The sequence below is a fragment of the Nycticebus coucang genome, chromosome 21 (assembly GCF_027406575.1).
Source record: "Nycticebus coucang isolate mNycCou1 chromosome 21, mNycCou1.pri, whole genome shotgun sequence".
Classification (NCBI taxonomy): Eukaryota; Metazoa; Chordata; class Mammalia; order Primates; family Lorisidae; genus Nycticebus; species Nycticebus coucang.
In genome coordinates, this window is record NC_069800.1 from 1,353,072 (window position 1) to 1,497,250 (window position 144,179).

Here is a 144,179-nt window from a genome sequence, read left to right on the forward strand (position 1 = left end):
AATGTTGACTCCAAGAATCATATACCCAAGTGAGCTGCTTAACAAAGGGGTCCTCTTCTGCAGATTAGAGGTAAAAATGAGCCAGCTCTAGGACTTTTTATGAATAAATGTTTCTAAATACTTCTTCCAATCCTTCCCTGGGTACTATTTTCCCAGTTGTATATGAAGAGCACGAGACATGAGTGAACAAGAAACTCTAGACTAGCATGCGGAAATATGGCATCTGCCCTTCTGTTTGCAAATATATGATTCATTTTTGTGGATTATTGAACTTTTAAAAAACATCTTGATAAGGCAAAAATTCCTTCAATATCTAGGTGATAGGCATTTAAAAATTTTTATTTCAGGAGTTTGTTTATTCTTAAGAATGAAGTTAGTAAAAATAGCTTCTTTAACCACACAAATGAGTCCGCGTGTCTGTTAATTTTTTTTCTCTAATCAATTAGGTAACCCTATGACTAAGAATAGTTACATCCAATATTGGTATTGACATAGCCTTCCATATTTTATAGTTATTTGAAAGTTGTCACACATTCTTGAATAAACCAAAGTGATTATAGTTACTGACTCAGATAAGTCAGTGGAGAAGAAACTGTATTTTACCTGTAACCTATTATGCATTTATGTGAAAATGGTGATAAGTTGCAGTAAATCTTAAAACCTTTAGACTTATGAATAGATTCTAACATATTTTCAGTCAATAGAAATAAAAACCCTCAAAAAAGTAAACAAACAGATCTATGAAATTTTGATATGAATGCAAAAATATTTTACTGTTTGAATGAGATGATATATGAGAAAAATTTGTTGGTTTTTACGTAGAAGTATAAGGTGGCTATTCGAAGAATTTCTTCCATATATGAGCATAAATTACTGCCATCATATAGGATTGGCAACTACATAAAGTAAAATGTTTATGTTGTTTAAATGGAAAAAATGATAAAATCATTCTTTTCAGACTCCAGAAATTCATTATGTAAACTCACATGCCACCAATTAGCCATTTATTAAGAAGTGATGAAATATAAGAATAAATAGAAACCTTTTAATGAGTTTTCAGGCAAAGAAATAAAAATAATCATATAAATCCAATAAATGGATCTTTGTGTTTTCTATAAAATATATAACAAAGTCCTAGAGGTCAAAACCACAATTATCTACATGTTGAATATAAACAATGTTCTGTATGGACATCAAAGCGTAATCTAGCATACAAGAGATTTTTTTCTACATATAGACTTATAGTGTTATCATATTATGTTTTGAGACTTGCTAAGTAGATGAAAGATGTATTCTGGATTTGTGAGCAACTTTGTCTGTTATTTGAGTTGCAAGAGAATCATTTGGGCCTTGGATTGCATTAAATGTGACATAAACTTATCAAACTCTCAATCTGTGGATTCCAAGCTGAAGTATACATCAAGGGTAAATGAGAGCTCTGTCCCTACTTCTAACTAGCTGTATCTGTAGTCTCAATCCCTCAGCACATTTTGGATTTGCTCTAAATTAGAAATGTGAGGTCTATGTGTTCTGGCTAATTGCAGGTCTAGAGAATGTCTCTGTAGGGTTTGACAGCAATGTGGTTTCAGCTTATCCAACATGCATCTGATTTTAAAGCCTGATACTAATCCACAGCAGTTAGCCATGTGGATTTATGGACAAAAGCTTGGATAGAACAGTATTTTTCAGCACTCTTGGATAAAAACAGTTCTGCTTTTTTAAATCGGAGCTGAATAAGTAAATAGTCTACATTTGTGAAATACACAAATAATGACACATTTGATGGGAAAGGAAATCTGTGCCTAGTAGATGGAAAAACAGTCACTAAGCACCACGGCCGTGATGAGAAAATAGAAGCTCTGTGAATGCTGACTGCAGCGGAGGTCAGGATGACACAGGGCACCTTTTGTCAAACTGAGCTCACTGGAGGGACCTGTGAAAGCAGGTTTTTAAAAATCCCAATTGTCAATGGGTGACACAGACAAGTCCATTTGCACCAGAATGCTCGTAGTCCTAACAGTATGATGTACACCATTTTCTTTACACAGAAGTTCTTGCTCCTCTAATTCAGGAGTGAGAGCGTAAATGCTGTCCGTTTCATTCTAGAAACCATCTGATTCTCTTTGGAAAGCAGATCCAGATTATTCTGCAGGGGAGAAGTTAAGGCCATTCTGGCATTCTTGCTCAAAAAGGTCAATATATGCATATAACATAAGCATAAAAAAAGGGCCTCTTTCACCTCTAGTGTTCACAGCATTGGCTATAGAAAGAAGCATTGCTGATTTCCATGTACATGGGGCCAAGTTCATTTCTGCTATGAACTAGCAAATACTAGAAATTATTAGAGTTCCATGTTCTAGACTGGCCTTTCTTTTGGAAAGACCAAGTCCTCTTTTCTTTTATCAAAGAAATGTCTTGAGGAAACTTCATTTGAAATGGAGAACCACGGTGCTCCGTTCCATAGTTCACATGGGTGACGCCACCACGCAGGGCCAGAAACAGGAGAGGGCCTTGGGGACAAATGGGCCAAAGCAGTGCTGTGTTCTCCCAACTAAACGGAGGAGGGGTGTGTGCGCGATCCATGACAGCCGCCATTGGGTGTTTCAAAGACTTGCTTGGGGCTTAATCCCCCACTCTGCCTGAGGATTTACATGATATACATCCAATATATAAGTGTCTGGATCCAAGCAATGCTGTCCTAAAAGAAAGACAAAAATCAACATTTTGAAGAATGTACATTACTTTGTGTTTGCACACGAGCACGCAAGTTTCTTTAAAAAAAATTTTTTTTAGTTTTTTTTTTTTTTTTTCAATAAATAAAGGGTACAAGCGTTTTTTTCTTGCCTGGATAAACTGATCATGCTGAACTCTGAGCTCTCAGGGTACGCATCATCAGAATAGCATGCATCGTACTCTTAATAAAGTTTTCCTCCCCTCCCTCCCTTCCTTCCCCTTTCTTTTGTTAGGACTGTGAAGTAGAGGCACTTCAAATAAATCTTGTGTAAATGTGAAGAAAAAAAAAAAAAAAAAAAAACATACCAACCACAGACAAATTGTTTCTCTAGTGCTTCACTATGTCAATTAGAACAATATGGCAAGAACTGTTTTGGGTACAAACTCATCACATCAATGCAAACACATCCTCAGATGGTTTTACAGACAGTAACCTGACCGCTTAGAGATGACCCAAGTCAAGCTCATTTTAGGAATGGTCATTTGGTTTTTTTGTTTACTATGGACGCAATACATCTAGGGAGGAGATCCAAAATGTTAACAACAAAAAGATTATTCCAGAAGACAAGTATATTTTGAAAGCCTTCGTGTGCAAGCGCACTTGAAATGTAAAGTCTCAAACTAAACTACCAAGATTTGCTTGCTTGATTTATTAATTTATCAAAAATAAATTTTGTAACTTACTATATGCCAGGCCCTATTCTTGGGGCCAGAGCTACAGCAATGTATCAGATAGTCAAAAACATTCTATAGGGACTAAAGGCAAGTAACAAATACACAAGTATGATATAAAGTAAGTCCAGCAGTTGTAAGGATGGTAGAAAAAGCAAAGGGTGGTCTCACCAAGAAGGTGACCTACTGAAAAAGACCTAGAAGAAGAGTGGGAAATGGGGATATCTGGAGGCAGAGTGTTCTGGGAAAAAGCACATGCAAAGGCCCTGAGGCCTAATGTGCCTGGTGGCTGGGTCTGGAGGTGTGGAGTCTTGAGAGAGCCAAACGTACTTGTTGGCTGGATTTGGATGTGGATGTGCAGTCTGAGAGAGCCCAACATGCCCAGTGGCTGGGTCTGGAGGTGTGGGGTCTGAGAGAGGCATCAGCGTGCAGGAGGGTTTAGGAAGAGCAGTGAGATGCACTGAGCCCACCGTGGGAGCTAAGTGTAAAGAGGAGAGAGGTCCATGGACTCAACCCTACAGCTGCCCAGCCGTGAGAGGACAAGAGGCAGTGGGCGTGAACAGCTCCCAGGGACCAGCAGTGAAGTGGAGCAAAGGCAGAGCTCAGGGTGTCCCTGAAAAATTGTTTCATAAAAAGGGGAATGATCCACTCAGGCGGCTCTAAAGACACCTGAATGACAGGACTTCACAACATGGGAGCCTGGTGACCTCGACGAGAGAACGGTTCTGGCCAAGTGTGACGGGGGAAATCTTGGCTGGAGTGATTTCCAGAGAGAAAGCCCAGAAAGTGGAGTGTAGACAACTGAGTCAGAGTGAAACAGAGAATTGGAAGTAGATTGGAAGAGGGGGTCAGGAGAGAGTTTTGCAAAGATGGCAGAAATTACCAGAATTTTTTTTGCAGATGAAAACACTGCAGTTGAGAGAGCAATGGAGGGAGTAGAGGCCCTGTCTGGGCAGGGGAGGTGTGAGGGGAGGCAGGGCCCTGGGCAGCAGCATGGGGAGTGCGGGCCCTGAGAGGGCTTTCACGGATGGGGAGAGCTGTCTTGCTCTCCTACCCCCACCCATCGTCAGGGATACACGAAGAATGAATTTGGGGTGACGGTAAAAATAGAGAAAGTAAACAAAAAGACTGGCACACTTCCGGAAGTTCTCCTAACGCCCTCTGCTTTGCTTTGTGTGTCTCTCTGGGAAGAGCCTTTCCAACTTAACGGTCACACTGAAAAGGCCCCATACTCTACTCCATTACACTAAAATATTCTCATTTAAGTTTTGAAAATATTTTAGAACAGTCATGTAACTATTCTTACCTCATTAAAAATATCTGAGATGTATTGATTCTGAATTATCTAAGAAATATGTAAAATATATACAGCATTTTAAATAATAGAAGCATTTTTTTTTTTGTTTTTAGGATAAGCAGAAACTTTAGGAGTAGAAGCTACCACAGAAAGCTTACCTATATTTCCTCCAATCTCATAGAGCCTGTGGTTCTGAATGGCCCAGTCTGATGGACCATAACTAGAACAAAAGAGAAAGCATGTAATTTTAATCCTCTTTCATGATCTGACAACAATTCATTCTGCCTTGATGAAATACTCTCCACAAAACTTTCTTATGAATGAAGTTAGGATGAACACAATTGTCTTTCCTGTTTGCCACAGGTAAGAAGCTGAGGTCCAAAGAGGATAGGATGGTTCCACATGACCTGGGATGCTGCAGTGCTCCATGACAACCTATGGCCTGTTCAGGCCACGCCATCAGCTCCATCTGGGGAGATAATTGTTACTCACTCATCAAGGCCTGCCAAGGAGCCTTGTTTATTTGTTTTGATTTTTAAAGAGATAAGGTCTCACTCTGTTACCCAGGCTGGAGTGCATTGGCCTAACAATAATTCATTGCTGTCTCCAATTTCTGAGCTCAAGTGATCCTCTGCCTCAGCCTCCCAAGTAGCTAGAGCTACAGATATGTGCCACCATGTTTGGCTAACTTTTCCTTGACTTTTTTGTAGAGACAGGATTTTCCTATGCTTCCCAGGCTGGTCTTGAACTCCTGGCTTCAAACAATCCTCCAGCCTCAGCCTCCCAATTGTCAGGATTACAGGCTGAGCCACTGCACCTGGCCAACAGCTGCATATTTAATATTGCTTTGTCATTGGACACATTACCCTTAGGTTTCATTTCTGCATTTGCCAAAATATTGAACGGAATTCTCTCCTCAGCCCCTGACACATTTCTAAGCTTGCCTAATGCTTTGCAAACTGGCCAAGGCTGACTTCATCTCAAGTCTATGCTCTACAATAAAAGCAAGTCAGAGAAAACAATTGGCCAATTTAATCTGTTCATCCCAGACTAGAATGCTGGGGTAGGAGAAGCCGTCATTAATTTCCATTCCCACGACTTTTTTTTTTTTTTTTTCTGTAGAGACAGGGTCTCACTTTATGGCCCTCGGTAGAGTGCCGTGGCCTCACACAGCACACAGCAACCTCCAACTCCTGGGCTTAAGCGATTCTCTTGCCTCAGCCTCCTGAGTAGCTGGGACTACAGGTGCCTGCCACAGCGCCTGGCTATTTTTTGGTTGTAGTTTGGTGGGGGCCGGGTTTGAACCTGTCACCCTTGGTATATGGGGCCGCCGCCTTACCAACTGAGCTACAGGCGCCGCCCCATTCCCATGACTTTCAATGTGGGTCTTCAAAAAGATTGTGAGGAAGAAGCATGTGTGCCCCCCTTTTTAATTCTTTTTTTTAATGTTTACCATTATTTTATTATTTTTTAAGTTCAATATACAAATATTCATTGTATACCATTAACAATTAGAGAAAGTTGCCGTGACAACACAAAATATGAAATACAGATACAGTATTTTATAGGGTGAGTAACCTTTTTTTTTTAGTTTTTTGAACCAGATTACATTCCTTGCATTTGTTAGGTAAAGCCCGTCTTATAATCGTGTCCCTCCCCCCAAAGGTGTGTAACACAATGTGACCCCCCACTCCCTCCCTCCTTCCCTTTCTCCACTCTCCCCCACCGTGTACTCAGGAAATAATTGTCCTCATATCAGAATTGAGCACATAGGATCCATGCTTCTCCATTCTTGTGATGCTTTACTAAGAATAACATGTTCCACTTCCATCCAGATTAATACAAAAGATGTAAAATCTCCATCTTTTAAATGGCTGAATAGTATTCCATGATATACATGGACCACAGCTTGTTAATCCATTCCTGGGTTGGGGGCATTTAGGGTGTTTCCACATGTCGGTGATTGTAAATTGAGCTGCCATATGGTATAAAGCAAATGTCCTTATGATAAAATTATGTTTTTGTTTTTGTTTTTTTCTTCTGGGTAGATGCCTAGTAATGGGATTGCAGGATCAAATGGGAAGTCTAAGTTAAGTTATTTGAGGATTCTCTAAACTTCCTTCCAAAAAGGTTGTATTAGTTTGCAGTCCCACTAGCAGTGTAAAAAGTGTTCCCTTCTCTCCACATCCACGCCACCTTTTTTTGTTTAGTTAAACTTCTTATTTTAGATAATTGTAGATTCACAGGTAGTTGTAAGAAACAATACATGCAGGAAATGTGTGTCCCATCTTGCAAAACTCTAGTGCAGTGTCAGGACCAGAAGGTTGGTGCTGAGTCAGTCAAGACACAAAGTGCTTCCGTCACAAGGGTCCCCTGTGGTTGTCGTGTAGCCACATCCACCTCCCCTCACCCACTCTTGGTCCCATGCCTTAGGCCTGGCAACCATTACCCTTTTCGGAGGCTTTTCCCCAACTCAGCATAAATCCCTAGAGATTCACCCACATTGCTGCATTTTTATTGCTGAGTCATATTCCACAGTACTGATGGACCACAGTTGGTTTAGTCACTGACCTGTTGACGAGCACCTGGGGTTTTTCCTCCTCAATTTTTGACTCTATAAATAAAGCCACCATAATCATTTGTGTACAGGTTTTGTGAGAAACGAGTCTTCATTTCTTTGGATAAAGAAATGCCCAGGATTATGAATATGATAGCTGGATATTTAGTTTTATATGGTCATATGGTAGCTGGATATTTAGTTTTATAAAAGAAACTTCTCACCTGTTTTATGGAGTGACTGTGCTATTTTCCATTCACACCAGCAATGAGGGTTCTGTTTTTTTTATGCATTCACTAGCACTTGTTATCTCATAAGGTTTTCTTAATAACAGCCAGCCTAATGAGCGTGAGAATTCTCTCTACCCTCAGTTCCTTGGATAAAAATCACATGAGTTAAAGGAGGACCACTGGTGCATGTACAGATTTCATTTTTAAAGTAGAAAAATAACCCTGATATTCTAGTATAACTAAAACTTATCTATTTTTCTCTAAAATTATTTTTACCATTAAAAAGTGATTATTATTATTATCATTTTTCTCGGTTTTTGGCTGGGCCAGGTTTGAATCCGCCACCTTCAGTATATGGGGCTGGCATCCTACTCCTTTGAACCACAGGCACCACCCATTAAAAAAGTGATTTTTTTTTTTAATTGCGGGACCCTAGAAAAATGTTTTAAACAAACTTTTAATTTTAGAACGCTTTTAGATGTACAGAAAAATTATGAAGATCAATCAGGTAGTTTACATACACCCCACATCTTGTTCCTCCTATGATAAACATCTAACATCAGTGTGGATAGAATTAATGAACCAATATTGTTAACATTGTGAAGTAAGGGGGGGCGGAGCAAGATGGCAGCCGAGTAACAGCTTCCTTGCATCTGGGCACCGTGAGTCTGGGGAGATAGGACTCCAGGCATCTCTGGCTGGTGGGATCTGCCTATCATCACCCCTGAGAGGATACAGGGAGTCAGCGAGAGACTTCTGGACCCCAAGAGGAGGACTAAAACAGTGGAAAACCGGCAAGTGGTCACGTGTGTTCAATCTGTCTAAACCCGCCTGCAACTGTAAGTTCAGTAGCAGCGAGACTACAAACCAGAAAGGCCTTACCTGTGAACTGTTTTGGTGTCTTTGGACCTGGCACTCAGCTGAACTGCCTTGGGGAGAGCCTGAGCGGGAGTGCGGAGAACTTTGGCCTTTGTCTGGGGCCCCAGTCTGGGCCGCTGAGTCAGACGGAGCTAATAGTGTTTGGCTCTGGGTCACAGGCAGCCATTGTGAGCGATCTGCCCTGGCAAGCTCCGCCCTCAGGGTCGCAGAGCTCGAATTGGGTGGGAGCTGGTAACCCAGCGACCAAGTAGCCTAAGGGCGGGGTCTGAGCCGCCTTGCAGGCCTAACCCTCGGGGGCAGAGGGAGACCAGTTTTGGAACACAGGGTAAGTGGATAGCCACTTCAGCAGTGATTCCAGCGACAAGCACTTCCCTGGGAAAGCTTCTGCTCAGCAAGTGAACAAGCGCAAAGTGCCTTTTAAGTGGGCTGAAGAGAGATTTAGGGTGTCTACCTGCTGGGGTTTGAGAAAATAGCAGCCTCCAGTCGTATCAGAACTGTGATTAACATCTCATACCCCCAGAAGACCACGTGTTGCCCAGAAAATATTCAATAACATATACATGCTGCTTTGTTTTTGGTTGTGTGCTTTTTTTTTTTTTTTTTGGTTTGGTTGTTTTTTTTTGTTTATTTTGATGTTGTTGATTGTTGTTTTGTTTTTTAACTTCAACCTTTTCCATACAGATCCTTTTTCTTTCTCAATTTTTCTAGTTTAATTATAATTTCCCATTGCTGCCTATTTCAATAAATAGAACTTCATTTTTGTTAGTGTTTCTACCGCTATTATTTGGTCTTTCCAGCCAATTTTATCCCGTAAAGTTTTCTGTTTGCTTGTTTTGGTTTGATTTATAGAATTTTTGTCTTTCCTCTCTACTTGGTGGAGGTGGGGTACTGTGTCTGATCAGGTTAGCAAGAGCTGCTGACCTCAAGGGAACCACCCAACTGGGCACCCCCAGAAGGTGTTTTTTTTTTTAAGGTTGTATCAAAGTACCCTACTGTACACCTATATTGCTCTGTCTCCCTCTTTCTGTGCCTCTCTTCTTTTTTTCAATATTCCTTTTACTCACCCCCTCTCCTTTCTCTATTTTTCTTTTTTTTTTTCCTTATCACTCGGTCCTCCTTTCTTTCATCCCTTTTGTGCTCTTCAACTTTCTCATCCTTCTGGTCCTGTAACCCTTAGTCCACAGGCACGAGAACTTAAAGAGCAAGAGGAAGTGAAAGGAAAATTAGGGCAAGGAAACAGATAAAAGAAATCACTCATGAGGAAGAATCAGCAGAAAACTCCAGGCAACATGAAGAACCAGTTCAGAACAACCCCGCCAAGGGACCATGAGGTAGCTACTGCAGAGGATTCCACCTATACAGAAATGTTAGGAATGACAGAAAGGGAATTTAGAATACACATGTTGAAAACAATGAAAGAAATGATGGAAAAAATGAGGAAACTGCTAATAAAGTGAAAATAACCAAAAGGAAATTCAAAGACAGAATCAAACAAGAGATGAACGATATGAAGAATATAAAAAGGATATAGCAGAGCTGAAGGAAATGAAACAGTCAATCAGGGAACTTAAAGATGCAATGGTAAGTATCAACAACAGGTTAGACCATGCAGAAGAAAGAATTTCAGAGGTAGAAGACAAAGTTTTTGAGATAACTCAGATAGTAAAAGAGGCAGAAAAGAAGAGAGAGAAAGCAGAACGTTCACTGTCAGAATTATGGGACTTTATGAAGCGTTCCAACATACGAGTTATAGGAATTCCAGAAGGGGAAAAAGAATGCCCCAGAGGAATGGAAGCCATACTAGAGAATATTATAAAAGAAAATTTCCCAAATATCACCAAAGATTCTGACACACTGCTTTCAGAGGGATATCGGACCCCAGGTCGCCTCAACTCTAACCGAGCTTCTCCCAGACACATTGTGATGAACCTGTCCAAAGTCAAGACAAAAGAAAAGATTCTGCAAGCTTCCAGGAGTAAGCGCCAGTTGACCTACAGGGGCAAATCCATCAGAGTGACCGCAGACTTCTCTAATGGAACTTTCCAAGCAAGAAGACAGTGGTCATCTACCTTTAATCTACTTAAACAGAACAATTTCCAGCCCAGAATTCTGTACCCTGCTAAGCTAAGCTTTAAAATTGACGGAAAAATCAAATCATTTATGATATACAAATATTGAGGAAATTCGCCACAAGAAGACCAGCTCTACAGGAAACACTTCAAGCTGTTCTGCACACTGATGACCACAATGGATCAGCAGCAAACTAAGAACTCAGAAATTAAAGGACAGAATCTAACCTCCACACTGATACAAAAGATAAAACTAAGCAATGGACTCTCACAAAAAAGGACGAATAAAATACTACCACACTTATCAATTATCTCAATAAATGTTAATGGCTTGAATTCCCCACTGAAGAGACATAGATTGGTTGACTGGATTAAAAAACACAAGCCATCCATTTGCTGTCTGCAAGAAACACACCTGGCTTCAAAAGATAAATTAAAGCTCCGAGTCAAGCGTTGGAAGATAATTTTTCAGGCAAATGGATTTCAGAAGAAAAGAGGAGTTGCAATCTTACTTTCAGATACATGTGGATTTAAAGCAACTGAAGTCAAAAAAGACCAAGATGGTCACTTTATATTGGTCAAGGGAAAAATACAACAAGAAGACATTTCAATTCTAAATATCTATGCACCCAATTTAAATGCTCCCAGATTCCTGAAACAGACCTTACTCAGTCTGAGCAATATGATATCTGATAATACCATAATAACAGGGGACCTTAACACTCCTCTTACAGAGCTGGACAGATCCTCTAAACAGAAATTAAACAAGGATATAAAAGATTTAAATGAGACCCTAGAACAACTGTGCTTGATATATGCATATAGAACACTCCATCCCAAAGATAAAGAATATACATTCTTCTCATCACCCCATGGAACATTCTCCAAAATTGATCATATCCTGGGACACAAAACAAATATCAACAGAATCAAAAGAATTGAAATTTTACCTTGTATCTTTTCAGACCATAAGGCACTAAAGGTGGAACTCTAACAAAAATGCTCGACCCCACCCAAAGGCATGGAAATTAAACAATCTTCTGTTGAATAATAGATGGGTGCAGGAAGAAATAAAACAGGAAATCATTAACTTCCTTGAGCATAACAACAATGAAGACACAAGCTACCAAAACCTGTGGGATACTGCAAAAGCAGTTTTGAGAGGAAAATTCATCGCTTTAGATGCCTACATTTGAAAAACAGAAAGAGAGCACATCAACAATCTCACAAGAGATCCTATGGAATTGGAAAAAGAAGAACAATCTAAGCCTAAACTCAGTAGAAGAAAAGAAATATCCAAAATCAAATCAGAGATCAATGAAATTGAAAATAAAAGAATCATTCAGAAAATTAATGAAACAAGGAGTTGGTTTTTTGAAAAAATAAATAAAATAGATAAACCATTGGCCAGACTAACGAGGAATAGAAAAGTAAAATTTCTAGTAACCTCAATCAGAAATGATAAAAGGGAAATAACAACTGATCCTACAGAGATACAAGAGATCATCTCTGAATACTACCAGAAACTCTATGCCCAGAAATTTGACAATGTGAAGGAAATGGATCAATATTTGGAATCACACTCTCTCCCTAGACTTAGCCAGGAAGAAATAGAGCTCCTGAACAGACCAATTTCAAGCACTGAGATCAAAGAAACAATAAAAAATCTTTCACCCCCAAAATGCCCTGGTCCAGATGGCTTCACTCCAGAATTCTACCAAACCTTCAAGGAAGAGCTTATTTCTGTTCTGCAGAAATTATTCCCAAAAATTGAGGAAGAAGGAATCTTCCCCAACACATTCTATGAAGCAAACATCACCTTGATACCAAAACCAGGAAAAGACCCAAACAAAAAGGAGAATTTCAGACCAATCTCACTCATGAATATAGATGGAAAAATTCTCAACAAAATCCTAGCCAATAGATTACAGCTTATCAAAAAAGTCATTCATCATGATCAAGTAGGCTTCATCCCAGGGATGCAAGGCTGGTTTAACATATGCAAGTCTATAAACGTTATCCACCATATTAACAGAGGCAAAAATAAAGATCACATGATCCTCTCAATAGATGCAGAAAAAGTATTTGCTAAAATCCAGCATCCTTTTCTAATTAGAACACTGAAGAGTATAGGCATAGGTGGCACATTTCTAAAACTGATTGAAGCTATCTATGAGAAACCCACAGCCAATATTTTACTGAATGGAGTAAAACTGAAAGCTTTTCCTCTTAGAACTGGAACCAGACAAGTTTGTCCTCTGTCACCTTTACTATTCAACGTAGTGCTGGAAGTTCTAGCCAATACAATTAGGCAAGACAAGGAAATAAAGGGAATCCAAATGGGAGCAGAGGAGGTCAAACTCTCCCTCTTTGCTGACGACATTATCTTATACTTAGAGAACCCCAAAGACTCAACCACAAGACTCCTAGAAGTCATCAAAAAATACAGTAATGTTTCAGGATATAAAAATCAATGTCCGCAAGTCAGTAGCCTTTGTGTACACCAATAACAGCCAAGAAGAGAAGCCAATTAAGGACACAACTCCCTTCACCATAGTTTCAAAGAAAATTAAATATCTAGAAGTATACCTAACGAAGGAGGTGAAGGACCTCTATAAAGAAAACTATGAAATCCTCAGAAAGGAAATAGCAGAGGATATTAACAAATGGAAGAACATACCATGCTCATGGATGGGAAGAATCAACATTGTTAAAATGTCTATACTTCCCAAAGCTATCTACCTATTGAATGCCATTCCTATCAAAATACCAACATTGTACTTTCAAGATTTGGAAAAAATGATTCTGCATTTTGTATGGAACCGGAGAAAACACCGTATAGCTAAGGCAGTTCTCTGTAACAAAAATAAAGCTGGGGACATCAGCATACCAGATTTTAGTCTGTACTACAAAGCCCTAGTTGTCAAGACAGCATGGTACTGGCACAAAAACAGAGACATAGACACTTGGAATCGAATTGAAAACCAAGAAATGAAACTAACATTTTACAACCACCTAATCTTTGATAAACCAAACAAGAACATACCTTGGGGGAAAGACTCCCTATTCAATAAATGGTGTTGGGAGAACTGGATGTCTACATGTAAAAGACTGAAACTGGACCCACACCTTTGCCCACTCACAAAAATTGATTCAAGATGGATAAAGGTCTTAAATTTAAGGCATGAAACAATAAAAATCCTCCAAGAAAGCATAGGAAAAACACTGGAAGATATTGGCCTGGGGAAAGACTTCATGAAGAAGACTGCCATGGCAATTGCAACAACAAAAATAAAGAAATGGGACTTCATTAAACTGAAAAGCTTCTGTACAGCTAAGTAGACAATAACCAAAGAGAGAACCTACACAATGGGAAAGGATATTTGCATATTTTCAATCAGACAAAAGCTTGATAACTAGGATCTATAGAGAACTCAAATTAATCCACATGAAAAAAGCCAACAATCCCTTATATCAATGGGCAAGAGACATGAATAGAACTTTCTCTAAAGACGACAGATGAATGGCTAACAAACACATGAAAAAATGTTCATCATCTCTATATATTAGAGAAATGCAAAGCAAAAGAACCCTGAGATATCATCTAACCCCAGTGAAAATGGCCCACATCACAAAATCTCAAAACTGCAGATTCTGGCATGGATGTGGAGAGAAGGGAACACTTTTACACTGCTGGTGGGACTGCAAACTAGTACAACCTTTCTGGAAGGAAGTATGGAGAAACCTCAAAGCACTCAAGCTAGACCTCCCATTTGATCCTGCAATCCCATTACTGGGTGTCTACCCAGAAGGAAAGAAATCCTTTTATCATAAGGACACTTGTACTAGACTGTTTATTGCAGCTCAATTTACAATCGCCAAAATGTGGAAACAGCCTAAATGCCCACCAACCCAGGAATGGATTAACAAGCTGTGGTATATGTATACCATGGAATACTATTCAGCCATTAAAAAAAATGGAGACTTTACATCCTTTGTATTAACCTGGATGGACGTGGAAGACATTATTCTTAGTAAAGCATCACAAGAATGGAGAAGCATGAATCCTATGTACTCAATTTTGATATGAGGACAATTAATGACAATTATGGTTATGGGGGGGAAACAAGAGGGAAGGAGGGAGGGGGGTGGGGCCTTGGTGTGTGTTACACTTTATGGGGGCAAGACATGATTGCAAGAGGGACTTTACCTAACAATTGCAATCAGTGTAACCTGGCTTATTGTACCCTCAATGAATCCCCAAGAATAAAAAAACAAACAAACCAATAAAAAAACCTTATGAAGTAACGTCTGCATGTTATTTGATTACTTTCATTTTTACCTAATGTCCATTTTCTGTTCAAGGGCTCCATCCATGGATTCCACATTTAGTAACCACAGGAGGTTGAACAGTAGCCCCTGAAATTACACCCACCTGGAAGTTCATAACTTGGCTATAGTTTGAAATGGGGTATTTGTCATTTGTTAAGTATCCTGAGATGAAATCATGAAGATTTAGCGGGTACCTAAGATGAGTACAGGTGACGATAAGGTGGAGGGAGATAATTGGAGTGATGAGTCTTCAAGTCACAGCAAATGCCAAGGTCACCAGCAACCACCAGAAGCTTTAGGACAGCCATGGATATCCTCCCTCAGAGCTTCCAGAAGGAACCCACCCCACCAACTCCGCTATTTCAGACTTCCAGCCCCTGAACTGTGAGAGAACACATTTCCATGGGTTTCAGCTGCCCAGTTTGTGGGGAAACTAACACTGTAGTCATGTGTCCTGAGACCGCTCTTGGCTGCCACCGTGTCTCACACTGACCTTGGTTTTGGTGACGTGGATAGTTCTGAGGAGCATTGCTCAGGTAGGTATTCAATGTTCCTCATTTGAGGGGTTGTCCGCTGTTCTTCTCATGTTTACGTTGGAGTTATGTGTCTTGGGAGGAGGATCACAGAGACAGTTTTCATCATGTCTTATCAAAGGCACCACCTATCATCATGACTTGCCATTGGGAATGTTAATCCTGATCACCGGGCTGAGGTTAGAATTCTTTAATAGAAAGTTATGTTTCCCCTTTTTACATACTGTGCCATAGAAGGATGTCACTCTGCACAGGCTACCTGTTAGGACTGGGGGCCCCAACACCATTTAAAATTGTAATTGTCAAGCCTACAATCCTAGTATTTGAGGGCCGAGGCAGGAGGTTTGCTTGAGGCCGAGAGACTAAGACCAGCTGGAGCAACATGGTGAGACTTTGTTCCCACAAAAACATAAAATAGAAAATAGTAGCTGGGTGTGGCGGCTTGTGCCCATAGCCCCGGCTATTGGGTAGCTGAGGCAGCAGGATTGCTTAAGCCCAGGACTTTGAGGTTGTGTTGAGCTATATGACAAAGCCATTGCAGTCTAGACCAGGCAACACAGCAAGACCTTGTCTCAGAAAAAAGGCAGTTGTCTCAAGTGTGTCTTCACATACATTGAGTTCCAAATATTACTAAATGGTACAATTTTTGCTCTACCATCAAATGAGATTTAAGATATGAATGCAAAGTAACATAGTTTGTTGTATTTAGACCTATTTTTACCCATTCTGAAATTATTTCCTTTTTTTAAAATAGTACCTTGAGTTCCTGTTTTACTCCTTTTTCCCTGATGTTCCAAGGCTTGCTGTCATCTCCTTTCTGTTTAGGGAACTTTCTTCACCCATTCTCTACAGGTAGTTTTGTTAGCAGCAAATTTGCTTAGTTTTCCTTCATCTGAGAATGTCTTTATCTTCCTTCCATTCTTGAAAAATTATTCCTGCTGAATACAGAATTCACAGTTGACAGTTCTTTTCTTTCAGTACTTGAAAAATGTTGTATTATTTCCTTCTGCTCTTCATGGTTCCAGATGGGAAATTCACTGTAATCGGAATTTCTCTGGATGCTTTGTCTTTAATATTTACAAGACTAATTATACTTTTTTTAGCATGGCTTTCCCATGTGGGTTTGCTTAGCTTCTCGATTATGTCGGTTTATGTATTTTCCTGACTTGGTTAAGTTTTCAGTCATTAGTTATTTGAATTTGTCTTCAGTTTTACTCCGAGTTTCCTCTCCTTTGGGGGCTCTGATATGAAATGTAGCTCCCTTGTTACCGCCCCACAGACTCCTGAGGCTGTGTCCATAGTTCAAGTGTCGGTTGTTTCTGTTGTTCAGGATATTCCATTGATATGTCTGAACTTCGCTAATTTTGTCCTTTGTTCTCTCTACCCCATTACTGAGCCTGTTCAGCAAGCTTTGTCTTTTGATTTCTGCATTTTTCAGTTCGATGGTTTCCATTGGGTTCTTTTTTATACTACTATGAGATTGTGCACTTTTTCATTTGTTTCAGAATTCATTATTGCTTATGGAAACTTCTTTTGTGTCAGATAATTCTAACATCTGATTGAGATGAGTGTTGGCATCTGTGGATTGTCTTGTCTCATTCATATTGTGATTACTCTGCCGTGAGGGACTGTACATTGTACCGTGGACAGACATCTTAGCTATCATGAGACTGTGGGTTTTATTTCCTCTGCATTTCAGGGCATGTGGGGCTTCTGCTGAGGCAAAGCACATGGTCATGTATGTTTAGCTTCTTGCTGGGCCCTGGTGAATAGGGGGTACCAGCTGGTGCTGCCGTACTGCCTTCAGCTGGGGGCATGACATCAGCTCCCTGCAGGGCTCTGCTGCCACCCGGTTGGGGAAATAGAGGCTGACTGTCACTGTTGTGTGGCTGCAGGTTGAGGACGAAGCTCATCTCCTCACTGAGTCCCACTGATCACAGAAGAGAGGAGGGAAGGAAGCACTGTCAGCTGTTACTGCCTCCTGCCACCACTTTCAGGAGGTAGTGTTAGGAGTTAGCTGGATACTCGACTCCCTGCTGAGCCTGACTGATCCTGGTGGGAGGAAGGGAAGCTCCACCTTCTTCAGTTTTGCTCATGGGGGTGGAAGCTCAGCTTGCAGTAATAGCCTGCCCTGTGCTGCCTCTCTGCTGGTAAGAGTCTCTGCTGCTGGGTGGAGGTGGAAACTCAGCTCACTGAGTGGGACCCTGCAGTCACCACCCAGGTTGGGGATCAGATCACCACCTGGTTTTTCTGGGAACCAGATGGCAGATCCATTCCCTGCTTGGTCCCCCTGAAAACATGGGGATATTTTTTCCATTGGTATTTGGTTGGAGCAAGGAAGTAATTGTCACAATTGTTTGTATGGTTAGGCCACCCCTTTTCCTAATCCTTTGGCTGGTGGGAATAGACGTTTCCAGAGCTCTTTTTTCATCCCTGTCTGTTGTCAGCCACAGGATGGAAGTCACTTTGTCAGGGTTAAAGGGAAGGTGACAAGGAAGCTCCCAGGTCTCACCCACATTGGGGAGGTGACAAGGAAGCTCTCAGGTCTCACCTGCATCGTTTCTCAACGTCTCGTCTCCCTCTGCTTGCTGTTGTGTCAGCTAGAGGTTTTTAGTTTGTAAGAGGGAGGACCTACAAAGACTAGGGCTCTCCCATCCTTTTTCTTAGAGACAGAGTCTCAAGCTGTTGCCCTGGGTAGAGTGCCGTGGCCTCACAGCTCACAGCAACCTCCAACTCTTGGGCTTCAGCTATTCTCTTGCCTCAGCCTCCCAAGTAACTGGGACTACAGGCGCCTACCACAACTCTCGGCTATTTTGGTCCAGTTGTCATTGTTGTTTGGCACAGCACCTTTTTTTTTTTTTTAACTTAAACTCAAGGAGTTATGAGCAGGTGGCCAGAGAACAACCCTCTGGCAAACTTGGGAGCAGTTTACATTTTAACTGAAGTAGCCATAGTTCTAACGAGTAAAGGGATCAGGCAGGGCACGATCTCTCTCATTGTTATAAAGGATTTGGGTCTATCTGCCAAGTCATTGGTTCTAATTTATTTTTATTAGAAACAACTTCTTTCAACAAAAGGTCTACTAGAGAGTACAGAGCCAGTTTCACAACACATGTAACTAAGAAGCTACTGGACGCCCAAATCCCTCAAATGATATTTCAAGGCCTTACATGACTGCACGTGGTAACTATATACGTATGTACAGTATCACAGGTGACCAGGCCGGCAGCAGAAGAGGCACGTGCAGAGAGCTCCTGCTGGCCACTGTTCTCGGTTTATTCTCCTTATCCTTTATGAAGGGAAGATATATGTAAACACCCTTATATACACATCTATATCACACATGAAGTGCACAAATCATAAGTGTACAACTTCATGAATTTTTTTTTTTTTTTTTATTGTTGGGGATTCATTGAGGGTACAATAAGCCAGTTACACTGATTGCAATTGTTAGGTAAAGTCCCTCTTGCAATCATGTCTTGCCCCCATAGAGTGTGACACACACTAAGGCCCCACCCTCCTCCCTCCATCCCTCTTTCTGCTTCCCCCCCATAACCTTAATTGTCATTAATTGTCCTCATATCAAGATTGAGTACATAGGATTCATGCTTCTCCATTTTTGTGATGCTTTACTAAGAATAATGTCTTCCACGTCCATCCAGGTTAATACGAAAGATGTAAAGTCTCCATTTTTTTTAATGGCTGAATAGTATTCCATGGTATACATATACCACAGCTTGTTAATCCATTCCTGGGTTGGTGGGCATTTAGGCTGTTTCCACATTTTGGCGATTGTAAATTGAGCTGCAATAAACAGTCTAGTACAAGTATCCTTATGATAAAAGGATTTTTTTCCTTCTGGGTAGATGCCCAGTAATGGGATTGCAGGATCGAATGGGAGGTCTAGCTTGAGTGCTTTGAGGTTTCTCCATACTTCTTTCCAGAAAGGTTGTACTAGTTTGCAGTCCCACCAGCAGTGTAAAAGTGTTCCCTTCTCTCCACATCCACGCCAGCATCTGCAGTTCTGAGATTTTGTGATGTGGGCCATTCTCACTGGGGTTAGATGATATCTCAGGGTTGTTTTGATTTGCATTTCTCTAATATATAGAGATGATGAACATTTTTTCATGTGTTTGTTAGCCATTTGTCTGTCGTCTTTAGAGAAAGTTCTATTCATGTCTCTTGCCCATTGATATAAGGGATTGTTGGCTTTTTTCATGTGGATTAATTTGAGTTCTCTATAGATCCTGGTTATCAAGCTTTTGTCTGACTGAAAATATGCAAATATCCTTTCCCATTGTGTAGGTTGTCTCTTTGCTTTGGTTATTGTGTCCTTAGCTGTACAGAAGCTTTTCAGTTTAATGAAGTCCCATTTCTTTATTTTTGTTGTTGTTGCAATTGCCATGGCAGTCTTCTTCATGAAGTCTTCCCCCAGGCCAATATCTTCCAGTGTTTTTCCTATGCTTTCTTGGAGGATTTTTATTGTTTCATGCCTTAAGTTTAAGTCCTTTATCCATCTTGAATCAATTTTTGTGAGTGGGGAAAGGTGTGGGTCCAGTTTCAGTCTTTTACATGTAGACATCCAGTTCTCCCAACACCATTTATTGAATAGGGAGTCTTTCCCCCAAGGTAAGTTCTTGTTTGGTTTATCAAAGATTAGGTGGTTGTAAGATGTTAGTTTCATTTCTTGGTGTTCAATTCAATTCCAAGTGTCTATGTCTCTGTTTTTGTGCCAGTACCATGCTGTCTTGACCACTATGGCTTTGTAGTACAGACTAAAATCTGGTATGCTGATGCCCCCTGCTTTATTTTTGTTACTAAGAACTGCCTTAGCTATACGGGGTTTTTTCCGGTTCCATACAAAACACAGAATCATTTTTTCCAAATCTTGAAAGTACGATGTAGGTACTTTGATAGGAATGGCATTGAATAGGTAGATTGCTTTGGGAAGTATAGACATTTTAACAATGTTGATTCTTCCCATCCATGAGCATGGTATGTTCTTCCATTTGTTAATATCCTCTGCTATTTCCTTTCTGAGGATTTCATAGTTTTCTTTATAGAGGTCCTTCACCTCCTTCGTTAGGTATATTCCTAGGTATTTCATTTTCTTTGAAACTATGGTGAAGGGAGTTGTGTCCTTAATTAGCTTCTCATCTTGACTGTTATTGGTGTATACAAAGGCTACTGACTTGTGGACATTGATTTTATATCCTGAAACATTACTGTATTTTTTGATGACTTCTAGGAGTCTTGTGGTTGAGTCTCTGGGGTTCTCTAAGTATAAGATCATGTCGTCAGCAAAGAGGGAGAGTTTGACCTCCTCTGCTCCCATTTGGATTCCCTTTATTTCCTTGTCTTGCCTAATTGTATTGGCTAGAACTTCCAGCACTATGTTGAATAGTAAAGGTGACAGAGGACAACCTTGTCTGGTTCCAGTTCTAAGATGAAAAGCTTTCAGTTTTACTCCATTCAGTAAAATATTGGCTGTGGGTTTGTCATAGATAGCTTCAATCAGTTTTAGAAATGTGCCACCTATGCCTAGACTCTTCAGTGTTCTAATTAGAAAAGGATGCTGGATTTTATCAAATGCTTTTTCTGCATCTATTGAGAGGATCATATAATTTTTATTTTTGCCTCTGTTAATATGGTGGATAACGTTTATGGACTTGCGTATGTTAAACCAGCCTTGCATCCCTGGGATGAAGCCTACTTGATCATGATGAATGACTTTTTTGATGATAAGCTGTAATCTATTGGCTAGGATTTTGTTGAGAATTTTTCCATCTATATTCATGAGTGAGATTGGTCTGAAATTCTCCTTTTTGCTTGGGTCTTTTCCTGGTTTTGGTATCAGGGTGATGTTTGCTTCATAGAATGTGTTGGGGAAGATTCCTTCTTCCTCAGTTTTTTGGAATAATTTCTGCAGTACAGGAATAAGCTCTTCCTTGAAGGTTTGATAGAATTCTGGAGTGAAGCCATCTGGACCAGGGCATTTTTTAGTTGGAAGCTTTTTTATTGTTTCTTTGATCTCAGTGCTTGAAATTGGTCTGTTCAGGAGGTCTATTTCTTCCTGGCTAAGTCTAGGGAGAGGGTGTGATTCCAAATATTGATCCATTTCCTTCTCATTGTCAAATTTCTGGGCATAGAGTTTCTGGTAGTATTCAGAGATGATCTCTTGTATCTCTGTAGGATCAGTTGTTATTTCCCCTTTATCGTTTCTGATTGAGGTTATTAGAGATTTTACTTTTCTATTTCTAGTTAGTCTGGCCAATGGTTTATCTATTTTATTTATTTTTTCAAAAAACCATCTCCTTGTTTCATTAATTTTCTGAATGATTCTTTTGTTTTCAATTTCATTGATCTCTGATTTGATTTTGGATATTTCTTTTCTTTTACTGAGTTTAGGCTTAGATTGTTCTTCTTTTTCCAATTCCAAAAGATCTCTTGTGAGATTGCTGATGTGCTCTCTTTCTGTTTTTCGAATGTAGGCATCTAAAGCGATGAATTTTCCTCTCAAAACTGCTTTTGCAGTATCCCACAGGTTTTGGTAGCTTGTGTCTTCATTGTTGTTATGCTCAAGGAAGTTAATGATTTCCTGTTTTATTTCTTCCTTCACCCATCTGTTATTCAACAGAAGATTGTTTAATTTCCATGCCTTTGGGTGGGGTTGATCATTTTTGTTAGAGTTGAGTTCCACCTTTAGTGCCTTATGGTCTGAAAAGATACAAGGTAAAATTTCAATTCTTTTGATTCTGTTGATATTTGTTTTGTGTCCCAGGAAATGATCAATTTTGGAGAATGTTCCATGGGGTGATGAGAAGAATGTATATTCTTTATCTTTGGGGTGGAGTGTTCTATATACGTCTATCAGGCATAGTTGTTCTAGGGTCTCATTTAAATTTCTTACATCTTTGTTTAATTTCTGTTTAGAGGATCTGTCCAGCTCTGTAAGAGGTGTGTTAAAGTCCCCTGTTATGATGGTATTATCAGATATCATATTGCTCAGACTGAGTAAGGTCTGCTTCAAGAATCTGGGAGCATTTAAATTGGGTGCATAAATATTTAGAATTGAAATGTCTTCTTGTTGTAGTTTTCCCTTGACCAATATAAAGTGACCATCTTTGTCTTTTTTGACTTTAGTTGCTTTAAATCCACATGTATCTGAAAATAAGATTGCAACTCCTCTTTTCTTCTGAGTTCCATTTGCCTGAAAAATTGTCTTCCAACCCTTGACTCGGAGCTTTAATTTATCTTTTGAAGCCAGGTGTGTTTCTTGCAGACAGCAAATGGATGGCTTGTGTTTTTTAATCCAGTCAGCCAATCTATGTCTCTTCAGTGGGGAATTCAAGCCATTAACATTTATGGAGATAATTGATAAGTGTGGTAGTATTCTATTCGTCTTATTTGGTGAGAGTCCATTGCTTAGTTTTATCTTTTGCATCAGTGTGGAGGTTAGGTTCTGTCCTTTGATTTCTGATTTCTTACTTTGCTGCTGATCCATTGTGGTGGTCAGTGTGCAGAACAGGTTGAAGTATTTCCTGTAGAGCAGGTCTTGTTGTGGCAAATTTCCTCAATGTTTGTATATCCGTAAATGATTTGATTTCTCCGTCAATTTTGAAGCTTAGCTTAGCAGGGTACAGAATTCTGGGCTGAAAATTGTTCTGTTTAAGTAGATTAAAGGTAGATGACCATTGTCTTCTTGCCTGGAAAGTTTCATTAGAGAAGTCTGCAGTAACTCTGATGGATTTGCCCCTGTAGGTCAACTGGCGCTTACTCCTGGCAGCTTGCAGAATCTTTTCTTTTGTCTTGACTTTGGACAGGTTCATCACAATGTGTCTTGGAGAAGCTCGGTTAGAGTTTAGGCGACCCGGGGTCCGATATCCCTCTGAAAGCAGTGTGTCAGAATCTTTGGTGCTGTTTGGGAAATTTTCTTTTATAATATTCTCTAGTATGGCTTCCATTCCTCTGGGGCATTCTTCTTCCCCTTCTGGAATTCCTATAACTCGTATGTTGGAACGCTTCATAAAGTCCCATCATTCTGACAGTGAACGTTCTGCTTTCTCTCTCTTCTTTTCTGCCTCTTTTACTGTCTGAGTTATCTCAAGAACTTTGTCTTCTACCTCTGAAATTCTTTCTTCTGCATGGTCTAACCTGTTGTTGATACTTTCCATTGCATCTTTAAGTTCCCTAATTGACTGTTTCAGTTCCTTCAGCTCTGCTATATCCTTTTTATATTCTTCATATCGTTCATCTCTTATTTGACTCTGTTTTTGGATTTCCTTTTGGTTATTTTCCACTTTATTAGCAATTTCCTTCATTGTTTCCATCATTTCTTTCATTGTTTTCAACATGTGTATTCTAAATTCCCTTTCTGTCATTCCTAACATTTCTATACTGGTGGAATCATCTGCAGTAGCTACCTCATGGTCCCTTGGTGGGGTTTTTCTAGACTGGTTCTTCATGTTGCCTGGAGTTTTCTGCTGATTCTTCCTCATGAGTCATTTCTTTTATCTGTTTCCTTGCCCTAATTTTACTTTCACTTCCTCTTGCTCTTTAAGTTCTTGTGCCTGTGGACTAAGGGTTACAGGACCAGAAGGGTGAGAAGGTTGAAGAGCAAAAAAAAAGGGGATGAAAGAAAGGATGACCGAGTGATAAGAAAAAAAGAAAGATAGAGAAAGGAGAGGGGGTGGGTATAAGGAATATTGACAAAAAGAAGAGAGCCACAGAAAGAGGGAGACAGGGCAATATAGGTGTACAGTAGGGTACTTTGACACAACCTTAAAAAACCCCACCTTCTGGGGGTGCCCAGTTGCGTCGTTCCCTTGAGGTCAGCAGCTCTTTGCTAACCTGGTCAGACACAGTACCCCACCTCCACCAAGTAGTGAGGAAAGACAAAAATGCTATAAATCAAACCAAAACAAGCAAACAGAAAACTTTACAGGGATGAAATTGGGTGAAAAACCAAATAATATGGGTAAAAACACTAGCAAAAATGAAGTTGAAGTTATTAAAAAAGGCAGCAATGGGAAATTATAATTAAACTAGGAAAATTGAGAAAGAAAAAGGGATCTGTGTGGAAAAGATTGAAATTAAAAAAACAAAAGAACATCAGCAACGTCAAACAAACAAAAAAAACAACCAAACCAAAAGAAAAAAAGAAAAAAATACACAACCAAAAACAAAGCAGTTTGTATATGTTATTGAATATTGTCTGGGCAACACGTGGTCTTCTGGGGTATGAGATGTTAGTCACAGTTCTGATACGACTGGAGGCTGCTGATTTCTCAAACCCCAGCAGGTAGACACCCTAAATCTCTCTTCAGCCTACTTAAAAGGCACTTTGAACTTGTAAACTTGCTGAGCAGAAGCTTTCCCAGCTTTCTCGCTGGAATCGCTGCTGAAGTGGCTATCCACTTACCCAGTGTGCCAAAACTGGTCTCACTCTGCCCCTGACGGTTAGGGCTGCAAGGCGGCTCAGACCCCACCCTTAGGCTACTTGGTTGCTGGGTTACCAGCTCCCACCCGTTTCTAGCTCTGTGACCCTGAGGGCGGAGCTTGCCGGGGCAGATCACTGACAATGGATCCGTATGACCCACCGCCAAACACTATTAGCTCTGTCTGGCTCAGCGGCTCAGACTGGGGCCCTAGACAACGGCCAAAGTTCTCCGCACTCCCGCTCAGGCCTTCCCCAAGGCAGTTCAACTCAGTGCCAAGTCCAAGGACATCAAAACAGTTCACAGGTAAGGCCTTTCTGGTTTGCAGTCTCGCTGCTACTGAACTTACAGTTGTGGGCGGGTTTAGACGGATAGAACACACGCGACCACTTGCCGGTTTTCCACGGTTTTAGTCCTCCTCTTGGGGTCCAGAAGTCTCTCGCTGACTCCCTGTATCCTCATAGGAGTGATGATAGGCAGATCCCACCAGCCAGAGATGCCTGGAGTCCTATCTCCCCAGACTCACGGTGCCCAGATGCAAGGAAGCTGTTACTCGGCTGCCATCTTGCTCCGCCTCCGTCCAACTTGATGAATTTTAACAAAGTGAACATGCTATGTAAACCAGCCCCTGCATCTAAAAATATAATAATAATGATAACCTCAGGAATTAGATACCATGCTTTGTGTTCCTACCAGAAACATTAGCATCCTGAATTCTAGGGGTGGCACCTGTGGCTCAAGGAATAGAGTGACGGCCCCATATACTGAGATGGGGGTGGGTTTAAGCCCAGCCCAGGCCAAAACTGCAAAAACAAGAACAACAACAACAACAAAAAAAACTGTCTGAATTCTAATGCTGTAGATTAATTTTACTGGCTACTCCTGTTTTTTCCTTTACTTGAGATGATTGTAGATTTACACATAGTTGCTGTAAGAAATAATACAAAGAGGTTCTTTGAGGCTAGGCACAGTGGTTTGCGCCTGTAATCCTAGCACTCTGGGAGGTTGAGGTGGGTGAATTGCCTGAGCTCAGGAGTTTGAGACCAGCCTGAGCAAGAGTGAGACTCTATCTCTAAAAATTAGCTGGGCATTGTGGTGGGCACCTGTAATCTCAGCTACTTGGGAGGCTGAAGCAAGAGGATGTCTTGAGTCCAAGAGTTTGAGGTTGCTGTGAGCTATGATGCCATAGCACTCTACTGGGGGCAACAAAGTGAGACTCTGCTCAAAAAAAAAAAAAAAAAAAGAAAGAAAAGAAAAGAAAAGAAAGGAAAGAGAGAAAGAGAGATTCTTTGTAGTCTGCCCAGCTTTCCCTCATGGTTAATATTCTGAAGAACTATAGCATAATGTCACAATCAGGATGTTGACATTGAGACTGTCACAGACAGTCTTACTTTCTTCAGATTTTCCCGGTTTTACTTGCACTCACAGTGTGGATTCAACATACTCACATAGAAGTTTATTTATCCACCACAGTCACGATTCCAACACCCCAAGTTCTACCATCTCCAAGGTCCTTTTGTAATCGACACCTGTCTCCTTTCTGAATAATCCCTCCCAACCTCTGGCGGCTGGTCTATTCTCCATTTGTACCAAGTTGGCACTTCAGAGACGGTATGGGAATGGAATCATGCAAGGTGTGAACTTCCATTTGCTTTTTGTGCTCAACAAGGCTTCTCTCTCTTCATATGATTAGAAAGCTTCTTTGAAAGGCTGTCCATCAGAGTTGTACTAGAGACCATCAAACTATACCTGTTCTTCGATGATTAAATCTAATAAGCACTTCTCATCTTTTAAAAACCTCAAAGCAAATGTTCATCCTTAGACAAAATTATTATGATTCGTGCTCTTCTAAGGTAACGATGGTGGATATATGAAGAGAATTTTTGCATATCCTGAGAATGGTTAAAGGAGAGCAATAATTATTTTGTTCCCTTAACTACATAAACTCTATCTGATAGCAGAGTGGTAAAGCCCAAGGAAGCCTAGAATAAGGATATTCCTGGAAGTCCATCAAGATATCTACAAAATTAACTTGCTATATCCTTTGTTCTAGTAAAAGGTAAGATTCTTTTACTGAGTAAAATAACTTTCCAAGACATATAAAACCTATTAAAATTTCCACTTGTAGAAATTCCTTTAAAAAACAGCTTTTGTTATTGGTAATTCTATTTCTACTAATTTCTTTCTCTACTTTTTACTGTAGTAATTTACCGATAAAGTCTCCAAAGTAACAGGCTCTAACTTTTCAGAAGTCCAAATATGTAAACTACTGGAAAGTTACTCGTCTGAAAGGTGCATCTTCCCCTGTAGAGACATCCACTCCCATGTGCTCACCTGTTCTCACACTGAAACTTGGCCAGAATGTCTTTGGCTTTGGTTTGACTGTTGAGCTGAATGGCGATGGACCCCTCGGAGAGAAGTGAGTGTGGACACGTATGACTCCCTCCGACACGTCAGACTGCCAGCGAGGAGAAAGTTGGTACATTCTGTCAAACTGGGATGAATGTCAGCTCAGTGATGCACTTAAGAGATACAAAAATCAGTGGTGCTCTGAGTTAGGGAATTGCGTAAACATGACCCGTATTTAACCAGAACAAAACACTGCTTTCTTCCTTTTGTTCCTGGAGACTCACTTATGGCTGGACCAGCCTGGGATTTTACTGTTGCTACATGATTAGGCCTTGCTAGGATGCCTGGGAATCATGAAAGGAATAAAACTAGATTATGACAGAAATCAAATGTTTCTGTCAATATACTTATTGAACCAAGTCCTAAATGAGTCTACTTTGTCACACTTTGTCACATCTTGAGTTCGGATTTGAGCCTCCAGAGTTGTGAGGGAATAACTTTTTTTTTTTTTTTTTTTTGCAGTTTTGGCTGGGGCTGGGTTTGAACCCGCCACCTCTGGCATATGGGGTCAGTGCCCTATTCCTTTGAGCCACAGAATTAGGAAAGTGAAAGCAGAATTCTTTATTATATTTATCATACTTTATGATATTTTAAGAAGCTCAAACTTTCTGAATGTTTTAAGGATCAATTAGAAGACAGGGCTTCTCTAATACCCTCTTTCTTTCTTTTTTTTTTTTTTTTTGAGACAGAGCATCAAGCTGTCACCCTGGGTAGAGTGCCCTGGCATCAGAGCTCATAGAAACCTCTAAATCCCTGGGCATAAGCAATTCTCTTGCCTCAGCCTCCCAAGTAGCTGGGACTACAGGCGCCCATGACAGTGCCTGGCTATTTTTTGGTTGCAGTTGTCATTGTTGTTTGGCAGGCCCGGGCTGGATTCGAACCCACCAGCTCTGGTGTATGTGGCTAGTGCCATAGCTGTTTGAGCTACAGTCGCTGAGCCAAATACCCCCTTTCTTTAGTTAGTGGCCATCAATGTCCAGCCCAGATTGAATTCCACATGGGTACTTTAAACATGATCCCTCAAAGTGTGACAAGATTAAGCAGAGCCCAGTGTGCACCACTGTTGGGAAGATAGTGACTTTGCTTTTCCAAGACTTGACTGGCCTGGGGACCTCCAACCATGCTTTCACCTAAATGGAATATTCATTTTTTTTCTTTTAGTCTAACTGGGATAAAACTAAGTGGGATATTTAAAGAATTATGCTGTCTGATTAATAGAAATTTCTGTTTTGTTAGGATTGTTTGGAAAATTCCTTTTTCTCAAAATTTTGAATATTTTAATCTTTTAATTTATTCTGAATTTAGGAAGAGAACAGACAAATTTCTATTTGTTTGAGAATGTGGTTACTCCTCAGGCAATCATTTTAAAAGCTGTACCTTCTCAAATAGTAATGCTGTCATGATGTAAGGATTATATGAACTGATGTCACAGACAGCCTAGAATGACTGTGTCTCCCCCAAAAGAGGTTGTGACCTTATTTGGAAATAGGGTCATTGAAAGTGTAATTAGCTAAGGGGAGGTCAAACTGGAGGTCAAGGGGAAGGCCCTTCAGCCAGTGTGGCTGGAGTCCTTTTAAGAGAAATGACATAGACACAGACACACAGAGAGACAACCACGTGACAACAGAGGCAGAGATCTGGGTGACACACCCACCTGCTGAGAAACGCTCAGGACCATGGGCGTCCCCTCTAGGCTCCCAGAGAGGCAAGAAACAGGCCCTTCTCTCAGCCCTAGGAAGGACCCAACCATGCGGACATCTTGAGTTCGGATTTTAGCCTCCAGAGTTGTGAGGGAATAACTTTTTTTTTTTTTTTGCAGTTTTGGCTGGGGCTGGGGCTGGGTTTGAACCCGCCACCTCTGGCATATGGGGCCAGTGCCCTATTCCTTTGAGCCACAGGTGCCACCTGGGGGAATAACTTCATTGTTTTAAGCCATTATTTTTATGGAAACTTATTATGTCAGTCCTAATACAAAGTTTTTGAAAAGCATAATTTCTTATAGCACTTTCCTAATATTAAAGAACCATGAGAAGCCGTCAGGGGAGAGATCCTGAGGGGCTTGGGTTTGGGAGGAGGCAGAGCCCCTGGTTCATTGCAGTCAAGACTGTACTCCTAAAATACTCCTTTGATCATGTCATGTCCCTCCCCTCCTAGAAGTTTCTAGAACAGTGGTTCTCAACCTTCCTAATGTTGCGGCCCTTTAATACAGTTCCTGTGGGTTGAGACCCACTGTTCTAGAAGGTCAATTCCATGCTCTTGACATTATTGGACCTATGATCATAATAATCACTTTCATCCTAGAAATTTCTACAGCTGTGTGCAGGATTCCTGAGCACATGTTTGGAGCCATCCCTCATCGAGTCCCTGTACCAGTGATTCCTTCATGTGCCACTCTGAAAATGTCACATTTGCAGGGTAGATGGTGACCCAAATTGTACATGAGCATGTGGATGGAGACTCTGAAGAGTACCATGTGGGGAGTCAACAGTTATGAGAGATTTTCTTACCATTCTTCTTGAAGAGTGTGATTTTTGTAGTACCTTTGAAGTCTCGGGGCTTGTAATCTAAAGGAAACACATTTAGTCTTTAGGGTTAATGTTGAAAAGAACAAGTGTATTCTGCTTTCAGAAGTGCAAACTGGTGCAATTTTTATGGAAAACACTGTATGTGGATATTTATCAAACTATATTTATGTACTTTGACCCAACAATTTCATATCCATAAATTTATGCTAGAAATATGTTCATTTGTTAAAAATATATATGTATGTATGTATATATATATATATATATATATATATATATATATATAATTATTCCCTGAAGCAGACAGTGTAATAGTACAAGATTGCACACAATCTAACTGTTGGACAATATGAGATTACTCAAACAAATTATTGGAATGGAATATCATAAAAATAAGCCAGTTTTATAGACTGATATGGAATAATTCCTATGATTTATTGTGTCAGTAAAGCAGGATGGAGGACAGTGTCTCCTGTATACTACATTCCTGTGAAAAGGGCAGGAATGTATATTGCTGATATGTGCACAGAGCCTGTCTGAGGTTCCTGTGCACACAGGCCTGTTATGGGTGACATTACTGTCCCCAAAAGAGGAATCCAGAGTAGTTTCATTTTTCTTCTGCAGTCTTTCCTAACTTTTGAATTTCTAACTTGTTAATGAACTATTACAATTAACAGTAAGAATGAAAACCACTGTATAGCTCAATAAAACTAAAGGAAGACTATTTCTGTATCAAGTGTTGCTTCCACAGTATTTATAAGCTTTGAATTCTATCTTGCTTGTATTTACAAGTAAAACATTAAAATAAATGACATTCATATATAGTAGTGTACAGTTTGCAGTGTACAGAAGGTACTTTATGCTTACCTGATGTGATTCAATCCAAATGACAACTCTGTGAAATAGATGTATCATTACTTTCCCCACAAACTTATAAGAACACAGAGGCTCACAGAAAGAAATCTAATTTGTCCACACTCATATGGCAAAGGCAGACCTGATCTGGGTTCCAGCTCCTCACACACCATACTCAGGCCATTGGAGTTTTCTAGGAGAAAGTAACAGTAAGACACTCCGAAGGTCTGCCCCTCCATGAAAGATACAAAGTGGCAAAAACTGTCAGTATTGATTTCTTCAGAGAATTCTGGTTACTAACTCAGAGGCTGCAAGCATGGGAATTCACAGGTAAAAAAAAACAAGCTATGTGGTGTTATCACTTTAACCTATGTTTTACCCATCCAGTGATAGCCTTGAAAATCACAGCCTGAATACCCAGCACAGGGACTAGAGGGAGGGAGCAGAACAGACCTTACTCATGAAGAATTCTCATTATTTGTTCTCACCTACCTGATGGCTTGCCTTCATCTTGCCTAACTTGGAATTTGACCAGAGCTAACGGTGTGTCAAAAATATTCATAGGAAAGGTTGGGCAGGTGGCTCGCGCCTGTAATGCTAGCACTCTGGGAGACTGGGCAGGTGAATCACTTGAGCTCAGTTTGAGACCAGCCTGAGCAAAAGAGACCCATCTCTACTAAAAATAGAAAAACTAGCTGGGTGTAGTGGTGGGTACCTAGAGTCCTAGCTCCTTGGGAGGCTGAGGCAGGAGGATCTCTAGAGCCAAAGTGTTTGAGGTTGCTGTGAGCTATGATGCCATAACACTCCAACCAGGCCGATAGAGTGATATTCTGTCTCAAAAAAAAAAAGAAAGAAAAGAAAAGAACAAAGTAAATCCCAGGTATCTCTGCGTCCTGCTCCAGTTTGAATGCAAGGCCTGGCATTTGTGGTCATCCTCAAGTTAAATAAAAGCAATAAAGACAATTCTTCTAAAATCTATTTCTGTTATATACCTTCACACAAATAACAAAACAAAATTCCAAATTCTTTGGAGTGTGATGAATTTCCACTAAACAACCTGAGGATAAGCTATTCCATTAATCTTCCTTATGTACGAGACATCCTGGGTACTAGCCTGCCCAGCTTTTGTGAGGACTTCAGGTGAGGACTCAACTGAATCTCAATCTTCATGATACAGATATTCCAAGAACTTTAGCCAAAAATCACGTAATTCAACAACATGGAAGGACCACGGTCATCTGTTACAGACCCACTTTCCTCACTACTGAATGTCCCAAGACAGTCTGATACTTCGTGATTATACAAACGTTTTGGTTCTAACCTACAAACTCTTCGTGTCTCCCTTTGAGAAGTGGCCGTCTGGGCAAGGATGGTCCTGGTGCCCTCGCTGTCCTCACCTCACGTTCTATGGTCTTCCTCCGGAGCAACTCCGTACACTTGTCAGCTGTTTTTTTAGCAACATGGTGGCTTGCTTCATCCTTCTCACTTGAGTGATTAAGAAAGATGGAACCTGGGGAAGGAAAATAGCTTTGACTAGAGGGAAACACTTGAATTAAACCTCCCTGGTGGATTCTGTCCTCAGTTATGACAAGGCCTTCCTGCCACTCAGTATCCTGGAACCAGGACAGTGGCATGTGCCCTTGTAAAGCTTAGAAAAAACTGAGAGGAATTCTGTTTGAAAGGGAAAACATGTTAGAGAGCGGCCCTTACAGCCCGAGTAAGGATGCAACAGCACCCTGGGAGTCTCTTCCCACATTTCCTCCCAGCGACTAAGGGAACTGCTTGAGCGCGGAGTCTTCCCAGTTCCTGGGGCTCTGGATGTCCAAGGAGAGCCTGACAGTCATCACACTGCCACTCACCTTCCACAGAATTTTCTGGTACTAAAGCATTAGGCGGATGATGTGGGCTGCAGTGTTTGCTAACAGTAATTCTTCAATATCAGAATGTTTCCTTCTACTGAAGAAGAGGTTTAGTGCCATGACCGTAGAAATGTTCCACAAACTCATTCGGTTTTTGGATTCATTGGCAATTGCTTTATTGAAGAATGTCATGAGGGCCTAACAGAAAACAGCATTGTGTCACATGCTCATAATTGATCAAAAAGTACCACTAATAACTATCTTCATTTTATACTCAGTCACTGTGCCCCTGGAGAACTGTCAGAAGTACAGAATGGTCATATGTGCCGTATTTCTCCTTTAATTGCTTAAAGGTGGTAAGAAGAAATATTAGCAGTCTATTCAATTGTCTGCTTCATCAAAGTAATAGCTTCATTTTTGTGGAGTTTATTACATTAGAGTCTTTATAAATACTAGTTTTCATTTTCTTATTTTCTTTACCCTAAACAAGTTTAACAAATATTAAATGTAAAGCAGAAAGAGAGAGCACTGCAGCTCAATAAACACAAAAGGTGGTTTTGTTGTGCAGAAATGAAAGTAATTATGGAAAACACCCCCAACTTAAACCATTACTGTTGAAAACTATTTACTGTTTCCAAGGGAAAGGAAAACCCATTTAAATAACATGAGTATCTCTTCACTTCTCAGCCCAAATGTAAACTCAATTGAAATATCAAAAAATGTAGTTTTTGAGTGCTATTTTTCTATTGCTTTTCAATTTTGAAATCTTCAGCCAGCCAAAGGCAAATGTTTGTATGCAGCTTTTCTAAGCATTAAAAAAAGAAGAAGAAGAAATAAAACCAGATTTGAGAAAGTTTAATAAAAGTTTGCTGAGCCACTATAGTAAGATACTTATCAAAATATTCTGAAATTAACCAAGGGGACTGAAATATCAAAAGGAAGTACCCTGGTTTTCCAAGTTTAAACTCTATAGTATCTGTAATGAGAAAATGTATAGCACAGAATAGTAAGAATTAATATTTACTTGAGGGTTTATTATGAGCCAGACATTATTCTTAGTACTTTATACCACCTATACATTCACTCATTATCCTGCCAAACCCTGTGTGGTGGGTGCTATTATTGTTATTTTGCAGATAAGGAAACTGAGGTAGAGAGGGACTGAGTAACTTTGACCAATACCAATTAATTAAGTGGCAGGGCCAGATTCTGAGCAAGGAGACCAACTCTTGAGCTAGAGTTCTTGTCCTCTACCCTGTGCCAGCTTCAATTTTAAGTCCAGTCCTAATATAGAATGGAAAAATAACTGTGTGTGTGTGTGTATGTGTGTGCGTGTGTGTAACATGTTCGTCAGTCCTCTGATGTGTTGGGGAGATCTTTCCTTAGAAATGTATTGGGGGTGAAGGGGAAGGGAAGTCATTGTGTATGGTACATCTCTTGGGGGTGGGACACAATTATAAGTAGGACTTTAACAAATACGATCAGTGTAACCTAATTCTCTGTACCCTCAATGAATCCCCAAACAATAAAAAACATTGATATTAAAAAAGATAAATATATTCAATTATTTAATAATCTCTGTATTCTCAGTTATATGGCAGAGTAGATGACATTTCTGACTCAGATACTTGATACCAGATTTTTTTTTTTGACAAAAGAATATTTTTTAGACAAAGGCAAAAAACACACTAAGAAATTTCTAGCTTTTGGAAAACTAGTGAATTACATTAGACATTTTGATGCCATGGCTAATCCTCATTTTTGCCTGGAGGATATAACATAATTGACATCTATTAATATTGACGTAGGTCTTCTCATTGTGTAGGAGGAAAGATCCTCCCCCCACTGAACTGATTGATGAGAGGTGGCGCTAGGAACCATCTTTGCTTACAGCATTGTTTACCAGCCTCCAAATTGCAGACTCTTTCCAACTCAGCCTTATCTCAATTTCATTTCAAAGACTCCAAATACCTGCTCTACTTGTAATAAATTTCCTATTCCATATATAATGATTATCCAAATAGCAAGAGAAACTTCAATACAGCAAAGATATGAATTGAAAATAAACACAGGGGTATCTGGGATGAAGAACTGTGATTCTATGAGATGTTCTATTATATATTATAGTGGAGAAACCACTTGTCTAAGCTTTATTTTTCCAATCTGTAAACTGACCAGATTCTATCAGCTGATTGCTAAAATTCTGAAATTCTAGAATTATTTAAATTAAATTATCTTCATAAATTTTAAAACACATTTTAGAAATTTTGTTTATATTAGTGATTTCGGTTTTTGGCTGGGGCTAGGTTTGAACCTGCCACCTCCAGCATATGGGGCTGGCTCCCTACTCCTTTGAACCACAGACACTGCCCCTGTATTAGTGATTTCAATGGATGCTCATCAGACTACTTTCTGCCACCCTCCTACACCAGACTGAAGCAAGCAGTTGAGGACCAACAGTCACAGAGTGTTTTGTTTTCCAGGTCACCAAGGTCCACTTCCCTTGTGACATTGTTCAGGCCTCTCCTCCTGCTAACATTTCACTCAGTGTCTGGCACAGAGCAGACACTTAGTATTTCTTGAGTGAATGGAATGCAGGAAACAGTAACATTTGAAGAAGACTCCCGGATCCTCATTCCTTCTTGTCTAGGGGAGTGGCAGGGGGAGCTTGCAAAGGCAGTGCGTCTGCAGCCTGCGTGGGTGGCTCAGTGAGCGGCTGTCTCTGTTTCCATTTTTCCACATGAGCCATTTCCTCTGAGCAGTAAGAGCCAGTGACAGAGTGTGGGGGCAGCAGGACGTACCTGGGCTGTGTCCCTGTTGGCATCAGGCAGCGCCATGACCACGAGGTGCAAGGCTTGAAACTGCACTTGGACGTGAGGCCCACCTAACAGGAAAACACAAATAATCATACATTTTAAATAATGCTGATGCCTTCTGACAGCATCCCTTGCTAGCATCTGGTAGCACAGGAGGGCTCCTGACAGCTTTCAGCGCTAAGGACTCGGGTTTTGTGCCCAACAATGTCAATTTGTTCACTTGGACAGGAGCCTCCGTCCATCAGCTCCCCCCTCACATCCCACAGTGCCACAGTCAAAGCAGGTGGCTGGCGAGATGCTCTGACTAATTCTGAATCTGTATCGCATTTCCCTTTTTGAAGTACTTTCACAAACCTTGCCTTAACTTTTATACTATAAAGAGAAGAGAAAACCTAAGTTCAACTCAAGAGAAAATAAACTTTGTTTCTACATAATGAGGCAGCAAAGTGTAATTGTTGGAGCATGGATTCTAGAACCAGGTTCAAATCCTGCGTTCACCACTTAGTCACGGTGTAGCCTTAGGCAGGTTATTTAAACCGTTGTGGCTTCTACTTTATTATCTGTAAAGTGGGCATAGTCATCAGAGAAACCTCGCAGGAGTGTTGTGAAGAAAAGATGAATACATATATGTAGACTGTTTAAGGCAGTATCCATACATCCTTGTCTTTCTGTGTTGGCTCTTGTTTTTTTTTTTTTGCAGTTTTTGGCTGGGGTCAGGTTTGAGCCCGCCACCTCCAGTATCTGGGGCTGGCGCCCTACTCCTTTGACCCACAGGCGCCACCTGGCTGTTGTTTTATTCTAGGTCTTCTGTGGACATTTAGGGAAGGTGACTCGTTTGGTCTTTGGGAGACTGTTAACTATTTCGTTCCTTAATGATGACACAAGATGGTGCCAGAGGGCTGGCGGTTATTCTGAGGGCTTCCCTGTACAGCCCAGTGATTCACAATCACTTGTGCTGGAAACTTAGGAGTCACCAGAGAATCCAGACTTTCCTCTGTATCAGGGTTCTCCTTAAAATGGTTTCTTGGTGGGGAATTCTTGGAGAAAAGTGTAATGTTCTGGAATCCCTAAGAAGCTCTCAAGTTGACGGAAAACCTATTTACATTCAATGACTGGAAGTTAGTCAGCTATCCACCTGCCAAGTTATTATAACAGAGCTTGGAAGTAGTGGGAACATGCCTGTGACAGGCTGCCAGTCAGGGAAGTTGATTGCGCCAGAATTAGTGGGTAGAAGACAAGTGGATACAACCTAGTGATGAAGCACCAGTGGGAGGAGCATTTATAGGATGGGATTCTGATGCCTCAAAAAAGAAAAAAAATCCACATGTAGATTTTTAGATACTCGTGTTGAATCTGTAAACAAAAATGGCACAGGTCCTAGGTTTACTGAAAATGGCTAATACACACAAACATGAGCTTGCCTGAATAACAGGACCTGTTAAGAGCATGTCTCAATGCAAAGTACTAAGGAGTAGATGGAACAATATTTGATCTGTAAACTGCAGGCTGAGGGCTGTCTCTGATTTTCCAATGCAATAAAAAAAAAAAAAAAAAACTCTGGAAGAAAAACCAAGAGATGTAGATGTAGGTTTGGTACCTCTCTATTTACATCAACTTCAGAGAATTATAATGTTCCCTACAATGAAAAATCTAATTTGGCAAATAATCCATTTTCATTGCATTCAGAAAACTGGCCCTAAGCTGTTTTATAGTTAATCGTTCTGTAGTTAATTCATTTACTGCATCCTAGTTGAGAGTATTCTTTTTTTTTTTTTGCAGTCGTTATTTTCCCAGAAAATTATTACACTTTTCATGAAAGTATCTAAATCTTGATTGATAAAGCATTAGTCCTTTACTTTTATTGACAGTTTTTTAGACCAAGGTTGAAAAGGGAAAGTAATTACACTAGCCAGAAAGACAGTACGTTCTCTGAGCTCCATTTTAGACTATAAAGGGAGACAGCTTCAACACACAAGTGCATGTGTGCACGGTTTCCCCCTTCAGAAAATCTCGTTACAGGTAGAGCTTACTTTAGGTGGCAGAAAGGCAATTATTTCCTCCTGGTAGCAGGCCAGAACCTTGGGCTTCCTGCAGAGTTGGCTGGTATCAAATCAATCACCTGCAATATAGTATTTTTTCACTTTCAAAGTCATGCAAAGAAACAAGGACTCCTTGTGAACCCTTTCTCCTTTCACTGAAGGGTACTGACCACAGTCTGGTGGGGGTCAAGGATGGTAAGGAAAGCTAGTATTCCTATAGCTGTCTTACTTATGATTCACTGAATAGGCCTGGAGATGGAGGTTTGAATCCTCATGTAATTCCTAATACCAATTAAACCAAACCGGAAACACCTCTGTGCGAGCAGTTCATTTTGATAGACCGTTTAACATATAAATCATAGATCAATTGCAATTAATAATTCTGTAGCATATTTTCCAGAGAGCAAACTTCACAGAAAATCCTGTGGAGATTTTTTTTTGTTTTTACTTCAAAAAAAAAAAAAAAATGGAATTCTGTATCTGGTACTGCTGAGTAAGCTCCTACCAGCTCAGCCATGCTGACAATGACAACACTCTCTGGACAAAGCACAGAACACAACTCCCTGGGGCTGTGGAAAGTGAGCAAAAGCAGGCATGTTTAGGAAAAGATGGGCATTTGAAACTAGGAAATGGCACTGGGAGAGTGTCCCAGTTTCTGGTTTTCATTCTGAGGTCAGGACACAGTGCTGCACAGGGCAGTTAAACTCAAAAAAGTAAACCCCAGTCTTTCTGCTCTGAACCACCAGAAGACAGGGCTCATGGTAACCACACCCCATTAGAAAGTTACTGGGAGAATTCCAGAAAGGACAGATCCAAAGACAGAAGGTCCTAATTCTGGTATAAACTCCACCCAAACCTTTGGCTAACCCATAGACCATGCATGTGGGGCAACACAGCCAAGGATTTAATAACTGAGCTGAGAGATGAACTGCTGTCCAAAAGATCACTGGCAATTTCAGTCCAGCCAAGCAAACTGCCTGCTTGAAACAGCAACCACAATAAAAGAAACCAAACAACATTCTTTGGAGAAATATTACAGAATCCAGAGTCTCTAACATAATATCCATAATGTTCAAAAGATACCTGAGATGTACTTGACATACAAAGTAACATAGAAGTGTAACCCATTGTCAAAGACAGAGAGCAAACCTGAGATGCCCCAGAGGTTGGAACTCGCTGATAAGGACTCTGAAGCAGCTATGAGGACTATGCTCAGTGACGTGTTTCCTTCACATTAGTCCTTTACTAACAGGACTATTAGTAGGTAAATGGAAAATATTTTAAAAGAACCAACTGGAAACTATAGAACTGAAAAAAATATTAATGCAGTATTATAAGAAATGAATGAAGGGAATTTGTAGCTCTTTTCTTTTTCTCAGTAGGTTTTCCTCATAAAATGAAAACACTCAATCTTGCAAAGAAAGGAGATCCTGTCACAGCATCAGGAGAATTAAGGCTTAGAAAATGACAGCCTTTTTCCATGACTTAGCTATTATTAATTGGGCTGCAATAAACATTCTGGTACAAATATCTTTGTTATGTTGTGATTTTTGGTCTTCTGGGTATATGCCCAGCAGAGGAATTACAGGATTGAATGGCAGATCTATTTTTAGATCTCTGAGTGTTCTCCATATATCTTTCCAAAAGGAATGTATTAATTTGCATTCCCACCAGCAGTGCAGAAGTGTTCCCTTTTCTCCGCATCCACGCCAACATCTCTGGTCTTGAGATTTTGTGATATAGGCTAGTCTCATTGGAGTTAGATGATATCTCAAAGTAGTTTTGATTTGCATTTCTCTGATGATTAAAGATGATGAGCATTTTTTCATATGTCTGAAGGCCGTGCGCCTGTCTTCTTCAGAGAAGATTCTCTTCAAATCCCTTGCCCAACCTGCGATGGGATCCCTTGTTTTTTTCTTGCTGATGCGTTTGAGTTCTCTGTGGATTCTGGTTATTAAACCTTTGTCAGAGTTAAACCCTGCAAATATCTTCTCCCATTCTGAGGGCTGTCTGCTTGCTCTGCTTACTGTGTTCTTAGCTGTGCAGAAGCTTTTTAGTTTGATCAAGTCCCAGTAGTGTATTTTTGAAGCTGCTTCAATTGCCCAGGGGGTTCTCCTCATGAAATACTCACCCAGACCAATTTCTTCAAGGGTTTTCCCTGCATTCTCCTCTAGTATTTTTATAGTTTCATGTCTTAAAGCCCAAGTGCCCATCGATCCACGAATGGATTAATAAATTGTGGTATATGTATACCATGGAATACTATGCAGCCTTAAAGAAAGATGGAGACTTTACCTCTTTCATGTTTACATGGATGGAGCTGGAACATATTCTTCTTAGTAAAGTATCCCAAGAATGGAAGAAAAAATACCCAATGTACACAGCCCTACTATGAAACTAATTTGGGACTCTCACATGAAAGGTATAACCCAGCTACAACTTAACAATAGGGGGAAGTGGGAAAGAGGGGGGGGTGGGTAGAGGGAGGGGAATCGGTGGGATCACACCTGTGGTGCATATTACAGGGGTATTTGCGAAACTTGGTAAATGTAGAATGTAAATGTTTTGGCATAGTAACTGAGATAACACCGGAAAGGCTATGTTAACTACTGTGATAAAAATGTGTCAAATGGTTTATGAAGTGAGTGTATGGTGCCCCATAATCATATCATTGTATACAGTTATGATTTAATAAAAAATTAAAAAAAAAAAGAATGGGGGGGAGGGAAGTATCCAATGTACTCAATGCTAATATGAAGCCAATATCTAAACAACTACATACCCACAGGAAAGAAAAGCACAAGTCTAGCAAGGGGGAGGGGAGAGGACAGGGAGGGGAGGGGCTCAGGGGGAGGGGAGGAGGGTGGGAGGTGACTGGCAGGATCTCACCTAAGGTGCACCATGTGAGGGTGTTCAGCACACCCCTGGCTCAACTACAACTTGAACTTTACCTTAGAAATGAAAACAACGTAACCTAAAGATTTGTACCCTCATATCAATCTGAAATAAATAAATACCTAGAGCAAAATTATACTTAATAGTGAAATACTGAGACTAACACACACACAAAAAAAATGACAGCCTTGTTACCATATTCTCTTCTTTGAAGACATAAAACATTATTTTATGAATCCAATTAAGTTAAAAATTTCACAACTTTAGAACCCACTAATTTTTAGGGCTTATTTTGCCATTCAGCTGAGGATCTTCTATGTTCTTCCAATTTGGTTTTAATGAGTTTATACTTCTCACCAACCTGCAGCAGTTGTCAACTGGCAGGTATAGACAGCACTTACTAACCTCGCACAGCACTTTACAATTTGAATCTGTGGCTGACATTTTCAAATAGACGGGCACAGTTGCAGACGCCTGCAGATCCACCTCCTCGGGAGGCAGGAGGATCCCTCGAGCCCAGGATTTTGAAGTTGTGTTGCAATGAGACTGTACCTATAAACAGCTACTGTACCCAGCCTGTGCATATTGAGACTTCACTTCTCTAAAAAATACACAAACCGGGAAAAATTATCTCAAGGAGTCCATTAATGCCAGGATTTAGTTGTCAGTCCTACATGGCAACCATTATCTGGAGCTGAGCAGTGGAGATCTCTCTAGATAGGACACGTCCTCTCAGTTTGGCTACAGACCTTTCCTCTCCATGTAGAATCACCGTTTACTCAACAGGCTTGTACATACTTAGGTTTGTGACCCCTGAACTTCTAGGTTAGTAGTTAAGACCCCCGATATCTAGCGTCCCTCTACTTCTCTGTATTTTTTTCTTGCCATATCCTCTACAATATTCAACCCTTATGCTCAAACCACACCAAAACAGTCCTTGACTGCCAAATACAATGCATGCTTTAAAGTCTCTCTGCTTTTACCCAGCACCTCACTTAAAACCTAATCTACGTGACTTTGTAATTTCAGAAACCATGTGATATTGTTATTTTCAGTGACAAAGAATCTTCTGTGTAGCATTTATTCCACGCTGCATCATCAGACTCAGGGGCTCAGATTTAAGGAAGGGAGAGAGAGACCTCATATTTTTTGATGGATGATTACACACCAGGCACTCTTCTAGATGACTTTATCCAATACCCACAGCAACCCTGACAAGTAATTATTTTCTGTAATTTACAGATGCAGCAATTGAAGCTCAGAAAGTTTGATTGCATGGCTAACAGATGGTCATGCAGGAATTCAAATCTCAAGAGACTGGTCTTTCTGTAAATCCCTCCGCCTTTTAATGATTATAAAACCACCTACATCGTATCTCCGAGACTTAAATATAGAAGCACGTAAATGTAGGTGACTGAATATTTCACCAGCCATTGTTAGGAAGCGCAGATCTATATGTGACCACACTCAATCCCATCTCTGTTCTGCTGTCACTTAGATCTTAGTCCATCCACCTTCAACTCCTTCCACTTATTTTCATTAGAGCGATGAAGGCAGGTATATATTCCACAGGGAAGAGAGATGTGGGCAGAACTCGTAAAAATGCTTTCAATATTACTGCAGCTTCTCTATGGCACGTCCCATTTAAATTTATCAGCATTAAACTTGGCATCCAGTTCTTCACGGTATTGCTGCAAATCAATGAAAACAGTTAATATTCAGGGAGTTTCCACCACCTTAACCCTTTTCGCCTCTGAAAACTATCATCACACAAACTATTTTTGCCAGTAGATTAAGGCTTCTGAGCATTTTTTTTTTTTCTCAACATGATCCGGGAGATTGAAATAGCTATTTTGAAAATGAATTTTTTAAAGTTATTTTCTAAAATATTTTTAGAGTAACGTTAATCTTGAAATAATTTTCTAATTCTATACAAATATAAAAGTTCTTTGCTCAGATCACAGTTTCCTTTCTGTGGTTTTGGCAAAATCCCTCTATTCCCACATGACGCATGCGCTGCTAGATTTTCACAAAGCCTCCGATTCCCCCTCTTTTTCATAATCCCTTCTGCCATCCTCTCTTCTATTTATAAAGTCGATCAAGAAGGCTTGCCTCTCAGCTATTCACATACAGAATGAGGAATAATCCCACTCAAGTGACTGACCTGGCTGCAACACATAGCCTAATGACATCAGGACGGTTACAACCAAGTTTGATTCCAGGACACACACGTCTCCCACGTGTTTGCAGGCCTGCCCAGTCCTCCATAAGGTTGGGCTGCATTTTGCACTGAAAGCACACAGCCAGGCCAGCTGTTCCAATTGTGATAACGGCGGAGCTACAGCCTTGGTGTCATCAACTGGCACAATTTGAGGATAATTATAACAGAATTTTTAGTAGTCTAGCAGATGAATTGCACACACTCACCTCCTGCTGTGCGGCCTGGCTCCTAACAGGCCACTGACAGATACCAGGACCACAGACTTAAGGGACAACACTGTGCCAGAGCCAAGGGCAGGCACTATAACTGGATGCCTTACACTTTTGTCCCCACGCTACACCTGAATAGTGGCATGGTATGTGCCTCAACCTTCTCAGCGTACAATGTGGGATATGGAAATGACCCTTCCTGAGATTAAGTCAGTAACACCATGTAAAGCTTCCAGAGCAGGGTGGCCACTCAGGCTGCACTCAATGAATGCTGTGTTCTCCCTTCTTCGGGTCTGTTCCAGCCCGTGGTGTCATTACTATGGGGAGCCCATGCATACGTGGTGTGACGATCTAGGTAATAATACCACATCATCTCGTCTGGATGGCCAGTATAGAACAACACTCAGAGAAAGATTGTCTTTTTTGGGGGGTTTGAGGTGGGCTAACATTTCGTCAGTAGTTCTAAATGCAAAACCATGTCACCAGGTGATACCTTACTTTGCCAAAGACCAGGAGCACTTAGAGGTTAAGAAAGTTGTGTGTTTCTATCTATTGTTAATGAGAACACTAAGCAAGGGTCAGGGACCCATGTCATGAAATCTCCTTCAGTTTCCAGATGGCTTTATACACATGCAAACTAGTAGCTTCCACTGGGCTCAGGGAGGGAAAAAGCCAGGTAATGTAATTACAGAACACAGCAGCCTGAGGATGACCGAAACCATGGAGAAGAGAAAACTTCACATGTCAGTCGGTTTTCTTCCATCAAATAGATCCCCTAGTGTTGGGCTCAAATTTCTGTCATTTTTGAAAAGAAAATCATTGGGAACATTAAAGCATAAAATTGGTTCCAAATGAGCTGAGGCCTCAGATGTGGGACTTGGCTCTGGAGTTGTGAGTCTTCTGCTCGGCTAAAGTCAGCGGCTTCCTCATGGGGCTGTCCTACAGAGCACTGAAAGCACACAGCCAGGCCAACTGTTCCAATTGTGATAATGGCAGAGCCACAGCCTTGGTGTCATCAACTGGCACAATTTGAGGATAATTATAACAGAATTTTTAGTAGTCTAGCAGATGAATTACACCCCCCCCTAAAAAAATAGAATGGTTTAAAGTTTGAATAAAGGAGAGAGAGAAAGCCCCTTCTAACATCTCACGTTTCCAGGCCTTTCCAACTGCATATTTCTCTGTCTCTCTTCACTGGCCCATCTTTCTTTCACATTAGCTTTCTTGGAGCTCAAACCTTGAGAACATCTGGTTTACAGTTTCCAGACTAATAAGCAATGAAATAAATCGGCTGAAACTATATGCAACTGATTAGGGGATGAAGAGACTTTGACCTAAATGTGGTTCAGGAATGCACATGCCTATAAGGACATTTTGAAGGAATTTCTAAACTTTGATATGTTTTTTTTTTTTCAGCCAAAAATGAGCTAAAGAAAAGTAACTTTTGCTATGACATTAAACGTCGTGCCCTCAAGAAATGTTCTATGATGATTTCCTTTTGGTGATTAGGAAAAGTGGTTTTAAGTCAGACACATCATACTTTCCACATATATCCACACACCCACACACACACACACACACAGAAACCAGTAAGAATATGTTCAGATATGGCTTTCCAATCACGAAGGCAGGTTTCAGGGATAGAATCTGAGTAGGAAATTCACTTCTCTGATTTCACTTTTGTTCTCAATTCTACTGGTATAACCAAAGATTTAGCCAAAATAAGTGATGGCTTTTATCCTCAGATTTAGTATACATTTATTCAAAAGTATATATAAGAATCAAACATATGAGAGACCACGACAAAAAGCTGATTCAATTTTGAAATTTAGAGCCATTAGAAATCTGCCTGCCTTCCAGATGAACTTGTGCCAGGATTTAGCCAACTCTGTTCTCTGGTAAATCATAACTCTCCCATATGCCCTAATCCCTGATGCCCCTGGGAACTCTATGATTTACCTGCAAAAGAGGATTTGGCATTCAGGAGCAAAAAGCCCAGGTGGCTAATTCTCTAGCTGTTCACCACCTCTGGACCTGCCTCAGCCTTGTTCTTGGCAGGAAGCGGCAGCGGAGCACCAAGTGCGGCATGGTGCTGGGCCCTGGGCCCTCCACGCCAGGAACTGCAGACTTGCCCCTTGTCCTGCACTCACCCTGCCCAACCCCACTGCCTGCCCCTTTATATTTCAGAAGCACTATCCCATTAACCCTCATCTGTCTCAGCATCTGCTCTCTGGAAGATCCAATAGACACAGCCTATTTCTTCTCAGTTTCCACTTAGAAGAAAACTCGTCACACTTCTATCTAAAAGCCCCAAGTTCTGATACAAACAGTATTTCCCCAAACATGTACCAAAGGAATTAACGAAGAGATGCTTTTCTGCCTCTATGTATTTCTGTTTTGTAGTTCTGAACACTACCGAATTAATTTTTCTCTCACTTCTCACCTTGAGACTTTTTTCTCAGGGATTCATCATTTAAAACAGGTTCAACAGGCCAAGGAGTGATTCCACAGCAGAAATGAACCCACCACTGTGTACGCTGCCAGTACACACAGTGCGATATTTCACTGGAAACTTAGGAGCAAAGCCTTCCTTTTCTATGATTCTTTCCTTTATTGTATTGTAGGGTTTGCCACCTTACAGAAGTAAGAAAGCAAAGGGAAAGCATTCATACTGCACAGGTGGTTTTCTGTGGACACCAACAGCACCGTAAATGGAACTGGGGTTTAGAAAGGCTGTGTGAGTATTCTAGTGGTTACGGCCATTACTACAAATTCCTGCAAGAACTGTAAGGAGAGCCAAAGATTGCTTCTAAATTTAAAGCAACTGACACTGGAAATATAAGGGCTTATGTACATGTAATATTGATTCAGTGAGTTACAAACTTATGTATTTAAGCCCCCAAACAGTGATGGGATGTCTCCCATATTCCAAACTAAAGGCAAGTAGCAATTTTGAATGGTGAATTGATGTGTTGTTTCACTGTTGTTAGTTTATAATTGTTGTAGTTTTATTTTAAACAACTTGGGATCATGGAACAAATATTTTATCATGGGTACCAAGAAATATAATGTAGTGAAAGTATCAAATAAACAAAAACAAAGAGCTACCCCTCTGACATTCATATGAACTGGGTCTGGCTGCTTTGAACTCTAACTGGGAAGGGAGAAAACATTCAGTACCTTGACTTTGGCAATACATCCTGAAAGTCCAAAAATTCCTTCAGATTCCAGACCCAATTCCTTAACTTTCTCAAAAAACTAGAAAGCAATGACATGTTACAAAGTAAATACCTTCAAAGGATGAAAAACATCTGAAATAATAATGATGACATCAACCAATAAATCGCCAAGCGTGTACGTGCCTGGCCCTTGCATGCTTTGTTAAGTGTTCCCAACAGCCCTGTGAGGTCAACATTGTCCTCCAATTTGCCAATGAGGAAATAGAGACGTAGGGCAGTGATATAACTTTTCCAGATCAACCTCAACAGTAATAGCACTGATGCTCTCAAGGTCGTGTTCTTAACCACTATCATATGCTGCCACTTAACAATGTTAAGATCCGATTGCTACATCTCTTTCTGCAGACTGATCAGTAAGAAAAGATTCTGAATCTATTGTCGGTGGTTGCAACCACCTTGGCTAAGAGATTGTAGGAATGTTAGAGTCTGACAGTTTAGAAATGGTAAAGGTTAATAACCTTCATGAGTTCTCCTGGTGGATGGGAGTTAAATGTAACAACAACAACAACAATAAACACTGCCATTTATTGGGCCCTCGTGGTGTTTCAGATCTGATTCCTCGTACTTTACCTGTATTAACTCATTTATACTTCACAATCATCATACAAGGAGGGTATACTATTATCCCCATTGTACTTCTGAGGAAACTGAGGCACACAGTTTGATTCACTGCAATAAAGCTGCTATAATGCATCTCTGGAAAGGGTACAGAACTTCCCCAAGTTCACACAGTAAGAAGGGGACTCAGGGTCTCTGCCAATTTCCTTGCAAGAAATAATGGTTCCTGGAACTAAGGTAGTTCTCATAGGTATGGAGAGAGATAGATATTTAGGAAGAATAGCCACAGGGGAGTCCATAAGAAAAGATGGATGTAGGATGGAAGGGGACTGCCTCCAATTGTCTTAAACAGGGAACATTAGCTTTGATAGTAGTGACAGCTAACAGTTTTTTATTTTATTTATTTATTTTTTGAGACAGAGTCTCACTCCTTTGCCCTGAGGTAGAATGTTGTGGTATCATCACAGTTCACAGCAACCCCAAACTCTTGGGCTCAAGTGATCCTCCTGCCTCAGCCTCCTGAGTAGCTGGGACTATGGACATCCCCACCACAATGCCCGACTTGTTTCCCATTTTTAGTAGAGATGGGGTCTTACTCTTGCTCAGGCTGGTCTTGAACTCCTGAGCTCAGCTAATAGTTACTGAGTTCCTTCTTTTCGTTACATCCTATGGTAGGTTTTACACCTACGATATAATATAAACTCGTGTTGAATCTTCTGTCTTTGACTTTTTATAGATTTTTGTCAAACTCTGTCCTTTACTTAGAGGACAAAGGGCATAATTTTGGTTTTAAATTAAAGAAGGAAAGAAAGTCTGAGTCATCGGGGACTCTGGAATCACTGCCTTTGCATGCTTTGCAAGGATCCGTGCCCTGTCCCCTCTCTCCCCTCTGCCTGGTGTGTGTTCCTGGTAAGTTCTCTCACCCTCCCGTCCTTCAGCTGCCTCATCAGTAAAAGGGAGATGATGGCACTAGTGGCCTCAGGCTGCTGATCAGATGTGATACTGTACGGATGGCATCAGTGTGCCCTGTCTGGGAAGGTACCCCACAAAAGTCCTGCACAGAAGCATCCCCGGCATCCTCTGGCTATCTGGCTGCCCTTCTCCCTGCTCCCTTCGCCAGGCCATCAGTCAACCTGATCTGAGGAGTGGCTCAATTTGATGCATTGGTAACAAAATGCAGGCAGACAGAAAAAAAAAGATGTAGAATTGTTTGAGTAAAGCAGTATATCTTTCTTTAGTCAGTATTCTCATATATAATTTTAAAACTCATTTTAAAATTCATTAGGATCTATGTTAAAGGCTTGGAATTTTAATCGTGCCACTGGATGTCACTGTTGACTAAATGCTCATGTAGGTAAAGCAGTGTAAACTGTTGGCTATAAAAAAAAAATGACTTAAAAGCAAATCAGCTATTCAGCAGCTATTCAACTCAGTGTGAGTTGCTGAGATATTCTCATTTCATAGTTGAAGTAATAACATTTCCAAAACTCCCTTCCAGCAAAATTTTTCTGTTTGTCTAAATGTATGCTATCTGCTCTGTCACACCTGAAAACCACCTCTGATTTTTAGACTTTATTACTCTTTGTTTGGAAGATTTGTAAAATGCTTACACACACACATTTAAAGAAACTAGCCTAAGATACAGCTCAGTAAATAGTTGGATGACCATATGTGTACTGTACTTCATCCACACAGAATAACTGAATACATACACAATCACAAAAGCACACATAACATTTGAAAAAAAAAAAAAAGTAGTAGAACCTCCGCAAGGTGTACTCTACTGATATGTACATGTGGTACATGGCTAGTTTATGAAAATTAGGTCAACGTAAGGTGATGGTCAGCGTAGGAAGGTGGCCAGCCATGGGGATTCCACTGTCTTAGGGGAAAAAATAACTGAAGGACGCCATGGGTCAGAGCATCTGTGTTCATCCTCTGATGTGTTACAGTAAAATGATGAAACGGGCTCTAAATGCTGCTTCAAGGCTGGTTAGCCTGACTGCATGTAGACCATTACAGGACATGGGGAATGAAGCTGGAAATCACCCCTAAAGTCCTAATATGGCTTTGATGTCTTTAAATCCAAAAGAAAATTCCTTCATTCATGGCTTTACAAAGTATCACATCACAAGCATGAAGTCCTATGAAGCCCTCATTCTCTGCCATCTACTCACTTTTTGCAATACCAGGGGAACTTTGATGTCAGGGTCTTTCCTGCAGTCATTTTCCAGAAGGAATATGAGTGGAACTCCAAAAATCCCACTGTCTTCATTGTAGAATCATCAGCAGGAAAGAAAACAGAAGCGGAAAAGCACAACTTTATCCCAATGTGTCAGAAAGTGTGAAGACAAGAAGCAAGCAGCCTCTTTAGTTACCTCGCCCTTTCACTTTCCGTTTTGTTTCTTTTCAGTTGAATTCCAAAGGCATCAAAGAAGGCAGTCAGTTCAATCAGACAGAGGTGGCAGATTTTCTCATGTCTTCAGCAGACAGATCTCTTGCTTCAGTTAAGCCAAATCTGGTTTTCTGAACAATGAGTTTCTGAAATGCAAAATGAAAGTATTTATTTTTTACAGCAAAGGAAAACTGTTATACTTTTATTCAAATGCCACCCGAATGTTCTAAATCTATATAACAAAACATGCCATTTGTGAAAAATCTCTAAGGAGCATACTGCATCATAAAAATATTACAAATGTTTTTTAGAACATTTGCAGACCAGTAGTGTTCTAATTAGAAACAAAACAATAGTCTGAAGTATACATTAACACTGCCGTCAAAACTGTGGAAACTACCTTGTTGCAAGGAACATCCTGTATTGTCAAACAACATACATTCCAGGTACTATATGAAATGGACATATGCAGCCTGACAATGAAGTATGCGAAGTCATCCTAGAAAAAGTGCTCCATACCTCACTGCTGAATATCATTATGGTCGAAGTATTCCCCTTGGGAAGCTATGCACTCATGCTGGCACCCCTCAAAGCAATTTTGGAACTCTTTTTTTCTGGAATGGCCATCAGAGCTGTCTTGGTATGAGGTCTGACAATTAAGTTCATGAATTTACCACTGTGTTCTTACACTGGAAGCACCATACAAACAGCTTGGTAAGGTATCATAACCTTGATATATCAGTGTCTCACTGCTATGTTCATGTTGACCTGTGGTGGTGTCTTGCTGAGTAGCATTCATTATTGTTGTTGGGGGCTTTGTGTATCATTTGAGGACGGCTCTGATGGTCATTCCAGAAGACCTTTGAAGGGTGGACTAGGCACTGGCATTGGTGCATAGTTTCCCGGGGGAAGTGCTTTCCTAGGATTAGATCACAAAATTAATTGTCAGATCTCATAGCCTGGCCCTTAATCTGGATCACGCATGACACAAACATACCAGGCAACATTTCTAGGTACATCTCAGGACAGCTTTAGACACATCTGTTTGTTTATTTGTTTTTGAAGGTCAATCCTTAAATCAGGCTTCATCTCTTTCATTTCTCATACCTGAAGACTGTACTAATCTCCCAATTTAAATTGATCACACCTGCTTACTGAGACAGTTATTTTACCTTACAGATCAAATTCAGATAATTCCAAAGTCTTTAAAAAGCAAAAATGTACATACTGCAAATAATTTCATGATTTTGAGTACAAAGATACCATGACATTCTCCATTTCCACACTAAGAAACAAAATATACAAACAATAACAACAAACCCTTCAACAATCCAGAAATTTCAGGAAGAATCTAAGCAGCAAAGCAAAAGATTGTTCTTATCTAATATCCACAAGTACCTTTGCTGAAAGAAATGCTGAAGTAGGAAATAGCCCATAGCTATTCCCATTACAAAGCTTTACATAGACATTCTGCACAGGGTTTCCTAAGTTAGAGCTTCCTTGGAGCTTATGAACAACCTACTCATTCATTCATTCACCATCCAAGAATTGTTCCTTGGAGCCCCAAGCATTTAAAAGAAAACCACAAAATGTAGAATGTAGTTTGGGGAATATCTTGTGTTATTAAACGTGTATTTTACCTTCCTTCTGACACCAACGCCCCATAATACATAACAATATAAGCAAGAACTGCAATAATTGGTTGAGCAATTGCTGTTGAGTCCTCTGAGTAGCCTTCCTAGGAGGCTGACCTGCATCCTGGGTGAGCTGGACCTCAGGAGGTGACAGCTTTGGCAGGCAGACCCAGGGGCCAGGACCTGTTCTTGGTTGATTCTCTCTAGAGACAAAGAGGGCTCCTCCTGAAACCAGAGGAAGTCCTCCTGGCTTCCCTCTTTGCTTTAGAATACCACTTTGCCCTCTAACCTGGAAACTGCTTAGGGACCAGGAAGGGTTTTGGAGTTTGACACACTTAGGTCTAAATCCTCTTTCTGTCTCTTAGCATCTGCGAAGGAATGTTACCCAGCCTTCCTGAGGCTCAGCTGTCAAATGTGAATATTCGCTAGAGCCCAACCCATAATTAGAGACTCTCACACAGTGTCAGGCCCACCCAAGGTGCATCTTAAATCCGTCCCTGTCCTCTTCCTCTCCTCTGTCAAGGGCTGGTTTTCCGGGAATGGTCCAGGTCCCCTGATGACAAGAGTCTGTTTCTAGATGACTCATTCCTTTAGCTCTGAAACTGCCTGGGGCCTGCTCATCATGCCTCCGGCCCTGTTCAGCACTGAGTATTTGGAATTCCACGGAAGAAACTATTCACACATGCTTTACTGAATAGCAAAAAGATCAGTGTAAACTTGTTCTATATGAGGCTTCCAGGAGTATAATATCCTGAATAAATATAATGAGGCTTTGAGGCTAATGTTGTAGAGGGCTCCCTTTGCCAAATGCATAATAGTATCAATTCTTGAATTGGTTTTGTGAGTTTTTAGTGTCTGTCCTATGAGCTCTAACTCCTTGTTATGACTGATTTTCTGTCATACTTATTCTGATATGTGGCTTATAGGGGCACAAATGCAGAAAGTTAGGGTCTGTATTGACTTATATGAAGTTAGCATGCAAAGCTCAAGAAAGCTCACAAGCCAGATGGAAATCCTATTATAAGACAGTATTTAAGCACACGCCCTCACAACTTTTCCTAACCATGACTGCCAGGTACAGTTGGGTAGGCTGTGCACTGCACAACAAATGATACTCCAAATAACAGCCCAAATTGTGGTGCCCAGCTTCTCCAACCCCCTTTGTACATACACAGAAATACTTAGAAAAAAGAAATTCATGAAGAAGTCTCAGGAAGTTAATGGAATAATCTTGAAAGTTTTTTGTTTGTTTGTTTGTTTGTTTTTTAAATATAAGAGTCTCGGCTCGGCACCTGTGGCTCAAGTGGCTAAGGTGCCAGCCACATACACCAGAGCTAGCAGGTTCGATTCCAGCCTGGGCCCACCAAACAATGACGATGGTTACAACCAAACAATAGCCAGGCATTGTGGTGGGTGCCTGTAGTCCCAGTTACTTGGGAGGCAGAGGCAGGAGACTCACTTGAGCCCAAGAGTTGGAGATTGCTGTGAGCTGTGATGCCACGGCACTCTACCCAGGGCAACAGCTGGAGGCTCTGTCTCAAAAAAAATATATATATAGGTAGATTATATATATGAGTCTCAAGCTGTTGCCCTGGGTAGGGTGCCTTGGCATCATATCTCACAGCAACCTCCCACTTGGGCTCAAGTCATCCTCTTGCCTCAGTTTTTCTATTTTCAGTAGAGACGGGGGTCTCACTTTTCCTCAGGTGGATCTCGAACTTGTGAGCTCAAGCAATCTACCCGCTCTGGCCTCCCACAGTGCTGGGATTACAGGTGAAATTACTCTATTTCCCTGCCACCCAGCTCCCTCATGTCATTCAGAACTGGTTCACCACCCTGGCTATTGATGTGGTAAAAAGAAACCATTCTGCTATTCACATTGCCCACATGTGGCTGCTTATTAATTCAACCAAGGACCCTAGGAGCACACCAGGTTTCTCTGTATTTGATTACTCTAACTCAGGCTTACATATCTTTCTCTGATGGTATCCAAAGTCCACAAGATTGAGGATTTTGGTTTCTATGAAAGGCAGATTGGAGGAAATAAGTTCATAGTAACTTAGAAGTGGGAAGCTGTAAAGCAAAGATGGTCTGGAAGCATTAGTCTGCCTCTCTGACTTTGGAAGTCCTGGATTTGCAGGATTATTGGCCTCTCTGACTTTGGAAGTCCCAGATTTGCAGGATTATGCAGCAACTCTTCTGGTTTGTTCCCTGCTATTATTTGCAAATAGATAACTTGAATGCAAGCGTGCAGAATGAAGTTGCCAACGTGCAGCTCAGGTTTTGCAGCACTGCTTCATTTTTGGATATCCTAATCTAAGAGAACTTGCATTATTGTGTCAGCCTGGTGGGTCAGAAAACATAGGCAGTGTATAAAGCCATCCAGGAACCCCCACTGATGATAACATGTCACAGGCAAAGTAAGCTTCCAGAGGATCGTGAATAATCAGTTGATCATAGCCAGACTAAGCACTGCCTAAGAAGTGATAAAATGCTAAATTTAGTTCTGCATTTGATACACACATGAGAGCCAGAATTTGTATTCATTGTGTGTAAGGCACATGTGGGTATACATGGATACATGGATCTCTCTCTCTCTCCCACACCCTACTCTGCGGTCACCACAGCCAGACCTAGGTAGAGCCAATGACTCTCATGCCAATGTGGTCATGAGGGCCAACAGAGCTCTCTGATCCAGCCTAAGGGGGGTGAAAGTGACAATTATGGCTCCTGCTTCAGGCAGCAATAATCCCTTCCTTGGGAAGTACCTTCAAGGCAGCACAGGGAACATGGCATCCAGTGAAGCCCTGAGTTTGTGCACATTCTCAGCATCTTTGCAAGCCAGCCAGTTCAGCAGGAGTCTCCAGAGAAAACAACCTTAACTCAAGTCCAAAGTGGCATCTCAGCTATCTTCAAACCTGGACCACACTCTGTGGTCCAGCTGAGCCTTCTAGGGTTTGGTTCTGGCTCTATGCAATGCTCACTCGCCTTTGTTCATTAAAAGAAGTTTGACATACAGAAATTATCCTCCAGAAGCCAAGAATTTTCAGTAAACAAAAATAATGACAGCAACAACAGTAGTGACCCAGTAACATAACAAGAGTAATAGCTGCCAGTGATTTCCGGGGCAAATTTCATATATCTCCTGTTACGTCAACCAATCATCCTGATAACTCCATTGTTCCAATGGAATTCTCACTTTACTTGTAAGGAAAAGGAGCTTTGGCAAAGTTCTATGCTTTGTCCAGTAGGGATCTTGGGAAACTTGCCCCCTCCCCAAAGTTTGCTGAAAGATCAAGTCACAATTAAGGCAGATTAATAAATACCATGCACGTGTGGGAAACCACATGAGTGATTACCCAGTGTCTCAGAGATGGTCAGAGACCTTTGTAGATGCCTTTTGAGGAGGGGAAGGAGGCTGCAGAGTACAGGGGCAGCAAGCGGTTGCTAAGGAGGATGAGGTGAGGGGGGGATAGGTTGACTTTTAAGTTAACCTGAGAGACAGGTATTGTGCTTTGAATGATTTGGGCCAGGTCTTCCAGAATTCTGGAGGTAGAAAGAAAGTTGGGTGCCCCTCACCCCCTTGATGTTTTGATCAGGTCAGTCTGGTTTTATGCAGATAGAGGGAATTCCCTTCCAAAGCTTTCTAACTCTGAATGGCCTTTGACTCAAAATATTGTTTACCTCAAATAGGCATGTTTGGGAATGAAACTTCCTTAATGCCTTCATCCCAGAGTCTCCCAGCCAGTAAATTGGAGAGCTGCCATTTAAGTCCAAGTTGGCCCGCTCCAAGTGCCTTACTTTACCTTGAGAACACCATGAACTCAGTATAGACCAGGGCTGTATTACTTTAGCCTCAGTCTCCTAGGTCTCGGCTTCCCATCTGTAAAGTAGAGGAACTGAATGAGATTTGTTCTCATGGGCCTCCAGCTCAAAAAATCCATGAAATTGGTTAAAGTTACAGGGGAGGACAGAACAGGAAAGGGAAAGCAGCAGTCCAGAGGATGGTAGTGTGTAATTCCAGAGTGTGGCCACCAGGTGACAGCATTGTACTTTGTTTTGATGTGTTTACTGCAGACTGATTTTTGTGTTTCAGGTAATTCCACCACGTGTATAACGACAAGTGTCTTTTCCCAAGGGGCTTTATGCCTAGCCCTGAATTACCCAAAATGCCGACTGTGCATATCTTGGGGCAAAGCGATACAATCCTGTACCCCTCTCCCAATTATTTTTAAAATAATTTTATATTTTAATTTAAAAAAACACTTGAAAAGAGTCATTTTGGGGAGAAAAAAAGAGTTAGAACTTCTTTGACTTCCCTGCACTTTTTTTTTTTACTATTTGATTTCATATTAAATTGGATGTGTTAGGGGTTGGGTATAGACATTGGGTTGTCTTAGGGCCCCTTGGAGACTTCAGTCTGGCTTTGCTGGTGAAGTCCATCAAAGGGTTAATAAACGTAGCTTTTGATTCTTTCAGAAACGTGCTATTTTCTACTAAAAATTTTTGACATATTACTGCGTATTGGGAGCTTTTTCAGCTTTATGGCGGGACAATTGTGAAAACGCTGTTTATTGGGACTGGATCCTCATAACAGAGCCAAGACTTTCTACCTGCTAGGAAACTCTGAACAGAAGGAAGTGACCGCTTCATTTGTTCAAAGACCATATTTTTTCTCCCTCTGTTATCAATGAAGTCTAGACCCTAAAACCTCCAGGTCTGGGCAATGGCCACATCAGAAATGAGGATTTCAGGGACCCCCTTCATCTGTGTTTGTCATTAATCTGCAGCTGACAGCGTGGAGCCTTCCCTGGCTCAGCTCCCACCTGATTCTGGGGAGGCTGACAGGTGCTGCCCATGCACAGCGACCCCGGAAAAACTGGATGCAAGATCAATGCTGCATAAAATGTCCTCACAGGGAAAGTCCCCTCCGAGGTGCAGGATTTCTGCAAATAGAAGGGAAATAAGACCTGAGAGTCATTTTCTCTCACTGCAGAATGTTAATTAACAACACACCAAACATAAAGAATGTGTCTGTGATAACACAGGAATATATTCAACAGGGAGAGAACATTTTACTCCACATAGTAAAGGCCTTGGAAGCTCTGGAAATTTTGTGAGGAAGGAACAGCTACCAAATATATGAGTTAAATTTATAGGAAAGCTACTTAAGAAAGGAAAGATCATAAACAATGCAAACGACAGTGGCAGGTTATTTCTAACATCCCTATATGCATTACCTATATCACACAAGTTTTCTTATGTTTTCATTTAATGTGGCTCAAATATATTTTGATTCCACTTGAAACTTCCTCCTTGACACAAGAATTTTTTATAGAAATGTGCTGTTAACTTCCATGTATTTGGAGATTTTTAGCTGTTACTTTGTTAGAGTTCATATAATTGTACCCTAACCACCAACATTCAGAACAAAGGCCCCATGGGAAATTCATCTTTGTTCAGAATTTCAGTGGTTATGTTACACCCCTTCTCAGTGCCAGCTATTCAGTTAGAAACGAGAGCCTTTCCTTCTTCTTGGACATAATTTCTGACCTAAGCCAGCACTGATCTTTTTATTGCCTTGTGGATAAAGTGTGTTGTTGTTGTTGTTATTGTTGCAGTTTGGCCGGAGATGGGTTCAAACCCACTACCCTCAGTATATGGGGCCAGCACCCGATTCACTGAGCCACAGTGCCACCTAAGTATTTGTGTATTTAAACATATCTACAAATAAGAAGGTACAGTGTAACGTGCCATTGGACCCCCATCGTGTCTGTGGGCTATCATTTCCTGAACTGTTCTATGATGCATGAGTGTTCATCTACTACTTCCACATTATTTCAACTTTCCTGCAAAAGCCTCCACTCTGTAAAGTGTTTCTATTCTCAGTTCTCCAAACACTTAGGCTCAAAGTCTGAAAACACTTGCCTGTTCTCCAAATCTGGCTTTCCTCTTACTTGTGCTGACACCACAGTTTCCCTTCCCCTTTATCTCCTCTGGCCTGTATCCCACCATTCTTCCAGAGAATAAACACCATCTCATCTTCTCTTCCAATCTCTTGGACCATTCATGACTACTCCTCAATCAAAATTTTACTACAATATTTTCAACTGAAATGAAATTTCCAAACTATAATCTTTACATGCCTTCTTTTGGACCTCTAAGTACTCTGAGAACAGAGTTTGCTGCAGGTGACAGTTTCTGAGTGCAGTTTTGCTCTTTTTGCTCTTTTCTACTATTGATTTGGTGACTGCTCCCCCTCCCAAAAATAAAAAGTAGATAATTATTTAACCACAGAGTCTTTGCTAGATAACACAAGATAGCATTGCCCCAAATGTGTGCATGAGAGGCTAATTCCAATGGAAAACACAAAAGGGTTCTGCTTTTAAAAAGTGTCACGAAATAGTGTGTTCTGATCAGCTCCTATTTGCCTCACAGGTGAAAGAGGGACTCCCACGTCATATGGTTCAAGATGCTCCGGCACACAACTCCTGACCCCAGGTGGATGATCCCCACATCAGGTTATGAGTCACATATACTCATGGCCAGCAAAGGACATCGCTCACCATTCAGGGACACAAGAGTTGTACTTGTGATCAGAGTGAAGAAGAGGGGCTGTGGGAAGCGGGTTGTGTAAGAATCAGGAGGGTGAGGGGCGACCCTGTTCCTGTGAGAGGGTATGATGAGCTTGTCTAAGCAATTTTGCAGCTGGTCATGAGATGAAGCCCATTAGATGGAAGATCAGTTGCTGTGTAGCTTTCCAGCTGAGAGGAATGGGAAAAGGGTTCCTGCTGGTGGGGACATAGCTGGTAAGAACAGAAGAACACGGGGTTAGGCCTTCGAGGCCTTGTAAGGCTCAAAGGTGCCAAGTCATCACTGGAAATTGATAAACAATGCTGAATAGGTTTATTTACTACAGAACTTCTTAGGAACTTCAACAAGTCAGTGCCAGTGTAAGTTCAATGTAAGGGGAAGAGCAAAAGTGTGGTTATTAAATCTATTTCTCCATGGCATACTTTTTAAAGAGGAACATTTTGTGGATTAGTGTTTAAGAGGACTTATTTTCAAAAATGCTGCCTTAAAACATTGATGAACCCAACATAGTGACTAAAGTAGTCATGACTAAAGTCATTACCGTTTAATTAACTTTTATCTTAAGGAGTCTTATAGAGAAATAAAATGCTACTGTGTACTTGTTAAGGTGAAATATTTCTTTGTGCCTTTGTTTCAATTGAAACTTCCCATTCTTATTTATGCTCACCTTGAACTTATGTCTTTGGCGGTTCAGGGCAGAGGTATCCTCTGACAAACAGGCTGGGGCTGCAGTGCTGCCGTGGTGGCACTGGGCGTGAGAGGCAGGGTGAGATCCCAGAGACAGGGTCCTGCTGGGCCAAGTACCACCTGGCTGACCTCCAGCAAGGTCTCAACCTCTCCACCAGCTGTGAGCAGAGAGGATGCTGCAGGTTGTAGATGTGGAAGTGACGTGTGTTCTCTTATGTGGCACACAGGCAGCAGTCACGGTGTCCTTGTCTAAGTGTGCATGGCTGGTCACTTCTCCAAAGCTGCACAAGTACTTGCTGGGGACTAAATGCACAGATGTGTGTGATACCATGTGCAAGGACCTTGAGAAGCTCGCCCTTCTCCAGGGGAAGAGATGCCCAGTTGGTAGAGCTGGGCTGGGCATGTAATTTGTACTCCAAAGTGAGTACAGGTCCAGGAGTGGAAAGATGCAAGAGTTCTCATCATGCCGCTGTGGCAGACACCTCCAAGGTGCCAGGCTGCCTGGGTGGCTGGGCTGTGGGGCCACTGTGCCTAGAGCTCCTCCCATAGTTGCAGCTGCCACTGCCTGTGAGGGAGCCCATTGTGGGCTAAGGGGTGGCTCCAGAGATGCTGCCATCCTGTGACTACCCATGCAGGACTGCCTGTGCCGATGGTGACCTGTGCTGAGCAGGTGCTGCCACGGGGTGGGGGTTGAGCTGCCAGCAAGCCCCCTCAGAAGTAGGTGGTGTTCTTCCCGCCAGCAGGAGGAAAGGGAGGCCAGAAGATGACAGCCATAGATGGAGGGGTGGTGTCCATTGCATCAGGGTCAAAGGCAGGCATGGATGGTGGTACAGCAGAGGCCCTGCCTCCCAGACTGGAGGTGACTGGAGGAGCCATGTTGGGAAGGCTCATCAAGGCAAGGGTCGTAGGAAGAGGGATCCCCAACCTGGACCTATGGGCATGGGCGACGATAGGTGGAGGTGGGTGTGTGGGGACACTATAATGGACAGGGCTCCTCTGATCTGTGCTCCAAGGAGTGTGAGGAAAGGGAGGAGAGATCCTGGTAGAGGTTGAGATAGAGGTGAAAATGCGAGCTGCAGAAGGGGGCGTGGTGTCCATGTCCTCCGGCTCTTCATCAGGCTGCCCGCTGACATGGACAGATGGATGGCGTGTAATGTTGGACATGGTGGCTGTAGAAGACCTGGGTGTCTTCAGGATAAAAGGTGAGTTTGGGGTAGGAGGGAGGGGAGGACAAGTGGGGAAAGAAAAAGTAGGATGGGGAGGGAATGGAGGAGGAGGAATGGGGAGGGAAGTGGGAGGAGGGGAGGGTAAGGGAAGGGAGGAAGTGGTGTGGGAGGAAGGAGGAGGGGAGTGGATGAAACGGGGAAGATGGAAGGTGAAGGAAGGAGGAGGGGAAGGGACAGAAAGGGAAGGTGGGATGGTCAACGAAGGAGGGGGAGGAGAGAAAGGGATGGAGAGGGGAGGGCGGAAGATGAAGGATAGAGGGGGAGAGGAGGATGCAGGGAGGGGAGGAGGGATAGGGAGGGAAGGAGGAGGAGGGATTGGCAGGGGAGGAGGAGGAGGTGGAGGAGGGAGGAGAAGGGAAGGAGGGGAGTTGACATCCTGGAGTTGTGGAACCAGCCTCACAGAGAAGGATCCGAGGCTGCTAAGTGTGGAGGAAGGTGGAGGGACAGGCAGGACGGGAGGTCCAGCAACAGCCCTGTGGGCAGGGGGGTCAGAAGAGGGAAGAGGAAGTGGGACCTGGGAAAGGGAAGGGGCAGGCTGGGCAGAGCTGCAGCTTCCCAGGGCCTCTGTCTTCCTCTCCAAGGCCTCTGCTTTGTCCTGCCAGATGTTCCTTTGACCCCCAATGCCCCTCTCCACGGTGCCTCGACCTTCCTCTGCTGCTACAGCGGGAAGCTTCGGAGGTGGGGGCAGCTCGCCTCTGTCCCATGACAGCTGCAGCGGCACTGGCACTGGTGGTGGCCGTGGCAGCGGTAGCGGCATGGGCAGTTTCCTCTTCTCCCTGTGAAGGTGGCACAGCCTGGTCACAGGCCCGGAGGCAGATGGGGAAGCTGAGGCAGGGTGGTTGCCTGGAGGCTGAGCAGTGAGGAGAGCAGGGGCGTGGTCACCCCCAGGCTGGGCGGTGTGGAGGGCAGGAGGCACCAGGACAGGAGGGCCAGGCTGTGACCGGCAGCTGGGGAGGCCGGGTTTACCAAGGGGATTGTCCATGCCAGTGAGTTATGAAGAATGCGAAATGCGAAATGAATGCAATGTGCTAAGTTACTCTCTGATGAGGTGAAGGGACGGAGAGATCTCTCCTGGCATCCACCTCGTCTGGAGACTGAGCACTCACTGGTCAGCGGGTGAGCACTCACTGGTCAGGGGGGCACTTGTGATGTCACAATGGAGCTGGTGACAGACAGAGGCCCCGCTCAAGGGTCCAGGGAGAGGTTATAGCAGGGGGCACATAGAAAAAGTGCCAATGGGCAAAGGGCAAGTCCCTGCTTTTGGTGGCAGGTTTGGGGCTCCAATTGAGCCACTGTGTGGGGACTGTATGGGTCCCATGGTCCAGGGCCCTTCCCGGCTGGGCGGGGGCTCTGCAGGCTCCAGGGTACCTGATGAAGGGCTCCGGGTCACAGGGGCAGAGCCTCCCCAAGGAGAGCAGGGACCCGATCCTGCCAGCCTCCTCTGGTGACACCCCCCCACCACACACTCCATCCCTTCCCAGCCCAGTGCCTGTGGGCTGTGGGGAGCGGGGTGTCTGGCCCAGCTGGGAGGCTTTCCCAGGACGGAACTGCAGTGTCTTGACAGATGCTGCAACTGTGACATCCCTTCTTGGCACTCACCTCTTCTCACTTCTTTTTGCATATTTTGGTAAAAGGGCAGGTAAACCTTAGCTCACCCCTCAGGTCACAGTGGTGGGAGTGGCTTCATATTAATCTGAAATAAAAAAAAAATGGTAAGAGTGTATTTTAAGAGGAAAGCACTTTCTTCTGTTGATGTGATGATTTACATTTATTGATTTTTGTATGTTAGACTAACTGCATTCCGGGGTCAATCTTACTTGTTCCTGATGTATTATCCTTTTTATATAGTGCTATATTCAATTTCCCAGTACTTTTTAGAGCTTTCAATAGCACAGCTTTTGAATATTACTGATGCAGCCAAGATGGTAAAATCTCTTAAATTTTTTGAGTTCTGCTGATGAGCTGATTGAGAATTATTTATTTTAATTGAGCACAAAGATCCCGGGTGCATGAAATATAGCTTTTACATGTATGTAAAATTATATTTCAGATTACAAATAACAACTTTTAAATAATCTGAGATAATTGTTGATGTGCCAATACTTTCTTTTCACTGCAATAGAGGTTTTCACCAAAAAAAAAAAAATAGAGGTTTTCATTTTTGTTTCTTTCTTTTCCCTTAGTATTACTATCAAATAAAAGACATTTCTGTTGGGGGGATGTGTATTTGTTATGGCCATGCAAGTAGCTGCCTGTGGGATGAAGCGACAAAGGTGAGTTCTAGTAGTCTACATTTTACTAAAACTTCAAAATAGATTTTGTAGCTCTAATATGTGCATTATTTTTTTATTCCAGGTTGAAAGGTATAAAATCATTCTGCATACATGAAAAAATATCAGATGATTTAACTGGTTTCATTTTTTTTTAACAATTTTCATTTTGTATGGTTTTTTTTTTCATTTTGCTTTGGTGATTAAGTCTTTTCACTATGACTTTTTTGTAGCAAAATATCCAAACATAAAATTTACTATTTTTAAGAGTATAATTCAGTGGCCTTATGAGTTCTGAACTTCATCTGTCTATGGAACAGTCAAGCAACAATCACGTGCAGTTATAAATAATGTTCACATAATTTTAAAAGAGGGTTTTCCTCTTTTTATTTTCTCCTTTTCCATTTTTTTTGGTACTAAATTGACATAAAACAAAGTTCATTTATTTTAGCATAATACTGACTTAATACTTTGACATTGTCTCCTTTTAAAATACTAACATTAAATTGCTTCTTATTTTCTCCCAATCTTTTAATTCTGTACCTTGTGAATAGGACTATTCAGCTATTGACACTGGATGAGATTTAGGTGAATATCAAGAGAATTATAATTAGGCGCTTCCAAACCTTTAAAATCCATGTATATATATTCTTAAAAGTTTTTGTTAATTAAATCATGTTCTAATTTTGTCCCTCCTCCTGGTTGTAACTGGGTTACCAGTTTATATTTGTCTGTAAAAATTAAATGTATGTTTGCATTGCTATGGTCATATAGCCTCTACTGTGAAGAGAGTACCACATATTTGACTGATAGATTCTTTTGTAAATAAATTTAAGAAAAGGAAGCAGGGCAGTGCCTGTGGCTCAAAGGAGTAGGCTGTGGGCCCCATATGCCAGAGGTGGTGGGTTCAAACCCAGCCCAGGCCAAAAAAAAAAAAAAAGAAAGAAAAGTAAGCAAGTTAAGTTTTTCAGTGAAATTTGTATTCCTTCCTGTTCAGAAGCTACAGTGTCAATGTGAACATAACACTTGCAGGGAGAGTTGTAACCTATGTTTTCCTGGACATTACCAGCAGCCCTAGAGGCTGGGACCATTTAGTCTGGAAACGTGTGAAGGTCGGTAGTTCACAGTGTGAAGAATGTGGTCTTTCTTTCTTTTTTTTTTTTTGCAGTTTTTGGCTGGGGCTGAGTTTGAACCTCCCACCTTCGGCATATGGGGCTGGTGCCCTACCCCTTTGAGCCACAGGCACCACCCAAGAATGTGGTCTTTCATAGTTGGGATGTGGGAGCAGGAGCCAGCTGCCTGCTCCCCCAACCAGGCAGGGGACAATGAGCAGAGATGCCAAGTATGCCAAGGCAGCCAGGCTTTGTAGGAAAATGGGGCCAATGGGCACATATATTGAGAAAATATGTTTTCAAGAGTTTTTATTAAGCAGAAGAATTCATTCTTTAATCAAACTCTTCTTCAGAAGCTGACTTAAAGAATCAGGCTGCTCTCAGTAGAAGGAACTTTGTACCACGTAGCCCTCCAGGCTATGCCTACTCGGTCCTCCCTCTCCCTCCCCAGATGAGCTGACGGGGTCCCCTCTCCCCCCGAGAGAAGAGCGGATGGGTCCCCACCCACCCGGGAGATGAGCGGATGGGGTGACCTCCTCGCCCCCTTCTTCCCCCCCCCACCGTGAGACAAGCAGACGGGGCCCCCTCTCCCCTCGTGACAAGAGCAGACGGGGGTTCCTCTTCCCCTGTGAGACAAGGGGACAGGGCCCCCTGTCCCCGCGAGAAGAGCAGACATGGCCCCCTCTCCCCTCGTGACAAGAGCAGACGGGGGTCCCTCTCCCCCTGTGAGACAAGGGGAGCAGACAGGGCCCCCTCTCCCCTCGTGACAGGAGCAGACGGGCGTCCCTCTCCTGGTGAGATGAGGGGATGGGGCCCTTCCCCCTGTGAGACGAGCTGACGGGCCCCCTCTCCCCGCCAGAAGAGCGGAGGAGCCCCCCACCCACGCGAGAAGAGCGGACGGGGCCCCTCCCCCTACGAGAAGAGCGGACGAGGCCCCCTACCCACGCGAGAAGAGGGGACGGGGCCCCTCCCCCCTTCAAGAAGAGCGGTGGAAGCCCCCTTTCCCCTGGTGACAGGAGCAGATGGGGACCCCTCTCCCCCTGTGAGACGAGCTGATGGGCTCCCTCTCACCGCCAGAAGAGCTGACGAGGCCACCTTCCCACCGGAGAGCGGATGGGGCCCCTCCCCCCACGAGAAGAGCAGACGAGGCCCCCTACCCACGCGAGAAGAGCGGACGGGGCCCCTCCCCCCACAAGAAGAGCAGACGAGGCCCCCTACCCACGCGAGAAGAGCGGACGGGGCCCTTCCCCCCGTGAGAAGAGCGGACTAGGCCCCCTCTCCCAGCCTGACGACCTTACGAGGCCCCCTCTCATCCCGTGAGACCAGCAGACGGGGCCCCCCTCAACCCCATAAGACAAGCATAGGGGGCCCCCTCTACCACCGTGAGGCAGGCGGACGGGGTCCCTCTCCCCCCATGAGGCAGAGGACATGAGATGAGCAGACGGGGCCTCCTTTCCCCTGTGAGGTGAGTGGACCGGGCCCCCTCTCCCTGTGAGAAACACAGCTGGATAGAGGAGGGACTACCACAATGCCTATGTGACTAAATGCCTTTATACGTTCTTTATTCAATTAAAATACTCTTTAAGAATTCTTTTTTTTTTTGTAGAGACAGAATCTCACTGTACCGCCCTCGGGTAGAGTGCCGGGGCATCAAACGGCTCACAGCAACCTCTAACTCTTGGGCTTATGCCATTCTCTGCCTCAGCCTCCGAGCAGCTGGGACTAGGGCGCCGGCCACAATGCCCGGCTATTTTTTTTTTGTTGTTGTTGCTGTTTGGCCGGGGCTGGGTTTGAACCCGCCACCCTCGGCACATGGGGCCGGCGCCCTACCCACTGAGCCACCAGCTCCCTACTCACTGAGCTACAGGCGCCACCCTCTTTAAGAATTCTTACAAGCTGGGCTCATGCCTGTTATCCTAGCACTCTGGGAGGCTGAGTAAGGTAGATTGCTTGCGCTCAGGGGTGTGAGACCAGCCTGAATAAGAGTGAGACCCTGTCTCTGCTAACAAAAGAAAAACCAGCCTGGCGCTGGAGCAGGGACCTATAGTCCCAGCTACTCAGAAGGCTGAGACAAGAGTCTTGCTTGCACCCAAGAGTTTGAGGTTGCTGCGAGCTACAAGCTACGATGCCACAACACTCTACCCAGAGCAACAGAATGAGACTGTCTCTACAACAAAGAATTTTATTTTATTATTATTTTTTTTTTTGAGTCAGAGTCTCACTATGTCACACTCAGTGGAGTTCTGTAACGTCACACCTCACAGCAATCTCAGACTCTTGGGCTCAAGCAATTCTCTTGCCCCCACCTCCCAAGTAGCTGAGAGTACAGGCGCCTGCCACAACACCCAGCTATTTTTTTGTTGGTGTTGCAGTTGACATTGTTTAGCTGGTCTAACCCACCAGCCCTGATGTATGTGGCTGGTGCCCTAAACACTGTGCTATGGGCTCCGATCTCAAAAAGGAATTGTTACAAAAGACAAGTCTAAGCCCCTTCTCCTGTCCCCCACCACCACCCCACTGTGAGAGTGTGCTGGCTTCCAAGTTAATCATTCCCAAGTCTGCACTTGACAGCCTGTTTGGTGTCTGCTGGAGCCCTCTGCACCTTACCATGGGCATGGCCTTGGGGGTGTGCACACTTGACTTTGAATCATTCCACCGGCACCCCCAGCACACTATCTACCTGCCCTGTGTTCCACATTCCATATCTACAAATTAGAGACACTATTTCTCAGGGTTGCCATGAGAGTTAAATCAATTTCTGCTGATGGTGTGATTCTCTGCTCTTCACAGGCAATGGCATCCTTTAATTTCCAATCTTAGCCCTCAGAAAGCACATATAAACATTTGCTCAATGAAATGGAGGCAGTTTTGACTGCATCCTGTACTAAATGGCAACCTTTAATGAATCATAAGCAAAGGGGGGGGGAGTTGAAAGAAATCCTCTTGTTTGAAATATTGCTTAGAAGACTAAATGTTCCACAATTTCTAGTTCAAGAATATTGCAATGAAATACCACTGGAAGAAAATATTACCCACCAATTAAATACAAAAGATTGGATCATTTCAATGGAAATGCCAGTGTTTTTAACATTATAGTACATAACATACCATAAGAAGACTATACCATAAGATTCTTTGCATAGCCATTGAGTTTTTTTTTTTATTAAATCATAACTGTATACATTGATATGATCATGGGGCATCATACACTCGCTTCATAGACCATTTGACACATTTTTATCACAGTGGTTAACATAGCCTTTCTGGCGTTATCTCAGTTACTGTGCTAAAACCTTTACATTCTACATTTACCAAGTTTCACAAATACCCCTGTAAGATGCACCACATTGAGTTTTTAAGTGTGTGTTTCTACCTTTAAAATGAAGTGAGAAACTGAATTATGGTGATAGTTTCACAGTTCAGTAACTTTACTAGAAATCATTGAATTGTACATTTAAAGTGGGTGAATTTTATAGCATGCAAATGATACTTAAATAAAGATGTTTGAGAAAAAAAGAAGGACGTTTCTGTGCTCATGGACAGCTGAGCAGTTTATTTTCCAGGATGTTGAAGGGAAGATGATTTGCCCTTTCTTTTGCAGACATGCCTCTCTGGCTATTACCGCGTGGATGGGATACTCTTTGGAACAATTTGTCAACCTCGTGAATGCCACGGCCATACTGCTGAGTGTGATACCCACGGTGTTTGCATTGTGAGTCTATTGCTGAAACCTCTAATCTCTTCTCCTCCCCATTCCAGAGCCACATACTGTGTAGAAGTGATTTTTTTAAAATGCTACCTCAACAGAATAGCCCTGACCTCATAGAACCCAAAGGAAATTCACAGATTTAAGTTCATCATGAAATGTTTCCTGGTTTCTTTCCTATTTTTTTTAACTTTGGTAGTAGTGGAATAAGTATGTCTAATTTGATTACGTTTTAGAACACTGATTAGTAATTATTTATTATTATTTTCATTTGCTAAGATTATAAAGCAATATAAAGGTAGAAATGTCCACGTATTAAATACAAAAGATAGGGTCTTTGCTATGAAAGTAGTAGTATTTTTAACATAATATACCACAACAATAATAATAATACATCTAATAATCATACTAACTTGTACATTACACAGTGCCTCTCAGTTATTCAGGTAAACTTTTTAAACAATACCTCTTTTGGGTGGCATGTTGACACAGAGCTTAATAAGTATGTAGTTAATCTTGAGAATACATTTTGAGGAAGGTAGAGGGCAGGGGATTTGTTTAACTTCCATCAGGAATTCTTTTAGGCCCTCTGCCTGGAAGCCAGGTCACAGTCTGATTGGGCTCCTGTGGGTTCACTCCTCGGAGCTGGAGTGACTGTGTATGCTAACCAGCTGTACCCTTGTCACCAGGCGGGAAGTGTTCCTGCTCTTTCCACAAGAGATTGATTGAGTCCCAGAGCTAGGGAAAGTTTGTTATCGGACCGAGGGAGACGATCTCAGCATTACATCCTGGATTGCTTATTGCCTCTAGAGCCAAATTTTTCTCTGTTCTGTAAAGATTTCCTGCTGTCCTTTGCTCTGTAAGTGAAGCCCATAGGAATTGCAGGGAGTCGGGGTTTGCAGGAGACTCGTTCCTCTAGGTTTGGTTTTGTTCATTGCAAAGATTCCAGCTGCTTGATGAGGTGGTGCTTTGTTCATGTCTCTCTCTTCACTGTGTAGGTTTCCAGAACCAGACTTTCATAGACCCCCTGCCAGCATCTGGGGGTGTGGGGTGGGGCAGCAGGTGATGGCAGTGCCAGTGAGGGCTCTTGTTATAGCTAGGCTAAAAGCTTGAATATCTCACACTTCTATTAATATTATATTAATATGGTCGGGCATGGTGGTTCATGCCTATAATCCTAGCTCTCTGGAAGGCAGAGGCAATTGGATCCCCTGAGCTCAGGAATTGGATACCAGCCTGAGCAAGATCAAGACCCTACCTCTACTAAAAATAGAAAAACTAGCCAGTTGTTGAGGCAGGCACCTGTAGTCCCAGTTACTTGGGAGGCTGAGAAAGAAGGATTGGTCAAAGCCCAAGACTTTGAGGTTGTTGTGGGCTATGATGCCACAGCACTCTATCCAGGACAACAGACAGAACTTCTGTCTCAAAAAAATTATGTTAATATAATTTACAAAAAATACAGTCGTATTAAAGTGAAAAAGCTAAATAGCAACTGGTCTTAAAGCTTTACGTACAATAAATCATAACAATCTTTATAATTTTAAACATTGTTCAGAAATAATTTTAGATTGACGAAAGAGTTGCAAAGTAGTATGAGATTGGATTTCTATCGTCACTGTTTTTTACTTTGAATGTGTTTATGGTAGCTTTTTATAAATGCCTTTTGGTTGTTATATGTGATTATTCAGTGTGTTTCTAATGACAGATTTTTGTCCTGATTATGGATCACTTTTTTTTTCTGCTTTTTGTGTCTAGTAGTTTTCATTTCCCATTTAAAAAAAAAAAAAGTTAGCGGTCAGGCACAATGGCTCACGCCTGTAATCCTGGCACTCTGGGAGTCTGAGGTGGATCACTTTAGCTCAGAAGTTCAAGACCAGCCTAAACAAGATTGAGGCTAAGACTCTAAGCAAGAGTCAGGCCCCATCTGTAAAACTAGCCGGGCGTTATGGCAGGCGCCTATTGTCTCAGCTACTTGGAGGCTGAGGCAAGAGGATCACTTGAGCCCAAGAGTTTGAGGTTGCTGTGAGCTGTGAAACTACAGCAGTCTACCAGGGTGACAAAGTAAGACTCTTTCTCAATAAATAAATACACAAATAAATACACACATATCTTATTTGGAGATAATTTCAAATTTATCCGAAAGTTGTAGGAATAAAAAAAGTGCTTAGAATATCTGCCATTTACCTAGGTTCCCCTGTTGCTAACAGTTTGTCCCATTTGCTTTCGTAGCCTCATTTTCTATCTTCCTATCTAATTATAATATCTTTTTCAAAATTACTGAAGTTTTGTATACTATAGCCTTTTATCCCTAAATACTTCTGTGTGTATATCCTCAGAATAAGGGTATTTCCTTTTATTAACCATACCCCAGTTACCAGCTTAGGAAAACTTACCGTTGACACTCCACATCTTCTAACCTACCATCCATTATCCATTTTTGCTCATTGTCCCCATTATGTTCACAGGGTTTTCCCCTCCAGTACAGGCCCCTGCCTGGGACTGCGGGTAGCATTGTATTGTTATGTCTCTTTGGACTCCTTTAATCTGAAATATTTGTCTTTCATGAAATTGGCATCTTGAATAATACAATCATTTTTTAGGCTATAATGTCCCTTATTCTGGCATGACACTATAAGCACTCTACCAGTTCTGTGGTTTTCTCATGGATGGAATCAGGCTGTGCACTGCAGGCTGGAATGCTGTCTCAGTGATGTGACTTCCTCAAGGCACCACCTGTGGGACCTGCCCTGTCCTTCTGCCCTCACTGATGCTTTTAATTCTGAGTACACACACAAGGTGTTGGTCAGTTTTCCCACTACATCTGAGGAAGACACGTTAAGACCATGGCATCATCCTATACTTCATTCGAATTTCCCCTTAGATTTAGCAGTCTGATGATTCTGGCCTAACCAGTACTTAGTATTTACATTTGCAAAAGGATAATCCTCCCACTCCAGCACTTGTTCAGGCATAGCATATCTGGGTTAGGCAGGACCCTACTGTCAGCAGGAACCTTCCCTTCTCCTCATGTTTATTTATTTACATACTTGTTATCTCTTGTATTCATGGAATTCCAACATGCCTAGATGAGCCCCGGGGGTATCTGGGATTTTTTGATCACAAAATGAAGATTTTTCAGTGTATATTGTTGCATTGCTGAGTTTCTGGATTTTGTCGCTTTCCTTTAAAGAACATGGAGGTATATTTTGGCAGGCAGTTAAATTACTGCAGGTCAGCTCGGTTGTTTTTTAGGGTGGGTCTAGGATAGCCTTTACTCTGTGGCAGGGTTAGCCCTACTATAGGGGGGTTTCTTAGGGTCTGTACTGAGTGCTTTGAGTTTTTCTCAGGGTTTTCCCATACTGACTGGTCAGAATTCTAATGTCACTTAGCTCTGTGTGACTTCTGAATTTTTCAGCTATAGCGTACCTGTATTTCTTTGGCATCACGGAGTTTCACTGCGTACTTGAGAAGCTTAATATTCAGAGTATTCAGTAGTCATACTCAGCGGGGTCCCCATGAAGATTTCTGGTGCTGTTGCTCTATGAAGCTCCAGTCCTCTGCCCTGAATCCCACCTGCTCCAGCTTCCCAAGACTCTGAGTTCTGTGACCTCCACAGAGCAAGACCACTGTGCCCACCTGGGCTGCCCCTGCCCCTGGCATGCACCCCAAGAAGAAAGACCTGCAACCACTGCAGGCCCTTGTCAGATGCATTTTGTCTAGTTTTCTAGTGGGCAAGTCTAGTACTTGTTACTCCAGCATGACAAAAGCTCTTAGGTTTCTCATTTAGAAAAATTACATGTTTTTAATGTAGTTAATCTGAAGATAGGGAACCCATACTCATATAACTTAGAGTTTGGTAACTTGTTTTACCATTTTGTCTTTTTTTTTTTTTTTTGCCATTTGTACCAAGGTGTTGGTATGCGACCTGAAAATCCAGTAGGGAACCCTGAGCTGCTGCTTCTTTTCATGCTTATACCTTAGGCGTACATGCACAACACTGGGGACCGTGGCCAGCAGTGCCTGCCCGGCTTCTACGGGCAGCCTTCCCGAGGAACTCCAGGGGACTGCCAGCCTTGCACTTGCCCTCTTGCCACGGCCTCCAACAAGGAATCCTCGAAGCTCCGCCAGTGGCTCCTGCAGTGTGGCCAGGATCCCCACCAGGATGTACATAGGCGTTTGCAGAGCAAGGCTCTGTGTGTGTAATTAGAGTGTCAGTTTTGCCCAGTGGTAATTGATGGAGATGGAGGGGTGGTTTATCGTCCATTAAAAAAAAAAAAAAAAAAAAAAAGTTTAGTGTATTAAAGTATGCAAGGAAAGATGTGTGGTAGCAAGGACATAGCTCATGTTTTCCCTCTTGGTCTACCATTGGTCATCAGTTCTGTCCCAGCTTTGTGACGTTCACCTGCCACTGGGCTGAGAGATAGGGGTATACAGACAGAAAAAGCACGTTGTCCCTGGTCCTAGGGACTTTTTGATCTAATGACCAAAATTTGTATATATGAGGCTACATGAGAATGACCTGAGTTCATTCATTGATTCAACAAATATTTATTGAATGCTTGCTGTGTGCAGGCTGTGACACAGGTGGGCAGAGTATCACACTGTTCACACCTGGCTGCTGGCCCCGAGGACTTACTTTAGTGGAGAGCTGTCCACCAGACAGTGGGACAGAGGGAGGTCAGTGTCTAACCTACCTGGGGGTTGCAGGAATGATCCCAAGGAAGCTCTTCTGTTAGACTTGAAGGAGGCGGGATTCCACCTGGGGCACAAATGGGTGTTCTGGGCAGAAGGAGCTGGTGCCCCAAGGCATGGCAGTAGAAGTGGCACGTCCAGTGGGGAGAACAGAAGGTCCATTGAGCAGACAGCTTGGGGGGTATGGATGGAGCCTGCCGGGCCAGGCCTTCAAAGCCTTGCTAGGGAGTTTGTATCCCACAGGCCAGTGGCTTCAAAGCCTCTTTGTCTTTCCCCAGTTTAACCCTCAGAGTTCTTTTTCTACCCATTCTCACAGAATTCCCCACAGGTATTTTTTATCTGACAACTTACCGTAATCAGCTTACCATCAATCACCCCGTGCAGGCTTCCTTAAGATTCAGGAGTAGGGTTTGAAGGGGGTCTTTGGGAGTCTCAGGACCTCCTAACTGTGTAGGGTTTAGAGAGCTCACTCTAATCTGAGCGTGGGCAGGGCTCTGAGGCAGGAACATGGGCAGGGCTCAGAGGCAACCTCCTGGGGGAAGAGGCAGCTGACTTGAGCCTTGAGCAGATCTGGGTTAACCCAGGCAGAGACAGGGAGAAGCAAGGACATTTAGGGCTGAGAGACAGAGGAGCAGGGAGAAGTGAGTGTCCAGTGCCCAGGAACGCAGTTTAGAGACAGATGAGGCTCAGGATAGGCTGGGTGGCTAGAAGCCTTAGGCTCGGAGCCAAGGAACGAAGACCCATTGAAAATTTGTAAGCACAGGAGTGGTAGAAATTAAGCATTGTAAATATTTAGAAATTCTACACCATCCATTGAAAAATTGTATTCCTTTCTAATGTTTTGAGAGTTTCAGCCCCACCTGCCCCCTTGATGAAGGAGACGAAGTGGTCTGTGAGTGGTGTGCTGTCGGGTACTTGGGAGCTTGGTGTGAGAGGTACTCTGCATTGCCCCAGTGTTTGCAGAAAGCTGCAGTAACATTTTTTAAAAATTACATATAGGCTGGGCGCGGAGGCTCATGCCTATAATTCTAGCACTCTGGGAGGTCAAGGCGAGCAGATCACTTGAGCTGACAAGTTGGAGATCATCCTGAGCTAGCATGAGACTCCATCTCTAAAAATAGCCAGGTGTTGTGGTGGGCACCTGTAGTCCCAGCTACTTGGGAGGCTGAGACAAAAGGATCGCTTTGAACTCAAGAGTTTGAGGTTGCTGTGAGCTAAGATGCCATGACACTCTACCAAGGGCAACAAAGTGAAAGTCTGTCTCAAAAAAAAAAAAAAAATTGAATATTAACTCTCTCTGTTTATTTCTAAATATGTAGTAAAATGTGGTTTTGAAGTCTTGAGGTGTAATTATTATTTCATAGAATCATAGAGAAAAACCGATATCTTAGTTAAAACTGAATGTTACAACTTGCTGGTAATTTTTAAAGAGTGGTATTCTTTCTCCTTGGGCTAATCTGAATTCTCACCAGTAACAACAGGAAACAGCAAGGAGTGAGGACTGTGGTTCCCCTGAGAAGCCCATGGCTCTGGGTGACTCTGTGGGTGACAGGTGGTCTGATTTAATAGCTGTCTTCTGGCTCCTGAAAGCCAGTGTCATCTTTCCCTGTGTACACGTCTTCCAGCCCAGCTCTGCGTGCACATCCCTGGATTTATTTCTCATTTTGCCCCCTCTCCCTGGATGTTAGGATGGATGAAAGAGATCTGTGAATACTCAAGCACGGAGTTGTATCCCTTTCACGGTAAATCTTAGGGTGAAGCATCAGTCTGATTTATTAGCCCTTCAGGGAGTCCCTACATAATGAGGCAAGGTCTTGAGTAACTGCCTGTGTTTGATCGTGCTTTCAATCTTTGATACAGATGCGCAGACGGTTACTATGGAAACCCAACAGTGACCGGGGGGTCCTGTGTTCCATGTAACTGCAGTGGCAACGTGGGCCCCCGGGAGCCTGGTCACTGGGACTCGGTCACCGGCGAGTGCCTGAAGTGCATGGGGAATACAGGTGGTGCCCTGTGAAAGGTGTGCGGAGGGCTTCTATGGGGATGCTGTGACCACCAAAAACTGCCACATTGAGTGCCTGGGGTGTCCTGTATCACCATGGAAAGTCTCCATTCACCTGCTCACATGTGGCAAGCACAGCTCAGCCTGGCAGGTAGCTGTTTCTTGAGAAGCTAATGCAGGGTCTATAATTGATCTAAGATAGGCCCAGTTCCCCCCCAACTACACTAAGTTAGCTTGATTAGTGAGTTACTATCTGTGAAGGTCAGTGGCCTGAGTTTGTACACCCCTTCCACTCAAGGAAAAAGTGGTACTATGCGACGTGCTAGCTCTGCCCCCATGACGTAAATGGAGGAAGAAGGATGCTCAAAGCTCATCACATTTGTGTGAGAGATGAGAAGAGGTTTCAGGAGGCTGATGGGATTGGAGTCCAAGAGGCAGGGTGGGAAACGACATAGCTTTAACCTGGAAAGTGCAGAAAGCACGACATTCACACATCTCGGCAGTAGTGACTCAGCCACCCTACCTGACCCCACCATGGCTCCACAGAGTCCTGCTTTGAGCCTTGAATTTAGGCATCATGTCAAACCACTCACAGAGAAAAGTACATTTTCATATCCCTGAGATGACTAGCCTTAGGGATGATGCAGCCCTCAGACTCCTGAAGAAGGAGCGAAAGAGTGGAAGTGGCGATTATAAATTATTTTGACAATTTCGTATAAATGCCCAAGTCCTGGATGTTACAATATGGAGACACAAAAGGGACCTAGCCACACAGAAACTGCATTTTCCCAGACTTACATGAGAGATGGAAATGTTTTATAGCTCTGGGCCAATCAACCTGATCTTCAGCCGGGCAGCCACCTGGAGTGTTGTTCTACCAGGACACTAGTGATAACTAGAACTGTGTAATGCTGCAGAGGTTACAGAATGTTTTCACAATCCTCATGTCATTTCTTTTTGTCTTTGTTGTGAGCTGGATGATTCATTCCTTTGTTTGTGCACTTTTTATTAAGTGCCCGGCATTTCCTGGTTGCTATATGAAGTACTGTGATAGGTGGCTGGAGAATTTTGGTCCAAATCTGCTGGGAAGTTACACACGACGATGGTGTAGGAGAAAGGCACACCTGTGGCTGCCACGCTCTGGAGTCTGGCTAATGAGGGTTTGATTCCTGAACCAACTGTGTGACATTGGGCAGATCTATTAACCTCTCTGAGCCATTATTTCCTTGTACATAAAATGGACATAATTATATGCACATACTAATGCCTTTCTGAGAAGTTAATGCATAACATATTTTAAGTTTTAGACATTAATTAAAGGTTGCTAATGGTAATTTTTATTATTCTTCAATTCCAATCTGTCCAATAGAAATACAATGTAAGCCACCACATATGTAATTTAAAATTTTCTAGTAGCGGCCAGATGTGGTGGCTCATGCCTGCAATCCCAGCACCTGACAGGCCAAGGTGGGTAGATTTCCTGATTTCACGAGTTTGAGACCAGCCTAAGCAAGAGCAAGACCCTGTCTGTTAAAAAGTAACCCAGCATTGGGGTGGGCACCTGTAATCCCAACTACTTGGGAGGCTGAGGCAAGAGGATCACATAAGCCCAATAGATTGAGGTTGCTGTGAGCAGTGATGGCACGGCACTCTACCGAGGGTGACAAAGTAAAACTCTGTCTCAAACAACAAAAATTTTTTTTTCTAGTAGACACATTAAAAAAAGTCAAATGGGTGGAAATTTTATATTTAGGGTACTAAAGAGAATTAAGACAGGTAAAGTACATGGCTAGTCAGCAACTGGCAACTAACTTTTCAAAATTAAAATTATTTATAACATGAATAATATTTTAATTAATAATTGGTATAATAATGATTACTATAGAGCAGTGGTTCTCAACCTTCCTAATGCCGCAGCCCTTTAATACAGTTCCTATGGTTCGTGACCCACAGGTTGAGATCCGCTGCTGTAGAGAGAGAACTACAAATAGCTATGTGACCTACGAAAAGTTATGTAATCTTTATAAGTTTTATATTTCATACCAAAAAATATAGAAAATTATAGTCCCTACCTCCTAAGTTTTCTATGAAGGTTCAAAAGAAATACTGAATGTGATGGGGATATAAACTGGCTGGTACATCATACAATAAGTAAGAGTTTGTATTATCATTGGTATTTTGTGATGCTCATGCCCACATTGAACTTTAAATATTCTCCAGAGGAAGGGGAGGGTTTAAAAGAGACACGGACCTGGAAACAGGGCAGGAGACAGACAAGGAATGGGAAGTAAACTAGAAGAGGGAAGTCCCCAAAACCTCAGTAACAGTGAGGTTCAAGGCCAGGCATCATGGCTCACACCTGTAATCCTTGCACTCTGGGAGGCCCAGGTGGGTGGATTGCTTGAGCTCAGGGGTTCAAGACCAGCCTGAGCAAAGAGTGAGACCCTGGCTGTTCTAAAAAGTAGAAAAAGTAGCCGGATGTCATGGCAGGTGTCTGTAGTCCCAGCTACTCAGGAAGCTGAGGCAAGAGGATGGCTTGAGCCCAAGAGTTTGAGGTTGAGCTATGACACCACAGCACTCTAGCCTAGGACAACAGAGTGAGGCTCTGTCTGAAAACAAAAACAAAAACAAAAAAAAAAAGTGAGTTTCAAAAGGGAGAGAGAGGCCAATAGGTCTCATTCTACAGAAACAGTAAAATGAGGGCTGAAATGTGTTCTCTGAATTTGGCACCTAGAAAGTCCTTGGAGACTTCAGGAAGAACAATTTTAGCAGAGAAGGGGCCAGAAGGACACTGTGCAGAAGTTGGATTGGAATGTGCTAAGAGGAAGGGAGGGTGCTGGAGAGATGGAAGCTCAGAAACGGACTTACCAGGGGCAGGGATCATTTTGTGCTTGGTGGGGGAGAGTTGAGAAGGGACTTGTGCTGAGGAGTCAGCAGTCCAGTGCTCACAGGCCATGGGAATGACAGAGGGGGTCCCTGCAGGGCTGCGGCGAGCTGGGCTTCACAGGACTACAGCGTTAACTCGCTCACACCAGGAAAACAGAGGTGACAGAGTGACCTGAGCAAGGCCGGCCACAGCCATGGACGGAGGAGGAGGCAGGGTACCAGTGCCTTCTGAGCACCAGCCTTCTGGTTTCCAGGGTCCGCCTCCCACCCCAGCCCCCAGCCTGCCGCCTGAGGACTGTGCTTGGGCTTTCCCTTTTTTTTTTCCATTCCGACAGAGTTTCTCTCTGTCACCTTGGGTAGAGTGCTGTGACATCATAGCTCACAGTAACCTCAAACTCTTGGGCTAAAGTGATCCTCTTGCCTTAGCCTCTGGAGTAGCTAGGACTACAGGCACCTGCCACAACACCAAGCTAATTTTTCTATTTTTTTTTTTTTTTTTTTTTTTGGTGAGACAAGGGCTCACTCTTGCTCAGGCTGGTCTTGAACTCCTAGGCTCAAGCAACTCTCCTGCCTCAGCCTCGTGGAGCACTAGGATGACAGGCGTGAGCCACTGTGCCCAGTCAGGTTTAACCTTCTTTGTGAAGTTTTTTCTTTTGTTATGTTGTTATACCATGACAGACATTGTACATTTTCTAAGACCAAACATTCATAAATAGTGGCTGGGACATCTTGTCAGTGAATGCATGAAATATTTTAACTGAAGCACGTATTGACAGTTGTCCTGTGATATTGGTTTAACATTTTTTGGACTCATTAAATCCCATCACTTTGAAAAGAACTCTGTAGCTTTAAACATCAATGTGTTAACTTCAGATAAATCTGAAGTGTCTGTCCTGAAATTATAAATGATTCATGGCTTAGAATCATTTGGAAAGGAAAATGTTTTTAATTATAATTTTGAAATACAATATTGATATGTACTTATCTAGATTATATGATAACTGAGCTTTCAAATATTAAATACATGTGTATGACTAAGTTGATGTTGAAATCTCCACTGCATGATTATCCATGGAAATTTCTAGGTCAAACTATTAAGGAATTCATTAAAATGGTCAAGTTTCCAGTTACTATCTTAATAGGTTCAATTATTTCTTTTCTGTGATGGTTCCTTCTACCACACCTGTTTGGTTTTACTTTTGAGAAAAATGCTGACTTTTTTAAGTTATTGCAAATTGTACTTATTTTTACCTTTGTGATTAGAAATATTGAATGTTTGTATTTTTTCCTTTGGGGATTAGACTCTCAGGGTCTCCACACCCACATGTGAATGCTAACATGTCTTTTCTGTGCATGTGTGTCAGCCTGTGAGTGCCATGGGAAGGGCTTCCTCTCTCCCCTGTGACATCTGGAGACTGGACTCTGTGACTGCAGACCACACGTCACTGGACAGTAGTGTGACCAGTGCTTGGTAAGATGCTTGTTGGCCATTGCAAGTTATTAAAGCATTTGTCGGTTAGCTGGGCACGGTGGCTCACACTGTAATCCTAGCACTGTGGGAGGCTGCATTGGGTGGATCACCTAAGCTCAGGAATATGAGATCAGCCTGAGCAAGAGCGAGACCCCGTTTATACTTAAAGTAGGAAAAGCTAGCTGGGTGTGGTGGTGGGTGTCTGTAGTCTCAGATACATGGGAGGGTGAGGCAAGGGGATTACTTGAGCCCAAGAATTTGAGGTTGTTGTGAGCTAGAGCTATGCTGCTGCATGGCTCTCTACTGAGGGTGACAGAAGGAGACTCTGTGTTAAAAAGGAAGAAAGAGAGAAAGGAAGGGGGGAGAGAAAGAAGGAAAGGAAGGAAGGGAGGGAGGTAGAGAGGTAAAGAATGAAAGGAATTTGTCAGTGATGTTTATATAATCAAGAGAGAGAGAAAAAAAGAAAAAGAAAGGAAGGAAGAAGGGAGGGAGTTAGGAAGGAGAAAAATGAATTTGTCAGTGATGTTTGTAATCGACACCTTGGCCTTGGTTCAGATGAGATTGCTGACTCCCTGAGCATGGCTGGTGAATGCTGCGTCCGTGTCTGGACAGTCAGTACTAACTGTGAGGGTGGGAACCGTGTTGTGAATGCTTTATCGTTCTATAAAGCATCTGTGTGTTTTGGAAAACATGCTGGTAGTGCAGTTGCTTATTAAACGTACCTTGCCTGCTGTGCTTCTCCCCCTCTGCCGCACTAGCCGGGCTACTATGGGCTGGACTCGGGGCATGGCTTTCTGCCCTGCAACTGCAGCACGGCCGGCTCCATGTCGGATGACTGCTCAGATGAAGGCCAATGCCCCGGTGTCCCAGGTGTGGCTGGAGAAAAGTGCGACAGGTGTGCCCACGGCTTCTATTCGTACCAGGATGGCAGCTGTACACATAAGCTCTTGAATCCCTTGTTTGAGACCTCATGGTTGTTCCCAGACTTCTCTGAGCCTTCCCTTGATTTTTGACTTACTTTTATAAAGTTCCTTTACTTTTTATCATCTTTATGTGTAGAACTTCATACCTCTGCCCTCTTTCCCGACACTTGTCAGGATACAAGCAAAATGTCCATTCTGTCCTGCCAGCCAGATCTTTTCCATTTTTTTCTCTCTCTGTCCCCCTCCTCCCATTCCATCCTAATTATCATTCTCCCAGTAGCATCTCCAGACTTGGAGGGGTCTTGGGAATCATAGGGGTCTTTTAAGGACTCAAAGAATGGTTCAGACTATTAATAAAAGGGAACTAACAACATCAGCTCTTACCCCTTTAGTCACTCAGATCTTTAACAAAACATGTGTCTTTATTCCTGCCTGTGACTGCCCGCACACACAGAACAGCTGCGACCCGGAGTCTGGAGAGTGCATCTGCCCTCCTCATACTCGGGGCATGGAGTGTGAAGAATGTGAGGATGACCACTGCAGCCACCACCCAGAGAGTGCTGCCTTCCATGTGTCCGTGTATCTCGGAGTCATTGCCCGAGAGCAAGTGGCATTCCTCTTCTTCCACAGTATCCACTTATCTTCCACTTGCCGAATAGCTCTGCGCTTTATATTTAAAACTCAGTACAGATTGTAGGAATCAGGTGGAGGGTCAGCACCCTTAAAACACCTTAATCCTAGTTTTCTGCAAGAACCTAATTGAAAGATTGATGGTTAAAAAGATCCCCCCTTCCAAATTTTGTGCCATTAAAGTAAATTATGCAAGGTACACTATCTTCCAAGAGAAAGTCCTAAATCACTTTACTAGGGGGCTGTTTGCAATCTTGAAGAGCTCCAGTTTTCTATGTAACTTTCTTCATTTAAATGTGGATATGGTTTGTGTTTTGAGAACAGTAGAGAAAGGTCTTCTAAAATAATTTTGCTAGGTTGTTTGGCTATATTTAATTTCACTTCACAATTCTGGGCTAATTTGCGTGTGTCACTGAGATCCTCAGTTGTCCAGCAACACAGTCCCTGCCTCCTGTTGTCACATGACAAAGAGATTCTGTTTAGCAGTGGTGAGAGGGAGACGTTTATAGCGTTCATTTGCATGACTTTCTCACGTTTAGTGTTTCCTGCGATCCAAATATATGTATGTGAAGAAAATGTAAGAGATGCCTTTTTGTTTAGTTAGTATTTCTTCTCTTAGGCCTGCAATTGCAGTCTTGTGGGGTCGAGCAGCCACCATTGCAAGGTGTTCACCGGCCATTGCCAGTGCAAGTTGGAATTTGCTGGATGGAGCTGCGATCAGTGCTCTTAGGGTTACAGAGACTTTCCAAACTGTGACCCCAGGGGGACAGCAGGAGATACCTGTGCCCTTGGCCAGGGTCTCTGCAGCTGTGCAGAGGAAACTGGAACCTGCTCTTGCAAGGTATTTGCCGTGGATCCCGCCCTCCCTTCCTCTCTCCCACTCGACCTTGTCACTCTTGGGCTTTGACCATTTAAAGTAAAGACTTATTAAAGCAGCTGGCTTTGGATGCTTCTCTTAGTAACATCACACTCCGTCCATGCCTGAGTTCAAAGTCTGGTATGCTCTTCTAGGATCATGAGTGATTCTAGAAAAGGAATTTTAACTGTTAATTACAAGTGTCAGAGGGTGGAACGGCTTTAAAAACACTTCTGGGTTTCCGATTATGTGTGGGTGGCCAATCTATCTGGAGTATGCAGGGAAGCCAGATCACACAGGGCTGCAGGCAGGTTTGTGAGGTTCCAGCTGTGAGGTTGGTAGGCCCTGTGATGTGCCGGCAGACAGAAGGAAACTCTCGTGTAGTATATTTTCCCAGGAAGTAGATTTTGTTGTCATGGTAAGTTTCATCAGTTTCCCCCACGTGCTTTGTTATCAGGAGCCCATTGCCACCTTCTTTAGTTCTTTCCCTGTGGGTGGGGAGGGAAGCCCTCTGGCTGGGTGGAGGCTTGATGAGGAAGGGAAAACTTGTGTGGGTATCATGTCCTGGGGATAATAACGGAATCATCAGTATCCCTGCTTTGGGTTACCACATTTTTTTTTTTTGGTCAATTTTTGGCCAGGGCTGGGTTTGAATCCACCACCTCTGGCATATGGGGCTGGCGCCCTACTCCGTTGAGCCACAGGCGCCGCCCTGGCTACCACATTTTATGATACCAGTTCTCATAAAAGACTCTCAGAACAGCAGGGACCTGCTTTAATAGTCACCTAGTCAGGGTTGCCCCACATTCTTGGATCATCAGAAGTATGTGGGGACCCGAGGCGGATCCCAGGGCTCTCCCAGGGAGATGCTTATCAGGGAATCTGTATTTTCCAAAAGCTTCTGAGATGATCCTGATACTCATCTGTGTTTAGGAATCACTGATTGAGTCTTTGACAGAACTGATGTTCGGGGAGGTTAGGGACCCATTCCAAAGAAACAGTGATGTTTATGGATCTAAGTAATTTCTAGAATTATTTTGTTTCTCATTTCTGCATGTTCAGAAATTGCATATTCTTTATTTGTGGCAAAAATAAGTCCCTTATTTGTTCCCCTTCGGGTGAATGTCATCGGCCTCCAGTGCAGGCAGTGATGAGAAGACACCTTCGCTCTCCGTGCCCACAACCCCCCTGGGGTGCAGCCCCTGCTTCTCTTTGGGCTGTCCCACTGCTCAGAGCTAGAGGGTTACTTCAGGACCCCAGTAAGTCACAACAGTCAAAATGTTCTGTTTCCAGTCCCTCTCCCTTTGGGATTTGGGTGGGGTAGGAGATATAGTCAAGCACTTCCATTGAATGTTGTTCTTATAGCATCAGAAATTCTAGGGAGACAATCTGAGTTAGCACGTGAATCAGAACTTCATGTCTGCAGGCCAGGGAAATAAATGGAGCTTGAACTAAAGGTGTTCAGTGTTGTTTCTTAGCTAATCTATCAAAACCCTTAGTTGGAGAGAAGATAAAACCTCAGCATCTCAACTGTCTCCTACAAGTCACTGAACATCACCCTAGTTAGCAATAGTTGGACCCTGAATTCAGTAGTTTAAAGCCCTTTTTTGCTATTAATCCTTGAATAGTTAAAAAAAAAGCACTTTCAGTTATTTTTAATCTAGAGGTTTTGTTTAAAGAGAAGGTCTTTACTATTCCTATTTTAATAATAAACTGTTTCATCTGTGAGACAGTGGTGGAACCTATGAATCAAGCTTTGAATGGTTAATACATCTTCTGATCTGTGTTTTCTCTCCCTTTGATGACAGGTAGTGCTGGCCTCAGATCAGCCTCTTCTGTATGTAGTTTCTCACAGTAACTTGAGGGGCACAACCGAGGGGGTTTACTATCAGGCCACTGATGTCCTGCTGGATGCCATGATTGTCCGGCAACACGTCCACACAGAGCCCTTCTACTGGCGGCTGCTGGAGCAGTTTCAGGAGACCAGGTGAGGTGCACGCCCCACCTAGAGCTGGTCCCGGCTTCCTGGGGAATCTAGAGGTAGTTTAAAGTCACCATAGTCTGTGTTGGCCTGTAATTAAAAGAAATGGCTGTTAATGTCCTCTTTTAAGAGGGTATAAAGAAGTTTAACATTCATAAAAATCCTCTCAAATGTAAAAATTTTTGGAAGTCTTTTATTTTATGTATTTGTTTATAGTTTTTTGGGTTTTTTTTTTGAGACTAAGTCCCACTTAGTCATCCTTGGTAGAGTGCTGTGACATCATAGCTCTCTACAACAACTTCAAACTCTTGAGCTCAAATGATTCTCTTGCCTCAGCGTCCTGAGTAGCTGGACTACAGGTGCCCACCACAATGCCCAGCTATTTTTACTATTTTTAGAGATGAGGTCTTGCTCTGGCTCAGACTGGTGTCAATTTTTTTTTTTTTTTTTTTTTTTTTGAGACAGAGTCTCACTTTGTCATCCTGGGTAAAGTGCCACTGTGTCATAGCTCATTAGCAACCTCAAAGTCTTGGGTTTAAGCCATCTTCTTGCCGCAGCCTCCCTTCCTAAAACAATCATTCAACAAACATATGCACCACTAATGGCAGGGCTACTTTCTGAGAAATAAGTCATTAGGTAGTTTCATTGTTGTGCTGATATCACATCCCTAGATGTATAGCCTGTCATATGTCTAAGCTACCTGTGGCGTCCCGAATACTGAAGGCTCTTGGAAAACGATGGTTAAGTTTTCATGTATCCAAACATAACTAAACATAGAAAAGTACATTGGTCAAAATGTCATTATGCAGCACATGAGTGCATTGTATTTACTACTATAAGGTCCATTTGAGTCTAGCCACTGTGGTGTGAGAGCCCCTTCTCTGGAACACCACGCATTTGGGGAGGAAAATCCTACCAGGGAAGAATCATGAAAGGCATCACCTGCATTTTCTTTATATGAACATTAGAGCTTGTAGTTTGAATTAACCCTCATCTTTAAAATGTGTAAATATATATCTAGTGCTCCTTTAGATATAGTTAATTTTTAATTCAAAGGAGCTTGAATGGTGGTGCCTGTGGCTCAAGGAGTAGGACGCTAACCCCATATACCGGAGGTGGCGGGTTCAAACCCGGCCCCAACCAAAAAAAAAACAAAAAACAATCAAAGAAGCTTGAAAATAATTAGGGTCATCACTGCATTGATTTGTTATTTGGGAGCTCACTTTTGTTGGTATCATTGAGAGCTGTGTAACACAGGTCCGCATCGTAATCCACAATTAAACAGAATCAAAGGAAGCAAATTCCAGACAACATACTTCACCCATGTGATGTATTTTTAAGATATACAATTTCTCTCACATGATGGCAGGCTTGCAATGAAAAGTTTTTAAAACAAGGCTGTGTCAAAGGTGTACTGACTCTCCCTTACTTGCCAGCTCATGGCCTATGGCGGCAAGCTGAAGTACAGCGTGGCCTTCTATTCCTCGGATGGGATCGGCACCTCCAATTTTGAGCCTCAAGTTCTCATCAAAGGGGGCCGGACCAGAAAGCAAGTTATTTACTTGGACGCACCAGCTCCAGAGAATGGAGTGAGGCAGGAATAGGAAATAGCAATGAAAGAGGTGAGGGTGTGATCTTTTCATACAAGTCCCTTAATGGTGTGAACTTTGCTGTGGTTGTAATGAAAGCTGGAATCCACTTAAGAACATGAGCAAGAAGTCCTGGGAGCAGAATTCCAATGGGTTCAGCAAGATTGCAAAAAACTATTCAGATTTAACATTCTCAAGAAGTGTATAATAGGCTTATGTTATTTTTTTGGGAATTTCAACTTAAATCTTTTATCCTGTATAGACATACTGGTGCAGAAGTCCTTTGGACATGGCTGGAAGTTGCAGAGTGTCTATTAATTCTCCCTGCAGATATTTTTTGGGCATTGTCTTTGCGTGCCTGGCACTGCCTTTTTTTTTTTTTTTTGTAGAGACAGAGTCTCACTTTATGGCCCTCGGTAGAGTGCCATGGCATCACACAGCTCACAGCAACCTCCAACTCCTGGGCTTAAGCGATTCTCTTGCCTCAGCCTCCCAAGTAGCTGGGACTACAGGCGCCCGCCACAACGCCCAGCTATTTTTTGGTTGCAGTTCAGCCGGGGCCGGGTTTGAACCCACCACCTGTGGCTCAGCTGGCACTGCCTTTTAACGTATCTATTGGTAACTCAGACTGATGCCGCCTGTCACTGTGGAGGTCACAGGACATATTTGTCAGTTAAATCTATTGGTATGCCTGGAACAGGGCTCCTTTCTGGAGAAATTTATAAAAGAAGCACGTTCTCTGGAACCTCTTTTGCCACTCGGAATTTGTACTCTGAACTTAATTGAGTGTGTTCCTCATTGACAGAATTTTTGGAAATATTTTAACCCTGTTTCTGAAGAACCCGTCACGCGCTCAGACTTTATGTCTGTCCTCAGCAACATTGAGTACATCCTCATCAAGGCATCATATGGCCAAGGACTGCAGCAAAGCAGGTACTCGGGAGCTTCTAGGGGTTTGAATGTTTTCCTGATTTGAAACCAAACTGAAAGCATTTGATTGGCTCCACTCCCGTTCCCTGCCATCTTCATCATTAATGTGTAGTTCCGTTCCTCATCAAAATTTATTAGGTGTTAGCATCAGAGTGGAAGGTGTGAGTTATGGCATCAGCTGTCACATGCAGATGGAGATGTGAAATGTAAGTATAGATGCTTACATCTTATTTGAAGATAAAATGCCAAAAATAGAAATTTTTGCTATTTTCTGCCCTTGAACCTGCTTTGATGCCCATTTCTTGGCAATGATGTGGAAAGAACATTGCCACCTACTCATTTACTACTTCAACCCATGAAGAAAGCCATTCATCGCCCAGTAATAGAGGGAGTCCGTGTCTCAAAAAATGGATAAATGTTTAAGAAGAAGCCAGTAAATCTTGGCCAAATCAGTACTTGAAGAGGTCTTTGGGGCACACTTCTGTAATATTTTCAAGTTCTGAAATGCCTGAAAGTGTAATGACAGTACTATTGGGCTTTAACGTATTTCATTTATAAACATGAGTAGTAACTGCTCCCAACTGGGGAGCAAGCTCTGGTTTAGCATATGTGCAAATCTCACTCCTCTCCATGTCTCTAGAAAGTCTCCCCAAGTTAGCACTTCCTCTCTTACTTCTGCATGTAATGTTTGCCCAGAACCTCAAATATTTCGATGGAAGTTGGCAGAAAGGCTGAAAAGCAGCATCCAGACAGAGAGGTGGCGTCCCTTCTCGAGAACCGTGTCTGTCCCCCAGCACCCTGGGATTCTCCTGTCAGGTAGGGAGATTTCAGTCCAAGTCTATTTCCTGCCCTGGGGCTGAAATGTGCTTGAAACTCCAAGTGATGGACAGAACTCATGCATCTCTATTATATCATTTTTTCTCTTTTTGAATTAAAAAAAATGAATTTTGGTAGGAGATACATAGCATAACATTTACTATTTTAAACATACCTGAGTGCACAGGTCAGTGGCATTAAGTCTGTTTTACAACCCATCTTCAGAAAATGCTTTACATCTTGCAAAAGTGAAAACTCTGTACCCATTCAATAAGTCCCTGCCCTGCTGCCCACCTGGCAGCCACTGCTCAACCCATTCTCTCTATGGACTCGGCCGCTGTAGGTGCCTTATGCTAGGGGAATCAGGCAGTATTTCTCCTTTGTGATTTTGCACCTTATTTATTTCACTTAGCATAATGTCCTCGAGGGTCACTCATGCTGTAGCGAGTGTCAGAATTTCGTTCCTGTCTAAGGCTGAATAATATTCCTCCACGTGGGTGTCTCGGGTGTTTTTCCTGCGTTCCTCCTTCAGTCACATCTTATAACTGCTGTGAATAACACGACAGGAGCGTCAGTGTGCAGAAGCCTCTTCAGCTCCCTGCTGTCCATCCTTTTCCATATATGCCCAGGAGTAGAATTGAGGAGACTCCACACTGTTTTCCGCGTGGCTGTGCCATTCTGAATTCCCACCAGCAGTACTCTGGGGTTCCAGTTCCTCCACATTCTCAGAAACACTTGTTATTTTCTGTTTTTTCCATAGTTGCCGCCCAAAGAGTGTGAAGTACTATGGAAAGTGATGTTGAACTTCTTTTCACGTTTACCTATTGGCCATTTGTATGTGGTCTTTGCAGAAATATCTATTCCATTCCTTTGCTTACTTTTTAATCAATTGTTTTTTTCTTCCTTTGCAATCCCACAGGACCACGCCCCCAGGTACCACAGCGGGAAGCTCCCAGAAGGCGGGGGTAGGGGACCGCATTCTCTGCTTGTTCCCTGTGTGCCCTGCAGTTGCAACAACCATGGTGACACCTGTGACCCTGAAACTAGAAAGTGTCTGGTATGCTGGGCTGAGTGGGTACTTCCCTGACGCCAGAATCTGGGCAGTTGCTCAGTGTGCAAATGACCGCTCCACAGTTAGATGGTCCTTAGTTTAGCAAGAAGTTAAGTTGAGCTAAATATAAGCTATATTTCCTTGAGGAAGGCAAAGTAGATGCTCTGACATTGTTGGCAGAAATTCTGTTATAAATTTTGCTTCTTTGATGCATTTGTTTGTGGGTTGTGTTAATTTGGGAACTGCAATCACGGACCATGTAACCAACCACATTAGAGTTTACTGTCCATGTATACAATGTAATCTTCTGAGATTATTAATAGTACTACATTTTTACTTACCTTTTTTGTGTGTAGATTTATTTGGATACGTAGATACTTGCCATATGTAACAGTTGCCTACAGTATTCAGTGCAGTAACATGCTGCACAGGGGTGTGGGGGAGGAGCAATAGGCTGAACCACATGGCCTAGGTGTGTAGTAGGGTAGACACCTGGGTTCATGTGAGGACACTCTGTGATGGTCTGGCCTATCCATCTCACTAGACACAGAATTGCCTGCTGGTTCATTTCCCCGATAGCAGCCCCATTTACCTGGGTCTTCCTTCCAGCACTTGTACCTGGAGTCAAAGTAGATGAGAACTTTACCTGAAGGTTCGGGGGGCTCACCTGGGGATCCTAACACAAGCTAATGCCCAGGTTGAAATTTTATGTCTTTGTGTAAAGTATTGCCCTCTCATTGCATGTTTTAAAAATTGCATATTCTCCTTGGAGATGGTAACACAATGAATGATTTATGTCTTAGTGTGTGTTTGGTTCTGGGCCACCTTCCTCCAAGATTGATCTCAGGGATGTGAAAAGGTATCTCACCACTGAGAAGTACTAAGTGTTCCCAGCAGAAGCCTTGTGGCCCTGAAGACAGACCCCTGTGTCCCAATGGAAGCTTTGTGGCCCTGAGGACAGACCCCTTTGTCCCAACAGAAGCCTTGTGGCCCTAAGGACAGACCCCTGTGTCCCAAGAGAAGCCTTGTGGCTCTGAGGACAGACTCCTGTGTCCCAACAGAAGCCTGTGGCTCTGAGGACAGACCATGTGTCCCAAAAGAAGCCTTAGGGCCCTGACGACAGACCCCTGTGTTTCACCGGAAGCCTTGTGGCCCTGAAGACAGACCCTTGGGTCCCAATGGAAGCCTATGGCCCTGAGGACAGACCCCTGTGTCTGAGATTTAGCTAAAACCAAGGAGGCCCTACTCCTGAGTGCTCATTCTTTAAATAACTCAGATGGAAAGATTAGCCACTTATGTAAGTTGCACCAAGACTAACTTGCCTCAGGTAAAAAATTCATTGAAGGGAAATGAGCAGCCCATCAAGAAAGACACACCGGAAGCCTGAGAGACTCTGGGTGTGGCTGAATCAAAAGGAAACAGGCAGCACAGAAGAACCAGGGCCATGGGCTCACACACAACCTGCCCTCTACCATGACCAGTCGCCTCCTCCTTCTCCCGATCATAAGGATGTGTCTGCTGTGTGTGGAATTTTAAGGCAGTTTCCACTGGGAAAATGGCAGTGCACAGGATAATTTGGAAAAAGAAGTAGTGCGTGTTTTCCTCCTTAAGAAAAGATGCATGTTAGTCTTTGCTAACTCCATTATGTATGTGGAGTTGAATGATTCCAGACATACAAGGTAAAATGGACTTAATGAAGATGCAAATAACTAAAACGCTCATGCCCCAGTCAAAAGCAAAGGCCTAATGGAGAAAATGAGATCTCATTTAAAGATTTAAGAAAATTGATTTCAGGCAAACAAAGCGAGGTGTAATTAGTCAGTCATGGGGACAGAGGCCGCGTAGAAAGTGATCAACTTTTTCATGCTTCATCTTCTCTTGGTGCAGCTAAGTATTCTAACAAGATTAGGTATTTCTAGAAGATTAAATTATTACCATGCCTCTCCTGGCCCAAATCCAGAACAAAATGATGAGAGCAGCAGCTGCTCTGTTGATTTGCACTGTAGAAATAACACACTGCTTAACCCACTGCATGAACCACTGTTCGTGGTTCGACCCTGGCCAAAGTTGCTCTAGAGTAAATAATGTGTGTGTGTGGGCAGTGTTCCCCATTTTACCTGGAAGTTACCTAAACCCATCGGAGCCCTCAACCCCCAGGGCCTGTTTATTGAACATTGCACTATACCACCATGGCTACAATATTTCCAGAAGACCGAACACAAAGTCTAAATTCAGACTGTCTTTCTGCAGACCCATGGTGCAGAGCAAAACCCATCTGATTCAGGCTTTTTGTCCTTCATACAGATCTGTATTCTGTTTGTCCCCAGTGAACTGTAACCACTTATTGCCAATTCCTTTCACCAAAACTCATTCTAAACAGAAAATAGTATCTGGGCTCAGACTGTAGAACTTCAGGGTTGCAGTGCTCCTTCTGGTCTTGCCCAAGTCCCTGGAGATCTTGAATCTGGACCATCCTATCCCTGCCAAGTGACTATTTAACATAAATTTACAACCTTCGACTCACTCTCAATGCAGCTAAGCTCACCTTGGGCAGCTTTGGTTATTCCTGGGCCTGGCACCTCGGATCATACACCTTTGGGTGCAGTTTTCTTTGGAGCCATTGAGATAAACCACAAGTCAGCTATTTATTCATGAAACATGTCAGTATCTCACAAATGCCTTCTGAAACGTGTCCTGTCTTCCTTGCTCTTTGATCTCAGGACCTTCCTGTCCCCCCTGGGTCTTAGCCTTTGTGGTGTAGTGAAAGTTCCTGTCCCTGTAACAGAATCTCCTACCCATTTCCCTGTGCTTGTCATCATACAGGTGACATCAACACCCCTTTGGGTCTGGTTTGTCACCTGAAACCTGGGACCAGATACCTCCCTGCTTCAGTTCTTAGGAGGTATTGGTAGGAAGTACCACTCGGAAACTGGTGGGGAGACTGAGGACCAGGGAGAGGGTGCAGGAGTACCTCTCCCCAGGCTCCCCTCCCCATCACCTGAGACATATGGCTTATTTACTTATTTATTTAGAGACAGAGTCTCACTCTGTTGCCCTGGGTAGAGTGCTGTGGCATCATAGCTCAAGCAGCCTCAACCTCTTGGGCTCAAGAGATCCTCTTGCCTCAGCCTTCTGAGCAGCTGGGACTACAGACACCTGCCACAACACCTGGCTAGACATACAACTGAACCTTTTTGCACCCCCGAAAAACTGGGTGCAAAAAACCTGCTCCGTGCATGCTCCACAACAACAAACTCAGCCCACACTTCAATTCTCAGTAATAGGCCCTTAATTTTCTGCTTTTGGGTGTCTTGTCTTCATCTCTCCAGGAAGCCTGCACCCCTTCACACGTACAGGGGTTTTAATGCTGGAGTTGGTGTTAGTGATGAGAAACCTGGAAATCTGTTCCAGTGTTCTCTGTTTATTTCATACTTTTTCCTTGTAAGCTTTAGGCTGTGTCATTAAAACAAGTATTGAACATGTTTCCTTGAGAAAGAGGTTGAGGTTTTTCTTTCTTTCTTTCTTTTTTTTTTTTTCACTTTACCCCCCCTTGGTTGAGTGCAATGATGTCATGGGACTCACAGCAACCTCCAGCTCTTGGGCTTAGGCCATTCTCTTGCCTCAGCCTCCCAAGCAGCTGGAACTACAGGCGCCCGCCACAATGCCCGGCTATTTTTTTGTTGCAGTTTGGTGGGGGCCGGGTTTGAACCCGCCACCCTTGGTATATGGGGCCAGCACTCTACTCAATGAGCAACAGGGGCCACCAGAGATTTTTATTTCTAAAGAGAGGTAATCAACCCCTAATGCTGACCTCTCTTTAGAAATAAAAATCTCTGGTGGCCCCTATCACTCATTGAGTAGAGTGCTGGCCCCATATACCAAGGGTGGAGGGTTCAAACCCAGCCCCCACCAAACTGCAACAAAAAAATAGTAACAAATGGTGCTGGGTGAACTGGCTGGCAACCTGCAGAAGACTGAAATTGGACCCACACCTTTCACCATTAACTAAGATAGACTCTCATTGGATTAAAGATTTAAACTTAAGACATGAAACTATAAAAATACTAGAGGAGAATGCAGGGAAAACCCTTGAAGAAATTGGTCTGGGTGAGTATTTCATGAGGAGAACCCCCCGGGCAATTGAAGCAGCTTCAAAAATACACTACTGGGACTTGATCAAACTAAAAAGCTTCTGCACAGCTAAGAACACAGTAAGCAGAGCAAGCAGACAGCCCTCAGAATGGGAGAAGATATTTGCAGGGTATATCTCTGACAAAGGTTTAATAACCACAATCCACAGAGAACTCAAACGCATCAGCAAGAAAAAAACAAGGGATCCCATCGCAGGCTGGGCAAGGGATTTGAAGAGAAACTTCTCTGAAGAAGACAGGCGCACGGCCTTCAGACATATGAAAAAATGCTCATCATCTTTAATCATCAGAGAAATGCAAATCAAAACTACTTTGAGATATCATCTAACTCCAATGAGACTAGCCTATATCACAAAATCTCAAGACCAGAGATGTTGGCGTGGATGCGGAGAAAAGGGAACACTTCTGCACTGCTGGTGGGAATGCAAATTAATACATTCTTTTTGGAAAGATATATGGAGAACACTCAGAGATCTAAAAATAGATCTGCCATTCAATCCTGTAATTCCTCTGCTGGGCATATACCCAGAAGACCAAAAATCACAACATAACAAAGATATTTGTACCAGAATGTTTATTGCAGCCCAATTCATAATAGCTAAGTCATGGAAAAAGCCCAAGTGCCCATGGATCCACGAATGGATTAATAAATTGTGGTATATGTATACCATGGAATACTATGCAGCCTTAAAGAAAGATGGAGACTTTACCTCTTTCATGTTTACATGGATGGAGCTGGAACATATTCTTCTTAGTAAAGTATCCCAAGAATGGAAGAAAAAATACCCAATGTACACAACCCTACTATGAAACTAATTTGGGACTCTCACATGAAAGCTTTAACCCAGCTACAACTTAACAATAGGGGGAAGTGGGAAAGGGGGGGTGGGTAGAGGGAGGGGAATCGGTGGGATCACACCTGTGGTGCATCTTACAGGGGTATTTGCGAAACTTGGTAAATGTAGAATGTAAATGTTTTGGCACAGTAACTGAGATAACGCCGGAAAGGCTATGTTAACCACTGTGATAAAAATGTGTCAAATGGTTTATGAAGTGAGTGTATGATGCCCCATAATCATATCATTGTATACAGTTATGATTTAATAAAAAAATAATAATAAAAAAAATAAAAAAAAATTGATTTTCATGAAGTAAAATAGGAATACAATTTGAAAATGAAAAATACTGGAATTTTTATTTATTTAAAAGAGACTTAAACTAGCAGGTTTTTTAAAACATATAAAATGATTTCTTTCCATGTCATCTTTCACTGACACGGACAGAAGTGTGAGTCAGTGTGAGAGTGCACCCGGGCCCCGCAGTGGTCCCCGCCTTTTCTACCCCAGACAAGGATTCCTGCACACAGGCCTGCGTCAGCAGTGATGAATGGAGCAAATGAAGGTTTTAAATTGGAGCCAGATGGCAACGACCTCTTGTGTTTTTTTGTTTTTCTTTTTACCTTATAAAATGTGTACTTTTTTTTTTAAATAGGAAGGCCTCTGTCCAAATGATTACATCAATTTTAATTGGAACTTCTGGGCATGGTGGCATGTAGTCTCAACTACTCAGGAGGCTGAGGCAGAAGAATCACCTTATCCCAGGATTCCAGACCAGCCTGGGCTACTTAGCAAGACCCCATCTCTTAAAAAAATAAATAAATAAATAACTGAAACATATTTGGCTGTTATAATGGCCTGTTAGTGGTGTTTCAAATTGTTGAAACTCAATTGTTCAATGAGTTTTCTTCCCTCATTGTTTGTTTCTTAAATCATCTGCTCACTTCAATTCCCTATATGTGAGCATTGAACCCTATGTGCAAAATTGGCGCTTCTGATCATTCTTTGAGATCACTATATATTCAGATCCATTTTTTAAGATTCCAAAAGGCCAAAATGGATGAATCCAGTAACATCTTAAATGAGTGAAGATCATGGATCTAGGAATGTTTCCAGGATTTTAAAAATATGAACAAAACTGCTTTTCTTTCCTTAATAATAATCATAATCATAATAAAAAACCAGCTGATGTGAGACGTGGGTGGTGGTGCTCAGCTATTACCCGATTAAGAATGGTTTCTAACAGGTTTCCATTGTTTCTTTCTTTTTTTAAATGTGGGGTCACAGAACTACAGCGATAACACGGCGGGTGACCCCTGCCACGTGTGTGCTCCCAGCTACTACGGGAAGGTGATTGGCCTGACCAGCGACTGTTCTGTGTGCACCTGTCCTCACAGCCACCCTGCCAGGTGAGCCCACACAGGTGCAGCCTGGCATACTGGGTCACTGTGCCTGCTTCGGTCTGTATAGTGAATATTCTGCATGGGGCAAGAAAAGTTAATTGTAAGAAAAAAAGCATTCATTTTCACAGGGAGAGAATCTTTTCAAAAGCAAAGTATCTGTGTTGGTATTGAATATTAGAATGGAACCAATTCAATTAAAGAAAGGGCTTCCAGGTTTAGTTTTTGTTTTAAGACTAATTTTAGTCCCCAGCCTGTGTATCCAGTCTGCATAGAAATTAATTGTTATTAATTTTATGAATAATAATAATATAAAAGAGTCCAATTGCTATTTAATTTAAGGGAATGGGGTTAGGATTTATGTATGCTGGGTCCTCATTAAGCGCCTGAAATCAGGACTAGTTTCTACCTTGTACTCACAACGCTTGATTGGAATTATCTAAATGCAAAAAAGAACCAAAGATTTTAAATGAGAATGATAATTTTCTTTTGGTTCAAATGAAAATAGCATAAATAGCATGTTACTATTGCTTAGAGTCTTTGGCGAGGCATTGAACATGTAAAGATCAAATGTCAACTTTTGGTATACTAAAATGAAGTTTTCTTTTTAATATTTATTTGAATCTTCTATTTTCTGTTGCCTCCAAGTGCTTGATGGTAAGTACCAAATGAGAGGTGGGCACTGGCTACACTTTCCTTATAAACTATCAGGCTTCCTAACATTTGTTAGTATATTTTTTTATCGAATCTATATAAAAATTTTGACTCAAATCTATTTCTATAGTCTATGCTGTAGAAACACCTGTGTATGTATGTCGAGATGGATGTATTTTTGCACAGCTTGAGAAATTGGAGGGAAATGGAAATATCTATTTACAGGGGATTTATTAAATACATTGTAGCACATACCTAGAGTGAAATATTTTAAATGACTTGAAAGCACATTAAGGTATATCTTCAGGCATATAATTGAAGAAATGGCCAATGGAAGCATGAAATTGAATAAGTAGTGTGATACCGCTCTGGAAAAAAATTCATATGTATATCCTTGGCTACAGGTGCCCAGAGAAATATTTGGAAGCGTACTTCACCCTTCTACTTTGCACATTTCTGTGCTGTTTGAATATTTTATTTCTTTAATCTTCCAGGGTCCACTTGAATAAATTAAAGTTTGGGTTGTTAAGAAGAGACAGTGAGGATGTGAACATTGTCTGTACACTCTGAATCTGACAGACCTCAAAATACGTGCTTTATTTTCTACATATTTTGTGTTTTCACCGAAGTCTGCACATTTACTGTTAAGGAAGAAACAAAATCAGAGTTGGTGTAGGGCTGATAACTCATGCTGGAAACTTCATCTTACTAGCCAAAAAAGAACCAGACTTGGGTTTTTGTTTTTTGGGTTTTGTTTTGCCAATAGATTTCAGGTACCCAGTTTATCCTCTAGATGGTGCAGTAGTAATTTAAAATGTGGGGGCCGAGGCTGCTGAGAAAGGATTCCAATAGATTATTAAACTCTGAGGAGCTCCACCATTCTGCTTTTAATAGCCTACCACCTGACTCTTTCCCTATCCATTTATTTTCAAATTCCACTGCCATCCTTGCTTTTGTTTCTGCTGACTTGTCCTGCTTGCCTTTCATTATAGTCAATAAAGTTCTTTTCACCAGCACTTGTTCAGCCCCCTTCTCCCTGCTGCTTTTCAGCCTGGCTCGTAGTTGTTTCAATCTTCTTGTCACCTACTAAGTTGCTGGGTGACTTTTTTCTACTCAGCACCCACATGGGTGGCACTGGACAGGACCTCGTGAATGTCTTCTGGGTGTGAGATATGCCCAACACTTACCTTGACCCAGTGTAATTGCGTTAACTTTGAGAACAGATGGTGTGTCTATCCTGAGAGTAATGAATAAGTACCTTCAGGATTGGAAGTCGTATATCAGAACATTCAATAAGAAATGCTTTCCTTCCAGTTTCAGTCCCACTTGCGTCTTGGAAGGCGACGGTGATTTCCGTTGTGACGCCTGTCTGTTGGGCAATGAAGGGCAGTACTGTGAAAGGTACGCCGTTGAATCGTTATGTGGAACTTGCTGGACACATCTCCTTTTATAAAGCATTAGACATATTTACTACAGTAGTTTGGGGGTCATTATCAATTCAGATGTGCAGGATTGCTATAGAGCCTTGTTACCATCCCAGAATCAGTTCTCTTGGGGGTGAATGGATGTGTGGGCTTCCTGTTCCATTTGACAGAAGTGGCTGCCGTCCTGGGGCAAAGCTGACTATGGTGTTACTTCCCTGGGCTGACTGCGCTCTCCGTAGCTACATCCTTTCTCCTTTGTAGGTGCTCCTCGGGCTACTATGGAAACCCTCAAATGCCAGGTGGCAGTTGCCAGAAGTGTGACTGCAGGCCCCACGGCTCTGTCCACAGCGAGTGTGGATACGTGTCCAGGCAGTGCATCTGCAGGCCAGGGACTTCAGGGCTCCAGTGTGAGGACTGTGAACCGAGGCACACTCTGGTGGAAGGCAACTGTGTCTGTGGGTATCTCTCCTCTAAAGGTGTAAAAGTGACTTTTCCTTTCACTGTGTGAGGAAAGAAGTAAAATGTCGCCCTATCATGTCAGCAGGATACAGAAAGTGCTATTTTTTAATTTTTTTATTTTATCATTTCCTAAGCTTAGGTTGCTGCTGCTTCTGCTGAACTGAACTTTAGTTGTGCCCTTCCAGCACAGGCAGGAGGTCCTAGGAGGCCAGCCTTTATTTCTCAGGCTCTCAAAGCAGCTCAGTAATTTCAGCTTCCTTGTTTCTCCGCATTAATATTTCCCCTGGTGGAGCCAAGAGCATGCCGGCATAGGAGAGAACACAGCTTTGAGGGGATTTCATTTGTGTCACCCAAATTTCACAGTAGTCTCTGCTCTTGGCTATTATGGATTTTTGTTTGTTTTATTCCAGTTCCGATTTCTTTTTCCAGCCAGTGCACAAGGCATGTCTTCTCAGTGGTTCATGGTGAGGGTAGGAAGGAATGGTAGGGTCATGGCATCAGGGAGTTTTTTCACTTTTGTTTTTATATTTATTATCAGCACAAACACCCCATTATTTTCTCCAATGTCCTTCCTTTGTGCTTGCTGAAGATGCCTCTGCAGACTGTTGGAGGAGCTGCAGAGCAGGCTGTGAGAGGAAATGCTGGGTTTCATTGCAGTCGGTCCCAGTGTGCAAGCCACTGTATGTGTAGGGCAGAACCTCAGGCCAGCCCTGGGTGCCACTCTCAGGCTCAGCTGTTTATTTCTGTGTGTCCCAGGGAAGTCACCTACCTAATCTGAGTCTTGGCATCATCAGTAGAGAACAGGGACTCAGCCTTCCTGCCGTTCCCCCCGTGGCACAGCTGGGGTGGGAATGAGCTCAGAGGAGCTGCTGGGTCTCATCTAGTGCTCTGTCGTTATCACAGAATGGCTCGTGCAGGCCCTGGAAGTTTGGGCAGATCGCATTCTATTAACTCTGTTTCTTTTCTTTTCAGCTTGTGATGAGGAGTGTGTGGGTGTGCCACTGAACAACTTGGATGACATTAATGATGCCGTTCTTTCTATGAACCTCACGAGCATTATCCCTCTCCCTTATGGAATTTTGTCAAAACTGGAAAATACAACTGAGTATCGTCAGGTAGGTCCTGGGAATACAGAGGTCAATAGAAATGTGTACCACGTGTCTTTGTGAGAGAGTCAGTGAGATGGGAAGGGTCATTCTGTCTGTCCCAGCTATGGCAGGAGCCTCACTTCCATTGCTTCCCTGGATGGGGACCAGTGACGGACCTCCCTGTCTCACACACTAACTTATTTCTCTGCTGGGCACCTCTGGTTGTTTTAGTTACTCCTTAGAGGTCTCCTTATTAAGTCTGCCCCTGTGGTTCTGCTTCTGCTTGTGAAATAAGACAAAGTCTGCCATTCCTCTTTAAGACAGCAGACCTTTGGGTATTTGAAAACAGCTGTCCTATTTACAAAAACAGAAAAATCCAAACAACATCTTCCTTAAAGTTGGTTTATGCTGAAGATGAACTACTTTTTGTTAAATATATGATTCTTAATAGGAGTTGCAAGGCACAAAAGTCTTTCTCCTAGAAAACTATATGGAAATCTCTAGGGGTAAATCAGAGTTTTATGTTTCTTCAGCAGACTCTGGGTCTAAAATGCAGGGGAGCCACTTGTTTATTTCTTTAAATTAGTTTTTGTGTATTCAGCAGAGGTTAGGAGTGTGAGCTCTTAACTCTTGGCTGTCCCCATTATTTACCAACACAGAAGCCTTGAGAACATTACTTAAATCCCCAACCCCAAACAGTGATGTAACCATTTCATAGAGTTGCTTTAAGGAATAAAATCATACATGTAAAAAAAAATTAGAGGAGTATTGGTATAAACTAAGTACTTATTTATTAGTAATTATAATTTTCTTTTATGAATTATTTTGTACTTTAGCCCAATAAACAGTTTAAATGTTGGCAATTATATTTAAAATTTATGGCTAGGTGCAGTGACTCACACCTGTAATCCTGGCACTCTGAGAGGCTGAGGCAGGTGGACTGCTTGAGCTCGGGAGTTCAAGACCAGCCTGAGCAAGAGTGAGATGAAAAAACTAGCCAAGCGTGATGGTGCATGCATATGGTCTCAGCTACTCAGGAGGCTGGAGGCTTGAACTCAAGAGTTCGAGGTTGCTGTGAGCCATGATGATACCATGGCACTCTACCTGGGGTAGGAGAGTGAGACTCTTTCTGAAAAAAAAAAAAAAGAAAAGAAAAGAAAAGAAATTTTGTGACTCTGATAGTGCAATAGAGCCCAGTTGCAGCACTATTAGATGCTGCTTAACACAGCAGATTTTAAATGTAAATCTACATAGGAAATAACAAGCAAAAGATGGCAGGATGGGCTCAGAAAGCTATCATAGAAATGTAAGTAAATCCGATTCATTTTCTTTTTTGTTGTTGTTGTTGTGACTAGAGTGTGTGGTGTCAGGCTACCTCACAGCAACCTCAAAAGCCTGGGTTCCAGGGATCCTCTTGCCTCAGTCTCCCAAGTAGCTGGGACTATAGGCACCTGATACAACGCCCGGCTAGTTTTATTATTTTTTCTAGAGACAGGGTCTCTCTCTTGCTCAGGCTAGTCTTGAACTCCTGAGATCAAGGGATCCTCCCACCTCTGCAGCCCAGACTACTGGGATTACAGGCCTGAGCCACCACACCTGGCCCTATTTCTTTTCTTTTCTTTCTTTCTTTTTTTTTAATGACAGTTTTGAGGAAAGAAGAATTTTTTCTGTGATCCAAGAAAGAAAGAACCAGTGCTTCTCACCAAAGAACCAGAGCATTTTACTTGGGGGTACTGTAAATTTTTTTTCCTTTCTTCTTAGGAATCATTACTGAAAGAAAATATGCAAAAGGAACTGGCAAAATTTAAACTTGAAGGTGTTGCCAAAGAGATGAACGACCTGCAGAAGAAGGTAAATTTCTTCCATAAAGAACCAGCAATTGGTTCTTTTCCAAACCTCCTGAGCAGTTGCCTTGGGCCATCTGGAAGGCTCTGCTTAGCTGATGCAGCCTCTCCTTCCCAGGAGCTTTGCTTCAGGTATTTTATCATCAAACTGGTTTTAACCCTACTGGTCATTGTGCTTTCCTGAGAAAAGGCTTCTGCCTTAATTTCTATTGTCACCTCTGCTAAGGAAAGAGTTGGACAGTTCCTCTGCTCGTGGACTTCTGATTTCCCCGCTGAACCACAGCATAGAGGTGGGACATGATTAGAAAATCACTGGGATTTCTTCTTCTAAATTCAGTCTGTAACTGAGCACATGGTGGGCACGAGGTACACCACCACACACCTGTAAGGCACTCTGGAAACTTCTGGGCTGAGCCAGCAGGGCACGGTCCTTAGGACTTGGTGTCTGTGCAACATTCAGGCTTCAATGCAGTTTGGAGTTTAGGACTTTGAAAGTCAAGTGAGCTCATTTTTATTTCATTGGGGGAATTACTTATTCTGTTCAGCCTATGGCACATGAATGGCTTTTAGTGACCTAAAAACAAATCTCTTTTTGCGGATGAGGAGGGAAGGACAATTTTTCACTTATGAATTATGTGTGTACACATGCATACACACGTTTTTGTGTATAAAATGCGATAGTATATCTGTGTAAACAGATACACATGGGTGTATCTGGTCCGTCTCTCAGCACATACACACACACACACACACACACTACCACCCTAAAAAAATACTAGCTTGCCTCCTGTTAATTCAGAATTATTGATGCTTTGGAAAATGGCTGAGGGTTTAAGTGTGGACTTTAAGCAGCTTATCAAGTAAACATTTGGTAGGAGTGATAAGCTGATTAAAACATATTCTGTTTATTAAAGGAGATTCTCTTTGGTCTTAAACTAGAAAACCAGGAGTGAGCTACCACACCTGGCCCTATTTTCCTTTTTTTTAATGACAGTTTCAAGGAAAGAAAAATGTTTTCTGTGATGCAAAAAGAAAACAATTTTAGACCCTATCTCAGTTACTTTACATTCTTGGAAATTACAAACAATCTTTGTTTCAACCAATTATAAAATTCCTAATAAAAGTAACAGCTGAGGGCAGCTAAGCCCCAGCTTCTACACATCATCTCACTGAGTTCTCATGATGGCCCCAGGAGGCAAGTGTTACTGTCAACCCAGTGTTACACATAGAGCTTGGTGATACCCAGGTCCTGGGCCTGGCAGAATCAGGTCTAACTTCTACCTTGCCTGACTCCATGTTCTTAATCCCTTAGAGACTACAGTCTCATAGGCCATACAAATTAGTAAAATTTGCTTTCTGTATTCTGCATAGTTGGGTCCTAAAATGAATAGAGGATCTTCTCAGTATAGACTCTGGAAAAATCTGTGGTTTGACAGCCAATTCCACTGCTTTTAAAAATACACCATCAGGCCTGGCATGGTGGCTCATGCCTGTAATCCTATCACTCTGGGAGGCCAAGGCAGGTCGTTCGCTTGAGCTCAAGCAACTTGAAACTCTTGGGCTCAAGTGGTCTCCTTGCCTCAGCCTCCCCAGTAGCTGGGACTACAAGTGCCCACTTCAATGTCCAGCTATTTTTAGAGATGAGGCCTCACTCTTACTCAGGCAACTGTGAGCTACGACACCACAGCACTCTACCAAGAGAGACAAAGTGAGACTCTGTCTCAAGAAAAATAAGTAAAATGAAATAAAAGTATACCATTTTCTCTCACGCTGGGTGGGTTGTAAATTACGTATTTCATTAACCACTTAGTCAATCATTTGTAATCCCAGATATTAACCTTGGTTCACATGATGGTGTACATCTCTGCTCTCTATTCTGGATTATATAATTTTGTGGCTTGGAAGAGGCAACGACTGGAAACCAAACCTTCCATATTATTGACAATCAAACTAATGGGAGACCTTAATTTTCTGCCAGCTCACTAGAGTGGTAACAAGTAGCCAAAAGGAGAATAAGAAAACTGAGCGAATCTTCAAAGAGAGTCGGGACCTGGCCACGTTCATCGAGAGGCTGCAGAGGAACATCCAATGTAGTGTGGGCAGTGTCTGGTTTGGGGACTCTGTGCTATTCTAGAAAGAAGAGTCACATTTGCATTCAAATGTACAGCTGTGTGTGTCTTGTGCTGGGCTTCCTGGAACCAAAAGACTGGCATATGCTACAGTTTGGGGATCTTGAAATGTCCAGGCCATAGTGTTTGACTGAGAATTTTAGCTTTTAAAAAATGCATGTTTTGGGCGGTGCCTGTGGCTCAAGGAGTAGGGCGCCGGTCCCATATGCCGGAGGTGGCGGGTTCAAACCCAGCCCCGGCCAAAAAAAAAAAAAAAAATGCATGTTTCTTTTTAAATTTTCTGTATCATGGCTAATTCTCAAGCCCCATTATGGTAAAGTCAGATATCTCCCCATCCATTTGCACAAAGAAGGAGCTGGTACAATTTGGGGCTTCCATTTGGTGCCAACATTTATCCTCCACATTGGAGTAAATTTAATCACTCCTCAGTGGGATCTAATCTGGCTTTTAGCATGCTATTTTCAATTTTCTGGCTGCTAGAATCATATTTTTGCTTTTCTTTTTGGATTATGGTAGAATGGCTTAAAAGTATAGAATCCTATGCAAGTCCGACTTTGTAGGACAAAGGTAAGAAAATTATTAAAACAAATCATATTAATAATACCATGAAGTATCAGTAGTTTCTTCATGTTCTATTAAGTTAAATAATTATTTATTAAGAACTTTTATGTGTCAACGTCTGTGCCAGGTACACACAATGGACCCTGCCCTTAGGGAGATGATGAGTACTTGCCAAGACTCACATTCAATAAACCGGTTATCCCAAGTCCCTGGCCAGGCCTGGAGGTCCAGCCCAGCTTAGGTGAACAGAACATCACTTATCAAAGAGGGCTCTAAGTTTTTCATTTAGTACTGTTCACTTTTGAGAGATTTATTATATAATTAATGATTTTCTCCATAGAAATGGTTGAAAAGGCAACAACTTTGAATCAGACTTTGGATGAAGATTTCCAGCTGCCCAGCTTGATACTTTAGAATATGCAGCGGAACATTTCATCTTTGCTCAAAACCATACAGAAAAGGCACTTCATGCAGTTGCACCAAAATGTCACCTTGGAACTCAAGTAAGTTCCCAGGGACAGAAGTTTGGGTGTTATCTCCAAAGGAGAAGAAGGCATAATGGAGAGAACAGTGCAGCCTGGGGGTGGGACGTCGGAAGAGAGGAAAAGGGTCCCTGTATTCAAGTAAGTTAGATGGGGACAGACCCCTCTAACTATACGGGACACTAGTGTTGTGGCAGAACATAGTTTCAAAAAGACTGTTGTATTCTGTTAACTGAACACAAAAGAAAAAGCCAACAAAATGTTCTGAGGGTTTTATTAATCCTGTCCCTGCCACTGAAGGACTGTCACTTCATCTCATTATAGTTGAGAGAGTAAAGTCACGTCATACGTGAAAATTTGACCTCATCTTAAACTTGCTCAGATACCTTATTTTTTTCTTTCTTTATTATTTATTTATTTATTTGAGACAGAGTCTCACTCTTTTCATGTGGGTAGAGTGCTGTAGCATCATAGCTCACAGCAACTTCAAACTCTTGGCCTCAAGTGATTCTCTTGCCTCAGCCACATGAGTAGCTTGGACTACGGGTGCCCACCACAATGTTCAGCTATGTTAGAGATGGGGGTCTCACTGTAACTCAGGCTGGTCTCAAACTCTTGAGTTTAGGCCATCTTCCCACCTCTGCCTCCCACAGTGCTAGGATTACAGACGTGAGCCACCATGCCCAACCCAAGGTACCTTATTTAATGATAAGGAATGACAGATTCATGATCAGACAGTAGAGAAATATATTGGTTTTATTTGTGTTTTTCATGTATCTATTTTAGATCTTATTACCTGTTTCATAGACCAACATCTTTATAATAAGTAGAAGTTATAAGTGTGTAAATAGTCCTAATATTATTCTAATGATGTCAGAGTTAAAATATATATCCTTGAAAAATACTGTCAGATATGACTTGACCCAGAGATCTGGTATCTGTGAAAGGTGAGGATGTTTTATAAGGCATTTTCCATGCAGTTTTTCCAAGTTCTCCTGACCAACTGAAGCAGAGAGTTAATGGGCTGTATTCAACCACTGCAAGAATTTGTTGTATGAAGTTTGTTCACACTGCCATGAATTCAAAGTTAATTTAAATAAACAATTTGGTAGCATACTTATAAAGAAATAGGAGAAAATATTTCCATTTCCTAATGCCTACTTTTATCATGGTAAAAATGATATCTTTTTAGCAATTTGAATTTGAAAGTTTTTATAAAATCTGTTTCTTAAGTAGATACAGAAAACCCTTTATATCATATAAATAAACTGGTGAATTCACAGCAAATCACTGATTAGCCTCCTGTTAATCTCTGGCCGTATTGTGATGAAAGATTGCAGTTCCTATCATTAACACAGATTGTAGTCCTAATTTTCTAAATCCAGATTCACTGAGACTATGTATTTCGATTCCATTACTAAAATGTGTTAGGAATTTTGTGAATAAAAGTAATTTGTTAAGGGTAAAGTGTAAATCTTCCATATCTGTAGCTATCTTGGAAAAATAGTTTCCATGCTTAAACAGTTATGCTGCATCACGATTTCAGGGAGAAACATGGTATGAATATGTAAAAATTCCTTCTGCTGTCATGTGAAAGAACAAGTTTTGCTGTTCATTTGCTTACTGTGGGGACTGTTCACATTTATCAGGGCTGCTGAAGACTTACTGTCATAAATTCAGAAAACATACCAGAAGCCACAGGAAGAGTTGGAAGTGTTGAAAGAAATAGCAAGCCGGCTCCCGGCCGAGCACAGTGGACAGCTGCAGGCGGCCAGGACACTGGTGAAGGACACAGAGGGAAAGAGCCAGGAAAGCGACCGTCTGCTGCTCGTGGCCAGTGCCAACCTGAGAGAGTTTGAGGTGAGTCTGACATGCTCCGTCCTGCATGGTTAGAACTGGCAATCAGATTCTCCTGTATCAACATAATTTTTAGCTTCTTAAAACTTTGAACCCCAACACTAACTTACCTTGTTTATTTTTCTTTCTTTCTGTTTTTCTTTCTTTCTTTCTTTATTTTTATTGTTGGGGATTCATTGAGGGTACAATAAGCCAGGTTACACTGGTTGTAATTGTTAGGTAAAGTCCCTCTTGCAATCATGTCTTGCCCCCATAAAGTGTAACACACACCAAGGCCCCACCCACCTCCCTCCTTCCCTCTTTCTGTTTCCCCCCCATAACCATAATTGTCATTAATTGTCCTCATATCAAAATTGAGTACACAGGATTCATGCTTCTACATTTTTGTGATGCTTTACTAAGAATAATGTCTTCCACGTCCATCCAGATTAATACGAAGGATGTAAAGTCTCCATTTTTTTTAATGGCTGAATAGTATTCCATGGTATACATATACCACAGCTTGTTAATCCATTCCTGGGTTGGTGGGCATTTAGGCTGTTTCCACATTTTGGCAATTGTAAATTGAGCTGCAATAAACAGTCTAGTACAAGTGTCCTTATGATAAAAGGATTTTTTTCCTTCTGGGTAGATGCCCAGTAATGGGATTGCAGGATCAAATGGGAGGTCTAGCTTGAGTGCTTTGAGGTTTCTCCATACTTCCTTCCAGAAAGGTTGTACTAGTTTGCAGTCCCACCAGCAGTGTAAAAGTGTTCCCTTCTCTCCACATCCATGCCAGCATCTGCAGTTTTGAGATTTTGTGATGTGGGCCATTCTCACTGGGGTTAGATGATATCTCAGGGTTGTTTTGATTTGCATTTCTCTAATATATAGAGATGATGAACATCTTTTCATGTGTTTGTTAGCCATTCGTCTGTCGTCTTTAGAGAAAGTTCTATTCATGTCTCTTGCCCATTGATATAAGGGATTGTTGGTTTTTTTCTATGAGTTCTCTATAGATCCTAGATATCAAGCTTTTGTCTGATTGAAAATATGCAAATATGCTTTCCCATTGTGTAGGTTGTCTCTTTGCTTTGGTTATTGTGTCCTTAGCTGTACAGAAGCTTTTCAGTTTAATGAAGTCCCATTTGTTTATTTTTGTTGTTGTTGCAATTGCCATGGCAGTCTTCTTCATGAAGTCTTCCCCCAGGCCAATATCTTCCAGTGTTTTTCCTATGCTTTCTTTGAGGATTTTTATGGTTTCGTGCCTTAAATTTAAGTCCTTTATCCATCTTGAATCAATTTTTGTGAGTGGGGAAAGTGTGGGTCCAGTTTCAGTCTTTTACATGTAGACATCCAGTTCTCCCAACACCATTCATTGAATAGGGAGTCTTTCCCCCAAGGTATGTTCTTGTTTGGTTTATCAAAGATTAGGTGGTTGTAAAATGTTAGTTTCATTTCTTGGTTTTCAATTTGATTCCAAGTGTCTATGTCTCTGTTTTTGTGGCAGTACCATGCTCTCTTGAGCACTATGGCTTTGTAGTACAGACTAAAATCTGGTATGCTGATGCCCCCAGCTTTATTTTTGTTACAGAGAACTGCCTTAGCTATACGGGGTTTTTTCCAGTTCCATACAAAATGCAGAATCATTTTTTCCAAATCTTGAAAGTACGATGTTGGTATTTTGATAGGAATGGCATTGAATAGGTAGATTGCTTTGGGAAGTATAGACATTTTAATAATGTTGATCCTTCCCATCCATGAGCATGGTATGTTCTTCCATTTGTTAATATCCTCTGCTATTTCCTTTCTGAGGATTTCATAGTTTTCTTTATAGAGGTCCTTCACCTCCTTCGTTAGGTATACTCCTAGGTATTTAATTTTCTTTGAAACTATGGTGAAGGGAGTTGTGTCCTTAATTAGCTTCTCATCTTCACTGTTATTGGTGGTGTACACAAAGGCTACTGACTTGTGGACATTGATTTTATATCCTGAAACATTACTGTATTTTTTGATGACTTCTAGGAGTCTTGTGGTTGAGTCTTTGGGGTTCTCTAAGTATAAGATCATGTGGTCAGCAAAGAGGGAGAGTTTGACCTCCTCTGCTCCCATTGGATTCCCTTTATTTCCTTGTCTTGCCTAATTGTATTGGCTAGAACTTCCAGCACTATGTTGAATAGTAAAGGTGACAGAGGACAACCTTGTCTGGTTCCAGTTCTAAGAGGAAAAGTTTTCAGTTTTACTCCATTCAGTAAAATATTGGCTGTGGGTTTGTCATAGATAGCTTCAATCAGTTTTAGAAATGTGCCACCTATGCCTATACTCTTCAGAGTTCTAATTGGAAAAGGATGCTGGATTTTATCAAATGCTTTTTCTGCATCATATTGAGAGGATCATGCGATCTTTATTTTTGCCTCTGTTAATATGGTGATAACGTTTATAGAGTTGCGTAGGTTAAACCAGCCTTGCATCCCTGGATGAAGCCTACTTGATCATGATGAATGACTTTTTTGATGATAAGCTGTAATCTATTGGCTAGGATTTTGTTGAGAATTTTTGCGTCTATATTCATGAGTGAGATTGGTCTGAAATTCTCCTTTTTGTTTGGGTCTTTTCCTGGTTTTGGTATCAGGGTGATGTTTGCTTCATAGAATGTGTTGGGGAAGATTCCTTCTTCCTCAATTTTTTGGAATAATTTCTGCAGTACAGGAATAAGCTCTTCCTTGAAGGTTTGGTAGAATTCTGGAGTGAAGCCATCTGGACCAGGGCATTTTTGGGTTAGAAGATTTTTTATTGTTTCTTTGATCTCAGCGCTTGAAATTGGTCTATTCAGGAGCTCTATTTCTTCCTGGCTGAGTCTAGGGAGAGGGTGTGATTCCAAATATTGATCCATTTCTTTCACACTGTCAAATTTCTGGGCATAGAGTTTCTGGTAGTATTCAGAGATGATCTCTTGTATCTCTGTGGGATCAGTTGTTATTTCCTCTTTATCATTTCTGATTGAGGTTACTAGAGATTTTACTTTTCTATTCCTTGTTAGTCTGGGCAATGGTTTATCTATTTTATTTATTTTTTCAAGAAACCAACTCTTTGTTTCATTAATTATCTGAATGATTCTTTTGTTTTCAATTTTATTGATCTCTGATTTGATTTTGGATATTGCTTTTCTTCTACTGAGTTTAGGCTTAGATTGTTCTTCTTTTTCCAATTCCATAGGATCTCTTGTGAGATTGTTGATGTGCTCTCTTTCTGTTTTTCAAATGTAGGCATCTAAAGTGATGAATTTTCCTCTCAAAACTGCTTTTGCAGTATCCCACAGGTTTTGGTAGCTTGTGTCTTCATTGTTGTTATGCTCAAGGAAGTTAATGATTTCCTGTTTTATTTCTTCCTGCACCCATCTCTTATTCAACAGAAGATTGTTTAATTTCCATGCCTTTGGGTGGGGTCGAGCATTTTTGTTAGAGTTGAGTTCCACCTTTAGTGCCTTATGGTCTGAGAAGATACAAGGTAAAATTTCAATTCTTTTGATTCTGTTGATATTTGTTTTGTGTCCCAGGATATGAAAAATTTTGGAGAATGTTCCATGGGGTGATGAGAAGAATGTATATTCTTTATCTTTGGGATGGAGTGTTCTATATGCGTCTATCAAGCACAGTTGTTCTAGGGTCTCATTTATATCTCTTATATCCTTGTTTAATTTCTGTTTAGAGGATCTGTCCAGCTCTGTAAGAGGAGTGTTAAGGTCCCCTGTTATTATGGTATGATCAGATATCATATTGCTCAGACTGAGTAAGGTCTGTTTCAGGAATCTGGGAGCATTTAAATTGGGTGCATAGATATTTAGAATTGAAATGTCTTCTTGTTGTATTTTTCCCTTGACCAATATAAAGTGACCATCTTTGTCTTTTTTGACTTTAGTTGCTTTAAATCCACATGTATCTGAAAATAAGATTGCAACTCCTCTTTTCTTCTGAATTCCATTTGCCTGAAAAATTGTCTTCCAACCCTTGACTCGGAGCTTTAATTTGTCTTTTGAAGCCAGGTGTGTTTCTTGCAGACAGCAAATGGATGGCTTGTATTTTTTTAATCCAGTCAACCAATCTATGTCTCTTCAGTGGGGAATTCAAGCCATTAACATTTATTGAGATAATTGATAAGTGTGGTAGTATTCTATTTGTCTTATTTTGTGAGAGTCCATTGCTTAGTTTTATCTTTTGCATCAATGTGGAGGTTAGGTTCTGTCCTTTGATTTCTGAGTTCTTACTTTGCTGCTGATCCATTGTGATGGTCAGTGTGCAGAACAGGTTGAAGTATTTCCTGTAGAGCTGGTCTTGTTGTGGTGAATTTCCTCAATGTTTGTGTATCTGTAAATGATTTGATTTCTTCGTCAAATTTTAAGCTTAGCTTAGCAGGGTACAGAATTTTGGGCTGGAAATTGTTCTGTTTAAGTAGATTAAAGGTAGATGACCATTGTCTTCTTGTTTGGAAAGTTTCATTAGAGAAGTCTGTGGTCACTCTGATGGCCCCTGTAGGTCAACTGGTGCTTTTTCCTACAGTTGCCTGTGTAGGTCAACTGGTGCTTACTCCTGGCAGCTTGCAGAATCTTTTCTTTTGTCTGGACTTTGGACAGGTTCATCACAATGTGTCTTGGAGAATCTCGGTTAGAGTTGAGGCGACCTAGGGTCTGATATCCCTCTGAAAGCAGTGTGTCAGAATCTTTGGTGATGTTTGGGAAATTTTATTTTATAATATTCTCTAGTATGGCTTCCATTCCTCTGGGGCATTCTTCTTCCCCTTTTGGAATTCCTATAACTTGTATGTTGGAACGCTTCATAAAGTCCCATAATTCTGACAGTGAACGTTCTGCTTTCTCTCTCTTCTTTTTTGCCTCTTTTACTGTCTGAGTTATCTCAAAAACTTTGTCTTCTACCTCTGAAATTCTTTCTTCTGCATGGTCTAACCTGTTGCTGATACTTTCCATTGCATCTTTAAGTTCCCTGATTGACTGTTTCATTTCCTTCAGCTCTGCTATATCCTTTTTATATTCTTCATATCGTTCCTCTCTTATTTGATTCTGTTTTTGGATTTCCTTTTGGTTATTTTCCACTTTATTAGCAGTTTCCTTCATTGTTTCCATCATTTCTTTCATTGTTTTCAACATGTGTATTCTAAATTCCCTTTCTGTCATTCCTAACATTTCTGTATAGGTGGAATCCTCTGCAGTAGCTACCTCATGGTCCCTTGGCGGGGTTGTTCTGGACTGGTTCTTCATGTTGCCTGGAGTTTTCTGCTGATTCTTCCTCATGAGTGATTTCTTTTATCTGTTTCCTTGCCCTAATTTTCCTTTCACTTCCTCTTCCTCTTTAAGTTCTCGTGCCTGTGGACTAAGGGTTACAGGACCAGAAGGGTGAGAAGGTTGAAGAGCATAAAAGGGATGAAAGAAAGGAGGACCGAGTGATAAGGAAAAAAAAAAGAAAAATAGAGAAAGGAGAGGGGGTGGGTAAAAGGAATATTGAAAAAAAGAAGAGAGGCACAGAAAGAGGGAGAGAGAGCAATATAGGTGTACAGTAGGGTACTTTGATACAACCTTAAAAAAAAACCACCTTCTGGGGGTGCCCAGTTGGGTGGTTCCCTTGAGGTCAGCAGCTCTTGCTAACCTGATCAGACACAGTACCCCACCTCCACCAAGTAGAGAGGGAAGACAAAAATGCTATAAATCAAACCAAAACAAGCAAACAGAAAACTTTACGGGATAACATTGGCTGGAAAGACCAACTAATAGCGGTAGAAACACTAACAAAAATGAAGTTCTATTTATTGAAATAGGCAGCAATGGGAAATTATAATTAAACTAGAAAATTTGAGAAAGAAAAAGGATCTGTATGGAAAAGGTTGAAGTTAAAAAACAAAACGACAATCAACAACATTAAAATAAACAAAAAAAAAAACAATCAAACCAAAAAAAAAAAAAAAAGAAGCACACAACCAAAAACAAAGCAGCATGTATATGTTATTGAATATTTTCTGGGCAACACGTGGTCTTCTGGGGGTATGAGATGTTAATCACAGTTCTGATACGACTGGAGGCTGCTAGTTTCTCAAACCCCAGCAGGTAGACACCCTAAATCTCTCTTCAGCCCACTTAAAAGGCACTTTGTGCTTGTTCACTTACTGAGCAGAAGCTTTCCCAGGGAAGTGCTTGTCGCTGGAATCACTGCTGAAGTGGCTATCCACTTACCCTGTGTTCCAAAACTGGTCTCCCTCTGCCCCCGAGGGTTAGGCCTGCAAGGCGGCTCAGACCCCGCCCTTAGGCTACTTGGTCGCTGGGTTACCAGCTCCCACCCAATTCCAGCTCTGTGACCCTGAGGGCGGAGCTTGCCGGGGCAGATCGCTCACAATGGCTGCCTGTGACCCAGAGCCAAACACTATTAGCTCCGTCTGACTCAGCGGCCCAGACTGGGGCCCCAGACAAAGGCCAAAATTCTCCGCACTCCCGCTCAGGCTCTCCCCAAGGCAGTTCAGCTGAGTGCCAGGTCCAAAGACACCAAAACAGTTCACAGGTAAGGCCTTTCTGGTTTGTAGTTTCACTGCTACTGAACTTACAGTTGCAGGCGGGTTTAGACAGATTGAACACACACGACCACTTGCCGGTTTTCCACTGTTTTAGTCCTCCTCTTGGGGTCCAGAAGTCTCTCGCTGACTCCCTGTATCCTCTCAGGGGTGATAATAGGCTGATCCCACCAGCCATAGATGCCTGGAGTCCTATCTCCCCAGACTCACGGTGCCCAGATGCAAGGAAGCTGTTACTCGGTTGCCATCTTCCTCCGCCTCCTTTCTTTTTCTTTTTAAACAGAGTCTCACTTTGTCACCCTTAGTAGAGTGCTGTGACATCACAGCTCATGGCAACCTCAAACTCCTGGGCTCAAGTGATCCTCTTGCCTTAGTCTCCAAAATAGCTGGGACTATAGGTGCCCGGCACAATGTCCAGCTGTTTTTAGAAATGGGGTCTTTTTTTTTTTTTTTTTGAGACAAGAGTCCCACTTTGTCACCCTCAGTAGAGTGTCATGGGGTCACAGCTCACAGCAACCTCCAACCTCCAACTTTTGGGCTTAAGCAATTCTCTTGCCTCAGCCTCCCAAGTAGTTGGGACTACAGGAGCCTGCCACAATGTCCCGCTTTTTTTTTTTTATTGTAGTTGTCATTGCTGTTTTTTTTAGCTGACCAGGGCTGGGCTTGAACCTACCATCCTTTGTATTTGGGGCCAGCGCCCTACCCGCTGAGCCACAGGCACTAGAAAAGGGGTGTTGCTCTAGCTCAGGCTAGTCTCAAACTCCTGAGCTCAGGCAATGGACCTGATTTGGCCTTCCAGAGTGCTAGGATTACTAGTACAGTGAGCCATTGTGCCCTGTACCATTATATATTTATTTTTTTGAGACAGTCTTAACTCTGTTGACCTGGGTAGAGTGACATGACAACTGGATCAAAAAATAGCTGGGCATTGTGGCAGGCACCTGTAGTCCCAGCTATCTGGGAAGCAAGAGAATCGCTAAGCCCAAGAGTTTGAGTTTGCTGTGAGCTGTGATGCTATAACACTCTACTGAGGGCAACATAGTGAGACTGTTTCAAAAAAAAAAAAAAAAAAAGAAAGAAAGTGCATTAACCTTGTGTTCAAAATGTAAATGTGATTGTATATTATGAACAGAAATTTTAAAAGTAAAATCTTTTACCAAACTTGAGAAGGAGGTTGAGTTGAGTCCTAGTTGGGTGTCTGGAAGGGACAGGGGGATGGCCAGGGAAGCAGAGGGAGGACAAGGAGCTCCCGATAGAATCCCATGTTTGGGGTTCATAGCCCAGAGGAGAAAGGTGACCATGATAAAGTGTGAACAGGGAGCTGGTGAGTCTGGTTAACACTGCGTGATTTAAACACAGTTCTTCATTTTATTAGCTCAAAACTGGGGATGAAATTTAAGAAGAAATATCAGTGAGAAAGTGCAATAAGCAAAGTGGAAAAAAAGACCAAGCTGGCTAAAAACACACTCTTACTCTCCATCATGGATGGTGCTAAGTCTTGCTGGAAAACTTTCCATATTGCGATTCTCCATATTAAGCTATTGATTCAGTAGATGGGTCAGAAGTGATAAAGAAAGCTGTTTCCTAGGCAACTTTTTAGTAGGCTAACCTAAAAGAGAAGTTTTCCTCCCCCTTCTCTTTAAATAGGTATTGCATCGGAACTGAGTAAATTGAGAAATACAGCAAACATTTCAAAAGAATGCTGATAAAATTACCAGGCAGACCAATGAATCACTCTCGATACATAGAGCAATTCCTGAAGGTAAGTAGAAAGGAGTTTATGGATCTAACAATGTCTTCTCCTTGTAAGAGCACCACACAGGAGCACAGGCAGGCCTGCCTCAGGCAGTCCAACCAGAGTCTCCACTGGAAAATCAGACCAAGACTGATAAAGGTTTTATCTGTAAAGGAATATGATTGAGAAGTGAAGATCACTGGGTCTTTCTTTTTAAATTACTTCAGAACATGTACACTGACATAGTAGAATATTATAACAGACACTTTATAGAGCCATCTTAATTGATTATTTTTGAAATGAGCTTGACACAGCACTTCAATAAAAGAAGAGGCATCCAAAAAGATGAGTAAGGAAGGAAGCCAGATTGCCCTTTACCTGCCTGAAGAGAAAATGCCAGGTTTATTATAAATGTAGTAAGTGGAAGAATTCTGACTTGGTCATCTTCCTTCATGAGGCAATCAAACATTCTGAAATAGGCCCACCCATCACCTTCATATTGATGGTTTGGTAATGCAGTATTCATTAGCATTTTAAGTAGAATAATTTTTTAAGTGTAATACGAATGATTTGTGTTGCAGTTCATTATTTATACCACCTCAAACTTCTCCTTGGTTCTTCCTACGCATTTTTTGAAAGTCTTAACAAGGTGCAGAAGCTCTGCTCCCAGGTGTGCCTGCTAAGTTTCTGACATAGTCTGAGCGTGTCCAGCAGAGATGTGCTGGGAGCCCTGGAATTATCTCTTACTTTGAATCAATAGAGGATTTTCTGATCTGGAAGTGTATTTTTCCTTTCCTATTTTTTAAAGGATAATATGGTGTAGATCTATATATACTTTTGAGACAGAGTCTCACTCTGTTGCCTCAGGCTAGAGTGCTGTGGTATCGTAGCTCACAGCAACCTCAAACTCTTGGGCTCAAGCAGTCGTCTTACCTCAGCCTCCCAAATAGCTGCATCTACAGAATCCTGCCATGATACTCAGCTAAGTTTTCTATTTTTAGTAGAGATGGGGTCTTTCTCTTGGTCTGGCTCATCTTGAACTCCTGAGTTCAAGCAATCCACCTGCCTCAGCCTCCCAGAATGCTATGATTGCAGGTGTGAGCCAGTGTGCCTGATCTAATATTTTAATTAAAGAATTTAATTACTTTTCATTTGGAGATATTTCACACTTAAAGAAAAATTGCAAGGAGGATAAAAAGGCCATTTTGTATACCCTTTATCTGGCTTCTTCTATTGTTAATGTTTCACCTTATTTGTGATAAAACACTTTAAAAATTAATAGTGCTTTAAAAAAATCCTTACCCAGATTTTTTAGTACAGCTGATTCCAGTTTACCTTGAATGGGTATTTATTCTTTGTTCTGCTATTATTTATGCATCCAGTTGATGCTGTGGGCAAAGGCCAGTCCTCTATCCTAAGTCCTTCTTGACTGTAGACTTTCTTTACAAAGCTTTCTTAACCAGATATGAATTGAGGTGGAGAACATGTTTAATTGTGGTGACAAGGGGTGATAAAAGAACCCAAGTAAAGAAATTTAGCTTATTAATATATAAGACACCAAGCATGGGGTTATTAGCCCATACTTTTCATGATCTCATTGTATATTGAAATCATATTCCAAAGAATTGGAATCAAAAATTATTTAATTTAGGCCAAGTGTGGTGGCTCACTCCTGTAATTCCAACACTCTGGGAGGCTGAGGCAGGTTGTATGGCCTGAGCTCACAAGTTCAAGACCAGCCTGAGCCAGAGCAAGACCCCGTCTCTAAAAATAGCCAGGCATTGTGGTGGGCACCTCCCAGCTACTTGGGAGGCTGAGACAAGAGAATCACTTGAGCCCAGGAATCTGAGGTTACTGTGAGCTAAGATGCCCCAGCACTCTACCAAGGATGACAAAGTAAGACTTGGTCTCCAAAAAAAAAAAAAAATATATATATATAAAATTTGTCCCTGAAAGAGTATTGAATACAAATAAGTGACTGAAGCACAAATCCCAATCAATGGAGGCTTTTCAAGCCCAAGTTGAAGACATGCCTGGGACAAACACAGACTACCTCTAGACTTGTGGCTATTTTTCCAAAGTGGAATTTGGAGTTTTTAGGATTTAAAGGGGAGTAGGGCATTAAAAAAAAGTGGGGAGGGGGCAGCTATAGTGAAACAAAGTAGTCACATTCTTGTGACACCCAGGAATATGTACCTTTTACTCAAGACAAGGGAGCTATGAGAAGAGGGAGGGAGTATGCTTCCACACATGTCCTTGCTCTAGTGCAGGCCGGTTTTGTGAACGATTTCTCCAGACAAAGATCAGGATAGAAAGAAGAAAAAGTTTATTTTACTTTATGTAGACGGGAAAAATAGCCAACAGAGTGAAAGACAGAGAGATATTGTTGGCTGAGAGAACCAGGAATTCTGGCTTTTTCTTCAGTTGTTGTAAAGGGGGTGAAGAAGATTTATGGCTGTAGCTGAATCCGCAGGCTACTGTGGACCCAGCATCAGCTCTGTCCCTCGTCCTAGCGGCAGGCCCCCAGCATAGGGAAGGACAGGTTTTATCAGTGGTGGTTGTGATCTTAGTAATTCTGCCCCAGAGGTAGGGGTAGGGGTTTTTTGGTGTTTTTTTTTGCTTGTTTTTTTGAGTAGGAGCTCACACCTAAGCTGTCTGTCCGGAGCTGTTTGAGGCTGTAAAACAGAATTTCAAAAGTAGTTTCAAGTCAATAGGTCTAAAAATGTACATTCCTTTTCTTTCTGTTTAGCTTTTTCCAGATGTTGTGAAAACAGAGACACGCCCCACCCCATGCCTGTCAGCAAGGGAGAGCAGGAGGGGCATAGGTAATATGATTGATCCCTTACTGAGAAACAATGAGTTAGATAATTTTCTGTTATTGATATTTTTCTGTTAATTTTAGTAAGAATGTTAATTTCAGGAAGCAAGTCTGATCCTTCTTGTCTCTGGTCTTCTCTCTGTGCAGATAAAACTGTAATTCATTTTTAGCACAGAATCAAACAGACTTTAGTTGTAGGGGCTGGTGGGGAGGTGACATTGTGGTTTTTATTTTCTTTTACAAAGAAGTAGTAGAGCGTGTTATGTGCAGCTGTATTTCCATGGAAAACAAGAAGCTCTGTAGACCATTGACCACTGCTCAAAAGAAAAAAAAGCAAAGAAGGCTCAGTTTGTATTCAATAATCAATAAACTACCATAACATGTTTTTCTGTAAAGTTGTATTTGTCACAGTTTTATTCTTTTCCCTGTGTGTATCAGGGAAATCAGCAGAGTGCTCACTTACGTATATATTTATTTTAGATGTGGGACACCAAGGAGCCAGAACTAAAGAGCTGGCCACATCTGTAAACCGGAGCACTGTAAGCAGGCTGGCAGATGTGGCAGGGGGTTGAGCTGGAAGCTGCTCAACACATCGACTGGCCTGTCCGGGGTCAACGCCACATTACGAGAGACAAACAACCTCCTGCATGACTCAAACCTGACCAGTACGTCAGTGTCCTTCCTTGGAGGTTCTTTTGGGGGTTTTTATTGAGACAGAGTCTCGCTCTGTCACCATGGGTGTTAGAATGCTGTGGGGTCATAGTTCATGACAACCTCAAACTCCTGGGCTTAAGTGATCCTCTAACCTCAGATTCCTGAGTAGTTGAACTACAGGTGCCCACCATATCTCCTGTCTAATTTTTCTGGTTTTGGTAGCTAGGTCTCAACTCTTGCTCAGGCTGGTCTTGAACTCCTGAGCTCTAGCCATCCACCCACCTCTACAGTGCTGGGATTAGAGGCATGAGCCACCACGGTACCTGGCCCTTTCTTGCAGTTTTAAAATCTGCATCGTGCTCACTCAACATGCAACGGGGCCTTGCTCATAACCGTCCTTAAAAGAAAAAATGTGCTAACATAGGATTAGCATTTATAAAGAAGAGCCTTGGGTAAATGCACACTACTGGTGTGTTTTTCAAATATTTACCAATAATTCACAGAATGATTATTAGGATATTCTGTTTTCCTGGTGCATTAGTGATGAACAGTTCACTATCTTGTTTCTCCCCCTCTCCTCCTTCCTTTTCACCCATTGCCCTGTTGCATTCGCCAGCTCTGTTAGTGGAAAGAAAAGTTAAAGATGTGGAAACACAAGCCAACCTTCTATTTGATCGGTTGAAACCTTTGAAGATTTTAGAAGAGAATCTGAACAGAAACCTTTCTGAAATTAAACTGCTGATCAGCCAGGCCCGGAAACAAGCAGCTTCTGTGAGTCGGGGCCCGGGGCTCTCTGTATCCCTGGCTCTTGGCAGCCTGGCTGGGTCGCGCCCCATCCCCAGAATTCCTGCACACCAGGTCCTAGTAACCCCAGGTCCTCACAGCCTCATCTTGGTGTATTTAAACCAGCGACCCAACTCATTTTCTTTGAGATTTGCTTTTTATTAGCATGTTTCCAAACATCATCAGCCAAGAAACCTCCATATCTTTATGGAGAGCTATTGGTAGGCCTAGATTTATGGCTACATCAGCCTCGAGGGAACAGGACGCGGTGATACAAGTGTTACCGACCCTCTGAGTTTCATTGGTTTTATATGGTGCTGCTTCTTCATTCTACCAACTTAGTTTTAATAATCACAATAGTCTTCAGAACGTTTGTGCGGCTTTGGCCTCGTCCTCTGAAGGAGTCTGAGGAGACAGTTTGTAGACCCACAAATGTCGTACAAATCCAGGTCACTAAATTCGTAAGCCGCTGGGCATCTGGAGAAGTTCAAAGCCGAGGAGAGTTTTTACAGCCACCCTTGGGACATGTGCTGGCTGTGTTCTGGGGGAGGGGATTTTCTGGGCGTTCTGTGACCCCTCCTCACTGCCCTCACTATCAGAAAAGAAATGTGGGTTTTTATGACCTCTGGCTTCCATTTGCTTCAGTTACAGTGGCAAAAACAAACAAATGTCAGCCCAAAGGATGGCTCTGAATGCAAAAGTTAATGCCAACTTAGAATCTTTAAGGTTAATGTAAGATACATATGCAAATCATTACTAATCCAAGAAATAATGTGGCAAGTGCAGTAATTGCTCTATAAATATTTGTCGAATGAGCCTCTCAATTTGCCAAATGATCATCAAATATCCTTTTTGTTCAGGTGGAAAGATTTCAAGGTGATAAGTTCCTTGTCCTTAAAGAATTAAATCTCATGTGAGTGAGACAGTTTCCTATGATACCCTATTAAAAGAGGATTTTCCCATATGTAAACATGTTACCAAACAAAATCATTCTTACCATCATCTGATTGCTCACTTTTTGAAACACAAAGTAGTGTGCATTATCAAGAGAAGCCTGCTCCACATGGAAAATTCATTATTGGATAGCACTTTGGACCTGCTGCTTGCTGTGTGTGTCACTGAATAATCCTGACGCAGTCTCTGTCCGCAGACACGGCGACTTTAATCTGTAGAAGGAAAAGGGAAGTGTCAGATTATTCAGTGACACACACATCATTCTTACCATTGAAAGTTCCTTTTACGATTCTTTGTGACCCTTACATTTGTAAACATTGTCTCACTGAGTGTAAAGGAAATGAGCTCAAATCAAAAGCCACCATCAAAAACAAGTAAATCCCCTGGAACAGCCAAGGTTCTGGATATAAACAATTCAACACTCATGTTCGTTGGAGGACTAGGAGGACAAATCAAGGTAACGTTCTGAAAGTTGATCTGAACAGGACCGATTGACTGACTTTACCCATCTACAAAATTAATATTTTAAATTGTTGAGTAGGTCTCAGGCAGATGAAGAGTTTTCTACTTCTACTGTTTTGCTTTGTAACAACTCACCTGCAGAGCTAGGCTGGTGCTTGATCAATGATGTAATCAATGACAGGAAGCCAATGGCTCATTTTGTTGTTTTGGGTTTCTTTTCTAATGGCAAAGCAGGAAATTTAATATTCCATGTTAATTTCTATAAAGTTTCTTTAGCTAATGGTTGACTGATACTGATTGGTGCTTAGCAAAGGGGCCTACCATGTTTATTTCATCTGTTATCCCTCACCTGTTAAATGCAGTTGAGCTCCTTGGACCTGGAATCGTGTTGGGGACCCTCACCATACCAACCACATTCCCCAGGTCTCTGTTTCCTCATATGTAAAAGAAGCTTTCTCCAGCAGTAACCGAGATGATCCTTAAGATCCTGTCTAGTTCCTGCTCATTCTAAAATCCCACTTCATAACTAAAAGGAAATCCAGTGATTACAAACTGGCTGTTTTTCTGAATGTTACTCTCTCAAAATTTAAATCTGTTCCGTTTGCGTTCTCAGGGAGTTTGTGCTCTGGGAGAATTTTTTTTCACTTCACCAAGTAAACTAAATGTAGCTTATGTGTTTGTTTCCTTACATCAGAAATCTCCTGCCATGAAGGTAACCATTTCAGAGACTGCATGGGAGAAGCTTTCTTAAATGGAAAATCCATCAGCCTGTGGAACCACCTAGAAAGGAAGGGTAAATGTCACGGCTGCTTTGGAATGTGAGATGTCCCCATGATTTTACACGTGATGTGTCATTCTGTTAACATCTGAGGGCTGTGGAAAAAACTTAATGCACATCAGAGGGTTTGTGCTATTGTTTATTTTATTGCGAAGGATATGAAATAGATTATCTCTTGGGCATAATTTTTAACTCTTTAAAAAGAAGTGCTCTTTTTGCTGCATCTTGTTTGTGTACCATATGCTTTGTTTGTGGATCATAAACTCTAAAAGCTTCAGACTTTTTTTCTTTCTTTCTTTTTTTTTTTTGTAGAGACAGAGTCTCACTGTACCGCCCTCGGGTAGAGTGCCGTGGCGTCACTCGGCTCACAGCAACCTCTAACTCTTGGGCTTATGCGATTTTCTTGCCTCAGCCTCCCGAGCAGCTGGAACTACAGCAGACTTTTTTTCAAACAACCTCTGTCTCAATGAGCCACAGTTAAATTGTGGGGAAATCACTGTACATTTTTGTTTTGAAAATACCTCCAAGAGGCTCAGTGCTTATGGCTCAAGCAGCTAAGGCGCGAGCCACATATATCTGAGCTGGCAGGTTTGAATCCAGCCTGGGCCCACCAAACAACAAGGATGGCTGCAACCAAAAAATAGCCAGGCATTGTGGAGGGCACCTGTAGTCCTAGCTACTTGGGAGGTGGAGGCAAGAGAATCACTTGAGCCCGGGAGTTGGAGGTTGCTGTGAGCTGTGAGGCCACGGCACTCTACCCAGGGTGATAGCTTGAGGCTGTCTCAAAAAAAAAAAAAAAAAGACCGTTCCTCCAAGCATGAGGGGTATGTGTGTACACAATTTTTACAGATAAATACTTTCCTATTACTAACAAAGTTGTATAATTCTAGAAAGGAAATGCATTTGTAAGTGGAGAACATCTTTTTTCACATATTAATATAATAGGAGGCATTTAATAACTCAATCTCACCAAACTCAATACCTGCCCTGTTATTTTGTAATAAAGTAGCTATAGTCCCTTAAGTAAGTAAGGTCTGCTTTCTAGCACTGTAATAATTAAGACAATAAATTGTCTTTTGCTATTAGAGAATTGTAACATCTAAGTTCTCTCATCTAAGGGGCTGCTCTGTTCAGATAAATATCTGTAATTAACAGCAAGTGTGACAAGATCAGTTAAAAGCAACTTGAGTTGGCTCACACCTGTAATCCTAGCACTCTGGGAGGCCGAGTGGATGGATCGCCTGAGCTCAGGAGTTGGAGATCAGCCCAAGCAGCAGGGAGATGTCATTTCTACTAAAAATAGAAAAACTGCCGGACATTTTAAGCCCAAGAGTTTGAGGTTGCTGTGAGCTGTGATGCAACAGCACTCTACTGAGGGGGACATAGTGAGACTCTGTCTCTTTTTTCTTACACAGAGTTCCTACCAAGGAACTCTCCAGCAATTTACTAATTGTAACGTGAAAAATGCCCCAACCCCACCCTATAGCCTTCTGATTTCATGATTGTTTTTAAGCACCAAAGGAGTTAAGAAAAGCATCATCTTTCCCTGCTGCAGCCCTTTTAATTAAAGGATTTGTTCTGTAGAATTTGGATTCAGTCCAAAGGCCACACTTAAGGATCTAGAAGGCCACAAGTTTCCCTAAGGTTGCAGGTTTCCCACCCCTGCTGAAACCTCACGGTTAGAAAGGAAAATTGTTAACAGCAGTTTCCTAATTAGAACATTTTAATGTTTCTAATCTGGAAAATGTCTCCCTACTTTAGCTGTTACAATGTCCCCTATTTTCATTGTCATCTTCAGGGTTATTTTGAATCCCCTGACCTCCAGCTACAGCCCTGAGTGAAGGTGATGGTTGCTGGCTCTTTTTGTCTCTTGTTGGAAGGAGGAAGTCAGTTTTCTGTGTGGTCAGTTTTGTTCTCATTAAGACACCTGCCCTACAGATTCCCACCCACCCAGGACCTTTGACTGATGAGGAGGAGGAGGAGGGAGCCTGACATGCTGTGTCCTCCTGGTAACACACGGCCTGGCTTGTGGATAGAGGGCAGCTGCCACCCTCAGCTGGTGGACCACAGAGACTCATCAGCTCAAGAAAACTAGGGCTTGGTGAATTGCGCTTTTCTGCAGACTGAACAAGTCAGCAGGCTATTCTTGTGTTTATTGGCCAACATTTCCAGTAATTGGTGTTTGTAAAGAATACCAGTTTGGTAGGACATGAATAGATAGCCTATAATAGATATCCTGATCATGAATGTTTTGGAAGCACTAAGTTAGAAAATTAAACTTTTTTTGCTGCAAGGCTATCTGAGCCTGTATTTATCATTGGTGTGCTAATATGCATGGTAACCCAGTCCTGAGGAGAAGGTGGAGTTGCAGAATTTTCCAAATGAATCGACCCTGAACCCTTTTTTAAAAGGAGCATGCAGAAAATACTTTAGCAGGTACTGATATAGACACAGATGGGGGGCTTTGAGTCTGTTTGTGAATGGATTGAGCTGTCTTCATTATAAACCCCACCCCCTTCCCCTGACCTTAGGCAAAAACTTTAGAAGGAATAACAACCTAATTTTAATAATAATTCACTTTGGCTGACTGTGATTAGAATTCATTTTGCATTTTTCCTCTTTGTGTAATTTACCATTATGAAATCATGGTAAATTACACAAAGGGTGCTAATTTACCCTGAGGGTGCTCCATTGATATCCTTTAGATTTTTTAAAAAATTTATGAGTGGGGCAGCGCCTTTGGCTCAGTGGGCAAGGCGCTGGCCCCATATAACGAGGGTGGCCAGTTCAAACCCAGCCCGGTCAAACCGCAACAAAAAAATAGCCGGGCATTGTGGTGGGCACCTGTAGTTCCAGCTACTCGGGAGGCTGAGGCAAGAGAATCACCTAAGCACAGGAGTTGGAGGTTGCTGTGAGCTGAGATGCTACAGCACTCAACTGAGGGTGACAAAGTGAGACTCTGTCTCTAAAAAAAAAAAAAAAAAGTTTATGAGTGTTAACCCATAAGTGTAACTCATATAGCAAGTCAACATGCTGATTTCTTTTTTATTCCTCCTTGACTACATTTTTACACTTCTTTATGTGGTATCACTGTTTATAATTGTGAACAATCCCTTAAATTCTCAAAGGATATTACAAAATTAATCACTACTTCTAACAGTTCTCATTAAAATGAATATAGAAAAACTCTTTTATTTAGTTAATGGGTACAATCCTTGCATTACTTAAGAGTGGCTGTGGTGACAGTGTTGGCCACCAGCTGACCTTGGACCAGGGCCTTTTCTTAGGCACTGGCTGAGTCTACATCAGCCACAGTCTGTCTCCTGGGATAGCTCATGGTTAGGGAAATGGCCTGTGTACAAAAAGCAGCTGTGAGGGGCTGTGCCAAGGTGTTTGAAGGGCAGCAGAGGCAGCAGCCTGAACACAAGGCCCAGGATTATCTCACACCCCACATCACCCCCACACACTTGCTCTAAGGTCAACACAGGATTATCTGAATCTCAGGAATGACAAGCTGGAGATCAGGGAGGGCTGGTGAGTCCTCCAGACTCACAGGACTGATAGCTGGGTTTGCTGACTATGTGGCTCCCACATGTATCCTCAGAATAATGGGGGCATTTCCAAGTTCAAGAACAGAGCTATCCACAAAGTGCTGTCTTGTGTCCCTCACCTGGGTGCAAGGCTGGAGCCATCTTCCTATGGCCTCCTTGGGGACAGGCCCTGGGGCTAACTGGAGACTCATATGAGCCTCTGGTCATAGAACAAAATCCTCAGTGGCCCCTGAGAACCCGGGGAAGTGGGGAGGCCCCAGAAACATGCCACTGCCCCCAGGGGTACGAGCCTGCAGACAGTCTCATCAGTCATCATTTTATGTGAATTCATTCTGCACAGCTGCCTGGCTTGAACAGGCCCTGTTGAGGGAAGGGCTCAGGACTCACCTTCCTGAGAAAAGATTGCTCTCAGGGTCTAGGAGAGAAGGTGTCTGCACAGGGGCAAGACAGATATCCAGAGTTTTCTTTGAAACTTCAGTTTCTTGGGGTGTGTCTGTGGCAAGGCATGTAATCTTTGAGGTGGCTCAGCTTTTAATAGGCCTGATGGAGGGAGCGTAGGGAGGAGCTCGGAACACAGCAGAGTCAGAAGAGCTCATGTAGTGTGAGCATCTGCTGGGGGCCAGGCACCGGTTCAAGAACTTTATGTATTCTAACTCATGCATAGCACTCCCAGAGATGTTCTGTTATTAGAGATTTTACAGATGAAAAGAATGGGACACTGGTTAAGTAACTTTTCTGAGTTCTCACAGCTAGTAAATTGGGAAACTGGGATTTGAACCCCAGGCATCTGGTTCTGGAGTCTGTGACTGCAGCCAAAGGTTTTAGCACAAAAACTTCAGAATCAAACCACACTGTTTTAAGAATTTATGCAGAGTGCATTTCCTGGGAATTACACCTCCTAAAAGAGATCACATGATGGAAGTTTTTGAAAAAGCAAGAATGCAAGTAGCTGTAAATGTGAAACCTCAGGCTTACAAAGCACTGCTGTTCTTTATTTTGTTTTGTTTCTTCAGTTTGGGGACTCTTTCTTCTCACTGGTTGTCCTGTCTTGCTGGGACATGAGGCACTGGGTTTGGTTGTTACACCTTCACTTAGGGAGAGGGCAAATTCTTACCCCCCAAACCATCCTAATCCAGATTTTACTCTCAAGCCCTATGTTATAGTCCAAAAAATTATGTTTAAAACATAACTATGTTGTGTCCCAGATGAATTACTCTAAATGAACAGTGAGTCCAGTCAGCCTTTTGAAGTATAGGAGGGAGACCAGGGAACACACTTACCTGAGCAGTGCCCTGGCCCTCCGGTGCAGGTCTGGTGTGGAACACGCTTACCTGAGCTGTGCCCTGGCCCTCCGGTGCAGGTCTGGTGTGGAACACGCTTACCTGAGCTGTGCCCTGGCCCTCCGGTGCAGGTCTGGTGTGGAACACGCTTACCTGAGCTGTGCCTCTGAGTTTGGACACATGGTGTGTATCCACCATTATAGTATCATACAGAGTAGTTTCACTGCTCTAAAGATCCTCTGTGCTCTGCCTGTTCTTCCCAAACTTCTCCACAATCCCTGGCAACTACTAATCTTTTCAGTGCCTCTAGTTTTATTTTTTCCAGAATATAATATTTCAGCTAGTATGGCATATAGCAATTTCAGAGTGGCTTGTTTGTATTTTTAAAATATTTTGTGCCTAAGCATACATGACTATTTATTTATTATATATTCATTAACTAGGGATAATATCAAACTTGATGTTTAGCAACTTTCTTCCAGTAAAAGTAAGTTTGACCATGTTTTCTCAACAGTATGACCAAAGATTAGGGTATCAATCACAATAATCACTAACTGACTTGAACATTTACTGTGCCATGTACTGTTCTACTGTAACTGTTTTCCACGTGTAATATGGGCTGAATTGTGTCCCCATGAAGAGCATATGTTGACATGCTAACCCTCAGTATGTCATAATATAACTGTACATAGACATAGGACCTTTAAGGAGGTATTGAAGTTACAATGAGGTCAATATGGTGAACTCTAATCCAACATGCCTGTTGTCCTTATTCACGGTGAGATTAGGATGTGAACACACAGACACACACAAAGGAATGATTATGTGAAGAGGGATAAAGAAGACAGCCACGTACAAGGCAGGGAGAGGACTTCTGAGGAAGCCAACACTGCGGTCATGATCTGGACCTTCCAGCCTCCAGAACTCTTGGAAAATAATTGTTTATGCCACCAGGTCTCTGGTATTTTCTTAAGACTTCTCTAGCAAACTTCTACAAAGTGTAACATTTATTCTTGCCATAGCTTCAAAAGGCAGGCACAACTGTATCCTTTTTATAAGAAGAAACCTGAGGCACAGGGAAGATAAATAACTTGTCCACAATCCACCACAGTGTAATATCTGGGTACCAGGACCTGCTGTTCTACCATAAAAATTCCCCAATCTTAACTGGTTAACACAACAAAGGGTTACCACTCACTGATGTGGACAGTGTATCAAGGGTTGGTCAGGGGTACTTATTCCTAGTTTCTCAGGGACCCAGGCTCATGGTCCCTTCATCCCAACATGTTTCCTCTGCTCCTGATATCAGAGAAGGGAACGTGGTGAACCTATGTTGACTCTGAAGTTTCTGCCTTCTCATCATTTCCTTTTACATTTCCTCTACTAAGGCAAGTCATTAGGGCACATCTCTCTTCAAAGGGCTAAAGGAAGGAAGCATAGTCCCACCACATGCCCAGAAGGAGAGGAAAACCAGGATGTTTATGGATAGTGTCATGGCAGCTACACAGGGCAAGCAAGCTCACGGTCAACATGTCTTTCAGGATACAGGCAGGGCAGTGTGGGGCAAAGAATTCTCTTCACCTGGAGAGATGTCTGGTCTCTGGCTTCAGCTACTGGGAGGAAATCTCAGAGTCCCTGGTGTGTCCTGCCTCATCACAGCATCATTATCTGCCTGGGGACTTTAGCCATCACAGTCTAAGAAGATGATGCATGTTGAGAGCTTCGTGACGTGCCATATGACTTCTGACCACCACAGGGTCTGAAGGCTAATGGTCAGCTACACAAACACCATGTGCTAAAGTTCACGAAAAAGTCTGAATACCTGGGGCTCGGTTGAGCTTCCTGGGTTGGCGGGACTCTGTGTACTGCCTCACCTTGTTGATACTAGGAGGGGAACGTGTTCCCAGGACACGAGACTGCACATCTGGACCTGCTCCAGATTCTGTTCTAGGTGTGTCTTCATTTTGCAGTTGCTAATGTGCATCCTTTCATTCTAAGAAACTATGCTCACAAACAACACTTTCCGGAGTTCTGTGAGTCATTCTAGAGAATTATCAACCAAAAAGGTGGTTGTGGTAACCCCCAAGTTTGTAGCCAGCTAGCCCTGGGATCCCCTGAACTTCTAGGTATTTATCTTTTTCTTTTTTTATGTTTTCATTTTTTAAATGTCTATACTCAACATAACACTTTATTATGTTGCTCTCCTGAGACTTTTCCATTTAGAGAAGAGAACCCATCTTTTAGTTGCTGCACCTTCCCTCATTCCAAATTAGGAATTGACAAAGTAGAATTTCAAAATTGACTTTTCAATGCTACATTCCAATGTAATTTTTTTATATAGCTTGAAATTGAGGGTTACAATGCATGCATTTGAAAATAAAATGACATCTTTTCACATAAGTTATTTTGAACAGTAAAATATATATTTATGCACCTGACCATCAACTTCCACGCAAATGAAAAAGAAACATTGTTAACTAATATATCAATATTCCCAATGTTTATTACTGAGGGTTCAATTTCTGACTATTTATCTTACAAAGTAAAAATTTGTTCTCAGAATTTTGTTTTTAAAAACCTGCCTTTTGGAAGTGCTTTTATTTCTTCAGGGTGATGGCAACGTAAATTGTGAAAACAATGTGTAAGATATCAAAGATTGTATACAAATACATACAGATACACAAATATGATAAATATTTCTGTTTTTTCTGATTCCAAAAGCTGATATCTAGCCATCTTTCTTAAATTGTATGAAAAATCTCCATAGAGCATCTAGGTAACTGGAATATAAGAACCACTCTATAAGAACCAGAGTTTTTTTTTTCTTACGCGTGCTTGTTTCTGCAGCCTTCTTTCCCTGAAACTCCTTGTCTGTGACAGGTGGAATTGAGGAATTGGAATGATGGCACAGATCCTCTCCTATTATTTACTTTGCTGGCCTCTTTTGTGTCTGGAAATGGGATAAAGAGGGCGAGGAACTGGGGCCTCTTCTTTTCTGGAGCTCTGAGAAGCCTCGGGTAGAGCTGTAGGAACTGGTAATGGCATTGCGTCTGGGGACGGGGATGCCACATGTGTACATGCTGGCCAAGGAGCTCGCAGAAGATGTGCACGATCTCTTATTCAAGGGGTCCTCTGAGCTCTGTGAATCGGGACCTTTCTTCAGACACTCGGGCTTAGGCAGGGGCTCAAGAGCTGAATGTCCAGTCCCAGTGCTGTCATGGCAACTTCTTCTATTTTCCTGGCCATCAGCAAAGATTTGGTCTTCTCCCCTCACTGTCTTTTTCATCCTATCTTTGATGGCACTCGGAGTAGTCTCCTTGGCACTTGGGTCTGGGATGTGACGTGATGGTGAGGACAGTGCTGAGCTGATCACCTGCTCTGGTCCTGCAGAACGAGTCCATTTTCTGTCAGGAGGGGGGATCCTCACAGTCCCTGGGCGGCCCACCCACCTGAAATCACAAACAGGTAGCAGTGTCTTCTTGTTGGGGCAGCCATCCCAGGACACCCTGGGAAGTACCCCCACATGGGAATACCCGGGCTGTGGAAGTGGATCCCATCTTTGAGGTACTGTCACGAAGCGTTTTGAGGATGTCCCAAAGTCCCTGTGGCAATGCCTCCTGGAGGCTGGGAGCAGAGGAGTGGGGAGCGAGGGGTAAACATGGCAGACAGGATGGGTCACCCGGGTGGGAGGTGAGGTCCGGGCAGGTGGGCGGCGGTCCGGCCTCTCCTGTTGGTCCCTGCCCTCCTGACCTGGTGCAGACTGCTGCGGGCCAGATTTCTCCAGGTAACTGCCCATGAGGGCAGTTCATCAGACTGAGGTGCTTCTAATAGGGTCCACTACTCTGGGAGGTTTGTGTTGACTACAGACTTTGCCAAGGTGAATGGATCAGTGTTCCCTGACATTCTGTGTTCTGAGCAGCGTGCTCAGCACGCCAAGTTCTAAGTTCCAGCATCAGGATCCTCCATGACCAGCCTGACCTAAGCACCTACTGACAGCACCAGGTACAGCAGGAGGGCAGGAGGTTGAACAGAAGTGGGGGAGAAACACCCAGGACAGCCCTGACACTCGCTCTCGGCCTGTATGTGTGCAATATTGTCCATCTTTTGCAGATATGTCACTGGTGTTGACACCAAGGGTACTACAAGAGGGCATAAACACTACTCAGCCTATGATGAAATTAATGGCCTGATTCTTCACCCCTGTCAGTATCCACCATCTCAGCCATGCAACTTTGCACTGCCCTACTACTCAGCAGGTGGGTGTTATCTTCCAACCCCGAGCTCAGCATGTGTCTGGTTTTGGTCAATAGGAAATCAGCCAAAATGCAAGCTGCTGTGAAGGTATCATTTGGCCTGCTGACCTTGACTTTCTGTCATTCCTGGGAAGACATATGGAGTCCAGTAACCTAGTTTGTGTAGGATGAGAGATTTGGGACACTGAGCTGCCCTAGCCAAGGCCAGATGAGAGCAATTTCCTAGCCAGCCTGCTGATGCACAAGAAATCTTCATTGTTCAATATCCCTGTGCTCTGTGGTTATTTGTTATGCAGCTATAGCTAACTGCCACATATTCTAATTAGATTCAAACCCACAGAAAGACCTTGTAGTAGACATTGTTCAGGGACATGATGCATTCCTCAGACCACTAATGGAAAACTGGATGAAAGAAAAGTTGAATGATGAGGACAATTAGTCGAGGAAGTTTTAATTTTTATAATTGGCATTTCAAAGGACGAAGAATCCACCATCCAGAGAAAAATCTGAATTGTTATTGTACTGAAACAAGACAGGAGCCAGAATCAAAACATGTGTATAAGTGTCAAACAGGAACAATGGAGAAGGATGCAGAGCTGGGTGTCCACCTATAATGTCACAATTTCAATACACCAGAGGTAAAGAGGACATCCTAAAGGCTTCTGAGAGTGTGTAAGTGGGAGAGATAAGAATTAAATTGCCTTGTGCCTCTCACTAGTAAAACCAAATTCTGGAATATAATAAAGCAGTTATTTCAAACTTGATTCTTTTTCTTTAACCAGTGTCTGATTTTTTCAAAGCTATATCAGCAGTCAAATGAAATCACAAAATAAAAATCTGTTTGTTGTGAGGACTCTGAAGCTTTCCTACCACAGATGTTAACCAAAAACAACAACAACAACAAAAAGCAATGAAAATTAAAACAACCACATATTTCCAAGTATATAATCCAGCCAAGGGCTTCCTTACTCTTTGCAGAAACTACCTAGGAGTGCAAAGGCAGATTTGTAAATTATGTTCGCTGCTCCCTGCTCTTTGTCTTCCTAACATTGGCTCCATTTTATCTTCAGCAAGGGAGCTCGCACCACCCATACAGAAACCAAAGTCTACAAATCTGTGTTCCATCCAAACCCACCTCAAGAAGGCTTCTGCTGGCTGGTCCTCAGCTCCCCCGAGAACTGTGATCTGCCTGAGGAGGTTGAAGCCAGAGAATAGACCTGTACATGCTCTGGGAGTGTCCTAGAGGCCAGGTGGACAGGGAATTCTTGAATTTCATGCCCACAGTCCATAGTCTTGAAGGAGAGGAGATGAAGTCTGGGTAGGTCTCATAGACTCTTCACTGCCTAGGAAGGGGCTAGAGAAGAGCCAAAGCAGGGCCTTATCAAATCTGAGATGCATAATAGAGGCCCAGTTGCCCAAATATTGGGGTGGTACTAAGTCTAAACATGAAAACTGAATCCAAAAGCAAGACCTAGAGCACAATAAGGGAACAAGGAACAGCCAAATATATCACGGACTTAGAATAGACCCAAGCGGAAGGAAGCTTAGCGTATGATATTTATAACAACATTGACTACAGTTATCATGTATTGAAAGCTGAGTATGTACGATATTCTCATTAATTTCATTTTATTTATGGGAAAACTAAGACTCAAGTTAAATAAAATTTAAAGTTCACAGGGCAGTGCCACAACCACGCTTCAATGTGCTGCTCTAGTGTCTGCTAAAGGTAACCATATTTCATAGAATGGAAGCAGTGGCTCAAGCCTGTAATCCTAGCACTCTGGATGGCAAGGCAGCAAGATCACTTGAATTCAGGAGTTCAAGTCCATCCTGAGCAAGAATAAGGCCCTGTTTCTACTAAAACTAGAAAAATTATCAGGGCAGTTACTCTGGATGCAGAGGCAGTAGGATCACTTGAGTCCAGGAGTTTGAGATTGCTGTGAGGTAGGCTGATAACATGGCACTCTAGCCTGGGAAACAGAGTGACACTCTGTCTAAAATAAATCAATACACAAATACATAAATAAATAAAGCATTTGTAATTAGTGGTGACTGGATGAACTTTCAGTAAATAATGTTGGAAAAATCTTGTCTTAGATTAGTTCAGGTAACCTGATTTCTATAGCCTCAGAGGTTTAACACCATAAGATATCATTTGTCTCTCTCAGAAACCTAATTGGGTGTTTTGTTCCTTATTGGCAGTGATTTGCGGATCACAGTTTCTTCTGTCATAGCCCCACCTTTAAAACTGGCTTCCCCAGGTTCATGGTCATCTACACCAGGCTCAAGGGGAAAGATCAGTGAGGATGGCAGTGAGAGGCTTTTATGGATCAGACCTAAATGGAATTTTCACTTTCTACCCACATTCCATTGGCTGGAGCTCAGTCTCCGGTTCACAGTGAACTGTGGAATAGGCTCAGAAAGGTGAACAGCTGTACCCCAAGGAAAAAGGAGAAACATTTCATCAAACATCTATCTATTTGGGAATAAAATTAAAAAGTGTAGAGGAAGAGCAAGACGGCAGCCAAGTAACAGCTTCCTTGCAACCGGGCATGGTGAGTCTGAGGAGGCAAGATTCCAGGCATCTCTGGCTTGTGGGATCTGACCATAAACATCTCTTTGAGGACACAGGGAGTCAGCAAGAGACTTCTGGACCCCAGGAGAAGGACAAAAGCAGTGGAAAACTGGCAAGTGGTTGCGTGTGTTCATTTGGTCTAATCCTACTGGCAGCTGTAAGTAAAGCAGCCATGACATTAAAAACTAGAAAGGCCTTCCTGTGAGCTGCTTTGGTATTTTTGGACTTGGCACTCAATTGAACTACCTTGGGAGAACTTGGACAAGAGTGTGGAGGACTGAGTGTTGTCTAGGGCCCCAGACTGAGCTAATAGTATTCATCCATGGGCTACACGGAGCCATTGTGAGAGAAGTACCCCATCAAGTTCTGCCCTTAGGGTCCCAGAGCAAGGATCAGGTGGGAGCTAGTAATCTAGAACTGAGCAGCCTAAAGGCAGGGACTGAGATACTTTGCAGTCTAGTGTTAATCAATTAAGTCCTGGACTTAAGTTTGCTGGTGAAAACATAGAAATCAGCAGCTGCTTAGATTACTTAGGGATGGCCAAAGGCCATATTGGGAGTTGGGTACCATTGCTTTTTTTAATATTCACTGTAGGTAAAAGAAGAATAGTTATTTACTAAATCTTCATAGGCCCCCAGGTTTCCTCTTTCATCTCTGAATGGTCTTAGCCATTGGGGGGTCTCACAGGATAACACACCCCTACCCTGCCACACCAGAGGACCATCATAGATCCTTCAATTCCTTCTTTATTTGGTACCTGAAGAGCCTATTTTTCACCCTTAGGAATATTTTTATATTTTTCTTCTGCTATTTGAAACATGTCCCTGTGTTTGTAAACAGAACCAAGAGGTCTAGAAGGCCCTGCGTCCTGCATGGAAGGCTTGTCCATTTTTTCTTTCTTTGGACCCTTTATCCTCACCCAGAAATCCCTTCAATTCAGCCTATGGGTAGTCACTGCTTGAAGACATACTTTAATCCATTCATCAGCTAAGCACCCTCATTATTCCAGGCAATCCGTACAAGAACCCCGAAGGACAGATGCTGTTGCCTCCATTTTGTACACATGGAAACTATGGGTAAAAGCCTAAACAACATCTGAGGTGACAGAGCTTTAAAGAGTAAAGCTTGATTGTGACACCAGATTACCCAGTGGAAGCCCAAAGCATGGCCACGTTTTAGAAAATATTGTAATTAGTGGAAGGGGGAAAGGGCCAGTGGGCTCTGTCCTGGCTCAATAGGCCTCACCATGCCCTATGGTCTCTGGTGGCTCCTAAGGAAGTCCTTCCCTGTTAGCTCTGGCCCTGGTGGGGGCTTCCTCCAGGGACGCTTCCCATGGACACCTGAACACCTGTTCACACATACAGAGGGTTTTTCCTAAGTCTTTTTTTCTCAAAGTCACCGTTGTGTTTGGAGTTCTTGATCCAGACAGGTGTTACTAGTGAAGGTGCGGTGCTTCCTTCCAAGAGTCAGGCCCTTCCCGCATGGTGCATCTCTTAGAGATGTTACCTGGCAAAGAGTACCAACAAGCAGTGAAGGTTTCACCAACCTTTCCTGAGCATCAGGCAGAAGTACAGGATGGGGACCACCCACCTATGGCTTCCCAGAAGAGCCAGTCATCCTTTACTTTTGTTAATTTATATATTTTTCTCAATTTCAGATTTACACAGAAAACACACAAAAATACATGCACAAAGACCCGGAAACATCATCGCAATACGTAACCAAGATGATATTCAAGCTATTCTCCTCTCTTTGCAATAAAAGGTAAGTGTTTGGCATGTTGTTTTGTATTTTTAAAATTTTAATGCACTATTTCGTAGGCATAGTCAGGTGCTCAGCAAAATTCAGCAGAAAGTATAGGGAGTTCCGTGTGGCGCCTGTCCCCACTCTCTCAGAGCCTTCACACTACCAACATCCCCCAGTGGAAAGGCACATCTGAAACAATTGAATAGCGTACACTGATACTCCGTTATAATCCAAAGTCATAGTTTACATTAAGGCAACAACTTGATCTTGTACATTCTCTGAGTTTGGACACATATCCTGTATCCACTATTATACTATCATACAGAGTAGCTTCACTGCTTTAAAGATTCTCTGTGTTCTGCCTGTTCTTCCCAACCTTCCCCACAACCCCTGGAAACTACTAATCTTTTCACAGTCTCTAGTTTTACTTTTTTCCAGAATATCATATTTCAGCTAGTATGGCATATAGCAATTTCAGAGTGGCTTGTTTGTATTTTTAAAAGGTCTTGTGCCTAAGCATACATGAGTATGTTTACTATATATTCATTAACTAGGGATAATATCAAACTTGATGTTTAGCAACTTTCTTCCAGTAAAAGTAAGTCTTGACCATATTTTCTCAACAGTATGACCAAAGACTAGGGTGTCAACCACAATAATCACTAAGTGACTTGAACATTTACTGTGCCATGTAGTGTTTTACTGTAACTGTTTTCCAGGTGTAATATGAGCTGAATTGTGTCCCCCGGAAGAGCACATTTTGACGTGTTAACCCTCAGTATGTCATAATGTGACTGTTCACAGACATAGGACCTTTAAAGAGGTATTGAAGTTATAATGAGGTCATTAGGGTGAACTATAATCCAACATGATGCTGTCCTTATACACGGTGCAGACTAGGACATGAGCACACAGACATACACAAAGGAATGATTATGTGAAGACGGATGAAGAAGACAGCCACGTACAAGGCAGGGTGAGGGCTTCAGAGCAAGCTAACCCTGCAGTCATGATCTGGAACTTCAGCCTCCAGAACTCTAGGAAAATAATTGTTTATGCCACCAGGTCTGTAGTACTTTCTTATGACTTCTCTAGCAAGCTACTACCATGTGTATCATTTATTCTTGCCATAGCTTCAAAAGGCAGGAACTACTGTCTGCTTTTTATAAGAAGAAACCTGAGGCACAGAGAAGATAAATACCTTGCCCACGATCCACCACAGTATATAATATCCAGCTACCAGAATATGCTGCGCTACAATAAAAATCCCCAAATCTTAGCCGGTTAACACAACAAAGGGTTACCGCTCCCTGATGTGGACAGTGTATCAAGGGTTGGTCAGGGGTACTTATTCCTAGTTTCTCAGGAACCCAGGCTCATACGCCCTTCATCCCAACCTGCTTTCACAGGCTCCTGAGATCAGGTAAGGGAACGTGGTGAACCTATGTTGACTCTGAAGTTTCTGCCTTCTCATCATTTCCTCTTACATTTCCTCTACCAAGGCAAGTCATTAGGGCACATCTCTCTTCAAAGGGCTAAAGGAAGGAAGCCTAATACCACCATGTGCCCAGAAGAAGAGGAAAACCAGGATGTTTATGGATAGTGTTATGGCAGCTACACAGGGCAAGCAAGCTCAGGGTGAACATGTCTTTCCTGATACAGGTGGGGCAGTGTGGGGCAGAGAATTCTCTTCACCTGGAGAGATGTCTTGTCCCTGGCTTAAGCTACTGGGAGGAAATCTCAGAGTCCCTGGAGTGTCCTGCCTCGTCATAGCATCGTTATCTGCCTGGGGGCTTTAGCCATCAGATAGTCTAAGAAGATGATGCATGTTGGGGGCTTTGGGACATTCCATATGACTTCTGACCACCAGAAGGGCTGAAGGCTAATGGTCAGCTACGCAAACACCATGTGATCAAGTTCACAAAAAAGCCCGAACACCTGACTCAGCTGAGCTTTCTGGTTTGGCGGGACTCTGTGTGTACTGCCTCACCTTGTTGATACTAGGAGGGGAACGTGTTCCCAGGAGATGAGACTGCAAATCTGGACCTGCTCCAGATTCTCCTCGAGGTGTCTCTTCCTTCCACAGTTCTAGTGTGCATCCTTTCACTCTAAGGGACTATACTCACAAACATAACACTTTCTGGAGTTCTGTGAGTCATTCTAGAAAATTATCAACCAAAAATGTGGTTGGGGGTACCCCCAAGTTTGTAGCCAGCTGGCCGTAGAATCCCCTGCACTTGTAGGTATTAATCTTTTTTTTAATTTTTATTTTCATTTTTTAAATATCTATACTCAACATAACACTTTATTATGTTGCTCTCCTGAGACTTTTCCATTTAGAGATGAGAACCCATCTTTTAGTTGCTGCTCCTTCCCTCATTCCAAATTAGGTATAATTTGACAAAGTAGAATTTCAAAATTGAGTTTTCAATAATACATTCCAATGTAATTTTTTATATAGCTTGAAACTGAGGGTTACAATGCATGCATTTGAAAATAAAGTGACATCTTTTAGCATAACTTATTTTGAACAGTAAAAAATATCTTTATGTACCTTACCATCAACTTCCATGCAAATGAAGAAGCAACATTGTCAACTAATATATCAATATTCCCAATGTTGGTTATTACTGAGGGTTCAATTTCTGACTATTTATCTTACAAAGTTAAAATTTGTTCTCAGAATTTTGTTTTTAAAAACCTGCCTTTTGGAAGTGCTTTTATTTCTTCAGGGTGATGGCAATGTAAATTGTGAAAACATTGTGTAAGATATCAAAGATAGTATAAAAATACAATACAGATACACAAATATGATAAATATTCCTGTTTTTTGATTCCAAAAGCAGATATCTAGCCATCTTCCTTAAATTGTATCAAAAATCTTCATAGAGCATCTAGGTAACTGGTATTTACAGAACCACTTTATAAAAGACAGACAAATTGGAAGTAGTGATTCTGTCACAAACATGATGATTATAAAGCAAACAATCTATGGAAACATTCTTATTTTGGAAGTGGCAACAGAAACACAGGTATTTTTCTTGTTGTTTTAACAACATCTATTATGATTTTCTAACCCTAAATTCTAATACATCAAAACAAAAGATATTAACATTTCACTTAAGATCATTCAGCATCCTCAGCTTTTAAAGAAATATAGTAAACACCTTAAAACAATGAAAATAGTGTTAACAAACTATACTCTACATTAGTATGTGACCCCAAATTTTGGTCTTCTTAACAGGTGATGGGAAAAATCCCAACCGTAGAACACTCTTCAGAAAAGTTGGCATGATGCTCATATTCAGTCTTCTCCCAGAGGATGGGCATGACAGTGGTGGGCCTGGGCATGTGGTTGTAGTATAAAGCAGGAAAGGGGAAATGACTGGACAGGGCCCTTGGAGGGTAAATAACTAACATAGAACCTGAAAGTATGGCTGATTAAGGTAGGTTTTGTAACTTAGACTATGGGTGAGGTAGCCCCCAGTGAGGTCTCATAAGTGGAGGGTAATACTCCCTCATCCCTTGTAGGATTTAAGTGTTTGAAAATGATCTTGAAGTTTAGCTTTATCTTGGAGACCACAGTATGTGCTGCCTTTGCCATTTTCCTCCTGCCATTTCTCAGTCAATGTCTCATCTCCATTTCTCTCTGGCAGTTTGGCCCCTAAGAGCTTGATGGCAAAAGACTGTTAACATGGCAGAGCCAGAGGTGAGCTACTTTCCACCATGAAGGCAAAGCTCTTAGAGCAGGCAGGACACCCAGGCCTACTGTCTGCTGCCTTTTAACCCACCTCCCTGGTGGCATAAAGGGGCTATTGTCTGCCTCTATGAGATGATATGTGGGTGGCCTTGTCCTGTGTTATTTGTGTGACACTCATGCGTATGAATGTTTGAGGAAGCATTGAATTGTATGAGTGTTGGCATGTTGGGAGTGCCAGGCTTAACAGCTTCAAGTTTATGGGCACCCAGTTTTCTACTGAAATGTATTTTCTCCACTCCTTCCCACCCCCACCATCCAGGTCTGCCAGCCCTTAAAGGCAAAAAACGTTTGAAATTCAAGGACAGTGGTTGTACTGTCCATCTTCACGTAGCTAGGCCCCTGGAAACTTGAAGCAGTTAAGTCCCAACATGCCGCCACTCATACAATTCAATTACTCCTCAAACATAGGCAGGAGCATCAGACAATTAACAGGACAAGGGCTCCTACATATAATCTTGGAGAGGCAGACAACGGCCCCATGAGGCCACCAAGGAGGTTGGGTAGGAGGCAGTTGACCGCAGGCCTGGGTGTACTGCCTGCTCTAAGAGCTTTGCCCTCATGGAGAAAACTCGCTCACCCCTGGCTCTGCCATGCTAACAGTCTTTTGCCAGCAAGTTTTTAGGGGCCAGCTGGCAGAGAGGTTGGGAGATGAGGCATTGACTCAGAATAGACAGGAGGAAAATGGCAAAGGCAGTACACACTGTGATGAAATCCAAGGGACAAAGCAGCAGGAAATGGAGAAAGAGTCCCCTAAGGCAGTGGTTCTCAACCTGTGCGTCGTGACCCACAAGAAGTGTATTAAAGGGCCACGGCATTAGGAAGGTTGAGAACCACTGCCCTAAGGGAACTCAAGGAAGAGAGCCACTTCCGATAGCCAAGCCAAGTAAGGAAATGTTTGAGAAATAAGAAGTCTTTCCCAATCATATCAAATGCACAGACATCCAAGTAGTTGCACCTTGTAGCTGCCAGCAAAGATGGCTGTCAGGGCAAAGGTGGGCATGGAGGCCACCCGAGTAAGGTTACACACTAAGCAAGAGTTAGGGAAGTGAGTGAACTGAATGTACAGAATGTTCTGCAGCCTCACCAGTGAGATTGTCTAAGTAAAGGTCCCTGGCTCTGCCCTGCTGTAACCAGCCTTCCCTTCCCCCAAGGCAGGTACTTCCCGCAGGAGAAGCCAAAGGGCACCAGGGATGCCACTGCCCTGCTGGTGGCTGAATCCAAAGATCTGGAGCGGATTTTCTTCATGTTGAAAAGTAAAAGGCTTTTCCTAATAGGTGCCATGGTCCAGATTTGGGAAAGGTGCTGGGGGACCAGAGTCAAGGGACAAAGGCAGTTTGTTACAGGTGAGCCTCCTCCTGACCTGCAGTTGCGCCAGAGCAACTGTATTCTTGGATCCTGCATTAATGGGAAATGCAGGGGCTGGAGACATGACGAGCCCACCTCCAACAAAGCCTTGGTTGGGTGTTGAGGACGCTCCAGCAGAGACGCTGCTGCCCAATGAGCCCACTCCAGTGGTGGCAGTGTTCTGATGGAAGGTGGCACTGGAGGTGGCTCCATGTACAGGTTTCTTGAGAGGTGAGCTGGGCACTTTGAAGACTTCGCTTGTCAGGATAGGTCTGCCCAGCCTTTTCTGATGTAAGCTCCCCCCATAGCTGGTGGTAGTGCTCGTGGTCCCATTCTGTGCCGCTCCGATGCTAAACTCTCCTGATGTGGATATAGAGCCTGGGGTAGCCACACTGATTCCCAAGGCCCTGCTGCGAGCTGGAACTGCTGAGGCCGCCAATGTGTAGGAGCCAAGCACTGAGCCACTGGTCCCACTGCTGGTGGTTTGGGTTGTAGCTGTCAAGCCAGAGGTGGTGACTCTGTGGTCTGAGGTATCCTCAGTCATCTCAACGTCTTGACTGGCAGGTGGGACTGCTAATGTCCCCAAGGAGAAGGCACATGACACTGATCTACCGGGCCCACTTCTGGTGGTTTCGGTTGTAGATGCAAAGGCAGGGATGGTAGCAAAGCTGTCACTTGAGGTATCCTCACTCATCTCAACGTCTTCACTGGCAGGTTGGGCTGCTGATGTCCTCAGCGGGTTGAGACCAGACATTGAACAAATGGGGCCTCTGCTGCTGGTTTGGGTTGTGGCTCTAAAACTGGGGGTGGAGGCTCTAGCAAGGGAGAAACCAGCCATGGCGGTAGCAAAGGTTGGCTGAGTGCCGGCAGGTGTGCCCATGGCAGAGGATATAGTTAACAAACCTCCAAAAGCTGAAAGTGCAGCAGTGCTAAAGCCTGGCTGGTGTGGGGTTGGTTTTGGCTTTTTAGCTGGGGTCGGGGTTGCAGAGTTTCCATATGCCAGTGCTGCCACAACTTGGGTTAAGGCCTGGTTTGGTAGCACACTGTCATGGCCCATCAGTGGCCTTATATGTGGGCTGGAGACTGGCTGCAGGATATGATGGGAGAAGAGTTTTCTTGGTTGAGGCAAAGGGAATTTTCAATGCTGGGGTCGTTGTTACTGATAGTCAGTGCCGGCTGGCTCGTGGGGGCTGGGCGCGAGGTGGTTCAGGTGTCGCCCAGTCTACAGAAGCAGACAGAGCTGCTGCTTCTGGCTATCTGAACAGCACTGGGAGGGGACTGGCTGAATCCAGAGGTGGTGACTACAGTTGATGCATGCTCAGGAGTAAATTTGGTAACCCGGATGATGGAGATCTTGGCTGGGATAAAGCTGTCACCAGAGGCAGGGAGTGCCCCAGAGAGAAAGGGCTGGGCCATGTAAGGGGTGGCGCTCCTCACGCTGCTTCTGGTGTGGCTTACCCTGCTCAGGGGAGACAAGGAAGGCACAGCAGGAGCCACCTCAGATGGAGGGTTAGAAGTTGGGGTGCTCAGCATTCTAAACTGTAATCCTTGCATGGCGGTGGCAGTTAGGGCAGATGGGGCTGGGATTTGCTAAATGTCTCTGCTGGAAGAGCTACAGGTGACCTGGTGTCAGTGTCTGGTGGGTCCACCTCCATGATGTCGACTGTGGAATTTGAGTCTGTAGTGGTGTCTGGAAGGGGCCCTGACAGTTAGAAGCCCATCCCAGCCAGAAGGCTGAGTGTGTTGCAGAGAGATGGTCCTCAGTGGTTCCCAATCTAGCAGATTCTAGGACGGGTGGGAGGCCTCGGGGATTCTGCCTTTCATTCCACCTCTCCAGCAGTGGGTTAGTGCTTGGGGCTGGGAGGGAGGCCATGGAGGACACAGTCTCTGCAGGAGATGGGGTAAAAGTAAATGCAGGCTGCATGGTGGCTGGGTTTTCAGAGAGGGCGGTGGAGGCAGCTTCAGTTATGTCTGCCAAATGCTAATGTGTGTTAAGCCAATCAAATGAAGCTTTCTTTTCTAAGTACAGGTCTTCAGTAGTGACTGACTAGCCAAGCTCAGGAGGTGGAGGTAAAGTCAGTGGTTACCCCCACCTACAACGCAGCAGATGAAACTTCCGTTTTTGCGGCCCAGAGCTGGGAGGTGTAGATGGGGAACTCCAGGAGATTTGTTCCTTCCTCGTGGTCGTTTCTGCAGCCTTCTCTCCCTGGGACTCCTTGTCTGTGACAGGTGGAGTTGAAGAATTGGAATGAAGACACAGTTCCTCTCTTATTATTTTCTTTGCTGGCCTCTGTTGTGTCTGGGAGCGGGATAAGGATGGTGAGGAACTGGGGCCGCTTCTCTTCTGGAGCTGTTAGAAGCCTCAGGCAGGGCTGTAGGAACTTGTAATGGCATTGCGTCTGGGGATGGGGATGCCACATCTGTACATGCTGGCCAAGGAGCTCGCAGAAGATGTGCACGATCTCTTTTTCAAGGGGTGCTCTGAGCTCTGGGAACTGGGACCTTTCTTCAGAGACTCAGGCTTAGACACCAAAGGATCCAGGACTCCTTTGGCCACCAGGGGCTCAAGGGCTGAATGTCCAGTTTCACTGCTGTCATGGCACCTTCTTCTGTTTTCCTGGCCATCAGCAAATATTTGCTCTCCTCTCATTATCTTTTTCATCCTGTCAAAATTTTCCCTTCTGTGCCAGAGCGAGCAATGCCAGCCTCTCCACCAAAGAATACTTGCCATTAAACCTCTCTTTCCATCTGTCCATGGGCCCCAGACAAATCTCAGGATTCCACTGCTCTCCTTCCTTTTGTATAACACAGCCTTGACAGGTCTCTGCCTGGATTAGGCACAAAGCTAACCCCTCTGCACCTGACAGGTAAGCTCCAGGAGGTGTTATTTCGAGGGGGCCCTTTTAATAGTAGCAATACCGGTGACATCAAGCAGAATTGGTCCTCAGCTTTGGCTGCCTCTTAAATCTGTCAAGTTCTTTTTTTTGGAGGGGGGGGCCGGGGCTGGGTTTGAACCCACCACCTCCAGCATATGGGACTGGTGCCCTACTCCTTGAGCCACAGGTGCCACCAAATCTGTCAAGTTCTTATTCGGTAGTCCTCAGACATGCCAACTAGAGAAGAGGCAAGAAGAGGAGCTGAGGGGTTAGCGTTCAGGTCTGAGGTAGTTATGATCTTTAGCAGCTCTAGCCAGCATCTTTGGTGGCCCCAAAGGCTCACACACAATGGCCCTTGCCACTTATTCATTGAGCTCCCCTCCCGACCTCACCTTTTAGGGAAAACCCTTTCCCTTTGTTCCTATGTTTTCTGGTCAGCCAAGTAGAGAAAGAATCTCCCAGCACCTTCCCAAGGTGGAAAGAAAGTGCAGGAGGGAGGCTTCTACCTCCGGTGTGACTTCTGGAATGGTGGTGTTTGAAGGGGCTGAGTCCCTTTGGGCCATCTTTCTCTAGTGGGTAGAGGCAGTGTGCTAAATTTCCCTGCTTACTTGTCTCTTCTTCTTTCTTCTTCCTTTCTTTCTTTCTTCCTTCCTTCCTTCCTTCCTTCCTTCCTTCCTTCCTTCCTTCCTTCTCTTTCTTCCTTCCTTCCTTCCTTCCTTCTCTTTCTTCCTTCCTTCCTTCCTTCCTTCCTTCCTTCCTTCCTTCCTTCCTTCCTTCCTTCTCTTCTTCTTCTTCTTCTTCTTCTTCTTCTTCTTCTTCTTCTTCTTCTTCTTCTTCTTCTTCTTCTTCTTCTTCTTCTTCTTCTCCTTCTCCTTCTCCTTCTCCTTCTCCTTCTCCTTCTCCTTCTCCTTCTCCTTCTCCTTCTCCTTCTTTCTCCTTCTCCTTCTCCTTCTCTCTCTCTCTCTCCCTCTCTCTCTTTCTCTTGGAGCTGCTTTTGGGCTTCCAGTCTTTATGCAGTAAACAGACCCAGCAGGACCTTCCCATGGTGGGCTCAGCCAGGACCTGGCTCTCCAAGTTCCAGTGTTGGCCTGTGACTGGGTGGTAAGTTGAATGAGCTCCACCCAGAGGGCTATGCAGTCATCACTTCAGAGAGGAAGAAGGGAACCTCACTTGAGCCTCAGATCTCACTGTGTTCTCCAATACATTAACAAAGCTGATTTTAATCCTCTCATGGCCACTGTGTCTGGTGTCTACTGGGAACAGGTGTGGTGGTGGGTGGGCAGGATGGTGGTGAATGTTTGGGATTTCTGTAACCTCCACTGTTGCAAAACTGGAAGGAGTTGAGAAGGAAGCTCCTGGCTGAACTTTGGGCATCAGAGGGTCAGTGCCCAATAACATTAGCCCTGATGGTCCTTACCATTCGGTGAGAGAACTTTGGAGTTGACATTAGTAACGAATAGAGGTTTGGTTGGAGTCATACATGCCTATTCACTGATACTTACCTGAAATACCTGTTTGGAAATGGAACCAAGGCCATTTTCCTTGGACTGCAAAGGAAAACATTTAGCAGGACAAAGTTATGCTTTCCTTGAGTACCAAGTATTGAAACATGACTTGAAAAATTCCAGCAGTGTCTTTCACCAGTATTCTTTGCCTCCATTCCTCTCAACCTACAAAATTATAATTATGATCATTGAATTTCCAAGGAGATCACTCTGCAAGGGTGAGGACATACTAACAAACCTAAGTTACTTTCTCTTCTGCTTGGCAGCTACGGTCATCATAAGAAGTTAAAAACCCTAGTGTTCTGGTTGAAGCATCAGTCTCCTAGAATATCCTTGGTGTGAATCACCTCCCTCCCTCCTTAATCAGGCAGAGTTTCCTGACACCCTTGAGCTTCTGCTTCTGCAAAGTTGCAAACCAGACCCTGAGCAGAGATGGCCACATAAAGTTACGGCTTCCATATAATTTGTCTCCCAAACCAGAACTCTTTTGAGAGTGAAAGGGGTGTTTCTCATGATTGTGTCATAGCAACAGGCACTAACTAGGACTGTTGCAGACACCCTAAGTCTTTGCTTAATCAGCCAGGTGCCTTCTTCTAACAATTCTTTTATCATGTTCTCCAGTAATATTGACAAGGTGAAATAGGGAAGGACTATTGCCCTATAGCTGCAACTCTTCTATTTGTCACCAATAATCAGATTAAAAATCACTAAAATAATTATATCATGTGTTTTGGTGTAAGATTATTAAACACAGAGATTGTTTTAAATAAAACTTTCTTACTAATATGTAATGAACACACTTATTTGTTTACTATTAATAATGCTTATTTTCTTGTGTAGTGTGGGGTAAGTAGAAGATTAGAATGATATCATTGCTGTCTTTAACTTTATACTTCTGATTTTGACATATATGTTCTGCACGTTCTGAGCAGTAATGACCAGCTTAATTTTGAGCAACTGATTCACATCAAATACACTCAATAATGAATTTTACAGAAAGCCACGTTGATCTGAGAGGTGTCAGTCTTCTGGAAACTTGCTGGATGTTGGCTGTGCCATGCACACACATTACTCTTGATAAGGTGAACCAAGCACTATAAGTACAAGGAATCACAGTTAGAAAGCTGCCTCCCCAGGAAGTCTTCCCTAACACACCAGATGTTCTCACATCTCTGCCTATCTCAGAATGGGTAGAGATACACATATGCATTTCACTCCAAGTCCTACAGTTTTGAAAATTTCTTGTAGTAGAGGATGGCAGCTAATTACCTGTACAGAATTAGATTACATTTCCTAGCTCTTTCCACTTTCTGTGTAGTTAGGAATGGCCATATTTCTGAATTACACACAATGAAATTTGAATTAGAATTAATATAAATTGCTTTCAAACTTTGGGCCAGGTGTGAGTTTCTATCTGTCACTGTGGTGACCTTTAAGCCACCAGGTGAGGATGGTAGAACTGCCAGCAGCTTGGATCCTTGAATGACTTCATGGCAGAACACCTTAGTCCCTTTTGTGCTGCTATAATAGAATATCTGAGACCAGGTAATTTATGAAGAACAGAAAATTTTTGGTTCATGATTCTGGAGGCTGTAAAGTCCTAGGTTGAGGGGCCCGCATCTGGTCAGAGCTCTCTTGCTGTGTTGTAAGCAAGAAGGGATCGTGTGTGTGTGTGTGTGTGTGTGTGTGTGTGTGTGTGTGTGAGAGAGAGAGAGAGAGAGAGAGAGAGAGAGAGAGGGAGAGAGAAGGTCAAACTCTTCATTAGGGACCTATTCTCTTGATAATGACATTAATCCATTCATGAGGGCAGAGCCCTCATGACCTAATCACCTCTTAAGGGTTCCACTTCTCAACATTGTTGCATTAGGGATTAAGAGAATAGAAAAAACAATAGATAAAATTTATAAAACAAAAAGATTATTCTTTTTAAAGTGCCAATGAAATTGAAAACATTTACTTAGATAGACTAAGATAAAAACAGAGTACTTAATTTGTTAAAACCAGGAAATAGAGAATGTCATTATAGACTTTATAGAAGTAAAAAGGAATGTAAGAAAATACTATGAATAATTGTATATCTAAAATTTAGTTAACCCAGACAAATAGAAGAATTTCTTGAAACACACTAAACAAACTTAAGAAGAAATGGAAAATTGATAGATTTTCTGTAACATACATATGTAACATTTTAAAAGACTGAATTTGGAAACTTAGTAAATGTAGAATATAATTGTCTTAACACAATGACTAGGAAAATGCCAGGAAGGCTATATTAATCAGTGTGATGAAAATGTGTCAAACTGTTTATAAAACCAATGTATGGTGCCCCATGATCCCATTAATGTACACAGCTATGATTTAATATTAATAATAAAAATATATTTAAAAAAACTATAACACAGATGTATAACATATTAAAAGATTGAATTTGTAATAAAAAAGTGTAGGTCCTGATAGCCACACTGGTGAATTCTACCAAACTTATAAAAACAAAAAGAATACTTTACAAATTCTTCCAAAAAACAGAAAAGTAAAACAGTAAAGTTCCATTTACTCCAAAGTCAGTATTCACTCTGATATAAAACTAAAGACATTACAACAAAGATAAAGTACAAACACTGTTTATTAATCCATTTGTGGATCGATGGGCACTTGGGCTTTTTCCATGATTTAGCAATTATGAATAAGGCTGCAATAAACATTCTGGTACAAATATCTTTGTTATGATGTGATTTTTTGTCTTCTGGGTATATGCCTAATAGGGGAATTATAGTATTGAATGGCAGGTCTATTTTTAGATCTCTAAGTGTTCTCCATATATCTTTCCAAAAGGAATGTATTAACTTGCATTCCAACCAGCAGTGTAGAAGTGTTCCCTTTTCTTATATGTACACCATGGAATATTATGCAGCCTTAAAGAAAGATGGAGACTTTACCTTTTTCATGTTTACATGGATGGAGCTGGAACATATTCTTCTTAGTAAAGTATCTCAAGAATGGAAGAAAAAGTATCCAATGTACTCAGCCTTGCTATGAAACTGATTTATGGCTTTAGTATGAAAGCTATAACCCAGTTACAACCTAAGAATGGGGGAAGGGGGAAAGGGAGGGGAGAGAGGGGGAAGGTGGGCAGAGGGAGGGGGATTGGTGGGATTACACTTGCAGTGCATCTTACAAGGGCATATGTGAAACTTAGTAAATGTGGAATGTAAATGTCTTAACACAATAACTAAGAAAATGCCAGGAAGTCTATGCTAACCAGTGTGAAGAAAATGTGTCAAACGGTCTATAAAACTAGTGTATGGTGCCCCATGACCACATTAATATACACAACTATGATTTAATAAAATAAATAAATAAAAAGTACAAACATATTTTATGGGTACAGATGAAAAGATCCTCAAAAATATACAAGTGAACTGTATCCAGCAGCATATAGAAAGTATTATACACCAAGATCAGGTGGGATTTATCCCAGAAGTGAAAGCTTATATGAAAATCAATGAAATACACCATATTAGTAGAGTAAAGTATAGAAACAGCATGATCATTTCAATAGATGTAGAGAATGCATTTATCAAAACATAAAACTCCTTTACAAAAAAAAAAAAAGAGAAAGAAAGAAAGACAGAAAGAAAGAGAAAGAAAGAAAGAAAGAAGGAAGGAAGGAAGGAAGGAAGGAAGGAAGGAAGGAAGAAAGGAAGAAAGAAAGAAAGAAAGAAAGAAAGAAGAAAGAAAGGCTCAGTGCCTGTAGGTCAAGTGGCACATCCACCACAGCTGGCAGGTTCGAATCCAGCCTGGGCCTGCCAAACAACAATGCCAACTGCAACCAAAAAAATAGCTGGGTGTTGTG

General features: G+C 42.4%; 2 pseudogenes; one reads left to right on the forward strand and one right to left on the reverse strand.

Moving 5' to 3' along the window:
- Nucleotides 1-2,603: 2,603 nt before the first annotated feature.
- LOC128574168 (rho GTPase-activating protein 28-like) lies at nucleotides 2,604-58,255 on the reverse strand (annotated as a pseudogene).
- A 2,883-nt stretch (nucleotides 58,256-61,138) lies between these two features.
- On the forward strand, nucleotides 61,139-116,156 carry LOC128574169 (laminin subunit alpha-1-like; annotated as a pseudogene).
- The last annotated feature ends 28,023 nt before the right edge of the window (nucleotides 116,157-144,179 follow it).